The sequence below is a fragment of the Coregonus clupeaformis genome, chromosome 13 (genome assembly GCF_020615455.1).
Source record: "Coregonus clupeaformis isolate EN_2021a chromosome 13, ASM2061545v1, whole genome shotgun sequence".
Taxonomy (NCBI): Eukaryota; Metazoa; Chordata; class Actinopteri; order Salmoniformes; family Salmonidae; genus Coregonus; species Coregonus clupeaformis.
Window position 1 is genome coordinate 26,616,741 of NC_059204.1, and position 144,179 is coordinate 26,760,919.

General features: G+C 43.2%; 7 protein-coding genes across 8 annotated transcripts in view; 2 read left to right on the plus strand and 5 right to left on the minus strand.

Moving 5' to 3' along the window:
* The first annotated feature begins 1,422 nt into the window (after positions 1 to 1,422).
* Positions 1,423 to 4,583, plus strand: LOC121579833 (ceramide-1-phosphate transfer protein). Its single transcript, XM_041894758.2, has 4 exons — positions 1,423 to 1,971; positions 3,137 to 3,195; positions 3,365 to 3,543; positions 3,734 to 4,583. The coding sequence occupies exons 1-4, from the start codon at positions 1,902 to 1,904 to the stop codon at positions 4,359 to 4,361; spliced, it is 936 nt and encodes a 311-aa protein (XP_041750692.1). The 5' UTR covers positions 1,423 to 1,901; the 3' UTR covers positions 4,362 to 4,583.
* A 13,514-nt stretch (positions 4,584 to 18,097) lies between these two features.
* atp1b2b (ATPase Na+/K+ transporting subunit beta 2b) lies at positions 18,098 to 38,118 on the minus strand. Of its 2 annotated transcripts, XM_041894760.2 has the most exons (8): positions 37,597 to 38,118; positions 23,251 to 23,379; positions 22,974 to 23,078; positions 22,658 to 22,863; positions 22,323 to 22,382; positions 22,074 to 22,100; positions 21,459 to 21,554; positions 18,098 to 21,235 (listed from the first exon to the last, which is right to left on the minus strand). In XM_041894760.2, the coding sequence occupies exons 1-8, from the start codon at positions 37,685 to 37,687 to the stop codon at positions 21,068 to 21,070; spliced, it is 882 nt and encodes a 293-aa protein (XP_041750694.1). In that variant the 5' UTR covers positions 37,688 to 38,118; the 3' UTR covers positions 18,098 to 21,067. The 2 variants fall into 2 exon arrangements, with proteins under 2 accessions (XP_041750694.1, XP_041750695.1); XM_041894761.2 differs by lacking the exon at positions 22,074 to 22,100 and having other exon boundaries at positions 37,597 to 38,117.
* A 3,525-nt stretch (positions 38,119 to 41,643) lies between these two features.
* LOC121579835 (neuronal tyrosine-phosphorylated phosphoinositide-3-kinase adapter 1) lies at positions 41,644 to 45,926 on the minus strand. The gene is made up of 4 exons (XM_041894762.1): positions 45,398 to 45,926; positions 44,949 to 45,206; positions 44,455 to 44,501; positions 41,644 to 42,834 (listed from the first exon to the last, which is right to left on the minus strand). The coding sequence occupies exons 1-4, from the start codon at positions 45,495 to 45,497 to the stop codon at positions 42,409 to 42,411; spliced, it is 831 nt and encodes a 276-aa protein (XP_041750696.1). The 5' UTR covers positions 45,498 to 45,926; the 3' UTR covers positions 41,644 to 42,408.
* Positions 45,927 to 45,952: 26 nt separating this feature from the next.
* On the minus strand, positions 45,953 to 82,736 carry LOC123492223 (neuronal tyrosine-phosphorylated phosphoinositide-3-kinase adapter 1-like). The gene is made up of 4 exons (XM_045224571.1): positions 82,024 to 82,736; positions 50,272 to 50,522; positions 47,352 to 47,734; positions 45,953 to 47,225 (listed from the first exon to the last, which is right to left on the minus strand). Exons 2-4 carry the CDS (start codon positions 50,460 to 50,462, stop codon positions 46,291 to 46,293), a joined length of 1,509 nt encoding a protein of 502 aa, XP_045080506.1. The 5' UTR covers positions 50,463 to 50,522; positions 82,024 to 82,736; the 3' UTR covers positions 45,953 to 46,290.
* Positions 82,737 to 88,679: 5,943 nt separating this feature from the next.
* Positions 88,680 to 92,397, plus strand: LOC121580310 (diacylglycerol O-acyltransferase 2). Its single transcript, XM_041895368.2, has 8 exons — positions 88,680 to 89,014; positions 89,613 to 89,703; positions 89,850 to 89,957; positions 90,125 to 90,195; positions 90,371 to 90,575; positions 90,806 to 90,980; positions 91,240 to 91,424; positions 91,791 to 92,397. The coding sequence occupies exons 2-8, from the start codon at positions 89,622 to 89,624 to the stop codon at positions 91,943 to 91,945; spliced, it is 981 nt and encodes a 326-aa protein (XP_041751302.1). The 5' UTR covers positions 88,680 to 89,014; positions 89,613 to 89,621; the 3' UTR covers positions 91,946 to 92,397.
* Positions 92,398 to 94,352: 1,955 nt separating this feature from the next.
* LOC121578961 (olfactory receptor 1D4-like) lies at positions 94,353 to 112,677 on the minus strand. Its single transcript, XM_045224618.1, has 6 exons — positions 112,670 to 112,677; positions 112,182 to 112,450; positions 111,834 to 111,980; positions 104,615 to 104,637; positions 94,534 to 94,716; positions 94,353 to 94,421 (listed from the first exon to the last, which is right to left on the minus strand). Exons 1-6 carry the CDS (start codon positions 112,675 to 112,677, stop codon positions 94,353 to 94,355), a joined length of 699 nt encoding a protein of 232 aa, XP_045080553.1.
* A 25,869-nt stretch (positions 112,678 to 138,546) lies between these two features.
* LOC121579836 (serrate RNA effector molecule homolog) overlaps positions 138,547 to 144,179 on the minus strand; it is a 12,251-nt gene continuing 6,618 nt past the window's right edge. Inside the window, exons 9-20 of the mRNA XM_041894763.1 lie at positions 143,922 to 144,126; positions 143,635 to 143,810; positions 143,400 to 143,461; positions 143,182 to 143,260; positions 142,848 to 143,033; positions 141,003 to 141,173; positions 140,693 to 140,846; positions 140,383 to 140,576; positions 140,088 to 140,244; positions 139,757 to 139,846; positions 139,467 to 139,569; positions 138,547 to 138,818 (exon numbers count right to left, since the gene is read on the minus strand). Coding sequence (XP_041750697.1) covers positions 138,743 to 138,818; positions 139,467 to 139,569; positions 139,757 to 139,846; positions 140,088 to 140,244; positions 140,383 to 140,576; positions 140,693 to 140,846; positions 141,003 to 141,173; positions 142,848 to 143,033; positions 143,182 to 143,260; positions 143,400 to 143,461; positions 143,635 to 143,810; positions 143,922 to 144,126 — 1,653 coding nt within the window. The 3' untranslated portion in view covers positions 138,547 to 138,742. The remainder of the gene's footprint in view (positions 138,819 to 139,466; positions 139,570 to 139,756; positions 139,847 to 140,087; positions 140,245 to 140,382; positions 140,577 to 140,692; positions 140,847 to 141,002; positions 141,174 to 142,847; positions 143,034 to 143,181; positions 143,261 to 143,399; positions 143,462 to 143,634; positions 143,811 to 143,921; positions 144,127 to 144,179) is intronic.

Sequence of the window (144,179 nt, forward strand, 5' to 3'; positions counted from 1 at the left end):
TAAGTTCCGTGGAAGAATCGTCATTTAGCAGAAGTGTTGGTGAAAAGGGAATATTTTCTTTAGTAACAATGGTGGATAAAGACATCGAAACCTGATTCCAGAATAAGAGGCTTCGAGCTAAATGTTTCTTTCAGATGCAAAGACAATCTTCTCTTTGTAAGATCCAGATTGCGCTCTTCCATATATTTGATATATTTTCGCTTCCCTTTGACATAAAAGGGCAGGGCAGACTTTGTAGAGTTATTCATTGACAAACTCTGCAATTCAATAAATTGCAGGAAAACCCACTGCAGGTTCACTGAAAATGTTTACACCATATTATTTAGGACAGATGGTTTCCTGTTAATATCCAATACAATATCCAATGACGATGTCTATGGCAGGAACCTCCAATTGTGTGTGGGTTTTAACATGGTTAACACCATGACAGTGAACATCTGAGTGAACCCGCGGCTTTCCTTTATCTGCAATTTATTGATCTTGGCTCATAGATTTGGAAACCCAAAACATTTGAGTCCAGTTCAAGTATTTTGACATCCATGGGACTACGTAGTGCACTCTAAGTGTGTGGACTGTGTTGACGTTCCATTGGATCAATAGTGGAATTTAAATAGTATAGAGGGCATGATAGCATTGTCAGAGTATGTACAGTATACAGTCCACATCGGATGATAAATAAGTAAGACAGGAACAACAAACAACATTTTTACACAGTGTTCATTCCACTCTTACACAGCATGCAAAATAAGCATGGCGCTTGCTATTATATTTTTTGTCACATACACTGGATGGGTGCAGTGAAATGTTGTTTTACAGGGTCAGCCATAGTAGTACGGCGCCCATGGAGCAAATTAAGGTTAAGTGCCTTGCTCAAGGGCACATCGACTGATTTTTCACATTGTCGGCTCCGGTATTCAATCCAACGACCTTCCGGTTACTGCCCCAATGCTCTAACCGCTAGGCTACCTGATTTGCCTTCCTAAAGCAGATGGCCATCAAGTCCTACCACTAGCAGTTGAGCAGAGTTTGCCACTTATGACCTGAGTCGCATCTCTGATGGGTGGATTTTCATCTCTGATGGGTTCATTTGCATCTAGTATTTGGCACTGCGCCAGTAAGGCCGCTGAGCAAGTCTCCTGACGGAACACCGTTATCATTTTGGAGGACCGCCTGCCTTGCAATTGCTCGTTGCTAACTGGTATGCTGTTAGAAATTTGGCAAGCCTGGATGTGGGGTTGTATTTTCTTACAAGGGGGTGATGAGAGAAAAGTATTGTTAATATAAAATGGTGTGGAGTAGGAATAGATGATGAGTTTGGAGAGAGAGAGGGGGTTACTGTCGGTCAGGTTGGTCGGTCGGTGGGACAGACCACGCTTGCTTAATCAGCTAGTGGCTGACTGAACTCAGCTAATCTCTGGACCCTTCTATTGAGCAACAAGATTGGAGACTGACACGGAGAGAAACAAAAGAGAGGGAGCCAGGAGACAAAGTCAAAGAAGGACAGAGCAGAAAGCAGGAGCAAGAGGGTTGAATTTGAAATAGAGGAGAGAAAATGGGAACAGAAAAGATAAGAAAGTTAAAGACTGATAGAACTATTGTCATGGGTGTGGCCACTTAAAGCAGTGAGGCACGACAGCAGAGACAAAAGCAACTTTTGTCTGGTGGTTTGAGGGGGAGGGTGACAGACTTAGGAAAACGGATGGGGGGTCTGAGGTAAAGGGGTCAATAGAAAGACAGAGAAAGACACTAAGTGGGAGCTTGTTCAAGTAGAGAAGGCCAGAGAACTCACTCATGAGGCAGAGGCAACGGTATGGATAGATAGAAGCTGGCAGGCATAGTAGCATATCAAGGGGGAGAGGGGACAGAGAGGGCCAGGCTGACTCACATCCCCTGCAGTCGGCATGGGGATAAAGGGCAAGGCGGCTTTGGCCATCGTGGTTCTACTGTTATTCCTTGGTTCCATGTGGCTCCGTGAGTAACATATTTGTCTCAAGCTAACACTGAGGGGAGGCTGTGTGTGTGTTTTAGAGAATGTGTGTGACTGTGACTCGAGCTAGCAGCATGTGACTGTCTGTGAGTGGCTGAGCATGTGGCCTGTACAGTAAACATTCCATGTGTTAGCCATATAGTGTAGCTTTATTGATTTACACATGCCTCAGTTGCTTGGGATATATAGAATAATTTCACATGGTGTCTGCTGACCTAGGAATCTATAGAAGTTTTGTTTTCCTCTTGTGGTGGTTAGGCTGCTGTCCAGGGCTGGCCCTAGCCTTTTGGGAGCCCTAAGCGAGATTTGGTTGCGGGGCACCCCACCTCACGAGCAGAACATTTGCGTGGCCCCCCTAACATTTGAGGGGCCCCCCTCTTGACTGCGGAGAAAAATTTTTATATATTTTTTTATACATTTCCTGCAATACTACACATTTTGTCATGGGGAGTAGAGAAAATGTTGCAGTTTTAAATCAAGTTTACAGCAATTCTACACATTATGCCATGGGTTGAGAAGTATTTAGCAATGTTATTTAGATCAATAGGGTGGCCTATTGTCATGCATCTCCCATTATCACAGATGTCAGTCTCATGATATGAGATGGAATGCATGAGTGATCTAATAAGCCTTTATTACTCCCATTGGGTGCACCTTGCCCCTGAGGTCATGACCGTGTGTGACAGCTTGGTAGAATGTTCAGAAAGACAGTCTTTTATCTTCATGATTATAAATGATGTCTGTCTAACAGAGCCAAGTGAGGTTTTGTCGCTATTCTGAAGGATTACATGTTTTGGTTGCACTTTATTTTACAGTTAAAAAAAATTCCAGGTATTGACTTAGAAATGACATGATTAATGGTCATTATCGTGTAATAACCTATACATGTACATTACATTTGATTCTTTGGGATTCAAAACATGTACAAGTTGGCACCATTTGGTACTAGTTAGTTATAAATACCAAGTACATACCAGTGGAAACAGTACTGTAGAATAAAGTGCTACTAATGTTTCTATGATTGCATTCTTTAGCAGACCATAGCTACCTCTCCTCCCACTCTATTGACATAGAGATGAGTAAACACATTTCCCCCTGATCTTTGAAAACATTGTATCTTAATCTTAGCAGTCTTCTTTCTCTTTACAGAAGGAAGTTTGGATTACCACTGGGACACTTGTCTTAAAGGTTACAATCAGATAAACAGGGTAAGTCAACAAGAGATGGAACTATGGTAAAATACAATTACAACCTTATTCTTAACCTATTTGCACAGCTGGATTTTATTGGAATGAACTTAATAGGGACCACCAAATGTACTCATATTAACCTCTCCTCTCCCTTTCCCACTGCTCTTCCCCCCCTCCCCATGCCCAGCCTCAACATCTGTCCAATGGCAGTGAGGCTGATAGTGATGAGGACGGGGCCATACTGGGGGTGTGTCCCGGTCAGAAGTTCCAGGTGTCGGAGCTGCTGTCTCACCTGCTGGCCACGCCGGCACCCACCAATGACGTGCTGCTGCAGCCTTATCTGGCCAGCTGGGACGAGCTCATCAAGTAAGCCCATCAGGCAGGACACACAGACACAGAGACCAGACTTCAGCCAGTCACTGGCTGAATAAAAGGGACATTCACATCTGCTTGGATGAACCAGGGTGAATGAACTCAAAACAGAGTGGTGGATTATTTGGGCTCTGTGTGGTTGCTGATTGTTTCTCTCCTCCTCCTGCTCCTCCATCTGTGACAGGTTCCTGGAGGCTCTTGGTCCGATGGTTGGACTCATATCTCAGGAGATTGAAACCAAAACTTCCATCATCCGTGACCTGGCCCTGCGGGAGGCAGCTAGCAGCGACGAGGGAGAAGTGGGCCTAGCATTGGGGTTGGTGTCTGGGACCAGAGCGCATGGTGGTGGACAGGAGGGGATGGAGGCCTCAGTGGCAGCGCCAGGCAGTGCCTACCTGTCTTTGCGCTCTATGATCCACACTGAGTTGAGCCGGGGCCTGGTGGACTTCCAGCAGACAACAAACTCTGGGTGTCGTACTCTGCTCCGGCTGCACCGGGCTCTGTTGTGGCTGCAGGTCTTCCTGGAGAAGCTGGGGGAGGGGCCTGTGGGCGGCCGGCTGCGGAGCCCCTCGGATCTCTGCCGTGAGGCCTATCAGCACACCCTGGCCCACCACCACTCCTGGTTCGTACGCAGGGCAGCGGAGATAGCCTTCATCGCCATGCCTGAGCGGGGCTTCTTCTACAGGCTGGTGTGTGTGACGAACCAGGAAGAGGCCAGCGTGGTGCTGAACAGGGTGGTCCGGGCCATCGGAGAGGTGTATGACAGAACTCAGGGGGTCCTGGAGGAGCATGGCATGCTGGACCTGCCGTAGGAAAGGAGCGAGGGGGGGGGGTTATATTTCTGAGGGACCAGCCACATCTGGACATTACAGTAATACTCTTTTCACACTACTGTGCCGAACAAGCTGAGCTGAGCTGTACTACGCTGGCCAGGTTACGCATCCACCACGGTTGGAATCATGCTGGAAAGGACAATGTGAAAATAAAATAGCAAAACCAGCACATTACATTTGAGTCATATAGCAGACGCTCTTATCCAGAGCGACTTACAGTTAGTGAGTGCATACATTTTCATACTGGCCCCCCGTGGGAAACGAACACACAACCCTGGCGTTGCAAGCGCCATGCTCTACCAACTGAGCTACAGGGGAATTGTTACTGTTCGGTTTAGCATAATAGCATGAATTAGGTCTTACAGTCTATCGCCTGGTGCCTTGTTCCAAATGCTGTACTATCTTTTATCAGGCTAAAGTTCACATGCATGCAAGAACAATGAGCTGCTCAAGAAATCATGAGTGAGTGCTCTCAACAGAGTTTAACAAAAGGGCCAATTTGTATTAGGGGCCATATGACCAAAGTGCTGGTGAAAACAGTCAACTGAAGCAAAATGTCTTCATTTTACAATTAATAAGTCATTGTCATGTCACTGTTTGTTTGTGTGAGATCACATACTGGACTTTTTATGGTGTTGGAAGACCATAGACTGGTTGAAAAACAAGTCTAACTTATTACGTATTGTTGTAAATTCTGAAGATACTGCCAATGTAATTCCATAAGTCAGTGATTGTTGTGTTGTTGTATGTTGATGCGTAATTCGGCATTGCCATCATTGAATCAGAGGCCACTCGCAAGACAAAGGACTTTGTCCATGCCCCACATCGTGATTATGTAATGATTTTATCTGGGATAATTTGTGAAGATCTTCTATGGCTGCTGGACACATCAGATGGACTTTATTCAGGGTAATCCAAACCACATTTACAATGCAGTGATTCACTATGATCTTAGCTACTGTTGTTGTCATGGTTTAAGTACGTATGCATTACTACAAAATTGACACTGTAGAAGGAATCTTTTTGATGTGTTGAAATGTTTTTAATGAATCTGTAACTTAAACAAATGAAGCAATCCCACATGATACATGTTACTGGCCTGGCTACCCAAACTCCTTGCTCCGGCCAAACTGTACGCCACTCCCACAGACATTAGTTTCTTCTCTGCAATGAGTCTGGATCTGAGTACCTCCCGTACGATTTCGAGAATGGAAATACGTTCTAGACCAGGGATGGGTAACTTTGATGAGGGTGGGGGCCACAAAAAATCTGAACTCATCATGGGGGGCCGCAGTGGCTCACGGGTCTGCATACCCACATCCATACCCACACATGCAGTCAGAGCCGGCCCTAGTCTTTTGGGGGCCATAAGTCAAATGTTCTTGGGGGGTGTGAGCAAAATATCTAGCGGAGAGAGATTTAGTTTAGAGTTAATTTCCTGCAATTCTACTCATTTTGCCATGGACAGAAATACATTTCTGTTTTAAAGCAAATTCCCTGCAATTCTACACATTTTGCAATAGAGTGTAGAGAAATGTTTATTTTTTATATGATAGCTGAGTGAGAGTTACTAACAAAATCAAGTGGGGCCCCACTGTCGGTAATTAGACCATGATTACTACAAGTTTAGATAGCTGGCTAGACTAACTTACCAACCTAAAATATGTTAGCTTACATGGGCTAATTGAATGCATTGAGAGAAAAACTGCTGATTTTATTTTGTTGGAAATTGAGTCACGGGCCTACAAAAGGGGGTCTGCGGGCCGCATGCGACCACCACTTCCCATCCCTGTTCTAGACCGTCTGATTGGTCCCACAAACCAATGGGTTGGACCAGAGCCAGGACACACGTTGGTAAAGCGACGTTTTGAAAATTAGTCATTGGCTTTGATACTCTGATTGGTTAGAGATGATCGAATTGCTGATGACTTTGTTTTGTATAACACCCCTCATTTTGACATCACCACAAATTACTTCAATGATTGCAGCAAAGATGTCATGGCGACGACGTTGGCTAGCTAAGCTCATGCATAGAAACACGTCATCGGATCTAACAGTCGTCTCACACCGAACTGTGGCAGGTAGCTTAGTGGTTAAGAGCGTTGTGCCAGTAACCGAAAGGTCGCTGGTTCTAATCAAATAAAATAAAATAAAATAAAATTTTATTGGCCACATGCGCCGAATACAACAGGTGCAGACATTACAGTGAAATGCTTACTTACAGCCCTTAACCAACAGTGCTAAAAAAAATAAAACAACAACAAAAAAAGTGTTGAGAAAAAAAAGAGCAGAAGTAAAATATAATAACAGTAGGGAGGCTATATATACAGGGGGGTACCGGTGCAGAGTCAATGTGCGGGGGCACCGGCTAGTTGAGGTAGTTGAAGTAATATGTACATGTGGGTAGAGTTAAAGTGACTATGCATAAATAATTAACAGAGTAGCAGCAGCGTAAAAGGATGGGGTGGGGGGGGCAGTGCAAATAGTCTGTGTAGCCATGATTAGCTGTTCAGGAGTCTTATGGCTTGGGGGTAGAAGCTGTTGAGAAGTCTTTTGGACCTAGACTTGGCACTCCGGTACCGCTTGCCGTGCGGTAGCAGAGAGAACAGTCTATGACTAGGGTGGCTGGAGTCTGACAATTTTGAGGGCCTTCCTCTGACACCGCCTGGTATAGAGGTCCTGGATGGCAGGAAGCTTGGCCCCAGTGATGTACTGGGCCGTACGCACTACCCTCTGTAGTGCCTTGCGGTCGGAGGCCAAGCAGTTGCCATACCAGGCGGTGATGCAACCAGTCAGGATGCTCTCGATGGTGCAGCTGTAGAATTTTTTGAGGATCTGAGGACCCATGCCAAATCTTTTCAGTCTCCTGAGGGGGAATAGGCTTTGTCGTGCCCTCTTCACGACTGTCTTGGTGTGTTTGGACCATGATAGTTCGTTGGTGATGTGGACACCAAGGAACTTGAAGCTCTCAACCTCTTCCACTACAGCCCCGTCGATGAGAATGGGGGGCGTGCTCAGTCCTCTTTTTTTTCCTGTAGTCCACAATCATCTCCTTTGTCTTGGTCACGTTGAGGGAGAGGTTGTTGTCCTGGCACCACACGGCCAGGTCTCTGACCTCCTCCCTATAGGCTGTCTCATCGTTGTCGGTGATCAGGCCTACCACTGTTGTGTCGTCGGCAAACTTAATGATGGTGTTGGAGTCGTGCCTGGCCATGCAGTCATGGGTGAACAGAGAGTACAGGAGGGGACTGAGCACGCACCCCTGAGGGGCCCCCGTGTTGAGGATCAGTGTGGCAGATGTGTTGTTACCTACCCTTACCACCTGGGGGCGGCCCGTCGGGAAGTCCAGGATCCAGTTGCAGAGGGAGGTGTTTAGTCCCAGGATCCTTAGCTTAGTGATGAGCTTAGAGGGCACTATGGTGTTGAATGCTGAGCTGTAGTCAATGAATAGCATTCTCACGTAGGTGTTCCTCTTGTCCAGGTGGGAAAGGGCAGTGTGGAGTGCAATATAGATTGCATCATCTGTGGATCTGTTGGGGCGGTATGCAAATTGAGTGGGTCTAGGGTTTCTGGGATAATGCTGTGGATGTGAGCCATGACCAGCCTTTCAAAGCACTTCATGGCTAATCCCCGAGCTGACTAGGTGAAAAATCTGTCGATGTGCCCTTGAGCAAGGCACTTAACCCTAATTGCTCCGGTAAGTCGCTATGGATAAGAGCGTCTGCTAAATGACAAAAAAAAAAAAATATATATATATATATAAAAAAAAATACCTCAATAAGAAACAATATTGTTGCTTTGATCACATCAGAAGATATCCTCCTCGCAATCTCCAAAATACAACAGTCACAGGACAACTTTGTTTGGACGTCGTAAAGGACCATTTGCCGAAAGTGAAGAGATATAGCTAGCTAACGACCTCCTTTTGCACGTAGAAAAAAAACGGTGGACAGAGACTTGCTAGCTGCGTTAGCTAGCTAGCTGGGATTTCCTACAAGGAATCTGCCTCCCGAAAAAAGCTTCTCCCAAGCGGTTGTGACACCTACTCCCGTTGCCTGCTGCACTGCTGCTTAGATTCCACCTGCCGATCAGTTCACTGTCTGCCCTGGCCTGTTTCCCCCTGTCTGGTACAGGTACCCCCGCCACACTCCCCCCTCTCTCCCGAGCTTTTGCTCGCCTCCAGCACACATGCACTTACAAACACACCGCAGACTCTGGACTGATCGGAATTTTAGGTAGGCTAATTAACTTGTGAAGCTTATTATGTGAGCTTACTCAGAAACGCTTTAATTAAATAGTATAGGCCTCCTATTCTTTTTATCTCATACTTTTATAGCCTACTGGACTCATAGAGAGGTACTCTCTCAAGTTATCTTGTTGGGGCGAGTGACTCTTTGAACTTACAATGGCTAGCCCCAAGTCGTTATATATTTTTTCTTGTGCTATTTGCCTCATGACTCCTGCGTGCTTTGTTGACTATGAACTTGCTTGTTTACCCAACTGTGGGACAGACTATGTTTGTTCCCACACTCCTGACTCTCTATTGGTTACACGGACTCTTGGCCTCCCATCCAATTCTAACCACCTCTCGCCGGCTTTGTATTCATGTTACCTGATGAAATTGCTGTACAATATGATCTTGTTGCCATCTGATGCACATTCAAATGCTGATGATATCTAGAAATGTGAATGTACACCCTGGCCCATCTACTGTTGCTAGCCCCAATTCTGACTTGTGCTCTGATGTCTGTTTCATTGATTTCTGCTCTCATAAAAGCCTGGGTTTTTTGCACATTAACACTAGAAGCTTATTACCTAAAATTGATCAATTGAAAGTGTGGGTTCACAGCTCCAATCCAGATGTGTTGGTCATTACTGAGACGTGGTTAAGAAAGAGTGTTTTGAACACTGATGTTAACCTTTCTGGTTATAACCTTTTTCGGCAAGACAGATCTTCCAAAGGTGGTGGAGTGGCAATCTTTACCAAGGAACACCTTCAGTGCTCGGTTGTCTCCACCAAGTCTATCCCCAAACAATTTGATTTGCTGGTTTTAAGCATTAAACTGTTGACTGTTGCTGGGTGTTATCGTCCACCATCAGCACCGGCCTGTACCCAACCTGCCCTAAGCTCTCTCCTGGCCCCTTACACTAAGTCTGAATTTGTCCTGCTAGGTGACCTAAACTGGGACATGTTTAAACCACCTGACCAAGTCCTAAAGCAATGGGACTCCCTAGATCTTTCTCAGATTATTATAATCCCACAAGGTATGACTCCAAACACCCAGAAAAGGCTACTCTCCTTGATGTTATCCTCACAAATAATCCTGATAGGTATCAGTCTGGTGTTTTCTGTAATGACCTTAGTGATCACTGTTTTACAGCCTGTGTTCGTAATGGCTGCTCAGTGAAATGACCTTTCCTGATTTGTCATGCTAAAAAACTTTCATGAGCAAGCCTTCCTTCATGACCTGTCCTCTGTAAATTGGTATAGAATCAGCTTGATCCCCTCTGTCGAAGACGCTTGGACCTTCTTTTTTGATATTTTCAGTGGTATTGTTAACAAACACACCCCCATAAAGAAAATTAGAATTAAAAACAGGTTCAGCCCCTTGTTCAACCGTGATCTGGCAGAGTTACTCCACCTCAAGAATTCCATTTGGCCTAAGGATTGGCACAAGCTTACTCAGGCTGACTGGCTCTCGTTCAGGCAAATTAGATATAACTGCACTCAGGCTATCCGGAAGGCCAAAGTTAGTTACTTTAAGGAGCAGTTCTCTCTGTGTGGGTCTAACCCCAATAAGTTCTGGAAATGGTTAAAGACCTGGAGAATAAACCCTCCTCTTCACAGCTGCCCATGTCCCTTAATGTTGATGATGTGGTTGTTACTGACAAAGAGCACATGGCTGAGCTCTTTAATCACCACTTCATTAAGTCAGGACTCCTATTCTCAGCCATGCCTCCTTGCCCGTCCAACATGTCCTCATCTTCCACCCCTTCTAATGCGACTAGCCCCAATGCTCCTCCCTATTTTTTCCCCTGCCCCGCTACAAAGTTTCTCCCTGCAGGTAGTCACGGAGTCTGAGGTGCTAAAGGAGTTCCTTAAACTTGACCCCAAAAAAACATCTGGGTCAGATGGTTTAGGTCCTTTCTTCTTTAAGGTTGCAGCCCCTATCATCGTCAAGTCTATCTCTGACCTTTTTAACCTGTCTCTCCTCTCTGGGGAGGTTCCCATTGCTTGGAAGGTGGCCACAGTGTGTATGTTATTTAAAGGGGGAGATCAAGCTGATCCTAACTGTTATAGGCCAATTTCTACTTTGCCCTGTTTATCAAAAGTGTTGGAAAAACTTGTCAATAATCAACTGACTAGCTTTCTTGATGTCTATAGTATTCTCTCTGGTATGCAATCTGGTTTCCGCTCAGGTTATGGATGTGTCACTGCAACCTTAAAGGTTCTAAATGATGTCACCATTGCCCTTGATTCTAAGCAATGTTGTGCTGCAATTTTTATTGACTTGGCCAAAGCTTTTAATAGGGTAGACCATTCCATTCTTGTGGGCCGGCTAAGGAGTATTTGGCCTGGTTTGCGAACTACCTCTCTCAAAGAGTGCAGTGTATAAAGTCAGAACATCTGCTGTCTCAGCCACTGCCTGTCACCAAGGGAGTATCCCAAGGCTCGATCCTAGGCCCCATGCTCTTCTCAATTTACATCAACAACATAGCTCAGCCAGTAGGAAGCTCTCTCATCCATTTATATGCAGATGATACAGTCTTATACTCAGCTGGCCCCTCCCCGGATTTTGTGTTAAACGCTCTACAACAAAGCTTTCTTAGTGTCCAACAAGCTTTCTCTGCCCTTAACCTTGTTCTGAACACCTCTAAAACAAAGGTAATGTGGTTTGGTAAGAATAATGCCCCTCTCCCCACCGGTGTGATTACTACCTCTGAGGGTTTAGAGCTTGAGGTAATCACCTCATACAAGTACTTGGGAGTATGGCTAGACGGTACATTGTCCTTCTCTCAGCACATATCAAAGCTACAGGCTAAGGTTAAATCTAGACTTGGTTTCCTCTATCGTAATCGCTACTCTTTCACCCCAGCTGCCAAACTAACCCTGATTCAGATGACTGTAAGGGTTGGTATGAGGTGTGACCCCGGTGCGGTGCAGGATACACAGTAGGCAGTAGGCAGAGATGGTGAAACAAGGATCTTTACTGGTGGTCCCGATGCCAGAATACAAAATAACGGACTTCTCACGATAAAAGAAAGTCGGAGCAAATAAGTCTTCAAAAACCAGCTGACAGACAAAATACGAAATACTACCTAAGACTGAGACAAATAACGAAACAGGGAGAACACTTCTCAAGTACCTGTTTATAGGTCTCTGATCAGACAATGCATAGTACTGCTGGACATAGAGAAACTAGCAGAGAAAACTGAGCAAGGGAAGTGAGGGCATAAATACACAGGTGAACAGGTAGACACAGGTGACACCAATAAGATAATGATTAGTCCAGACTGTGAGTGAGGAGGTGCCTAAGGTTGTCGGAGGATGACACCTAGTGGGTCGCTCCGGAACTGCGACCCCCTCTTGTAACAGATGACCATCCTACCCGTGCTAGATTACGGAGACGTAATTTATAGACCAGCAGGTAAGGGTGCTCTCGAGCGGCTAGATGTTCTTTACCATTCGGCCATCAGATTTGCCACCAATGCTCCTTATAGGACACATCACTGCACTCTGATACTCCTCTGTAAACTGTCATCTCTGTATACCTGTCGCAAGACCCACTGGTTGATGCTTATTTATTAAACCCTCTTAGGCCTCACTCCCCACTACCTGAGATACCTACTGCAGCCCTCATCCTCCACATACAACACCCGTTCTGCCAGTCACATTCTGTTAAAGGTCCCCAAAGCACACACATCCCTGGGTCGCTCCTCTTTTCAGTTCGCTGCAGCTAGCGACTGGAACGCGCTGCAAAAAACACTCAAACTGGACAGTTTTATCTCCATCTCTTCATTCAAAGACTCAATCATGGACACTCGTACTGACAGTTGTGGCTGCTTCGTGTGATGTATTGTTGTCTCTACATTCTTGCCTTTGTGCTGTTGTCTGTGCCCAATAATGTTTGTACCATGTTGTGCTGCTGCCATGTTGTGTTGCTACCATGTTGTTGTCATGTGGTGTTGCTAACATGCTGTGTTGTCATGTGTTGCTACCATGCTATGTTGTCTTAGGTCTCTCTTTATGTAGTGTTGAAGTGTCTCTCTTGTCGTGATGTGTTTTGTCCTATTTTTTGTTTTTAAACCAGCCCCCGTCCCCGCAGGAGGCCTTTTGCCTTTTGGTAGGCCGTTATTGGAAATAAGAATTTGTTCTTAACTGACTTGCCTAGTTAAATATTTTTTTTTAATAAAAGGCACTCCTTCGATATAAAGTAGTTTTTGACCGAAATTAAAATGTGTCAGTTTGTCACTTTCGCGAGGTTGGAGTAAAAACATCTTAAACTACTTAAGACATTGGCTCACATCTAGGTTGTGCCTTTAGATGTCGAGAAAATTAACAACTAAGGAAGAATTTTTCACTTCTCGTTGACTTTTCAAAACCCAAACCCCGGCCTGGTCTGTTTCACAAGCGTTCCCGGAAGTCTCGCGATGTTGCGCCTGTGGGTTTTAGAAACTGTGATTGCAGTCTGACTGAGGTATGTGGTGAACAAGAGCAGCGGAAGAATTCAGTTTGAGTCGTCAGGCAGACATGTTCCATCCGGGGCCTTTGATCTTATGTTGCAGTACTACAGTATCTCCACTAGAGGTCATAGTGCTCTACTACAGAAGCACATCACTTTCACTGAACCCTGAATGCTTATAATAGTGAGTGGCAAAGTCATTTATATGAACATTTGTGACAAAATCACTTCTACGCCACACGCACTTACCTTACTCCCTTCGCTTGGACACACATGCTGCGAATTGCATAATGCCACCATTGAAGAGATTTTTCAATGTAAGCTACAATGACTTTTTGACATAAAAATATATTTTTAGAATTAATTGTAATTTAAAAAACTAGATGAACCACTAAGTGTCTTACAGTAATGTTACGGTTAGATAAAAAAATATGTATATATTCATGAGATTGAATATGGAGTTTGTGATGTCACGAGAGGCTGTGTCCTGGAGGGACGTTACATCCCCCTGAGATGGCTGCAAACCCAGACAGCTATGGCTCCATCTGCTGGTATGGTCGGGAACTCCACCCCTCTATGGCCAATCTTCCCACGCAGCTGAAACAAATCAGGAGCTGATGAGCTGAAGGTTTGGGAAGGGAAGAGACACACTGAGGGAGTGGGTGGGGGGTGAAGAACCACAGTCTCCAACCTGGGCTCTCTGGAGGACAAGAGTGCTGCACGTCCACTTCCATGAGGAATATAAGGATTTGGAGATACTTACCTTTGGGAAATACTCACCTTTGGATATATGCACCTGTGGAAATACGTGAGAGACATTTGGAAGGACTTTTTGCTGGGTTGGCCACTAGCTGCAACGTGGACTACAGTAAGGCTGGGGAAAAGTTATCTGAGCGAGTGAGAATTATGATTTTGGATGTGGAAGAGACATCCCTGAACTGTTAACCCTTAAAGAGCCACAAGAGAACAGAATTTTGTTATATTTTCGTTAATTTCCCCAAGACCTATAATAAAATCCTTGTTTTGTTTGAACCTTGTCTCCTTGCACTACTTGAGCAATCCCGCTGAAAGCTGTGTAGCCTCTCGTGACGTCACAGATGGTGGAGAATACAGGCATACTCAAGCATTAATAGTGCATGTCAGAGGAGGATACCGAAGGTTTGATCACCCAGTTTTCCAAGTTGGCCGTAGGCTCCCCGCCGACTGAAATGGAGGACATATTGAAAGCCCTTGTTGCTGGCCAGCAAGCCCAGATGCAAGCAAACGTGGCTCTCTTGGAGGAGCAAAAGAAAGCCAACCTTCTGAAGGCAGAGGAATTGCAGTTGCAGAGACAGAGGGTTGTCCAAAATACCCGCCCAATAAAGGCAAGTGACTTTATATCTAAGATGGGAGCTACCGATGACATTGAGGCATACCTGCATGCATTTGAGGCCACGGCCACTAGGGAAGCCTGGCCCAAGCAACAGTGGGTTGGTCTGTTAGCCCCCTTTCTAACCGGGAATCGCTGAATGCTGTCCGGGACCTGGGCCCTGACCAGGTTACTGACTATGATGCCCTGAAGGCTGAGATCCTCAGCAGATATGGACTCACAACGTTTGGTATGGCCCAGCGCTTTCACAGCTGGACCTTCCAACCAGACCAACCTCCTCGGGCGCAGATGCATGAACTTGTCCGAATCGCAAGGAAATGGCTGGATCCGCAGAGGAATACAGCAGCGGCGGTGGTGGAGGCCGTTGTGGTGGATCGTTACCTACGCGCCCTGCCTTATGAGGCAAAACGGTTCATCAGTCAACAGGCCTTGACCACGGCTGATCTGACCGTGGAAGCTGTGGAAAAGTACCAGGCCACAGCGGAGATGCTGAATGCTTCCCGAAAAGACCCCAGGAGTGCGGCCCCACCACAAATGGGAAGAACCCGTCCAAAGGACCCCAAGGTCTCGAACCCAGCCACGTCAGGACTTATCCCGGCTCCAGGGGGAGCCAGAAACCAGGCGGGTCCAAGAAGAGTACACCAGGAGGGGGAAACTCGACAGTGTTACCGGTGTGGGGAGATGGGACATATCTCCTGGCAGTGTGGGAAACCAGCCGATGAACCTATGCCCACTGCGGAGTCCTCCAGCTCAGCACCCACACACCGTTTTGCCTCGCTCTTGGGAGTCGTAGATGGCGGCCCAGATCGACCCCCCACCTGCCCGGTAACTGTGAATCACCATGATGTGGAGGCCTTACTGGATTCTGGTAGCCGGGCCACCCTGGTGCGTAAGGATTTGGTGGGCCCAACGTGTCTGACCCCGGGAAAGTCCTCCCAGTTTCCTGTGTCCATGGGGACACCAGAGAATACCCCGTTACTGAACTTACAATGACCAGCACACGGGGAACCATACACACGACGGCGGGGGTGGTTGATTCCCTCCCCGTCCCTGTCCTAATTGGACGAGACTGCCCAGCCTTTTACCCACTCTGGAGAGAGTCTCAGGAGAGGATAACCCGAGTACCTCGGAAACGGAGAGGCAAGACTCATCCTGGGAAGGCTCCGGTGCAATCCTCCGAGTTACTCACTCCCGCCCGGGCTCTGATAGGGATGGCAAGTGCCATGCTGGGTTGGCCACTAGCTGCAACGTGGACTACAGTAAGGCTGGGGAAAAGTTATCTGAGCGAGTGAGAATTATGATTTTGGATGTGGAAGAGACATCCCTGAACTGTTAACCCTTAAAGAGCCACAAGAGAACAGAATTTTGTTATATTTTCGTTAATTTCCCAAGACCTATAATAAAATCCTTGTTTTGTTTGAACCTTGTCTCCTTGCACTACTTGAGCAATCCCGCTGAAAGCTGTGTAGCCTCTCGTGACGTCACAAGTTCCATAAAGCATTCTGAGGAAATTAACTGAGGGTTAATGTGCACATGTGGAAGCAAGCCTAATCAGGATTGCAGAGCACCATGTGCATAAGTAGAAGGTGTGTGTGTGTGTGTGTGTGTGTGTGTGTGTGTGTGTGTGTGTGTGTGTGTGTGTGTGTGTGTGTGTGTGTGTGTGTGTGTGTGTGTGTGTGTGTGTGTGTGTGTGTGTGTGTGAGAGAGAGAGAGAGAGAGAAAAAAAACTGGTGCATGCCCAGTATGTCAGCCACTTGTGTTATACTTGATCACACTATTTTAAACCCACAAATACCTCTAATGCTATGTAATCCTTGCTCTCTCTTCCTATCGTCCTCCACTGGATCCCAATCTCAGAAAGGATGGACTGAAGGGGGAGAGAGAGAGAGAGAGAGAGAGTCAAGTTCTGTTGTAATCTTGTAAAGTGGTCAGAGCAGGGTGAATGAGTCAGAACCACTATGACATTTTAACAACATGAAGCGCTGTCCAATCTGAGAACAGACAGTCAGACTCTAGCACATTAACGTATCTTGTATCTTTATGAAGAAAGTGCAAAATGTAGTGGTTTTGGTTGATTTGTCTCGAGGTTCATACTATACATTATAACACAGGTGATCGACAGTACAGGCCAATGTCTTCCATGAAAGGTATTTATGCTTGGGGTACTTGGCTAGATGCCATGTCCAGAGGTCAAGCTAGGTAGGTGGCCACAGTATGCCAGAGGAGCAGAAAGCAAGATACATGAGTGTTGAAGGAACTGCATAGGGATTATCATGGTGAATGAGATTACATTAGATTACATCCATCTGCCTGATGGTACCACTTGACTCCACCACTCCCTTACTTCCTTTTTCCCCAGAGCCTCACCCTATTGGGCAGCTTCGTCGTTATACAAAACTAGTTTGTATCAGCCAATCATTGTTTGATTACTGTTGACATTACAGAACTCATTGTGGAAGTATTTGTCCATTGACTTGTGAATGATTCTGTTACAGACGTCTCCTTTTACTCAAACTGTCAAGACTTAGAATACATAAACTTCCTCTTATGTCAGTGTTATGTCATCCTGTAGACTAGAGGGTATTCTTTTGGACCGTCTTAGACTCAATCTGTTTGTCTGAATGACTGATTGACTGACTAAAGAAGGACAGATGAGCGCAGATAGGCACTGAAATGTGAAACATAATCTGAGGTGAAATTATATGAAATGATGACAGGGAACAATAATAGACATATCTGCTTGTTTCCTTCAATCACATTTATTGATTTCTCTAATTTTTTACAATGAACATCAGCAAAAAAATTATATACATACAATAATATACATAAAGATAATAGAATTATCAGCCATTTTCATTTTGGGTGAGAGACTATCCCAAAGTGTTTCAAAGGATTTCTGCCTTAGATGATTTTTAATAAGCTGTCTGATTCAAGATTTTCAGGGACATAACGTTTTTTGCTTCAGAAGTGAGTTTGAAACACTAGTTTGCCACATGCAGTGGTCACAGGCAAGTATTGTGCTTTTTGGGGATAAATCCTTTGCAGTTACTGTAAATATGCAGCTTTCTATTGAATCAGTGTAACAGAAAAGGATACCCTTCTTCATCTCATAATCTTGGGGCCCATATAAAGACATGCACTGTTCATCTAAAAGAGTAGCCAGTAGAGAATGACTGAGAAAGAGTGCTGCTTTCAACAGGGCAACCATTCAATACTGCAAGGTTGAAAACAAGATAGAGAAAGAATGGGTCAGACTGAAAATAAACAAAAAATTGTCCTTGGTATGTGTTTAACCGTCAAATTTTCTTTAGTCTCACTCAGAATTCTGAGATTACAGGTCAAAAATCTACCAGGTAGCACCCCTGTCTTATTACAGTACAAAGCTAATACATTCTTTCCTCTTTACAACAAAATAACAATAAAAATACTTTATCTCTTTTTGAAAACAAAAACTTTATGTTTATATTGTTCATTCTTGAAGACGCGCATGAGCAAACATAACTATATATGTGAACGTAATATTTCCATGTTCTTTCTCTCTTCTTCCTCACACTCTTGATGATTCATGTTACTATACATTTGTTATAAAAACAAATAAAGAGAGTCGCACACTCTATGTATGAACAGTGTGCGACTCTCTTTATTTGTTTTTATAGCTTACAGTTTATTCACCGTTAGTCAGCACCTCTACACTAAATAATGTTCTCTGGTTGTGCGCCAGCTCATGCTTTTTATTAGACTATACATTTGTTAGCCATTCCAAGAATAAAAACATCATACAGCCACACATGAAATAAATATATTGCTTTTTGAAGACATCTCCAAATGATCATATAAAAACAGATACATGGAGATATTATTAAATATAATTTGGTGACACTGGGGAATAACACGATCTGTCCACCAGGAGGCACTGTTGTCATTTAGTGAAACCTGCTCCTTCTGTGTGTATCATTATGTAAGAATAGGACGGTTCATTCAATGACATTCATACAACATCATTCTGAAACACGTTTTAAATGAAACCCTTTCTCTTACAGAGATCTGTGGTCTGGTAGTTGCAGCACGATTTTTTACATACTATTAAAATTCTCATGAATATCTTTGGTTATACGGAATGTGGCAGGACTAATCTTGCATGTAGAAAATATAAGCATTAATTTTGCAATTGGAATATATCCACATATATGTAAGTGCGTGGCTACACACACCATGGATTCACACCATGGATAGTATACACATCTACTTGTAGATTGAATTGTGAATGGAATGGGCTCATGGGGCAAATTGTCTTGTGGTACAACATGGCAATATATGGGTCACATGGATAAAACCCTAATAATATTATAGAGTGTAAAGTAACTGTGGAACTAAGCATTCCATAGCCTTTCCTCATCTGACATATTTTAACAGAAAGCGTGGATGATTCTGTGTGTATGTGTGCTTGTGAGAGAGAAAGAGTACGAAATTGGGAGGGTTGACACAAGGTGGAACTACAAAGAGAGGATAAAGTAGAGTACCTGCTCTGGATTATTTGACCAGATTAAGAGATTACAGTGAAATTAAGCGAGACAGACTGAGTGGAGCAGGAATGCTAAGGAGTAGGTAGCACTAGAACTGCTCGCTCCATTGTCTCACAATGTCAAAAACAACAACTATTGGTAGGCTACATGCAGCATGCATGTTTAGCATGGAGTCAATTTACTTTGTTCAATCAATCCTATATACCTCAACATGTATTATACAGTACATCTATCAAACAAAACGTAGTATTACTGTCAGTCTTGATGATGACATTACTGAGGAACCACTTCAACCAAAATTAATGAGAATGTATTGATATGCAATACTGACTGAGAGACGAATAGGCCCTAAAAGTCAACCCAATCGTTAATTTGAGTGAACAGATGCTAGTGTTCTAAAAGTGTTGCTATGACGTCGTAGCAGGATCAGTCACATTGGCACAATGTCACAGCAAAGGCGAGGTGCCTGGGTTCAGCAGCGCTCGCTCAGATCCACAGATTCCTCAACTGATGGATGGGCTTTTCTCATTATGTGTACCTAATCAAGTCAGCAGTACATTCAGGGCATCTGTGCAACAGCACATTGACCACCATGCTACAGCAAATTCATAAATGCTCTTGCACATGCTCAATTGTAGATGTTTAAAGTTATAGTACAGCCTCCAACTCCAGGGTTGGTTGGTCTGTTTAACACTCTCCTTTTTAAAGCAATGTAATGGCAGAGAATCCTACCAAAATTTAAATAAATCAAACAAATGACCGTTATCACCAAAACAGCCCTACAGACATTCTGGTCAATGTAATCAGAAATGTTGGAGTCAGCCTTCAAACTGAGATGCACTGTCACAGCACTAACAAGCCATGTACAAACTGATTAAGTTGGTAAGAGATTTTTGAATAAAAGTTTTTAAAAACATAGAAACAAAACAAACTCTCTCTATTTGTCCTTCTCCACAGTACCATAAGCATCTCGTCTTCACAAGAAAAACACAAACCAGTGCAAATCAATACAAAATAAAAGAACAGCATCTATTTACAACATGTGTGCACTGTAAGAACAATGTATATTCATTTTATGGAAGACTGATCCAATTTATAACTATGATGTGCAATTCAAGTGTTTATGACAAAAGAGTCCTGTTTAATGTAAAGAATGTGTATGATTTGTTACTAATGAATATTGCACATTGCATATGCAACTTCCCGACCTACAGTATATTTTTCTTGCAAATAGAATTTTGTCATACAAAGACATACAGTACACACACATGCAAACATACACATAATGAAAGTTGTTGACCTCTATAACTCCCCATGTTGGAGATGCTATCTTCTTATAGCTCACATTTTATTCACACAATGGCTGTGGGGGGGCTAAACTGGATGATTACTGCAGAGTGCAGTGTGGTCCCTCCTGGTGGCCAGTGGTTTAACATAACCTCATTTATAATTCCCACATAACAGAGCAGAGAGCTGGGACGTGAAGCCTCCTGCCCTCTTAGCACACTAAAGACAATACACACATGCAAAATGACTCCGTCTCTGCATTCATCCACCAAAATGTTTTTTTCATGATACGTTTTAGCTGTTGGACTATTCAAGTGCAACAAAATAGACATACTGATATAAGGATATGATATATAAATAGATATACACGTTTTGTATTGTATTTTGTGTATATTCATACATAAAGGGGAACTCTAGAGGCAGGCAGCAAGGAAGGAGCCACAGTAAACTGGTAAGAGGTGTTGCTTCCATCTTGCAAACTTTGAAATCATACGTGTTTCTGTCCTCTATATCACCTAGTTAGTCATGCAGTGTAAATAGACTTCAAGTCAAACTAATTTACAGAAAAGAATCAGTCCCAAAGCTCACACACAGAAACAGAGACAGAATTACCACCCTTTTTACTGCACCATTCTGACAGCATCACTCCACTGGACATACAATGCCCGACATCTAGGGTAAATGGTGCAGTAAATGGAAGTTATAAACATATTCTATTCGTCAAACAGAGGGTGTTAATTCTGTTATCTGTTTCTGTATGTGTGTGTGTACCTGTGCACAGAATGTGGGTGGGAATGTTTGTGAAAGAAAGAGAATGTAAATCTAGTTTCTAGTGTTGATCCTCAGTTTGAAAGACACTTTTCCAGCAAACTTGTCTCTTTCACTCCCAGGAGGAATGTTGTTGGAGATGATCCTGCACTCGATATTGATGTCTTCATTGAGGGTGATGTTGAGGAACTTGATGGCAACCAGAGGCTGGGAGTAGTTCACCTGAAACAAGACAATAGTTCAATTTTTAAGATATTGTTACATAAGCTATCAGCATTCTTTTTCAGCAACATTTTATCTAAAATGTATTGAAAGCACAGGCAGATTAATGCGTAATAACAATGTAATAACATTGGATCACTAAGATTTTTTATTCTAACCATAAAAATAGGTTTATAAGTGATGCTTCCTGAGTGTTGCCAGGTTGGTATCAGGAGATTCTCACCTGAGCTTTCTTGCCATAGTAAGGGTAGTACATGAGGTTGAAGGTGCCATTTTCAGGGTAGTACGCCACCTCTCCAATCTTATCAGAGTCTTCTTTCTGCAGGGGCGGAGGATCAAGGTCATTAGTTAGAGCATGTTCTGTCTGAAGTGTGTGGGCGAGCAGGGAAGGTCTGCCCAATCTGAAGGTGTGGACGGGCAGGGAAGGTCTGCCCAATCTGAAGGAGTGGACGAGCAGGGAAGGTCTGCCCAATCTGAAGGAGTGGACGAGCAGGGAAGGTCTGCCCAATCTGAAGGAGTGGACGAGCAGGGAAGGTCTGCCCAATCTGAAGGAGTGGACGAGCTTTGAAAGGACACCATGACAATTAGAGTAGAAATGTATCTTTGCATTTACTGCATGTCTATCTACATACTGTACTTGTGGACTTGCAATAGTAAACTACTATTTATTTACATATATTTTAGACATTGAGTCTACCTGTACATGCTATGCAACAAAGTTATTGTATCTCTCTAGCTTGGAATATAAAAAGATGAGGGTACCAGTGTATCACTAGCAACTATACACTACATATCTACTCTCTATCTGTCACTAAGATCACTACAGTGGCACCCTTACCCATTCATCTTTGCCAACTTTGTACCTCTGAGAGTGGAAGGACAGAATGGATGGTAACAGAAAAGAAGAGAACAACGTTATGAAAGGATGAAATGACATTGTATCACGCCACACAGACAAGCAAAGAAAAACACAGATATAAAGGAAGGTAATGGGTGACATAGATGAGAACAAGAGACATGATGGGTTCATTCTGAGAGGGGACGTAAGGGGGGACGGACGGACTGAAAGAGCGAGAGAGAGGCTCACCTTCGCTCCACAAGTGACAAATGGAGCCTGGCCATCCTTTCCTGGCAACATCCCAATGACCTAGAGGGACAGACAGACCTGTGTTAACCTGGCAGTTCCACCACCATCCCCACTTCATCCCTCCTTAAAGCGGATCCATTCAACTGAGCACTGTTGTGATTTTGAAGTCGATCAAACAATTTCAAAACTTTTCCAATGTTGTTTGTACTTAAATTGTATGGTCGCTTCCAGGCTCCCAACAATTTCCTGCTCCATTCCCCTCTCCCTTACATCTCCAAGCAACACCCCAAGTTCCTCCCTCCCCAGCCCCCCTCCCCTCTCTGCTTCTCCCATACCCGGTTCAACTTGATGATGATGCATGGCTTGCCAGCCTGGTATCCATAGGTACGGTCATCGAGGCCAGAGCATTCTTGTAGAAGGGTTCGGTTGAACTGGCAGGAGCGCTTGGGGTTGTTCTTCACATCACCACTGTCTGCCTGAATAAAATACTGGTCCGGTGTGCACTCGTCATTCTTCTCAGCCTGCAGAGAGATGTTGTAGGCTGGATGGGAGAGAAATACAGTTTAACATGTTGTTTTCCCCATGACATTACGTGAGAGACAGACAGACAGACCGAGAGGCAGAGACAAGCTGACAGACAGACAGACTCACGGGAGAGGAAGTTGTCCAGGGTCTTGGCATACATGTCCCAGCTCTCAGTGTTGTGGGTGTTGTAGATGATCTCCATGGCCTCTCCCCTGGGTCTGATCATCATGCCTGGTGAAAAGAGAGAAAGAAGATGGGGGGTTTAGCCTTCATCATATGTATACAATACTATGTGTGATTGTTTGGGGTGTTCACGACTATATAGTAGTGGTTGTCTAAATGTTAGTTTGTAATGTGAGGTTTAACTTGATCAAAACCTCAATGTGGTATTAGTGTATAATACCTGGTGTACCAAGCCTGTCTTGCCAGGTGGGTTTGTGGTCATCCAAGGTCTGCAGCATGACGTACATGGTGAGGCAGAACATGCCTGCTAGGAAGATGTAGAACACTAGGTAGAAGAGTAGGATGAGGCCTGAGGAGGGAGACACAACCAGCACACAGATACAGCATTAACATCATACAAGATCAAAGGAAACGCAACATTCAACGAAATATGTCTATGTCCAAAATGGCACCCTATTAACTATACAGTGGGGCCATTTCAGATTATGGCCCTTCCATATTCCCCACTTATATGGAATAGGGTGCCATTTAAGATATTGCCCTATGTAAAAACAAAGCCTGAAAAGCTGAATAGTGAAAAGGTCATGTAGAGTAGGAGTTATATTGTCTAAGATCCAAGACAACACTTTATTTGGCCACTCTCTCTGTATTTATCGCACCATGCCACTCTCTCTGTCGTTATCACACTATACCGTACCAACGATTAAACGTAAAAAGACACAGGAGCTGAGGAGTAATCCTCTTTACCGCAAACCAGAAGCCTCTACTTCCTTCTATAGTATCTCTCTCTCTCTCTCTCTCCTGCTCTCTCTCTCTCTCTCCCGCTCTCTCAATTCAATTCAATTTAAGGGGCTTTATTGTCTCTCTCTCTCTCTCTCTCTCTCTCTCTCTCTCTCAAACATACACATTTCTATAAATAGAAATATAAAAATGTGTTTAATGGATATTGACTATCTATCTATTAATGGAAACATTAATTGGACATGCACACTTCTCCATAGATGTCTGCAATCACACTACCGACCACACACAACCTGCACACAAACACACACGCCCTTCCCCCAGTCTTAAACAGGGCTGATTAATATAGGGTTGAATGTCTGGTCTTTGATCAAATTAATTATCAAGTAACACCAACAATGGGGGAGAGAGCCGAGAAGAAGGGGAGGGTGAAAGAGAGGGAGGAAGGAGTGGTGACAGAAGGGAAGAGGGGAGGAGGAGAGAAGCCCCCTGGAGATTAGGTCAGGGGGTCAGGGGATTTGGAGACATGTACAGTATCCCACTTACACAAACAGTATAGAGACCATACCGACACTGTAACATATCAGTATAGCCAGGGCCCAAAGTGAAAGGCTATTGTTTAAACCATTCTGTTGGATTGACAACATAAAATCACCTCAGCTGTTACAAACACTAGACCTTCTCGGTGAGTGAGAGTGAATGTGTGAGTGTGACTCTGCCAGTCCCCAGGGTGGGGGATCTACGTTGAAATGTAACCTCATAGAGAGGAGCGTAAGAAGAAAGGAGAGGAGTGCAGAGCGGCATCCTGTGGGGTGAGATGGGAAGGGGTGCTCTGGCACACTGTGTACGAAGGAAAAACCCTGCTGAGTCATCACAGATCGTGTACAGGCCCTGGATCTAACCCTGGCTCTGGTCTAACCAATGCAGTGAGGGACTACCATCAGGGAGGAGATTATTTATTTGACTTTATGGGGCGTCATGGTGACCAGACCCCCCCCCACCCTTTTGGGGAGACAGACTGAGTGTTGTGTACAGACCCAGAGAGAGGGTCAAGAGGAGTGTAGAGAGGGTCACCTTTCGCCTGGCCACACCAGGAGGGTGTCCAGTTTACTGACCTCTCATCACCATGCCCTTTCACTCTTCCTCCGCCTCACTTTTTTCATCCCCCCATCACAGAGAGAGTTGAAAGCAAATGATAAAATGACGGGACAGAATAGGCCGGCAGCGTCCTGTGCTTTCCCTCCTACAATGGCAACATGGACGTCTTTTAAAAGGGGATAGTATTCAAACATCAATGAATACTATGAATGCTGTTTTGAATCTGGGTTATCAAACAGAGGCTTTGAATGGAAAATATGGTAAGCATAAAAGAATATGTATGCGCTGTGTCCGTTTTAATATTCATGTACTGTTGAAATTGCCAAGGGATCTAAGAACTATTTCCATAATTGTGTAACACACACACACACACACACACACACTTGCATATCCACAAGGAACAGTAGTGCCGCCCTGATTGGGCTGAATTTCTACCCCAGCTAATTTCAGCAGTGTGCGCTATCAGTGAAAAAGTTGCAATTACATTAACTAGGGTCCTTTGTGCATGAGATTGGTGTGGTTCCTCTATAAGGCTCTTTGTTCTGTGGGCTGTGGAGGAGGTCAGGGCTGATTAAAGGACAGATGCATGCAGACTAGACGTACGATCTTAATTTGATCACCATGTTGTAGGAGAAATGTAAAACTTGGAGTGTATTTGAGGTTTAAAAAGGCTTCTGAAGTTTGTAATTTCCACTTTTACATTTCAGGCATGATTTCCCGTTATGGAAAATGTATCAACCCTACAAAAATGTCCATTAATTATCCACATAATAATTCACATTTCCTGTTGCTGCAGGATTATTTTCCTGCTGTAGAAAACTGGCTCTAATTATGATCCTACATGTGTAGCACCTGGATACCTGGATCACCTAGGCCCAGCCAGGTAATGAGGTATGTACTAAGTTAATGGACCAAGTATAGGCTATACACATTTAGGCTCACTACAGAAATAGCCTAACTAACTAGCCTTAGAGAGCGCAGCTTAACCAGGCCACCAGTCCTCAAAGCACCTGGGATGCACTGAGCTGGATGAAGGAGTGCATTCTGGGAGAATAGCTGCAAAGGAAACTATAGTCAGTGATCACCCCACTCAGTAGGCCTACCACTTACATTTCTCTCCATTATAGTAGAAAGGGCACTATAGCGTTCCTTGTGGAAATGTGAAATGCAAGGGGGTGTGTGGGTGTGTGTGTGTGTGTGTGTGTGTGTGTGTGTGTGTGTGCGCAGGGCCCCCCTACCTCGCGGGCAAAACATTTTAGTGGCCCTCCTCTTTACAGAAGTTTAGCAATTTTATATAATTCTACTCATTTTGCCATGAGGCACAGAGAACATTTTTGCAGTTTTCTGCTATTCTACACATTTTTCCAAGACTTATGCCATGTTAATGATATCTGAGTGAGAGTGACTAACAAGATCAATGGGGGCCCCGTGGAGGTCAGGGCCCCTGGGCACATGCACTGCATGCCCGGTCGGTATTCGGCCATGATTACTACAAGTTTAGATAGCTGGCTAGACTAATTTACCAATCTATAAATTGTTAGCTGACATGGCTAATTTAGTGTCAGTGACTGATATAGCAAGAGAAAAACTGCTGATGCACAACCAAATTTCTAAATTGCACCTTGTGTATTCTACTATTTTAACTCTCAACAGTAAGTTGAGGCCACGACTTAGTTCTTAAAAACATAAATAATAATTATATTTTTTGTTGTTGTCTTTTTTGGGGGGGTCAGGGGTCCCCTAGTGGCTGGGGACCCTAAGTGACCGCTTGTCTCGCTTATGCCTGGAGCCGGCCCCTGTGGTGTGTGTGTGTGTGTGTGTGTGTGTGTGTGTGTGTGTGCATAGGTTAGGCTGGGGCGGTATACTGTATACCGGGGTATTTGGAAAATGCCACAGCATAGTTTTTCAATACCGTCAACTATTTATTTTAAGATAATACATTTGAATATTTGTAGCTACTTTTTAAGTTCATACTTGCAGTCAACTTGTGCAATACATTAGGAGATAAAGCAGATTGCATTCTTCATTTCACCTGTCACATTATTTTACATGATGAAGCTTACCATAGTTCCCCAGAACAGTGGAGCCAGTCACGTGTTTGTTTGTAAATAGCACAACGGGAGAAAGCTGGAGCTGGTGAGTCCATAGCATTCTATATCTATCGGTGAGTCTCTGTTGTGCGGTGCACATGAGGTGATTAAGTTACACTAGTATGCAATTCAATACTAAATGTTTGCCATCAGATATCTTAGAACGGCTGTCTGCCGTGTTTGAGAAGTCAAAGAGCTCTTGGTGTACAACTGCCATTTCTTCCCTGTGCGTCCTACTAGCGTTTTTTCTTCTTCTCCTCTGTTCTTCTCCCATCTGCTCCATGTACACATGCTGCTCTTTCTTCAGAAACGCATGCATCACAACTTTGTTCATTTGCACAATTTCTCTCATTCACTTTCGCTTGTACAGTGCATTTGGAAAGTATTCAGACCCCTTGACATTTTTGTTACGTTACAGTCTTATTCTAAAATGGATTAAATCGTTTTTTCCCCTCATCAATCTACACAATACCCCATAATGACAAAGCAAAAACAGGTTGTTAGAAATGTTTGCACATTTATTACAAATAAAAAACTGAAACCGCAATTCATTACATAAGTATTCAGACCCTTTCCTCAGTACTTTGTTGACGCACCTTTGGCAGCGATTACAGCCTCCAGTCTTCTTGGGTATGATGCTACAAGCTTGGCACACCTGTATTTGGGGAGTTTCTCCCATTCTTCTCTGCAGATCCTCTCAAGATCTGTCAGGTTGGATGGGGAGTGTCACTGCACAGCTATTTTCAGGTCTCTCCAGAGATGTTCGATCGGGTTCAAGTTCGGGCTCTGGCGACCCACTCAAGGACATTCAGAGACTTGTCCCGAAGCCACTCCTGCGTTGTCTTGGCTGTGTGCTTAGGGTCGTTGTCCTGTTGGAAGGTGAACCTTCGCCACAGTCTGAGGTCCTGAGCGCTCTAGAGCAGGTTTTCATCAAGGATCTCTCTGTACTTTGCTCTGTTCATCTTTCCTTCGATCCTGACTAGTCTCCCAGTCCCTGATGCTGAAAAACATCCCCACAGCATGATGCTGCCACCACCATGCTTCACCGTAGGGATGGTGCCAGGTTTCCTCCAGATGTGACTCTTGGCATTCAGGCCAAAGAGTTCAATCTTGATTTCATCAGACCAGAGAGTCTTGTTTCTCATGGTCTTAGAGTCCTTTAAGTACCTTTTGGCAAACTCCAAGCGGGCTGTCATGTGCCTTTTCCTGAGGAGTGGCTTCCGTCTGGCCACTCTACCATAAAGGCCTGATTGGTGGAGTGCTAAAGAGAGGTTGTCCTTCTGGAAGGTTCTCCCATCTCCACAGAGGAACTCTGGAGCTCTGTCAGAGTGACCATCGGGTTCTTGGTCACCTCCCTGACCAAGGCCCTTCTCCCCCGATTGCTCAGTTTGGCCGGGCAGCCAGCTCTAGGAAGAGGTGGTTCCAAACTTCTTCCATTTAAGAATGATGGAGGCCACTGTGTTCTTGTGGACCTTCAATGCTGCAGACATGTTTTGGTACCCTTCCCCAGATCTGTGCCTCGACACAATCCTGTCTCGGAGCTCTACGGACCATTCCTTTGACCTCACGGCTCGGTTTTTGCTCTGACATACACTGTCAACTGTGGGACCTTATATAGACAGGTGTGCCTTTCACAATCATGTCCAATCAATTGAATTTACCACAGGTGGACACCAATCAAGTTGTAGAAACATCTCAAGGATGATCAATGGAAACAGGATGCACCTGAGATCAATTTTGAGTCTCATAGCAAAGGGTCTGAATACTTATGTAAATAAGGTATGTGCAAAAAAAATCTAAAAACCTGTTTTCGCTTTGTCATTATGGGGTATTGTGTGTAGATTGATAAGAAAAATAAACAATGTAATCCATTTTAGAATAAGGCTGTAACGTAACAAAATGTGGAAAAAGTCAAGGGCTCTGAATAATTTCCGAATGCACTGTATATGTCCACACTCACTGAAAATTAGATTCGGTAGCTATAAGCTATGCTTGTATAACTTTATGACCTGGATTTGTCTGTCTTTGTAATTAGTTTATGTTCGTTTTAGCTCGTTAGCATTTAGCTAACAGCGTCTATGTGATTTCACTATTACTTGTGTTAATTTTGGTAGCATTCTGGTAATAGATGCCCAATGGGCTTTTATTTTGCGTTTTTAGCGCTCCCTTGTGTGCTATGCTGGTAATACCGTAAATCCTGGGATGGCAAAAGGACAGTATGGTGGTATGAAAATCTGGATACCGCCCAAACCTAGCATAGGCGCCTGAGTAATGGAGCAAATGCAGCCGCTGCACCCCCACTTTCAAAATAGGGGCGCAAAGTATGTTTTAGCACCCCCACTTTTTTTTTTACCAGAAAAGTATAATGATCCATTGGGTAATTTGTCATTTTTCAATGATTAGTAATGTTTTGAGCTAGTTTGTATTAAAATAGATATGTCCATTTTTTATAGAATAATTAACAGATTGCATTTTGCACCACCTCCCCCGTCGCCTCAAGATGAATGGTTTTGCCCACTGGAAAGTTTTGCTTCCCTACTGAGCGCCATTGTTTTGACTCAGTGCAGTTAGAAAGCACTAGTTGCACAACTGGTGTTTAAAATGAAAAGGCACCTGCAAAAGAAAAGTTTTATGTATTTTGTTGTGCTGTTACATTTGTATCATTGTTTCATGACCTATGCACTCAGGGTGTTGCTACATTGCATTTGAGAGACGTGTTACCACAAGCAAATTTTGTAATTTCACTTTGTCTGTAAGAACCATGATGAGCACGGGCATGTCTGATTAGGCTTTTTTGTTTCGCAGCCTCTGGGACAATCTCAATTGATCGCGTCCTCTCTCCTCGCCTCAGAGGAGATCTTGCTTTCTCATCCAATTGGTTTTGAGAAGGAGAGAGGACACGAGGAGAATGCAATTGAGATTCTCCCACTGACTCTGAGTAGCCTTTCATCAGCCTACCAAAGGTTGCAACTTTTCAGAAAACTGCATGTCCGGTAGAATGGTGTTAAAAGCTGTTTACAGGCATTTAACACCATTCTGAATTTTTGCCATCTATTTTCCCAACATCAATCAGTTAAATCACATTGTTACAATGTTTTGTAACAGTCCTGGCTGAGTCTCACATGCGACCGTACAGTGGTGGCTTCGCAGTTACAATGTAGCCAAGCTGTCTCTGTATGCGCCTATGCGCAAAATGAAAAAATACCGGATATTTGTCACTCAATAAAACAGCTCTGCTTTGCTTGGTAAGTAATATTGAACAAATAAGCCATTTCTACCCTCGCTGCATCAAATATGTATGCTGCTGAGACAAATTTTAAAAAATGTCCTAGTGACACTGTGACAGCGCTTAAAAATAAATAAAGTCAATGTCGGAGGTAGGGATGGGCATGAGTCTCGACAGACCTCAAAACTCGATCTTTAACCAGAGATCACATTTGTTTCAAATACTGAAACTATTTGGTGTAATGTGCTTTGTGGCTGCCCGAACGGGCAAGAGACATTTTGTCCCAATTTTTTTTTTTTTTATTGTCTTGAAGAAAACGTTAATTTGCTTTGACTCTAGTGTTCCATGTGCATTTGCGGAGGACAACAAAAAATAAACCAAGCCAAGCGTCACGCAGTTCTTCTCCTTAAATTGTCTCACTCACTCAATTGCGTTCTGACCTCTCCCTCTACACACGTGTCCTGAGTGCACACACAAGCTCCCATTAAGCCTACAGAAATAAATGCCTATAAAATGTAATCGAACTGATGGGATACACAAGCTACATTCCTTGCCAAATGACGACAGTTTTATCACAAATTCAAAATGGACTGGTTGATTGAAGTAGGGAAATATGTGTTCCAACAACGAGCTGCAGTTTTGGAATAATTGCATCCCATCTATTTTGCGCTTAGGCTACTTTGCAAACTGCTAGTGCCATTTAGAATTGGTTAGCCTAGGGCTAGGCTATAACCCCCCTAAACATAGACAGGTTCCACACTGAAAATATGCAAAACATTTGTTTGATAAAGACAAAGAGAGTATTTTCATCAGAATCATTAAGCCTAAGCCTACTCACCAAACAAATAATAATAAACTACATTGAATGTCTGTATATAGAAAAGAAGAGAGATTCTTGTAACCCTAAAAAATTGTCTTTCATCTCGCCAAATTGAGCCCCGTTTCAAATGATCAATAACTGTTCCAGATGCGAGATGTGCATCACTTCGCACTGTCAACTTTTTTCATTTGTAAAAATATTATTTTCTATTATTTTCTATTTTATTCTATTTATTTTATTCCCGTATGGCTCAGTTGGGCCATGGTAGAGCATGGCGCTTGAACCGCCAGTGTTGTGGGTTCGATTCCCACAGGGTCCAGTACGAAAAAGTAAAAAAATGGATAAGAGCATCTGCTAAATGACTAAAATGTTATATTACATCATGTTTTTTACTATAAAATAGGTGTGCCAATAAGAGCATCTTGTCTGCTAAATTAACAAAACAAGGCTATGCCATTGCACAGTCATACAGTGGATTCGGAAAGTATTCAGACCCCTTGACTTTTCCCCACATTTTGTTACGTTACAGCCTTATTCTAAATTTGATTAAATAAATACAAATCCTCATCAATCTATACACAATACCCCATAATGACAACAGGTTTTTTGAAATTTTTGCAAATGTATAAAAAAAACAACAGCTGAAATACCTTATTTACATAAGTATTCAGACCCTTTGCTATGAGACTTGAAATTAAGCTCAGGTGCATCCTGTTTCCATTGATCATCCTTGAGATGGAGTCCACCTGTGGTAAATTCAATTGATTGGACATGATTGGGAAAGGCACACACCTGTCTTTATAAGGTCCCACAGTTGACAGTGCATGTCAGAGCAAAAACTAAGCCATGAGGTCGAAGGAATTGTCCGTAGAGCTCCGAGACATGATTGTGTTGAGGCACAGATCTGGGGAAGGGTACCAAAAAATGTCTGCAGCTTTGAAGGTCTTAAATGGAAGAAGTTTGGAACCACGAAGACTCTTCCTAGAGCTGGCCGCCTGGCCAAACTGAGCAATCGCGGTAGAAGGGCCTTGGTCAGGGAGGTGACCAAGAACCCGATGGTCTCTCTGACAGAGCTCCAGAATTCCTCTGTGGAGATGGCAGAAACTTCCAGAAGGACAACCACCTCTGCAGCACTCCACCAATCAGGCCTTTATGGTAGAGTGACCAGACGGAAGCCATTCCTCAGTAAATGGCACATGACAGCCCGCTTGGAGTTTTCCAAAAGGCACCTAAAGGATTCAGACCATGAGAAACAAGATTCTCTGGTCTGATGAAACCCTTCTCCAGAGCACTCACGACCTCAGACTGGGGCGAAGGTTCACCTTCCAACAGGAATATTTTCCCCCCATTTTTTCCCCCCACCTTTATTTACCCAGGTAAGCCAGTTGAGAACAAGTTCTCATTTACAACTGCGACCTGGCCAAGATAAAGGATGACCCTAAGCACACAGCCAAGACAAACCAGGAGTGGCTTCGGAACAAGTCTCTGAATCCTTGGTGGCCCAGCCAGAGCCTGGACTTGAACCCGATCGAACATCTCTGGAGAGACCTGAAAATAGCTGTCCAGCGACGCTCCCCATCCAACCCCACAGAGCTTGAGAGGATCTAAAAAGAAGAATGGGAGAAACTCCCCAAATACAGCTGTGCCAAGCTTGTAGCGTCATACACAAGAAGACTTGAAGCTGTAATCGCTGCCAAAGGTGCTTCAACAAAGTACTGAGTAAAGGGTCTGAAAACTTATGTAAATCAATCACATTTATTTATAAAGCCCTTTTTACATCAGCAGATGACACAGTGCTATACAGAAACCCAGCCTACAACCCCAAACAGCAAGCAATGCAGATGTAGAAGCACAGTGATATTTTGCTTTGTCATTATGGGGTATTGTGTGTAGATTGATGAGAAGAAACAACAACAATTTCATCAATTTTAGAATAAGGCTGTAACGTAACAAATTGTGGAAAGAGTCAAGGGGTCTGAATACTTTCCGAATGCACTGTAGGCTTCTACAAGCAAGCGCCACTGCTGAGGTTACTGCCTTGAAGAATCGGGTTCCAAGATATAATATAACCAGTTGATATTATGGTTTCAATAAATCAATCTTAAACGGCACTTGTTTTTTTATTGACTGAATATATATGGGGCAATTTAGCGATAAGGATTTGTTATCTGTAATGGTTATGATAAATTAGGCATTGATGCGCACTGTTGGCATATAGATAAATGCACACAATTTATCTTTATTTTATTTGCAGGAAATGGTTAAAACAATTCACAAAAAAATATACAAAAATGTTTTACACCCCCACTTTCAGATAAAGTCAGGTGCCCGTGTGTGTGTGTGTGTGTGTGTGTGTGTGTGTGTGTGTCTTTGTGTGTGATTGAGTATGGTGGGTGACATCTCAAGTCATAGCATTTACATTCATGAGAGATTACATTTGAAACAATTCTGATTACATTTAGTGTAATCAATTAAAGGGAATGTTCTGAAGTTAATGTACAGATTGATTTGACGTCTACAACTGATACTTGGCCGGTCAGCCTATGAAGTCATTAGATTAGGATTAAATCCTGCACTGATTTACTCACACTAAGCGATGGGAAGGGCTGGGGGGTTGGAGGTGACACAAATAGAATGTGGCGCTCGGCTTTACCCAGATTAAAACGCCTCAATGTCATTAGAAAAGAGCCATATGCCATAAGACTGCTAAATAACTAACAGAACGGCTACACGGACTATCTGTATTTAATTCTATGCATACTCACACTCACGCACACTGACACTCCAACACACACATAACATGCACACACATTTATACTGACTCTACACACATGCACACACGCTCATATACAATCATAATTTATGCTGCTGCTACTTTGTTTATCATATATCCTGATACCTTGTCACCTTACCCCTATACATATATACCTCTATCACTACAGTATCCCTGCATATTGTAAATACAGTATTGGAACTGACTCTGTATATAGCTTCTTACTTTCTCGTGTTCTTCTTATTTCTTATTTTTATTTATTGTGTGTTTGTTCTACCTTGTTATTTTTAGCGCTACATTGATATTGATTACTGCATTGTTCAGTTTGGAGAAAGAAAGGCATTTCACTATACTTCTGCACTTGACATTAAAAATGTAAAAGTTAATATGTGCACAATTATTTCCATGAACATTTGAAATAGTTGCAGGTCGGGCATTTATGACGTTACGGTCATCGTTTAAAATCTCGGATGTTAGACTACATTACCATATCTTATTGCAAATCTTGGTTGTGCGATTATCGTGCTGATCTTGACACTTAGCAGATATAATGTATCAAAATAATTCTTCACTGAAACAAAACGTGCATTGTAATATTGATTGCAACCTAATAGCATGTAGTTAAATCATTACCACAAACCCACTACTTTTGCGTTTTGCATAGCCTATTCGAGTTAATAATAGGTCTAGGCTTGTCAACGCTGAGGCTATTTGAAGTAACAACTGGCCCTCAAATCTCGCTCTGCGCCAGAAGACAGGTTAAAGTAATGCAAATTCAATCTAAAGAGGCCGACTGTAGCCTTTAAAAAGTACAACAGAGAATAGTATTTTAAATGGTGGGCAATGGCATATTCATTTCATTTAAAATACACTACATGACCAAAAGTATGTGGACACCTGCTCGTCGAACATCTCATTCCAGAATCATGGGCATTAATATGGAGTTGGTCCCCCCTTTGCTGCTATAACAGCCTCCACTCTTCTGGGAAGACTTTCCACTAGACGTTGGAACATTGCTGTGGGGACTTGCTTCCATTCAGCCACAAGAGCATTAGTGGGGTCGGCCATTGATGTTGGGCGATTAGGCCTGGCTTGCAGTTGGCGTTCCAATTCATCCCAAAAGTGTTCGATGGGGTTGAGGTCAGGGCTCTGTGCAGGCCAGTCAAGATCTTCCACACCGATCTCGACAAACCATTTCTGTAGGGACCTTGCTTTGTGTACGGGGGCATTGTCATGCTGAAACAGGAAAGGGCCTTCCCCAAACTGTTGCCACAAAGTTGGAAGCACAGAATCGTCTAGAATGTCATTGTATGCTGTAGCTTAAGATTTCCCTTCACTGGAACTAACAGGCCCAGCCCGAACCATGAAAAACAGACCCAGACCATTATTCCTCCTCCATATGATGGTGCCAGGTTGAAAGTCACTGAGCTCTCCAGTACAGGCCATTCTACTGCCAATGTTTGTCTATGGAGATTGCATGGCTGGGTGCTCGATTTTATACACCTGTCAGCAACGGGTGTGGCTGAAATAGCCCAATCCACTAATTTGAAGGGGTGTCCACATACTTTTGTATATATAGTGTAGTTCCACTGCCTCAACCCTTATGTCCCAACCTGGTCTCAGATCATTTCGGATTATTCTGTACGTAAATCTGATACACTCCATGTATTATGACATGTTATGTTTCGAATGGTATGCATTGATTTGTGGAAGTCCATCATCCATTTCGTAGAATATGTGACGAATTTGCTAAATGAAAAATATATTACCAATATGCAAAACATATTTTTCCAATTTGGTGTTGCTAACATTAGGTAGGCTAGGGGTTAGGGGTTAAGCTTAGGGTTAAGGTTAGGAGTTAGGTTAAAGGATTAACGTTAGGGTTAGGGGAAGGGTTAGCTTAAAGGATTAAGGTTAGGGGAAGGGTTAGCTAACATGCTAAGTAGTTGCAAAGTAGCTAAAAAGTAGTAAGTAGTTGCAAAGTGTCTAATTAGCTAAAATTGTCCATGATGAGATTTGAACATGCAATCTTTGGGTTGCTAGATGTTTGCGTTATAGGTCCACCCATCCAGACGTTCAAGTTATACGCCCACCCATCCACCCTCCTTTTCCCACACCCATCCACCCTCCTTTGCCTTAAGTAACCTTATGTCTTATGTAACCATACCAAATGTAACATATCATATTAATTTAAGTATCCCGGATTTACCGTTGACCGTTTATGTTACGTCTAGTCTATGAGACCAGGCTGTATGTCCAGACGCATTGCGCAGAAAACTCAGTGACATAAATTAATAAATATAAAATAATAATGCAGGCAAAATTTCGCCAGCTCACACAAGCTCATACTACACATAATGGCACATTTGAGTTTCAGCACGTCCTTGCACTGGACAGCAACCAATCTTATTAACTGATGCTCGGGTGAGGCGGAAGCTTTAAATTGCGCATTATAGGCTATGCTACAATGTGTTCACAAACTGTACATTTCCGCCTGGTCACATTCGTACGTGTACAACCAGCATAATTAAAGGACGCCCATGACATCATTGTAAAGCCTGTAGCTAACTAGGTGCTGCGGACTTGCTAATTTAAAAATAAAATAACTTTGACCATTTATTTCAAACTATGAAGCCGAGGTGGTAAAATGCTAATTAAATGCAATAACTGCATGCAGGCTGGTGTCCCGTGCCACTACAAAACAGACAAGTTTGCTGAGTTCTTATATAGTGTGAGTGGGAACATTATCATTGCGTTTTTGCTTTGCTTCTTCTCCACTGTAGTGTATTTTGGAGGCTAGGACTGGAACTATATCGTGCACATTAACTGGTTGGATAGCCAGCCAGTCATGAAATTGGCTGCTAAGTAAAGTTACTACTAGTAGCTAGCTAATATCGATGAGACTAAATTAAAAAGAGGAGCGTTTGTCAAGTGTCATGACTCATGCATGTTATGTATACATAACTAGCTATATAGCTTGTGACAAGGCAGAAACAGTTTCACTCTTCATCTGCATAAATTAAAAAAATATTGATGAGAAAACGACATCACCACTTTGTGCAAGTTAAAGACCCGAGCCAGCTAGCTGTTGAACATTTTGAACATGACAACTTTCAAGCAACACAAAGACAGCAAGTTAGCGAACTATTTTCGAATTCGGCATTTGTTTCACAACCCATCTAAGGTTGCAAGCTAGCTTCATCTAGCCGGCATAATACTTTGAGCCTTGTTTGTCGATCAGTAATGCTAGCTATCTATGCCATACCAACCTGCTTAGCAGCCGACTAAACTGTGTGAAATTGCGGGCTATTCTTTGGGGTGCTGAAATCTGTAGTTTTTGATAAAAACGTAATTTTGTGTGACGTCGGAGCTCCAGTCCGCCCACACTAGTCGCTGCTCAACTCCATCATAAATCGTAGAGTTGAGTTTAATCGGCTAGCTGCCCATCCAACCAGCTAGCAATGGGCAGCTAGCTAGCTAAATATTTATAGTACAGAAAATACATTATTCAAGTCTAAGTTGAATATCAGTAGTGCTGTAGTAAATTATCTATTATAAAGCCAGTTAAAATCGCATGAATACTTTATAAACCTACAAATATAGCATGTTAATTTAAAGCAAAACACATGTAACTGAATGGGTTTTCCGACGTTCTGAAGCTTTCTTTACCCTTCGTGGTTGTTGCTAAACTAAACTAAACAATGGGCCCCACGTCATTGATGACACAAACCTGTCTTCCTCCATGGTGTTAGAGGTAGAGGGGCCATATGTGCTGCATTGCTGCAGGCGACCATCACTAGGTAAACGACTAGACTCACCCCAGCTGCTCGCTGTCCTGCCACAAAATTCCCGCGTCCTAGGGTTCCATATGAAGTCCTTCCAAGTGCTCTTCTCAGCATCCTTTGCCATTTTGCTAGATTTTTGTACTCCACGGACTGTTACCTGGCTTTATAGCCTAATGTAGTAGGTCGTTAGGGTGATATGTGAAATATCTAGCTGTGAGGTTGGCCTACACTGCAAAACCTGTTACAGGGTTGCTCTGGAAACAAACGGGTGCCAATTCCTCAGATAGAAAGCAGAAAGACGCTTTCGAGCACACAAATGAAGAGCTGCTTTGAAAGAAAAGGATGAAAATCCGGCAGCTCCGTGCTACGGTTTCTAATTACAGTTAATGTATAATAAACGACGGTGGTGTTGACACTACACTCAGTACAAACCCAGCATCTGCCCTACCACAACTTCTAGTCCGCATTCCGCAGTTTTGATGAGTGATGCAGAGATGAAGTGATACTGCAGTAAAGTGCTCTCTCTTCATCTCTCTCTCTCTCTCTCTCTCACTCGCTACCAGTCTCTCCCTCGCTCACCGTCACTCAAGCCTCACCCCCCTACCCATCCCTCTCTAACCAATCATATGCCCCCTGTAACCTGTGTTTCTCAGTTAACGTCAGAGCAAGGACTTGAGTGACAAGCATTCCAGCTAATTATATTAGCACTGGAGATTCCTCCTGCAGCCTGTGCATGTGTCTGAAGACAGTGGTGCCACAGATAGACATCACATTTTTGGTGGTACTGCTCATAGATGAGGCTCTTGAACATAGCTCATAGTCACATCCATCTGAATGAAATGTCTCCACCATCAACATCCCCTTCCTGAAACCCACACTGTTGAAAAATGCAGATTCCTCTAAGGATGTATTTATAATGTTGCGGTTAATTCCCCTGCAGTCCTCTAAACCTGGCTGTCATGAGGGAAGGAAGGAGGAGGAAGGAGGGACATATGGAGCTGACTCACACAATATCAATATGATGCTTATTTGCACAACTGGCAACTGGATGTCTATGATAATGTAGCTTACTGTAGAAGAGGCTAGCCAATTTAGGGAAAGCAGGGTGATCTGATAATACGCAGAGTCAGTATAAAGCCTGTCCAGATCTTTTGCCTTAGCTAAATTGATCCCTGCATTGCTTGGCAGTGGTGTCTGGTCTCCCAGTCAGTCTAATGGCAATGCAGGGTCAAGTCTAAAGGCTGATGGATTACTCTGCAGTACTCCTGGTGCCATATGACGTGGCCTGTTCTGCCACTGGCATCCATCCGCATGTCAATGTGTGCATGTATGTGCGTGAGAGCGTACATACGTGTGTGTGTGTGTGTGTACATACAGTATACTGCATTGATGAATCTCAGAGACTGGTAACCAGTACAGTTGATGAGAATGGTGCCCTCACTTGGAGATCTAAGATATTACAACACGTGTGTGTCTGGGCGGTGTCACTGGGTTCATAGCCTTGCAGCAGAATCCTGTTAAGAGGGCATTCTGACTGTCTGCAATGGTTTTAACCAGAGACAATCTTCTACATTCACCACTACTTATCTTACCAATGATAGCAGATATGAAACCTAAAACATAAGAAATGTGAAGATATAATGCAAAGCAAAGATATTTTGTTAGTAAGCTTCTGTATGTCATGACATGAAACATAAAGACATGCAAAAATCCTGTTCATTATATAAAATTTATTTAATGACGATATCAATGCGAATATAGCACTACAGTGATTTCCAAAGTACACCGTATCTTACCATATCAATATAGTATGGCACTCATATACTGGCCACTGTTTAGTTGACACGCAAAGCTGACAGCTTCTGTAAACTAGTTAGTAAATTATGCATAAGTTATCAATTGTTGTGATGAATTAAAAAATATGATAACTTGGTATATCTGAAATACAATTGGGCACACTTTTCAATGGATTTGGGATAGAACCCTAACTCTGACATGTTTTCAATGTAAGGAATCCCTGCATGCATTGCAGTTCCCTTCTCCCCCTCAACATGGTCTTCATCACTGTTTGTTTGTTTTAAACTATAGTCAAATGGGTGATAATAACCTGGACCATTAAAACAGACTGTTGAAGTAGTAAAAAGTGAATCAGTGACTTAGTAATAATGGTGCAATGTCACCTCAACATTTTGGAGACTTTTCCACGGGGTGGAACTGGAAATGTACAGGTTGGTGCTAACCAGTAAAACAACAACATCAACCAGGAGACATTCAAGTGCCAGAATACAAGTACAGAGGGATTGACTCATCAAAGTACAAACTTCATATCTTTTAGTAAATAAAAACAAGTATGTAACAACCACAATAGTAGTAATATTAGATATGGTCATGAATACTGAAATTGTAATTGTAATTTAATTAACAACAACATTAGTAGTAGTAGTTTGAGATAGCAGCAAAGTATTTCAGACAATGTCCAAACAATGATCAAACTGAGTTGTTCAAACCTGTACATAAATACAATGTATGTAGAAAAAGGCATAAATACAACAACTGTATGTACTGCATAAAGGGAATATTGCACAAATATGATACGACAATTGTGAGACAGTGCCTTTGTCTTGAGGGCTTGTAATTGATTGGTAGAATCGTACAGTAATGTGTGTGTAGACCAATTGCAACAGATAAAGTAACTCATTCTTTATTATTATTATTATTATTTATTTTTTTACAATTGAACAAATGTACGTTTTTACATTATATGCTACATTATATTTATTGATTACAAGTATGAAAGTGGAAACAATTGCTACATTTTCAATACAGTTGTACATCTATTTACAGTAGTATATAGGGGTTTTGTTTCTCGTAAGCATATGCTATGTTTTTGTGCAGGTTCTTCCAGCATTCTGTTTGAGGTGTGTGTGTGATGATGTTACACTGCCCTATCAACTGCAGCATTTCCTACTGTCTGTGTTGATAGGTGTGTCAGTGCTTTGTTTTGTGGGGTGGGATGATCATCAATATGCAACAGTGAGTCCACATGACCAGTGGTGTTTTTTTTTTGCCAGTGATGTATTTTGTACAATTAATCTGTGTCCGCTTGTATTGCATTTTAGTGTACATACATGTGCCATCTGTCATAATAAGATATGTTTTAATGATTCCCCCAGCAACACTTTAATATTTTTACACAACCACAACATAACATTTCAACAGGACTTTTCATGTTGTATGTAGTTATATAATGGCATCTTCAAGAATAATGTTAAAATCTCACATGACCATCTCCACACAATTAATTGATATGGTTTTAAACAGTACTGTATGTCTGATCAATGACATGCAGGATATGACACGTTAACTGTGACTTTGAGTTCAAGTCTGAGATATGTTTTGGCCGGCTGACACGTTTTAACATTGTTACTCCCACATTGGGAACATATTGCTATAAAATTTCAGAAACTTTGAGAAAGTCTGTATATTTACATTACAAATATAAAAACAGTTTGGTGGTATTTCCCTCCTCAATCATGATTACTTCATCTCCACAACAACAATCTACTTATACCCAGACATCAAGGCAAACCAAACCATCTCATATGCACTCAACATGTTTCAATGTTTCTATAATAGTAAGAATCCCTTAACATGTTTCAATGTTTCTATAATAGTAAGAATCCCTTATCCCATCTCATTTTTATGAAAGGCTAGAGAGTATAAGTGTGTGTGTTTTAAGTGTCTGTAACCAGGTTTCCATCCAACCTTTTCATGCGAGTAAAGTACAAAAAAATCTCATGACAGGCCTGATGGAATCAGAAAATGTCTCGGTAAACTTTCCAAATGTCGACAAAACAAAATATGCTAGACAAGGTGGGATCTTTTTGTGTCTGTAAAATTAATGTCGGTGGAAACGCTTTTATGCGCAAATATTGATATAATAACCATCATATCGAAGTAAACTTGAAGTCACGCGATGACATGTTGTGTGGTCCTCACACTACGACTCGTCGGGAAAGCATGCAGTTTATTAGGCTACAGATGAAAAAACTTCACAGGGTGGTGAACGTGCAAGGTGATGAGCTTGATGGCCCTTTCCAATAAATATCAATGGCCTTATTCGGGTGACATGATCATCGATGCTTGGCTGCCGTTACTTTAAGCTTTAAACTTGGGGAAATTAGGCCAAATTAGTTAAACCAGTGTTGCTCTTATAGTATAAATCCTCCCCTTTTTTATTTTGTCTCAACGAATGCTGAGTCGACTGGGGTTTAAGATATTAATAAAGAGTCAAGGAAGGGCTTTTAGAATACTACATTTAAAGTGTAAGAAATCACATTTAAAGTGTAAAATATCACACAGTACTGACGGATTGTACGTATGTCTCTTCTTGGTTTCATGTTTGATTGGTATATCCCTCAACTGAATCTTCCCCATTTTTTCCATCTCTACAAAGTCATACTTTAAATCCCTCTTGGCAAAATAACATTTATGTTTCAGTTGTTCCTTATCTCTCTGGCCCACACACCTCTAAACATCTCAGTAACCTTGAAGACCTTGTATCAGCTCCACATAAAGTTTATCTTACCATGTGAGAGCACAAAACTCTCATCTTACTCTCATGCATATTCTCTCTCTTCTGTGGTCAGCGGTGATCACACTGTCACTCCTAAGAGAGAAAACAGTTCTCCATCCTTTTTCCCTTTGTAGAGAGTGATTCCCACCATCTCTCTCCACTTGTAAACTTCTTGTGTCTCACCACAATAGTGCCCAATAGTACTTATTTAGTACATAGTACTTGCCCCTATCTTTCTACTGTACCTCTGCTGCCCCACCACGGCCCCCTCAGATGGCAGTGTCCCACACCACGGCCTGGGGCCTCTGGCAGGGGGGCGTACCAGTCTTGCGGGGTTCAGGGGTCCGTCTCCAGCTGGGCAGGATGGGCATGCTGTCCTGCTTACACAGGCTCTTGTCCGGGCGCCGGTGGGCCTTGATCTCTTTGCATAGGCAGCGCTTCCTCTCGATGACCTCCAGCAGCTTGCCATCCCTCTGGGTCTGGGCTGCGGATGCGGCGGCACCCCCAGTGGTGGGAGGCTGTCCCTGGGCTAGCTGGGCCAGGTGCTGGAACTGCAGCTGGAGGTGGTGCTGCTGCTGCAGCTGCTGGAGCTGTTGCTGTAACTGCAGCTGCTGCTGATGTAGCTGGAGCTGCTGCTGCTGTCTAGACAGACTAGGACTGCAGGGTGTCTGGGAGGAGTGGGAAAGCCCATGCAACTGGACAGAGAGAGGGACAGAGAGGGAGAAAGGAGGGGAGTTAAAGGAAGATGCATGATTTGGGGATTTGTATCAGTACATTACGTTAAATTTAACCTGGGGTATGCATGAATACTGCATCCATGTTGTATCCCTGTAAACACTGAATCCTTGTTGTAGCACTGAATCCCTGAACAGCTCCTACCCCCAAGCCATAAGAGTGCTAAATAAGACTGCTAAATAGCTCATCAAATTGCTACCCGGACTACCTGCATTGACCCTTTTTTGCACTAACTCTCTTGCACTGACTCTATGCACACACACTGGACTCTACCCACACACTCACACATACTTACACTGACACCCCAATACACACATACGCCCACACACATAACATGCGCACACATGCATACTGATGCCACACTCACACACACCTACACACTTTCACACTCACCACATACACTACCGGTCAAATGTTTTAGAACACCTACTCATTCAAGGGTTTTTCTTTATTTTTACTATTTTTACTATCATCAAGGCAAAGGGTGGCTGTTTGAATATATTTTGATTTGTTTAACACTTTTTTGGGTTACTACATGATTCCATATGTGTCATTTCATAGTTTTGATGTCTTCACTATTATTCTACAATGTAGAAAATAGTAAAAATAAAGAAAAACCCTTGAATGAGTAGGTGTTCTAAAACCTTTGACCGGTAGTGTACGCTGCTGCTACTGTCTATTATCTATCCTGTTGCCTAGTCACTTGACCTTTACCTATATGTACATACTGTAGCTACCTCAATTACCTTATACCCCTGCACATCGACTTGATACTGGTACTCCCTGTATATAGCCATGTTATTTTTACTCATTATTGTTATTCGTTATTCACTGTGTATATATTCCTTGTGTCACTATTTCTATTTTTTATTTTATCTTTATCTTTAACTCTGCATTGTTGGAAAAGGACCCGTAAATAAGCATTTCACTGTTAGTCTACACCTGTTTTTTTCTACAAATATAATTTCATTTTACTTGAGCATTGAAGACCAAGCCCAGCAACTACTACATCGTCAATAAGAATATGTTGCACCATAGCCTGCCACTAGATGGAGTGTGACACCATATTCGAGCATGTGGCTCCCCATTGTGTGCGAGGGAGGGTCAGGCAGCACACGCAGACAGTCTCTGCAGCACAGCACAGCACACTTGAACTGCGTCAGCATTTGAGGTGCAGCCAAGTGACTGGGCAAAACGCAACGCTATTGGACAGCGGCTCACTGCTCCAAAACACTGTAGAGAAGCATACTCCTTACATCTCTGCATCTCCGCATACGTCAGTTAGAGCATCGCTCTCCCCTGGACTTATTCTTTAAGGCTGCTGGCCACAACCTTATTCTGCTCACTGAACATATCTCCACACTATAAATAGCTCAGGAGGAGGGTTGTTGCTATCAGCACAGGGAAAAATAACAATGGCCATATTCTTCATAATAATTCCAATACTACTACTTGTACAAATGATAGTAATCACAGTAATACCAAAGATCATCGTCATTATAATAATAGGTATTATTCACCTGACTCAGTGCCTCTCGATGAGGCAGGCTGCTCTGCCTCTGAACGTCGCATCCACTCACCTGCTTCACCCCAGAGGTGGATGATGAGCGGCCGAATCGACCCAGTTCTGGAACACAGAAAAAAACAAGCACTGTTCATACACCTGTCTATAACCACAAATCAATTATGGTTATTGTGCAGTTCATGTTGTCAGGGAGAACAGCTGTGCATATCGAATGCATTGCATTCTTACATGTGTATATGTACAACCGTTGGTACATGTGGGGGAGGTATTATGTGCATAAGTATGTGTATATGTGTGTATATATAGCTCTAGTACTGCATACCATCCTTTCCCCTATGCTGCCACTGATGATCTTAAACCATAACACAATGATGATGTGAGTGTGGATTTAAGAAATCCAGGTAATAGGATCTTCAGATAAATCTGCTGATGTGGTCTCTTTTCTAACGCGCTTTTTGTGTGCAAGTGAAATCATTGACATACTTTAGAGCACTTTCCCTTAGAAAGATTCTGCTAGAAGGAATCTGTGCTAGGTGTCTTAGTGCTTACCTCCATTGCGATAGGCTGGGAAAGTTTGGCAGGGGAGAGGGAGACCCCCTCTAGGCAAGGCTCGGAACCCCAAGGACCCCCCCTCCATCCCGGCCAGGGACTCACTGTGGCCCAGCCCCCTCCCTCCAGTGAAGCGTACTGGGATCCCAGAGTGGCCTCCTCCTCCTCCACCTCCTCCTCGATGCCCTGGGACCAGCTCCTCCTTGTCCACCCTCAGGAGGGCATCGGCACTGCCATTCCATGCACGCCCTTCATCCTCTTGAGAGGGGAATGACAGAAGGGAATTGTTGAGTAAACATACAATGTTTGTCTATTGACTGTATAGTAACAGATTACACTTAACTTACAGTCTAATAGTCTGATTATCCCTCTAAGGGATGAGAGGAACTTCTGATAAAATTCAATATTCAATTCTAACCCATGATGCCCCCCAGCACATGTTAACTTACTTTCTCTCGCTGTCTCTCGGCTGCCGTGGCTGAAGGAGAGTTTCCTCTGCATGGGCCAGTAGGACCCGTCGTCTCCAAAGCCACTGCTGTCCCAGGGCATGAACGCAGCCTTCCCCTGGACGGGCCCAGGCACCGTGCTGCTTTTGGAGGCCACATCACTGTGACCCTGGTGGTGCAAGGAGGGCAGATGAGACCCTCCTCGCAGGCTGTCGTACGCCGGGGGTCTCCGGAAGTCCACTGAGGGGTAGGTCCAGAGCAGGGGGCTGTCTGAGGAGGGGGGCTTGTAGGCAGGCAGGCCATGAGGGGTGTGGGAGCGTTGGAGGTGGGGGCGAGAGTGAGGGCGAGAGTGAGAGGAGGTGGAGGAGGACTGGATTGGGGTTGAACTGGTGCTGGTCTGGGATGAATGGCTGTTGGTGATGGGAGTGCTCTCAGCCTGAGAGGAGGTAGAGTGGGACCCTGTTTCTCTGTCCCTGTCACGGTCTCGCTCTCTGTCTCTCTCCCTGTGTCTCTCTCTGTCACTGTCCCTGTCTCTGTCTCTTTCTCTGTCTCTGTGATTGTCCCTGTGACCATCTCTTTCCCTCTCTCTGTCCCTGTCCCTCTCTCTGTCCCTTTCCCTGTCTCCTTTGTCTGACTTCAAGCAGAAGCTCACAGACTTGCCCTCCTTGCCAGAGCCCTGGGTCTGGGTCTGGGCAGTGGACTTGGAGGAGGTTTCTGAGCCATTCTTGTTGTTGGTGTTGGGGTTGGGCGAGTCTCCTCTATCTGGCTTGCGGTAGTGGTGGTAGTGTGAGGGGCGGTGGTGGGGGTGGTGGTGCTGGTGGGAGTAGGGGGAGGTGGACTTGGAGGAAGGGGGCAGTGGTGTGGAGTGGCTCCTGGCCCTTAGCCCCGGTGCAGGGTCAAGCTGGTCTGTCTCTGTCTCTGTCTCTGTCTCTGTCTCTGTCTCTGTCTCTGTCTCTGTCTCTGCTCTGCTTGTCTCTCTCCTTAGACTCCTTACAGCCTGACAGGGGCATGGGGAGGTTGGAGGAGGGGGTGGTAGTGGCGGAGGAGGTGCTGGATGGAGTTGTCATACTGGAGGAGGTCTGGATGCTGATGGTTCCCAGTTTGGCAGCAGCAGCTTTGTGTTGGACCCCAACCCCGCTAGAGGCAGCAGCTGGCTGGGGGAAGGCGAGCAGCGGAGGCCGGTGCTGCAGCAGGTTGGGGAAGGGGGCCGGGATCTTACTGTTGGACTCTGTCTCTGATTTGTTCCCCTGGAGGAGATAGGGGGTAGGGGCTCGTGGGGGTTGTGGGCTGGAGGAGAGTGGCTGGGGAACAGGGGTAGAGGAGGTGGAGGAGGGGAGGGGCGAGGAGTGGGAGATGGACACTGTGGCTTTAGGTTTGGAACAGGAGGGGGAGGAGGAGGAGGGGCGAGGTAGAGGGGCAGAGATGCCAGAGGAGGAGTGGTGGTGTTTGGAGGATTTGAGTCTCTCGTGTTTGAGAGGGAGGCGTTTGTGTCCCTCTCTGTCCTCTGGCAGCGGGTACTTCATCTCCTCATAGATGGCCTCGCTCTGGTCTGAGTCTGAGTCAGGCGTGGTGGCGACAGGAGTGACAGGATGAGGGGTGGCAGTCTGGCTCTCCCTGGTGAACACCTGTCCCACCATCTCTATGTAGACAGGCTCATCGTCCCCCTCCTCCCCCTGGGGCTGACCCTCACCCCCCTGGAAGGGCAGAGGCGTGGCAGGAGGGGGCACGCGGGGTGGTGGGGGGTCAAACGATAGCTGAGTGCTGGGACTTCGTTTGGGCTTCAGAGGCGGCACCTTCTTGGACATGTCCCCTGAGTCCGACTTCTTCATTGCTGCAGGGGAAAGAGACAGAGCAATGAACTAGAGATATTTCAATCATCACAACAGGGACAATAATAATAACCCACATTTCCAAATTTCCCCACTTCACTGCCCTCATAACTGTTGCCATAGCCTACCATTCTTCTTCTCTGAGTGTTTGGCCTGCGAGTGATTGGGCAGGGGCGGCGGAGGGGTGTCCGGGAGGGCGTGAGGTGCTCTGGGGTCTGAGGAGGAGGAGCTGAGGCGGGTGCTGGGGTGTCGTTTGGGTTTGGTAGGGGGGCAGCGGCCGCCGTGCTGTGACTGGGTGTCAGAGTAATCCTCCCCGTTCTCCAGACCTGTGTCTCTAGCGCCCACGGCGTGGCAGGACTGGGAGCGGGGGGCCATAGCAGAGGCACAGGAGTGAGGGGACAGATCCTGGGAGGCAGGCATGGTCATGAAGCCCATGCGGAAGTGGCGTCGGAAGGACGCCAGGTCACGGACCTTGCCCACCGTGGCTGAGGAGGGGTCCTTCTGGCTGGAGCTGGAAAACACAGGAAGAACAGCATTCCCTCATTCAGCACTTAATCACGTCTCAGTGAAGGACCTTCATTTATTTCCCCATTGTGTTGCCCCTCCCCTTTACTTCCTTGCTCCCTTTTTCTTTTTCTCTTCAAAAACATTATTTAAATAGCTTCAGTCCTCTACTCCTCTTCCTCTGTCTGTCTGTCACTCACACACTCACACACACACACTGCTGCTCATGCATGGATGGCACAAGGAGCGTAGTTTCCCATTGGAGAGTGAGTGATGAGAGATTGGGTGAGGCAGTGCAGCAGCTGTGCGTGCCAGTATTGTGTGTGGAGGAGGGACTCTTCCATTTCCACCCCTCCACATCTGCTCCCCTAGCTCACAAACACATTCAATAAGGAAATTACTTCCCCTAAAATCGAACTCCCCAAAATCTAGCTACTCCTCTCTGACTATAATCTCCCTGTATGTACGTCACTGTGTCACTGGGTTTCTCTAACTCATTCTTTATCTGTTTTATTACCTTGTCTCTACACTACACTCATCATGACCTCTGCCAAGCATTTGATCTGTTTCCATGGCAACTGACTTGCCTGTTTATTGGTTTAGTGGTTTGTCTTAAAACCCATGAAATTGCACATGGTATTGCTTGCCAATGTACAGTACTAAACATACTGCAAACAAGCACACAAAAGAACTGCAATTTCTTTGGCTATTTATTGCCTGAAAAAAGGTGTGGCAGTGCAGCATAAAAATTCCAACTGGAGTTTTCTTCGATGAAAGTAAATATATCGGAGTTGAATGTATAAAGTACTGTACTGTTCCTTTGATTAAACAGATGACTCAATTCTTATTTTTATTTTTTTAGTCATTTAGCAGACGCTCTTATCCAGAGCGACTTACAGGAGCAATTAGGGTTAAGTGCCTTGCTCAAGGGCACATCGACAGATTTTTTCACCTAGTCGGCTCAGGGATTAGAACCAGCGACCTTTCGGTTACTGGCACAACGCTCTTAACCACTAAGCTACCTGCCGCCCCCATTTGCTTATTTGCTCTCTAAAGCCAACTTTACTTTCAAAAACTTGATATGGATAATCCCTGAAGGTCTTTTGAAGGTCATCATGACCGCATCCAAACTACCATCATGCATGAACGCCACAGATTCAGAACATCTTTGGTTTCCTAATAAGTGAAACCAAAATCAATATCTCACCAATAAAGCTACTGATTGATTCAATTGGAGCAGGATCCATACAACAGTGTACCTTGATGAGCAATAACATGGGATGGGGAGCTGCAGCTGACATGGTCCAAATCTGGAGTTATTACATATAGAATATACAGTATAGCTCTGTAAATGAACCTTTATAAAGGTGACTCAGCCGTAACAACAGTGGCTATAGTCTGTAGAAAAACACTGTGCATAACTATTACCATGAAAAGAGCTGAAATGATACTGCTACAACCATCTAGAAGGAAATGATTGGCTGTCTGGCACAGTACATAAAAAGACGAGTGTCAGCTATGGCTCGTGACCTTTTCAACCTGTTTCTCTGATTCCTATTACACATGAGGTATCTATTGATCCTGTTCCACTGTGGAGAGGAGAGGTGAGGAAGGAAAGAGGGGATGAAGGGGTGGGATCTGACTTCTCTAGCAGGACCGGAGGAATGGATCTGGAGGCAACGACCGCCTTTTTGTTTCCCTGCTGGGAACGAGTGGGAGCTGAGTGTGTGGGTGCACACATCTGTGTGTGTGTCTGGTGTGTGTGTGTGTGTGTGTGAGAGAGAGAGAGAGAGAGAGAGAGAGAGAGAGAGAGAGAGAGAGAGAGAGAGAGAGAGAGAGAGAGAGAGCCTGGGTAACTGGGTCTCTACGTGTGTGAGGAGAGGAGGAGGAGATGTTGTGCTTCCGAGCATGCAATCAAAGGCCTCATTTAGGAGGTTATTGCATGTGAGCGATCCCTGAGTGCATGTTGCCTTGTTTGTTTGAGGTAGAGGAAGCAAGAGCAATAAAACGTAACAAACTACACACCCAAATGTAGGCCTTGTTTTTAGGTCACAATGTGAGCGTGCACCTTCCTATTGAGAGGAGGGAAGCTAGCGCAGGCAGCGGAAACTGCACTGAGCATGTTCATCATGGAGAACAGAGATGCAACTGTTTTCTGTCTCATTGCATTATGTGAAGAAAAGCCAAGAGCAGAGCTGTGTGTGTGTGTGTGTGTGTGTGTGTGTCTTTAAGTGTGCCTGTGGGTATATGTGTGTGTGCGCCTGCGGGTGTGGAAGTGTTTGTGCTTGCCATAATCTACATAGACACCAATGGGCCACATTGTCCCTATAATAAAGGCCATAAAGCTCCTCTCTTCCCATCTTCTGTTCCTCTCATCTCTTGTTTCTCTACTTCCTTTCTACATGCCCCCACTCCCCTTAGGATGACAATTAAGAGGTTGCACATAAAATATGAACAATAAAACTCTTCCACATCAGTTCAGAGATTTACAATTGAACTGAACTGAATAATCTAACTCCACCTCTTCAGTTCACCTCTCCTCACCTCTTCTTATTGCCCTCCTGGTCCTTGTGCCTCCAGTCCAGTCGGCTCTTACGATACAGCAGGTTCATGTCGCCGCGGGGACACTGCTCCTCCTCGCAGCCAATCACAGCGCAATGTAGCCGCTTGCCCCTCCTCTCTATGTCACGCAAGAAATGCTCCACCGCCACATCCTGGGCAGAGCCAGAGCTCATGGTATAGAAGACCAATAGGGTGAAGGGGATGGATGTCACTGCAGACCAAGCTTGAATCACCTAGACATGGAGAAGATGGGGACATTGTCATTGTTAATAGTCATCTACTATATGTTGAGCTGACATGACAGAGCCATGTCCAGTTGTCCTCTTACACAGTTTTCATGTCGACATGCTGTATGTAGGGCAGCAGCAGTTACAACATGGTTATAGTACCTGGCTCCTTCTCTTCCATACAGGTGAACAGGCCAGGAGGGATTCCTCCAGACATAATGATGTGCTCAGAGACAGGGTAGGACTAATGAGGAGTGAAAGTTAAAACCCAGAGATGCAGCATTATGAACCATGTCTGACAAAATATCTGACCAAAACATGTGAAAACATCCAAATAAACGGACTATGCAATGCAGGAAACGTAGCTAATAAGGCTCCTTGTGTCATGGACATACTTTCCTCCAGGCTAAAACAAAGGTAGCCAGGTACCCAGGTAGCCAGGCAGCAAGGCAGCCAGGCAGCCAGGTAGCAAGGCAGCCAGGCAGCCAGGTAGCCAGGCAGCCAGGTAGCAAGGTAGCCAGGTACAGTATGTTTACCCAGCCCACTGTGTTGTTTACCCCAACGCCCAACCTACAGTGGATCACATGAAAACACTATTTATATGTTCATTATCCAATTATGACTATCTGAGTAAGCACGGTAACTCAGCTGCAGTGTTGCTCTCTGGCTGGGGGCCTTGGGGTGGCCTAGCTTGGGCTGTCTGCTACCCAGGCAGTAATGTGGTTTGTCATATGTAGCGCACGCAGGGCTTCCTGCACACGCTATTCACCCCATGAAGAGTCAGGCTTGTTGTGGGGAAGATATTTGAGGGCCCAACAGTGTTGTGTGCGTTGGAGTATGTATGCGAGCGCGGCGCTGCAATTGGCTAAGAAAAGCGCAGCTGTCAGCTGGTGTGTGAGTGTTCAAGTGCTTTTGGTGGTTTAACTTATGCTGCATGGGACACTCTTTCCTTGCTATTGGTTTTGGTTTAAACATCATCGCATACACGGGATGAAACGCATGCCAACATACAATGTAGACAAATTCATTAGTGGTCTACTACTACTACACATTCAAGTATGCACTCAATGAACCCACCCATACATAACTTTATCAACCTTCTCCAACAGCAAAGGGAATTCTCAAAACTGACTCTATTAGGTTATACATAAATTATTGTATGTCTGTCTCTGTACTTTGTTGTTCTGTTGAACTACCTGTTTTTACCGATTGGCATTCTATAAATAAGAGACCAATTTAATGTCTGTAACCAATAACAATCTAAACCTCAATCTGATTCCAGTAAATGGAAGTGTGCAGACTGCAGAGCCATAAACAATATGGCTCTGAGAGCACAGGGTTCTCTACAGTGAGAGATGACATCATACTGAGAGCGGTGTCATCCCATCATGGTTCTGACATGGCCCTGTGTGTCACCCTGTGTGCCATCGTAGCTCCCACTATTCCTATTGTCCAGTGCCCTGGCCTCCCCACACACAATGGCCTGCTGCATTGCTGCGGCCTGGCCGCCCTGCGTGGCGTGGGGTGGGGTGGCGTGTAGTGTGACTCAGTGTTAATTAGGTTAGGGAGCTGAGACTGTGTAGGTTGGCCTTCTGTTAACAGGGCCGTCGGTTTGGGCTTCCAAGATCTGGCAGCTGAGCAGGCAGCCCTACAATTGTCGCATTACAGCTGTGGGGAAGTGTGCAATTACACAGGCTGATGAGGATAAGGACACTGCTTGGGAGACGGTTCATCAGGTTCACTAGTCCACTATACAGCACACTTCCTCTACTCCTAGAGCATGTCCTTATCCATCCATAGAAATTGAAATAATTTTGCCAAAATTGGGCTATACAAAATATTTTCCCCCAAAATTATATTACTCCTGTCTGAACAGACATAAATCAAATAATTCAAAAAACTACACCAGAGAGCATAATTTAGCTACAGAGGATCAATAGCTTCTAAAAAAGAGCTGTGGATTAAAGTTTTATCACAAGCCGCAATTTGGGCAGCACACGTGCCAAATATAGAACAGCTTGTTGCATTGTGGCCATAGATATCACCCATAGAAGGCTTTTGGAACCTCTAACCCTGGCACTTTGACTGTTAAACTCATGGGTACACTAGCAATGGCTGCCAGTCCTGACTTGAATGGGAACAGCTATCTATGGATTATATTTCTATGGTTGGTTGCGGCTGTCAGTTTGCCTTTCACAAATATCAAAATACAATTGTGAGAAAGATGTAGGCCTACCGTTTGGAAAGCAAATGCCTACTGTAGAAGCTAACGATTGATTTATCAACAACATTTGAGGGATTGTTTGCCAAAGTAGCTTATCACCAGTGAGTAGCCTATGCTTCATCTTCAGCATTGGGTGAGTCAGTGTCACTGTACACACAGTGTGTATATATATATATATATATATATATATATATATATATATATATATATATATATATATATATATATATATATACAGTGGGGGAAAAAAGTATTTAGTCAGCCACCAATTGTGCAAGTTCTCCCACTTAAAAAGATGAGAGAGGCCTGTAATTTTCATCATAGGTACACGTCAACTATGACAGACAAATTTAGAAAAATTAATCCAGAAAATCACATTGTAGGATTTTTATGAATTTATTTGCAAATTATGGTGGAAAATAAGTATTTGGTCACCTACAAACAAGCAAGATTTCTGGCTCTCACAGACCTGTAACTTCTTCTTTAAGAGGCTCCTCTGTCCTCCACTCGTTACCTGTATTAATGGCACCTGTTTGAACTTGTTATCAGTATAAAATACACCTGTCCACAACCTCAAACAGTCACACTCCAAACTCCACTATGGCCAAGACCAAAGAGCTGTCAAAGGACACCAGAAACAAAATTGTAGACCTGCACCAGGCTGGGAAGACTGAATCTGCAGTAGGTAAGCAGCTTTGTTTGAAGAAATCAACTGTGGGAGCAATTATTAGGAAATGGAAGACATACAAGACCACTGATAATCTCCCTCGGTCTGGGACTCCACGCAAGATCTCACCCTGTGGGGTCAAAATGATCACAAGAACGGTGAGCAAAAATCCCAGAACCACACGGGGGGACCTGGTGAATGACCTGCAGAGAGCTGGGACCAAAGTAACAAAGCCTACCATCAGTAACACACTACGCCGCCAGGGACTCAAATCCTGCAGTGCAAGACGTGTCCCCTTGCTTAAGCCAGTACATGTCCAGGCCCGTCTGAAGTTTGCTAGAGTGCATTTGGATGATCCAGAAGAGGATTGGGAGAATGTCATATGGTCAGATGAAACCAAAATATAACTTTTTGGTAAAAACTCAACTCGTCGTGTTTGGAGGACAAAGAATGCTGAGTTGCATCCAAAGAACACCATACCTACTGTGAAGCATGGGGGGTGGAAACATCATGCTTTGGGGCTGTTTTTCTGCAAAGGGACCAGGACGACTGATCCGTGTAAAGGAAAGAATGAATGGGGCCATGTATCGTGAGATTTTGAGTGAAAACCTCCTTCCATCAGCAAGGGCATTGAAGATGAAACGTGGCTGGGTCTTTCAGCATGACAATGATCCCAAACACACCGCCCGGGCAACGAAGGAGTGGCTTCGTAAGAAGCATTTCAAGGTCCTGGAGTGGCCTAGCCAGTCTCCAGATCTCAACCCCATAGAAAATCTTTGGAGGGAGTTGAAAGTCCGTGCTGCCCAGCGACAGCCCCAAAACATCACTGCTCTAGAGGAGATCTGCATGGAGGAATGGGCCAAAATACCAGCAACAGTGTGTGAAAACCTTGTGAAGACTTACAGAAAACGTTTGACCTGTGTCATTGCCAACAAAGGGTATATAACAAAGTATTGAGAAACTTTTGTTATTGACCAAATACTTATTTTCCACCATAATTTGCAAATAAATTCATAAAAATCCTACAATGTGATTTTCAGGATTTTTTTTTCTCATTTTGTCTGTCATAGTTGACGTGTACCTATGATGAAAATTACAGGCCTCTCTCATCTTTTTAAGTGGGAGAACTTGCACAATTGGTGGCTGACTAAATACTTTTTTCCCCCACTGTATATATATATATATATATATATATATATATATACACTACCGTTCAAAAGTTTGGGGTCACTTAGAAATGTCCTTGTTTTCGAAAGAAAAGCAATTTTTTTGTCCATTAAAATAACATAAAATCCCGTGTAGCTCAGTTGGTAGAGCATGGTGTTTGCAACGCCAGGGTTGTGGGTTAGTTTCCCACGGGGGACCAGTATGAAAAAAAAAATGTTATGCACTCACTAACTGTAAGTCGCTCTGGATAAGAACGTCTGCTAAAATGACTAAAATGTCAAATGTAAATCAGAAATACAGTGTAGACATTGTTAATGTTGTAAATGGCTATTGTAGCTGGAAACGGCTGATTTCTTATGTAATATCTACATAGGCGTACAGAGGCCCATTATCAGCAACCATCAGTCCTGTGTTCCAATGGCACGTTGTATTTGCTAATCCAAGTTTATCATTTAAAAGGCTAATTGATCATTAGAAAACCCTTTTCCAATTATGTTAGCACAGCAGTCTGAGATGGGCAGTCTGAGATATGGCTTTTTCTTTGCAACTCAGTTTCTTGGCAATTTCTCGCATGGAATAGCCTTCATTTCTCAGAACAAGAATAGACTGATGAGTTTCAGAAGAAAGTTCTTTGTTTCTGGCCATTTTAAGCCTGTAATCGAACCCACAATTGCTGATGCTCCAGATACTCAACTAGTCTCAAGAAGGCCAGTTTTATTGCTTCTTTAATCAGCACAACTGTTTTCAGCTGTGCTAACAAAATTGCAAAAGGGTTTTCTAATGATCAATTAGCCTTTTAAAATGATAAACTTGGATTAGCAAACACCACCATGCTTCACCGTAGGGATGGTGCCAGCTTTCCTCCAGACGTGATGCTTGGCGTTCAGGCCAAAGAGTTCAATCTTGGTTTCATCAGACCAGAGAATCTTGTTTCTCATGGTCTGAGAGTCTTTAGGTGCCTTTTGGCAAACTCCAAGCGGGCTGTCATGTGCCTTTTAATGAAGAGTGGCTTCCGTCTGGCCACTCTACCATAAAGGCCTGATTGGTGGAGTGCTGCTGAGATGGTTGTCCTTCTGGAAGTTTCTCCCATCTCCACAGAGGAACTCTAGAGCTGTGTCAGAGTGACCATCAGGTTTTTGGTCACCTCCCTGACCAAGGCCCTTCTCCCCCAGTTTCTCAGTTTGGCCGGGCGGCCAGCTCTAGGAAGCGTCTTGGTGGTTCCAAACATCTTCCATTTCAGAATGATGAAGGCCATTGTGTTCTTGGGGACCTTCAATGCTGCAGACATTTTTTGGTTCCCTTCCCCAGATCTGTGCCTTGACACAATCCTGTCTCGGAGCTCTACGGACAATTCCTTCGACCTCATGGCTTAGTTTTTGCTCTGACATGCACCGTCAACTGTGGGACCTTATATAGACAGGTGTGTGCCTTTCCAAATTATGTCCAATCCAATCAATTGAATTTACCACAGGTGGACTCCAATCAAGTTGTAGAAACATCTCAAGGATGATCAATGGAAACAGGATGCAACTGAGCTCAATTTCGAGTCTTATAGCAAAGGGTCTGAATACTTATGTAAATAAGGTATTTCTTATTTTCTATGTTGTATACATTTGCAAAAATGTCTAAAAACTTGTTTTCGCTTTGTCATTATGCGGTATTGTGTGTAGATTGATGAGGGAAAACATTTTTAAAATCCATTTTAGAATGAGGCTGTAACGTAACAAAATGTGGAAAAAGTCAAGGGGTCTGAATACTTTCCGAAGGCACTGTTATATATATATATATATATATATATATATACTATATATCAGGCTTTCCATTAGGAAAATGTGGCACCGGACATGTGACTGGGAATATTTAAATGTATCTGAAATTTGAGAAATCTACCGGTCATCCATTTACTATACATTGGGTGCGTAACCCATTAGGCCGTCCACCCACGCAGCCAGTGCCGTCAATAAATGTGGGATATTGGCCAAATGAGCCACATTTACATGTCCTTAAAAACTGCTTATAACAAATTCCTAAAATACTATTTGTAGTGTTTCGATGTGTAGCATATGCAAAACATTATAGCCTATTGTTTTATTGGTTTTTACTTTCCTAAAACAATAATTGTCCACCTCAGCTGTCTGAGATTTGAGTGCTAAATGCATCAGGGCATTGCATGCATAGAGGCCTTTAGGCCTTCCACTGTATGATATTAATATTTAAAATATAAAGGAAGAGAAGCTTAGGCCTAGCCCCAGAGAAAGAGAGAGATATGCTGGCGGCATGCTACGACACCAACATGCATTTATTTATCGTTGTCAGATAGGCTACTGCTGTCTGCTATAAAGATATAGGCGTACAGAAGAAGATACATTCTTTCTTTTTTTGTAGCCCATTCCAGCCTTGTGCAGGTCTACAATTTTATCCCTGATGTCCTTACACAGCTCTCTGGTCTTGGCCATTGTGGAGAGGTTGAAGTCTGTTTGATTGAGTGTGTGGACAGGTGTCTTTTATACAGGTAACGAGTTCAAACAGGTGCAGTTAATACAGGTAATGAGTGGAGAACAGGAGGGAAACTAACAGGTCTGTGAGAGCCGGAATTCTTACTGGTTGGTAGGTGATCAAATCATGCAATAAAATGCAAATTAATTACTTAAAAATCATACAATGTGATTTTCTGGATTTTTGTTTTAGATTCCATCTCTCACAGTTGAAGTGTACCTATGATAAAAATTACAGACCTCTACATGCTTTGTAAGTAGGAAAACCTGCAAAATCGGCAGTGTATCAAATACTTGTTCTCCCCACTGTAACTCTGGGTCTTCCTTTCCTGTGGCGGTCCTCATGACAGCCAGTTTCATCATAGCGCTTGATGGTTTTTATGACTGCACTTGAAGAAACTTTAAAGTTCTTGAAATTTTCCGGATTGACTGACCTTCATGTCTTAAAGTAATGATGGACTGTCGTTTCTCTTCGCTTATTTGAGCTGTTCTTGCCATAATATGGACTTGGTCTTTTACCAAATAGGGCTATCTTCTGTATACCACCCCTACCTTATCACAACACAACTGATTGGCTCAAACGCATTAAGAAGGAAAGAAATTCCACAAATTAACTTTGAACCTTTTGATGTCTTCACTATTATACTACAATGTAGAAAATAGTAAAAATAAAGAAAAGCCCTTGAATGAGTAGGTGTGTCCAAACTTTTGACTGGTACTGTAGATTATAGGAGTAACTCTGGTAGGCCTAAAACATTCATCCTCACCTCAAGTTCAACTGTCGGAGTCAGTTGGATTGTCGGTGCACACTGCCTTCATATTATAGGCCTGCAGTATAATAGGATAATAGCCACACCACACCAAACATTCACAAAAGTTTCTAAACTTTATTAGTGTAATATCAAAAGTAAGTCAAGCCATTGTTTATTGGGAAAATGTGAGCAGGATATTATATCACGGCAAACAAAACATTACATTTGGAACTTAATTTGGTGAAAGAAAATGGCTCAACAGAATGAAACAAAAACAAAACACTTGCTAACTGGTTCAAACTTTCACAAAAGTTTTGAACAGGCTATATTGCAGCAATTACCAAGAAGGGCTAGTGCTTACTGTACCCAACAAATGACAGCAATAGGCTAATGATATTGAAAGGCCTACTTCTAAGCTATCTTAATCTAAATAAGGAGCACACAATTAAAAAGACAGATCAAACTTAATTTAGCCAACAAAATGTCTCAACAGAATGAAACAAAACACGTTTTGCATATTTAAAGAACTGGTTTAGATTAATAAATAGGCCTACAATAATAACAATGATATACAATAATAATAATGATAGAACAAATACGAAAAAATAAATAAAGTAGCCTGCATTTGGCCATTTGTGTGGTATTAAAAAATATTCTGCTAATGTCTTCTAGCATGTAAATGATGTAGAATTACATGAAATGTGATTATAAAAGGCACAAAAAATGATCTGACCCTGCAGAGAAAAATGACCCCATGTGTGGAAATCCTAAAAACATGTCTGCTCAACTGTATGCCACTACGCAAATACGATTATAGATGCATGCAATGCTTTTTATAAAGGGGATGTTTTTTACCCCCCACCCTCCAGCACCTCCAACTCAAAACATCTTCCATCAGCTATGTCCTTAACAGAGCCTCAATTAATATGGAGGCAACAGCATCGCTCAAATAGACGTCCCAGTTTTAATCAGGTCTTACATGTGCTATAAGCATACACATGCACACAGTCACACATGCATGCACACAGGCACAGATGCTCACTTGCGTGCGCTCACACGCACTCTCTCTCTCACACACACACACACACACACACACACACACACACACACACACACACACACACACACACACACACACACACACACACACACACACACACACTACATAGGCTATTTTGTGTATGCAGCCCACAATGTAGATATGCAACCAAAGCCCAAACACTGACACATTAAATCAGCAATTTGGGGATTGTAAAAGCAGCTTAAGAGGCATTTACTGGGTCAGAAGTCATTAAAATCCACCTCTTTAGAGCTAGGAGGCAGATGGAGGCGTGATTCACATAACTGGATCTGCATGCAAGGCTGCAGAGAATTGAGCCATTCATGCACATAAGCAAACAAAACACACAGACACACACACACACACACACACACACACACACACACACACACACACACACACACTGTAACACATGGACACAAACAAAACCCTTTGAGCTATAACCCCAAATGCTCACTGATTAAAATGTAGAGGACTGCCACAGTAAATTATGTGAGAAAAATATGTGAAAATGAGATATGCCCACAATTTTAACTAATCAAACAATAATTACTGTGAGAATTAGCTCTGATTGTAAAAATAAAATAAAAAAGGAGTGGCTAACCATTATAGGCCTACAGTATATTGAGGATCTGTGGTGTCAAAGGACTGTGGCTGTTTCTACATTTCCTTTTTAAACTCAACCTTGGATGACTTCTGGATGCAGGCTTTGCATTCACTGCCATCTGGATTGTTTGTGGGAGACAGTGCTCTCGAGACAGTGAGCCCTACATCATCAACACCTTCTCCCCCCTCCTCCTGTCTCCCTCGTTTCTGTCTCCCTCCTCCCCCATCCTGCCACCCAGTGGTGGCAGAGAGAGCACCTGGTGTCTGTCACTCCACATTGCTGGCCTGTTACAGGGCTCCACCACACTGCCACACCGTCACACCATACAGCACCGAATCACATGGTGTGGTATCATGGCCTGACCCCTGTGGCCGTGCTGTGCCGCACGCATCCACACTGTCACCATCACCACACTCTGACACGCCCGGCTGTACACTATGGCAGTCCAGCACACTGCAGCCACTCAGTCAGGGAGAGAAGGACCGAGAGGGAGGGAGAGAGAGAATGGGTGAGGGGGAAGGGAGAGAGATAGAGATTGAAAGAGATACAGAGAGTGAGAGAGAGAGAGCGAAAATAGAGAGGGAGAGGTAGAGAGGGGAGGAGTGGGCGAGGGAGAGAGAGACAGGGGAGGAGTGGGGAGGAGGGGAGAGATAAACGGTCCTCAAGAGTAGGATGGGTAGAGATGCATAGACAGGGAGATAGAAAAGGAGAGGAAGGGATAGGGAGGGAGGGAGGAAGACAGCTCAAGCAGGAGCTTGAGGGAGAGAGGAGAGGAGGTATGGGGAAGGATGAAGAGAGAGAGAGAGAGAGAGAGAGAGAGAGAGAGAGAGAGAGAGAGAGAGAGAGAGAGAGAGAGAGAGAGAGAGAGAGAGAGAGAGAGAGAGAGAGAGAGAGAGCAGGGTAGAGATAAACAAGAAAACTAAATGGGGACAGATTGATAGAGAGAAATAGTGAGACAGCGAAAGGGAGCGAGGGGATAAGTAAATGGAGAAAAGAGGAGGCAATATATAAACAGTGAAAAGAGAGAAGGAGCTGGACTGTAAGAATGGGGGAGGGCTGCATGTGAAACCAGCAAGTCTTTCACACCAGTCACTGCGTGTGTGGTCTCCTAGCAACACTGTCTGCTACTTGTCTCTCCCCAACCGCTAAATATTCACAAAGGGGGATGTTAGTGCTGTCGTTCATGATTATCTGAATGGGAAAGTCAAATTTTACCCAGCTTAATTAGCCTTTCTGTGTACACCTAAATTGTGTCTTAATTTCCATAGTATATCTGTAACCAATAGATACCATATGCTGTGCAGAGTGCCATTTTCATATAGTCTCCAGATGATACACAATCATCTCTAAGCCTACCAGTCAATTCCACATACATGTATTATTAAAATCCATATAGGCCTACTATGAAATTAGATTGGGCGCAACCTTTCCAATGGTGTGATAATGTTACCATGCTGTATTTGCTGTATATCATTGTGGTTGTGGTTGTTGTCATTGTTGTTGTTGATGTTTGGCAATACAATAAATGATGTACTTTTCCCATGAGGGAATACGTTAAGAGAATACAGTGTGTTGAGTCACTGTGATGTGATGTATGGTCAGGGAGTAACCCCACTGGGACATTCCATGGGATTACTGCCAACCACTGGGCTGCTCACACTAAAATAAATGAATACAAAGACCAAGAAAAAAAGCCTTCATTTACACAATTAATGGGAAATAGAGTGGTATTGGGTGTCAAATGACTGCATGTGACATGTAGCACTTCAGAATGAAGATAATTGAATAATGCAATGTATGGAATATAGATTGAGTACAGTCGAGTACAATACAATACTGAAGGTCAGGGATGGACAATTTAGATGGGGCGGGGGCCACAAAAAAATCAGAACTCATCATGAGGGGCCGCAGTGGCTCACAGGTCTGCATACCCACATCCATACCCACACATGCAGTCAGAGCCGGCCCTAGCCTTTTGGGGACCCAAAGTGAAATTTTGTTGCAGTTTTTAACATGACATCTGAGTGATAGTGACTAACAAAATAATTCTGTAATTCAACCATGAGTACTACAAGTTTAGATAGCTAGCTAGACTAATTTACCAATCTAAAAAATTTTAGCTGACATGAGCTATTGAGTGACTGTCAGTGACTGACATTACAAGAGAAAAACTGTTGATGCATAACCACATTTAGAAATTGCCCCTTGTGTATTCTACTATTGAAACTCTCAACAGTAAGTTGAGACCCCGACTGAGTTCCCCCCCAAAATGAAAAAAAAAGACTAGATCCTCTGACAGGAGGATCAATGAAAATGTACTGTTAAAATGCATGAGGACTTAAAGTCCAGTGATGATATAAACTGACTAAAGCTGATATGGTGTGCAGAATAATCTTCCATATCTGTGTGATAATTATGAGAGACTCAATTTTACCAGATCAATAATATTAGAATAGAAAGAGAAAGACACTGAAACAAATTCAACTGAGAGAGTATACTAAAGTGATTCACTATCTGCATCTTCCAAATAAAAACATTGGATGCTGACCCTAACAAAGTGTACTGGGTATAGTCACCTAGTTCAAAGAACATACAGACTCGCACACACACACACACGCAAAAACACACGCATGCACACCGCATGAACACACATGCTCACACACTGTAGATAAACACACTATACCCTCCTTGGTTGGCATATTCCCTCTTCCACCCCTGCATTGGCTGCTCCAGCCAGTCCAGCCCAGTCAACGGCTGCTCCTCTTCCTCTGCGTTGTACAAACTGAGTGACCGATTAATCTTTCATTGAGTTGGAACCAAAGATATACTCAAAATAAACTTCCTCCGTCCTCACATATATTTCTGTCTCATTGCATTATGTGAAGAAAAGACAATAGCAGAGCTCTGTGTGTGTGTGTGTGTGTGTGTGTGTGTGTGTGTGTGTGTACACTTGCGTACATAGTGAATTTGTGTAACTTTTATTTGAGTATGTGTTTAAGGCTGAAACCATACTGTATATTACCTTATGATTGTTTTCAATTTTTTGCAAGCATATGAAAATTACAGCAAACTAGTCATTCTCTCTCTCTCTCTCTCTCTCTCTCTCTCTCTCTCTCTCTCTCTCTCTCTCTCTCTCTCTCTCTCTCTCTCGCTCTCCCTCCATGGTGCAGTCAACATACGACAGCACTCAGTGACCTCCCTCTCCCCCTCCCTCCCTCCTGCCCCCCGTTCCCCACCCCAACCTGCCCTTGGCTTCATCATCTCTGGCTGGAATCTGCAGTAACCAAGGTGACTCAGTGCACTCAGCACACATGAATATTCACTTGCCACACGACAACCCCAGAGCACTTCTACTGTCTCGGACAATACCTTAGTGCTGCTCTGTGTGTGTGTGTGTGTGTGTGTGTGTGTGTGTGTGTGAGAGAGAGAGAGAGAGAGAGAGAGAGAGAGAGAGAGAGAGAGAGAGAGAGAGAGAGAGAGAGAGAGAGAGAGAGAGAGAGAGAGAGAGAGAGAGAGAGAGAGAGAGAGAGAGACGAGAGAGAGAGAGAGAGAGAGAGAGAGAGAGAGAGAGAGAGAGAGAGAGAGAGAGAGAGAGAGAGAGAGAGAGAGAGAGAGAGAGAGAGAGAGAGAGAGAGAGAGTATATACCGCCACTGAAAGCTCAGTATGTGCATGATAAGAGTCTTGGCTCATCACAGTCCTCAGTGTTATCAATGGGCTGCTGCTGAGTCTCTCATACAACAGGATAGCTTGCCCTTGAGACACAGACACACTCTGCCTCAGCTGGCTCTGTGAGCCGAAATTCACACACTCCAAACGGCCATGCGAGCTTGACCGGCTGCTGGTGTCCTGCGTTGCCATGGGCAATTTGGTATCCGCCATCATGTCATACACACAAACAGACAGGAACACACACAAACACTCACTCACTTGCACTCATGCATGCACACAAACAAACAAAACAGCACATATCATGCAAACAAACACACACTGATATCCCTCCCACTTCTAAAACTCTGGAGAGCATCTTGGCTGGATGAGGGTACTTCCTGTGACGTGTCTGTCTACTGTCATTTTTGACTACTTCCTGTGATGTGACTATTTACTGTCATGTGCTGTCTGTTTCCCTGCAACATTGCCCTGCCCCCTCCTTGTTACTCTGAACTATATTGTATAATGCAGAGCATTTGTTTGTTTTGTGAGCAATCAAATATTTATGAAAATAAAGGATGCAAATTAGTTTTTAGGCAAACCTACAATGCCTCTGATATCATTGAAGATTTAGTAGCACCATAAGGCAATGAACCAGGACTATATGAAACATACAACATGATCCAAAGTCATGTACCAACCCCTTTAACTTGACAATGATAGTCTACCATCTCCCCAAATTGCCAACATATTCTGTCTGAGAAGACACCAATGTCTAAGAGTGTGACTGTCTGTCTACTGTAGTTGAGGTGTATTTCTGAGTGAAATATATTTACATACTGTGTAGCAAACCCAGATGAGTTGAGATCCATGACAATTAGCACGGTATTTGGAGAAGATAGAGCCCTTCCCCTGGGGGCGTGTACCCTTTGACCTCTTCTGAAGTGGAGCGAGCAGCAAGGAGCATCGTTTCTGTAATGTTTACCTGTTTCTGGGCCAGCCAGCGGAAGAAAGGAGAAAGGGATGCTACTGGAGGGAGGCTTCTGGAAGGAGGTCTGCTGCTCTGCACTGCCTTCCATGCCTGTTTCGCTCCCTGGATGTTGTGTATGATTCATGTTCCAATAAACCACTTCTTTGAAACATTTATGTGGCTTATTTGTTTTTCTCCTATCGCTGCCCTCTTTTGTTCCTTTCAACCGCCTCTTTTCCCCCAAAAAAATCTGCACTGTTGCTGAGCAGGAATCTCTCCTCTCTTTCCCTCCCTCTCTTGTTCACTACAGTCTAAATAGTTGATTAACCCTTTCCCCTTCATTTATCTTCATTTATGCTGTATGTCAGCTTTGTGCAGTTCAGTGGGTGAATGGCTTTATTGCTGGCTACAACAAAAATGGGCTTAATCAACACTAACACTAACACTAATCACATTATGGTCATTTCAACCAGCATTCTACTGTAAGGACTATTGTACTGTGCATCCCATTTACAAGGTCAACTCGACCAAATCACAATTAGATGTTGGACTAGTCTCGCTTGCCAGACTCATGATACAGCGACTGATGTTGGAAGATACTAATGTTCGATTAATGTCTGTGCAGAAAAATACAGCTTTTAATAAATTAATGTCTAGGTTTCGATCAGATGGAGAGGAGCTCATCAACACAAGCTGAGTACTCAAAGAGGAGAGGAAAGAAGAGGTGAGGGATGTTGTTATGAGAAACAGACACATCACAGTATCTCATTGAAACCCTAATCTCTGTCATGTTTATTGCCATATAATGGCAGTTATTATGATTGATCTAGACTTCCATGTGACTCAGAACCTTACAACCTTTGGGAAGTTTCTGTGTGGGGGCACGTTAACTTGATTTATTATTTATATTTCAATTCTTTAGGGGGTAGATCAGCTTTAATATTGCAGATAGATTGTAGCTTCCATCAATGTAATTGTCTGCATCATTTCCAATCCCCCATATATATATTTTTAAATATACATACATTCATACATACATACAGAGCATTCGGAAAGTATTCAGACCCCTTCACTTTTTCCACATTTTGTTACGTTACAGCCTTCTAATAAAATTGTTTACATAAAATTTTTTCCTCATCAATCTACACACAATACCCCATAATGACAAAGCAAAAACAGGTTTGTAGAAATTTTAACAAATAAATTAAAAAGAAAAAACTGAAATACCTTGTTTACATAAGTATTCAGACCCTTTGCTATGAGACTCGAAATTGAGCTCAGGTGCATCCTGTTTCCATTGATCATCCTTGAGATGTTTCTACAACTTGATTGGAGTCCACCTGTGGTGAATTCAATTGATTGGACATGATTTGGAAAGGCACACACCTGTCTATATAAGGTCCCACGGTTGACAGTGCATATCAAAGCAAAAACCAAGCCATGAGGTCGAAGGAATTGTCCGTAGAGCTCTGAGACAGGATTGTGTCGAGGCAAAGATCGGTGGAAGGTTACCAAAACATTTCTGCAGCATTGAAGGTCCCCAAGAACACAGTGGCCTCCATCACTCTTAAATGGAAGAAATTTAGAACCACCAACACTTTTCCTAGAGCTGGCCGCCCGAAACTGAGCAATCGGGAGAGAAGGGCCTTGGTCAGGGAGGTGACCAAGAACTCGATGGTCACTCTGACAGAGCTCCAGAGTTCTTCTGTGGAGATGGGAGAACCTTCCAGAAGTAAAACCATCTCTGCAGCACTCCACCAATCAGGCCTTTATGGTAGAGTGACCAGACAGAAGCCACTCCTCAATGAAAGGAACATGACAGCCCGCTTGGAGTTTGCGAAAAGGCACCTAAAAACTCTCAGACCATGAGAAACAAGATTCTCTGGTCTGATGAAAACAAGATTGACCTCTTTGGCCTGAATGCCAAGCGTCACGTCTGGAGGAAACCTGGCACCATCCCTATGGTGAAGCATGTTGGTGGCAGAATCATGATGTGGGGATGTTTTTCAGCGGCAGGGACTGGGAGACTAGTCAGGATCGAGGGAAAGATGAACGGAGCAAAGTACAGAGATCCTTGATGAAAACCTGCTCAGGACCTCAGACTGGGGCGAGGGTTCAACTTCCAACAGGACAATGACCCTAAGCACACAGCCAAGACAACGTGGGAGTGGCTTCGGGGCAAGTCTCTGAATGTCCTTGAGTGGCCCAGCCAGAGCCCGGACTTGAACCCGATCGAACATCTCTGGAGAGACCTGAAAATAGCTCTGCAGCAACGCTGCGTATTCAACCTGACAGAGCTTGAGAGGATTTGCAGAGAAGAATGGAAGAAACTCCTCAAATACGGGTGTGCCAAGCTTGTAGCGTCATATCCAAGAACACTTGAGGCTGTAATCGCTGCCAAAGTTGCTTCAACAAAGTACTTAGTAAAGGTTCTGTATACCTGTTTTTGCTTTGTCATTATGGGATATTGTGTGTAGATTGATGATGGGCAAATATTATTTAATCCATTTTAGAATAAGGCTGCAACATAACAAATTGTGGAAAAAGTCAAGGGGTTTGAACACTTTCCGATTGCACTGTATATATAAATTTGGAACCACCAACACTTTTCCTAGAGCTGGCCGCCCGGCCAAACTGAGCAATCGGGGGAGAAGGGCCTTGGTCAGGGAGGTGACCAAGAACCCGATGGTCACTCTGACAGAGCTCCAGAGTTCCTCTGTGGAGATGGGAGAACCAGGTGTGTCCAAACTTTTGACTGGTACTGTATATATATACATAACTTTTACAAATATATTTTCCTTTATTATTTTCCACTAACCCTACCACCCCTCCCCTAATTGGAGTAAACTAATGAACAACAACACTTAGGCTTCTACTTCCAGCTTATACATACTATATACATTTTATGGACACAATCTATTTTACAATAGTTATATTTTGTTTGTTTGTAGTCCTTCCTCTACCCTCAACCTCTCCCATCTATTTCTGATGTCCATCCAGTTTGATTTCTATTTGACATATATTTTTTACTGTGCTCTTTCAAAAAAGTTCTGAACCTACAGTATATACATTTTACAGACAGTATATTTTACTTTGTTATCTTGTTGTTATTAGTCCCACCCTTCAGCTCCATTCAACCCCTCCCATCTATCTCTAAACACCATCCATATTGGAATCTATTTGCCATATATTTTTCAACTGTGCTGTGACGCTTCACAAAAGTTCTGAACCTTTCTATTTTCATAGCTTCTACAGATTGTAAATTAAAGATAAACGTTTTGGCTAAAAGTATTATTATATTATTGATCGATTGACTATGACTTTTCAAATCACCCAGTATTGCTATCTGCAGCGTTAGCCCCAGGTAAATGTTGCAATTCTTCAGCCATTCCTGGACCTGTGACCAAAAACAACCTACAAATGGACAGTACCAAAATAAATGATCTAATGACTCTGTCCCTTCGCAACAAAATCTGCAGAGCTGGGAAGGTTGTATCCCCCATATACAGTGGGGAGAACAAGTATTTGATACACTGCCGATTTTGCAGGTTTTCCTACTTACAAAGCATGTAGAGGTCTGTAATTTTTATCATAGGTACACTTCAACTGTGAGAGACGGAATCTAAAACAAAAATCCATAAAATCACATTGTATGATTTTTAAGTATACATTTGCATTTTATTGCATGACATAAGTATTTGATCACCTACCAACCAGTAAGAATTCCGGCTCTCACAGACCTGTTAGTTTTTCTTTAAGAAGCTTGCCTGTTCTCCAGTTATTACCTGTATTAACTGCACCTGTTTGAACTCGTTACCTGTATAAAAGACACCTGTCCACACACTCAATCAAACAGACTCCAATCTCTCCACAATGGCCAAGACCAGAGAGCTGTGTAAGGACATCAGGGATAAAATTGTAGACCTGCACAAGGCTGGAATGGGCTACAGGACAATAGGCAAGCAGCTTGGTGAGAAGGCAACAACTGTTGGTGCAATTATTAGAAAATGGAAGAAGTTCAAGATGACGGTCAATCACCCTCGGTCTGGGGCTCCATGCAAGATCTCACCTCGTGGGGCATCAATGATCATGAGGAAGGTGAGGGATCAGCCCAGAACTACACGGCAGGACCTGGTCAATGACCTGAAGAGAGCTGGGACCACAGTCTCAAAGAAAACCATTAGTAACACACTACGCCGTCATGGATTAAAATCCTGCAGCCTATGCAAGGTCCCCCTGCTCAAGCCAGCGCATGTCCAGGCCCGTCTGAAGTTTGCCAATGACCATCTGGATGATCCAGAGGAGGAATGGGAGAAGGTCATGTGGTCTGATGAGACAACAATTGAGCTTTTTGGTCTAAACTCCACTCGCCGTGTTTGGAGGAAGAAGAAGGATGAGTACAACTCCAAGAACACCATCCCAACCATGAAGCATGGAGGTGGAAACATCATTCTTTGGGGATGCTTTTCTGCAAAGGGAACAGGACGACTGCACCGTATTGAGGGGAGGATGGATGGGACCATGTATCGTGAGATCTTGGCCAACAACCTCCTTCCCTCAGTAAGAGCATTGAAGATGGGTCGTGGCTGGTTCTTCAAGCATGACAACGACCCGAAACACACAGCCAGGGCAACTAAGGAGTGGCTCCGTAAGAAGCATCTCAAGGTCCTGGAGTGGCCTAGCCAGTCTCCAGACCTGAACCAAATAGAACATCTTTGGAGGGAGCTGAAAGTCCGTATTGCCCAGCGACAGCCCCGAAACCTGAAGGATCTGGAGAAGGTCTGTATGGAGGAGTGGGCCAAAATCCTTGCTGCAGTGTGTGCAAACCTGGTCAAGACCTACAGGAAACGTATGATCTCTGTAATTGCAAACAAAGGTTTCTGTACCAAATATTAAGCTCTGCTTTTCTGATGTATCAAATACTTATGTCATGCAATAAAATGCAAATTAATTACTTAAAAATCATACAATGTGATTTTCTGGATGTATCAAATACTTGTATCAAATACTTGTTCTCCCCATTGTATATAACATTCTACTGGTTGCAAGAATTTTGTATAATAACTTAAATTGAAAAATTCTAAGTTTTGAATCCGGCGTCGTTTTGCATATCAGTTCATAAACCATGTGCCATGGAATCGGTACATCGAAAATCTCTTCACAACTATTTTGCAATCTATATGGCACAGCTGTCAATTTTTGGGTCCTTAAATGAAACTGGTATATTTATTTATTTATCACAGTTTTCTTTAACCAATTTTGGTCTTTAATGCAGGGCCGACAGACAAGTTCCTTACTTTTCCCCCCTTCCACTTGCCTCTTCCATTTTTGCGGTAATGCTGCAATTAGTTGGTTGTAATTTTGGGTAGAGCAGACATTTCCATATATTTTTGTTAGGTGCATGTGTGACATAACTCCACAAGTCCTATTTATGATATAATTTATAAAGATTATACCTTTTTTTATAATGGTTTTTTATCAATTAGTATATTTGAGTTTAACCACAATATTTGTTGAATTATTTGTTCTGTCTTTTCTGGTGGATTACACTGAAATTGCAACCAACTTTCTATGACTTGTTTAAAAAATAGCTATATTTTTGAGATTATTTTCGATTTTCAAATAACCGAAAGTGAGAGGTTGTAATCTAAATAAAGGGAAAAAGGCCATTATTGAACAAGGGGTGAGACATTCTTACTAATTTGCTAGAGAACCAGTTCGGATTTAAGTATAACTTTTGTATGGCTGACGCCTTTAGTGAGAGGTTTAATCATTTTACATTTTAGTCATTTAGCAGAAGCTCTCATCCAGAGCGATTTACAGTTAGTGAGTGCATACGTTTTCATACTGGCCCCCCGTGGGAAATGAACCCACAACCCTGGTGTTGCAAGCGCCATGCTCTACCAACTGAGCTACAGGGGACTAATGCTTTAATATTTAATAATTTCTGCCCTCCGAATTCATATTCATTATATAAATAGGCCCGTTTAATTTTGTCTGGCCTGCCATTCCAAATAAAATGGAATATTTTTTGCTCATATAATTTAAAAAACAGGTCGCTAGGTGTAGGCAAGACCATAAGCAAATAGGTAAACTGGGATATGACTAAAGAGTTAATCAGGGTGATTTTTCCACAAATAGACAGGTATTTTCCTTTCCATGGTAGCAAGATCTTATCAATTTTTGCTAACTTTCTATTAACATTTATTGGAGTGAGGTCATTTCTTTCTTTTGGGATATGTATACCGAGTATGTCCACATCCCCGTCAGACCATTTTATTGGTAAACTACATGGTAATGTAAAAGTTAATAAAAATTGTGATCCAATACGTAATATAGTACACTTATCATATTTTGGTTTGAATCCAGAGAGGTTAGAAAAGGTATCTAGATCCTCTATGAGGCTGTGGAGGGAGCAAAATTGTGGATTTAAAAGAAAACATGAATCATCAGCGTACAATGACACCTTTGTTTTTAAGCCCTGGATTTCTACCCCTTGACATTATTGTTGGATCTGATTTTAACAGCTAACATTTCGATGGCAATAATAAATATATATATGCCGATAGTGGACAACCTTGTTTTACTCCTCTTGACAGTTTAAAACTTTTTGAGATGTAGCCATTATTTACTATTTTACACCTAGGGTTGCTATACATAACTTTAACCCATTTTATAAGAGATTCTCCAAAATTGAAATATTCCAGGCATTTATATATAAACTCCAGTCGCACTTTATCGAAGGCCTTTTCAAAGTCAGCTATGAACACCAGGCCTGGTTACCCAGATTTTTCATTGTGTTCTATTGTTTCCAGTACTTGTCTTATATTATCTCCAATGTATCGTCCATGTAAAAACCTGTCTGATTAGGATGAATAATATCCGACAATACCTATTCTATTTTTTATTCTATTTTTTCGTGATTACAATCTTGTCTCATTGCTGCAACTCCCGAACGGGCTCAGGAGAGGCGAAGGTCGAGTCATGTGTCCTCCGAAACATGACCCGCGAAGCCTCGCTTCTTAACACCCGCTTGCTTAACCCGGAAGCAAGCTGCACCAATGTGTCAGAGGAAACACCATTCAACTGACGACTGAAGTCAGCCTGCAGGCGCCCAGCCCGCCACAAGGAGTCGCTAGAGCATGATGAGCCATGTAAAGCCCCACCGGCCAAAACCTAGCCTAACCCGGACGACGCTAGGCGCCACCCTATGGGACTCCCGGTCACTGCCGGTTATGACACAGCCTGGGATCGAACGCCTCAACACTGCGATGCAGTGCCTTAGACCGCTGCGCCACTCGGGAGGCCTCAACAATACTTTTTTTATTCTATGCGCTAAGCATTTTGTTAGAATATTTGCTTCACAACACTGAAGTGTAAGAGGCCTCCAATTTTTTAAATGTACTAGATCTTTATATTTCCACTTCGATCCTGTTTAGTAATAATTAAATCAGACCTTCTTGTTGAGTGTCTGATAATCTACCATTTATATAGGATTGGTTAAGACATGCTAATAACGGTCCTCTGAGTATATCAAAAAAGGTTTGTTATACCTCCACTGGTATGTCATCCAGCCCTGGAGTTTTCTCAGACTTAAAGGTTTTAATCGCATCAAGAAGTTCCTCCTCTGTAATTTGGCCTTCACATGAGTCTTTCTGTACAGCTGTTAATTTTACATTATTAATAGAAAAAAAATCCAGACAATTAGCTTCGGTTAGTGGAGATGGAGGAGACTGAAATGAAAATATATGCTTAAAGTACTTTACTTCATCTTTCAAAATATTGTTTGGTGAATCATGGGTGACCACGTCATTTGTAACAAGTTTCAGTAAATTATTTTTGATAGCATTTCTATGTTGAAGATTAAAAAAGAATTTGGTGTATTTTTCCCCATATTCCATCCATTTCGCTTTATTTTTATAATAAGTTCCTCCATTTATTTTTGTTTTTCCTCTAACTTATACTGAGCCTCTATGGTACAGTTTTTATTGCTATCTATCTGTACTGTTAGTCCTTCCATTTCCTTTGTTAATATGGACTCTTTTGACCTAAATTGCTTTTGTTTTAGAAATGAGTACTGAATTGCATGGCCTCTAAAGGCACATTTAAAAGTGTCCCATACAAAAAGGGGATCTGCTGTACCTATGTTATGTCAGGAAAAGTAAGTTATAAATTCTTCTGTCCTAGTTAAAAACAAGTTATCATCCAATAGGGTTTGATCACATTTCAAATATCCTCGCCCACGTGGCAATTCTGTAAGAGTAATATATATGCCAATTATGTGATGGTCTGACTGCATTTTGTCCCCTATCAACACTTTTTAAACTTTTGGTGCCAGAGAGAATGACATAAGAAAGTAATCAAGACGACTAGCTTGATTGAGTCTCTACCATGTATATCTCACTAGGTCAGCATATTTAAGCCTCCATATATCCACTAGTTCCAATATATCCATGACATTCATGATTTCCTTAAGTGCATGAGGGTGATAGTTTGTAGTGGGATTTCCTTTACGGTCCATAGAGGTATTTAAAACCGTATTATAATCTCCCACCATAATAATACGAGTCTTGTATTGCTTGTAGGATTGATAAATTATTATATATTTTTTTAAAGAAGAGTGAATCATCATTATTTGGATGGTATAGGTTAATGAGCCATATCTGTTTATGGTTCAATAACATATTTAAAATCATCCATCTACCTTGAGGATCTGTTTCGACAATTTGCACATTTGGATCAAAATTGCTGTTAATTAATATCTGTCTTACATAGGGAAACCCTGCAGAAGCCTTAAGACACAGATCTGTGAGCACCGCATCAATATACGGACAGGTGAGAAAAACAATCTGGTTGCTGTTCATTTTGTACAAGCTGGACATCCTATTAGTTCTCTGGGATACATTGGAATAGAAATGGTCAAGATGTCACGCAGGGGAGGGGACATTGAGAGGAAACTTCTTCAAAGGAAATCTTTCTGGATCCACAGGCTCAACACACTGTATCCTCTTGGCCTTAACGAGGAGTTTGACTTGAAACCATTTTTATAGTTTCAATATGTCCAAATTGTGTTTTCTTTCATCCTAATTGAACATTGTATGAATATTGTATGTATATTACTGTAAATATTGATCACATTCCTTGTATATGATCATATATTTTGATACATTGAATGTTAATATTGTGAACCTATGTTATACATTAAAACTCGTTTTTCAACCACTCCACAAATTCCTTGTTAACAAACTATAGTTTTGGCAAGTCAGTTAGGACATCTACTTTGTGCATGACACAAGTAATTTTTCCAACAATTGTTTACAGACAGATTATTTCATTTATAATTCACTGTATCACAATTCCAGTGGGTCAGAAGTTTACATACACTAAGTTGACTGTGCCTTTAAACAGCTTGGAAAATTCCAGAAAATGATGTCATGGCTTTAGAAGCTTCTGATAGGCTAATTGACATCATTTGAGTCAAACACACTGTATATATATTTTCTGTTGTATTTTTGACTTTATGTTTTGTTTACCCCATATGTAACTCTGTGTTGTTGTTTTTATCGCACTGCTTTGCTTTATCTTGGCCAGGTCGCAGTTGTAAATGAGAACTTGTTCTCAACTGGCTTACCTGGTTAAATAAAGGTGAAATAAAAAATATAAATAAATTGGAGGTGTACCTGTGGATGTATTTCAAGGCCTACCTTCAAACTCTTTGCCTCTTTGCTTGACATCATGGGAAAATCAAAAGAAATCAGCCAAGACCTCAGAAAAATGTTTGTAGACCTCCACAAGTCTGGTTCATCCATGGGAGCAATTTCCAAACGCCTGAAGGTACCACGTTCATCTGTACAAACAATAGTACGCAAGTATAAACACCATGGGACCACGCAGCCGTCATACCGCTCAGGAAGGAGACGCGTTCTGTCTCCTAGAGATGAACGTACTTTGGTGCGAAAAGTGCAAATCAATCCCAGAACAACAGCAAAGGACCTTGTGAAGATGCTGGAGGAAACAGGTACAAAAGTATCTATATCCACAGTAAAACAAGTCCTATATCGACATAACCTGAAAGGCCGCTCAGCAAGGAAGAAGCCACTGCTCCAAAACCGCCATAAAAAAGCCTGACTACGGTTTGCAACTGCACATGGGGACAAAGATCGTACTTTTTGGAGAAATGTCCTCTGGTCTGATGAAACAAAAATGGAACTGTTTGGCCATAATGACCATCGTTATGTTTAGAGTAAAAAGGGGGCAGCTTGCAAGCCGAAGAACACCATCCCAACCGTGAAGCACGGGGGTGGCAGCATCATGCTGTGGGGGTGCTTTGCTGCAGGAGGGACTGGTGCACTTCACAAAATAGATGGCATCATTAGGAAGGAAAACTAAGTGGATATATTGAAGCAACATCTCAAGACATCAGTCAGGAAGTTAAAGCTTGGTCGCAAGTGGGTCTTCCAAATGGACAATGACCCCAAGCATATTTCCAAAGTTGTGGCAAAATGGCTTAAGGACAACAAAGTCAAGGTATTGGAGTGGCCATCACAAAGCCCTGACCTCAATCATATAGAACATTTGTGGGCAGAACTGAAAAAGCGTGTGTGAGCAAGGAGGCCTACAAACCTGACTCAGTTACACCAGCTCTGTCAGGAAGAATGGGCCAAAATTCACCCAACTTATTGTGGGAAGCTTGTGGAAGGCTATCCAAAATGTTTGACCCAAGTTAAACAATTTAAAGGTAATGCTACCAAATACTAATTGAGTGTATGTAAACTTCTGACCCACTGGGAATGTGATGAAAGAAATAAAAGCTGAAAGAAATCATTCTCTCTACTATTATTCTGACATTTCACATTCTTAAAATAAAGTGGTAATCCTAACTGACCTAAAGCAGCTGTTTGAGAAGGCATGCAAAATTGAGCAAAAACTGGCAAAAATGGGGAGATTTGATTAACCATTGTCAAGTCCTAGGTGATGGAGATCAGATACACCCCCTTCCCCTGAAACACACACACGCTGGTCCCCCGTTGTGACCATTTTCCCCAAGCATCTATGTGCAGTCAGACCTTTGATTATTTTGTGCCACCAGGGCCACAATAATATGCCCCCTCTCTGATTGTCTGAGTGTGACCCCCTCCCCATGGGTTACTGCAGCTAGTGTTGCCAGCACTGCCACTACCTGGGTGGGGGTACCCCACCGGAATCCCCACCGGCTAGGTACAAGGTCGTCAAGGTTCTCATTAGCAGCTTTGAGAATTTCATTGTATATTATGCTCTCCCATCAGGGGGCTTTGGCTTTGTAAGACCAACCCTGCCAGGCAGGCTCAGAATCTTATCTTATTGACTGTCCCTTTTAGCTTGTTTTGTTTCTTTCTCCATTGTCGCAGCTTTTTCTCCACTCATTTCGAGGCCTTCAACTCCTTTATGTCTTTACTGACTAATTCAAGTATGCCCAGTTTGTCATTTATTGACTTTAACAGATCGGTTTCCACCTTTACCATTCCCGGTGGTGAAAAGCTTAAATCGTCTGTGTCCGTCAAGGAGTCACGTTTTCTTTTTGGAGATTGGTTCTCCTTGTTCTCTCCGTCATGTTTGGGTGTTGCTTGTTTTCGTAGTATTTGTCGATACATTTCTCTAGCCTTATGATTTGTTTTATGTTGTTATCCAGATTGAAGGTTATTACCCACCAGTATGTGAAGTGCTAATATTTAGTCTAATTTACAGATATTAAATATTATGTTTTTATCTTGAGGTGATCTGCACTGCTGTGTTCAGTCCGCCATCTTGTTCCTCTCATTCCTTAACTTAATCTACTACCAAATCTGGGATAAGTCTTGATCCCATGAGCACCCCATTCCACCTCCCATCCGTCCTCAGCTTTAGAGAGGACTACAGATGGACTCCACAGTCACACTACAGTCTGTGCTATTACTACACCTGCTCTAGTTCCTTTACCCACACTCACAGACTCTCTCTCTCTCTCTCTCTCTCTCTCTCTCTCTCTCACTCTCCCCCTCTCTCCCTCGCTCTCTTTCTCTCCCTCCCCACAAACAGGGCTCTGAATCATACTGTATATAATCATCCTGCTCACACTCCGGTCCAGTCAAATTAAATTTGGCGCTTCCAGGACATCTGCCGTAAAAGATTCATCGCGGATCAGCCAGATCAGGAGCCCGGCAGTGCGGAACTCTAGTGGAGAAATGAGCTTTAAATGTGAGCATCTGCCATGTCTCTCTGACACTCGTCAGTTCCTCCCTTCATCTCCCTCTCGCTCTGTCTCTCTCTCTGTCTCTCTTCCGTCTCTCCCTCTGTGAGCCTTTTCTTGCCCCCTGTCTGTCAGGCTCATTGGACTATCCCTCCATCTTTCAATCACTCATCATCTCTGGAATCCCACTGCATGTCTGTGTCTGATGGAACGTCTAAGCCCTCCTCAGGCAAATGGCCAGATAGTGGGCTCTCTCTCTTTCCCTCTCTTGTTCATTGCAGTGGACCCTTTCGTTTTCCCTCTTTTAGTTATCATCACCAGTTTTACACCTACAGTTGTGGTCAAAAGTTTTGAGAATGACACAAGTATTGGTCTTCACAAAGTTTGCTGCTTCAGTGTTTTTAGATATTTTTGTCAGATGTTACTATGGTTTACTGAAGTATAATTACAATCATTCCATAAGTGTCAAAGGCTTTTATTTACAATTACATTTAGTTTATGCAAAGAGTCAATATTTGCAGTGTTGACCCTTCTTTTTCAAGACCTCTGCAATCCGCCCTGGCATGCTGTCAATTAACTTCTGGGCCACATCCTGACTGATGGCAGCCCATTCTTGCATAATAAATGCTTGGAGTTTGTCAGAATTTGTGGGTTTTTGTTTGTCCACCCACCTCTTGAGGATTGCCCACAAGTTCTCAATGGGATTAAGGTCTGGGGAGTTTCCTGGCCATGGACCCAAAATGTCGATGTTTTGTTCCCAGAACCACTTAGTTATCACTTTGCCTTATGGCAAGGTGCTCCATCATGCTGGAAAGGGCATTGTTCGTCACCAAACTGTTCTTGGATGGTTGGGAGTAGTTGCTCTCGGAGGATGTGTTGATACCATTCTTTATTCATGGCTGTGTTCTTAGGCAAAATTGTGAGTGAGCCCACTCCCTTGGCTGAGAAGCAACCCCACACATGAATGGTCTCAGGATGCTTTACTGTTGGCATGACACAGGACTGATGGTAGCGCTCACCTTGTCTTCTCCGGACAAGCTTTTTTCCGGATGCCCCAAACAATCGGAAAGGGGATTCATCAGAGAAAATGGCTTTACCCCAGTCCTCAGCAGTCCAATCCCTGTACCTTTTGCAGAATATCAGTCTGTCCCTGATGTTTTTCCTGGAGAGAAGTGGCTTCCTCGCTGCTCTTCTTGACACCAGGCCATCCTCCAAAAGTCTTCACCTCACTGTGCGTGCAGATGCACTCACACCTGCCTGCTGCCATTCCTGAGCAAGCTCTGCACTGGTGGTGCCCGGATCCTGCAGCGGAATCAACTTTAGGAGACGGTCCTGGCACTTGCTGGACTTTCTTGGGCGCCCTGAAGCCTTCTTCACAACAATTGAACCTCTCTCCTTGAAGTTCATGATGATCTGATAAATGGTTGATTTAGGTGCAATCTTACTAGCAGCAATATCCTTGCCTGTGAAGCCCTTTTTGTGCAAAGCAATGATGATGGCATGTGTTTCCTTGCAGGTAACCATGGTTAACAGAGGAAGAACAATGATTTAAAGCACCACCCTCCTTTTAAAGCTTCCAGTCTGTTATTCTAACTCAATCAGCATGACATAGTGATCTCCAGCCTTGTCCTCGTCAACACTCTCACCTGTGTTAACGAGAGAATCACTGACATGATGTCAGCTGGTCATTTTGTGGCAGGGCTGAAATGTAGTGGAAATGTTTTTTTGGGATTAAGTTAATTTTCATGGCAAAGAGGGACTTTGCAATTAATTGCAATTCATCTGATCACTCTTCATAACATTCTGAAGTATATGCAAATTGCCATCATAAAACCTGAGGCAGCAGACTTTGTGAAAATTAATATTTGTGTCATTCTCAAAACATTTGCCTCAGAAAGTATTCACACCCCTTGAGTTTTTCCACATTTTGTTGTGTTACAGCCTGAATTTAAAACGGATTAAATATATATTTTATGTCACTGGCCTACACACAATACCCCATAATGTCAAAGTAGAATTATGTTTTTAGAAATGTTTACAAATAAATAAAAAATGAAAAGCTGGAATGTCTTGAGTCAATAAGTATTCAACCCCTTTGTTATGGCAAGCCTAAATAAGTTCAGGAGTAAATATTTGCTTAACAAGTCACATAATAAGTTGCATGGACTCACTCTGTGTGCAATTATTATAGTGTTGAACATGATTTTTGAATTACTACCAGTATGAAAAAAACTACAACAAAAATACATGTATGCACTCACTAACTGTAAGTCGCTCTGGATAAGAGCGTCTGCTAAATGACTAAAATGTAAAATGTAAAATCTCTGTACCCCACAGACACAATTATCTGTCAGGTCCCTCAGTTGAGCAGTGAATTTCAAACACAGATTCAACCACAAAGACCAGGGAGGTTTTCCAATGCCTTGAAAAGAAGGCCACCTATTGGTAGATGGGTAAAAATATAAAAAAGCAGACATTGAATATCCCTTTCAGCATGGTGAAGTTATTCATTACACTTTGGATGGTGTATCAATACACCCAGTCACTACAAAGATACAGGCGTCCTTCCTAACTCAGTTGCTGGAGAGGAAGGAAACCGCTCAGTGATTTCACCATGAGGCCAATGGTGACTTTAAAACAGTTACAGAGTTGAATGACTGTGATAGGAGAAAACTGAGGATGGATCAACAACATTGTAGTTACTCCACAATACTAACCTAATTGACAGAGGGAAAAGAAGGAAGCCCGTACAGAAAAAACAATATTTCAAAAACATGCATCCTGTTTGCAACAAGGCACTAAAATAATACTGCAACAAAATGTTTCAGAGCAATTAACTTTTTGTCCTGAATACAGCGTGTTGTGTTTGGGGCAAATCCAATTCAACACATTACTAAGTACCACTCTCCATATTTTCAAGCATAGTGGGGGCTGCATCATGTTATGGGTATGCTTGTAATCGTTAAGGACTGGGGAGTTTTTCAGGATAAAAAATAAACGGAATGGAACCAAGCACAGGCAAAATCCTAGAGGAAAACCTGGTTCAGTCTGCTTTCCACGAGACACTGGGAGATGAATTCACCTTTCATCAGGACAATAAAATAACCTAAAACACAAGGCCAAATTTACACTGGAGTTGCTTAACAAGAAGACAGTGAATGTTCCTGAGTGGCCGAGTTACAGTTTTGACTTAAATCTCCTTGAAAATCTATGGCACGGCCTTAAAATTGTTGTTTAGCAATGATCAACAACCAATTTGACAGGGCTTGAAGAATTTTGAAAAGAATAATGGCCAAATGTTGCACAATCCATGTGTGGAAAGCTCTTAGAGACTTACCCAGAAAGACTCACAGCTGTAATCACTGCCAAAGGTGCTTCTACAAAGTATTGACTCAGGGGTGTGAATACTTATGTAAATGAGATATTACTGTTTTTAATTTTCAATTATTTTGCAAAAGATTTTAAAAACATGTTTTCATTTTGTCATTATAGGGTATTGTGTGTAAATGGGTGAGAACAAAATATATTTAATCAATTTTGAATTTAGGCTGTGACACAACAAAATGTGGAATAGGTCAAGGGGTATGAATACTTTCTGAAGGCACCACACTATCCACGCCTGTGTCACTGTTTGCATCCTACTCATTGATATCTTGAAATGGATGTCAAAATGAATGTGTGTTTTTCATTCATGTATTTTCAGTAAGAAGCTGCTCAATATATAGAGGGTTCATTGGCTCCATTGGCTCTACTGTAACTGTCCTTTCTTAGGTGGAAGACAGCATTAGCAAAGAAAAATCTAAATTGTGTGACATTCAGGGAGAAAGGGTTTGGTGGGAATTTGTACTTTCCTAATGCATTGGCCACCTTTGTAGTAGGAGAAAGAGTTAGGCTGTATGTTCTAGTCCACCACCACTAGGAGCTGCTATAGATTCACTTGCTCCTATAATCACTGAACTTAAGAAGGAGTTCAGGGACGTTGGGTGAGGACGATGATGCTTGATGCTTTTAAGTTCTGTCTTCAACAATATTGTAGGATACATTGGTACCTAAAGCACCCTCTAATAACACAGACACACACAGAAACACACACACATAAATACCTATATGGATATTGAATTTCATATATAAACATGATCAAATCCCGACATAAACACTCACATCTATAGTATAATACCAATATGTATGTAAACTTTCACCACAACAGAAAATCGTAAAACAAACACACAAGCGAGTAAGAAGCAGTTTGCCATCTTGATGCCAGTCAATTCAGGTATTGCACTGGAAGTTGATGGTAAATTCAACAGCAGAAATTAAATTGAAATGACCAAAAATCAGACACATATTACTGCACATACACACTCATAGGAACATATATACAGTAGGAACTTGTGACAGGATATGGAATTGGATTCAGACGTGTATAGACATCAATGTACATGTGGAGTTTCTTATCATGTGGAGCTTCTTATCTTTTAATGTTTATCAAAGCTTCCTTCCCCAATCTAAAACTCCTCACTACACCCTGGTATTCAAATAAAATTGATTATAATTATTGGCATAGAATATGCGTCTATAGAAAAGCTCCACATGGCTCTGCAAGGGTGGAGACAAATGGCTGCAGTCACAGTCACACAAATAACCTACAGATAGTGTATATTGGAATCCCCCACCACACCAACCTCCCTCCTGTAATTTAGTAGGTCTACATTCAGTGTTTATTTGTCAGTCTGTAATACAAATATTTTAGCCTGAAAGGTGTGTCTGAGTGAGTACTCGTCACGTCTGAGCGTATCCAGCACTAAAATGTTACACACACAACCCCACACGCCACGCCCCCACGCCTCTGTTTGCCCAATTTAACGACCATGATAGAGGCAGCTTGATAGATGCATTCTGTACATGTGGCATATGCATTCTCACGCTGTCATTAAATGTGTTTGAGACGAAATTATATTAGCTGAAGCACTGATATAGAAATAGCTTCATGAACTCAAAACAAATGATCATCCCAGCCAGACGAGCACATCCCCAACCCAACACCCCAAAGACGCGCGCATGATAAACCCATTCACCTGACAACGCGCACAGACGCGGTGCTTAGGCCTAATGTCTACACATTTATTCACATAAACAACACAAACAATGTCATTATTATGAATTCCAACGACACTATCGGTATGTTTTACGCGATGTCCACCTCTGACAAGAGGTTTTCTGACAAAGCCATCCGTTAAAATATGATTAGAAAGATACCGTGCATGGGCTCCATCATCACAAGTCAGCTGATGGACTTTTTGTTTTTCTGTGAAATATTTACGAGCACTAGTCACGTCACGACTGAAGTTAAACGCACAGTACTAAGACCTGGGATACGTTATCTTTATAGTTCTATCGCAAATAAAGCAGACCTGCTGACTAGAGTTTCTGTGGAAAATGGCATAGCATACAAACACACGATATAGCCTCTACTAGGCCTACTTGTGCTACAGCAGAAATTGCAAACATGTCAATTATTGTGGAAAAACACCGTACACCGATCTCTAGCTCCTACTTACATTGACTTCACATGCAATATTACAGTAGGGTAGGCTATATATAATAACATATTTAAGGGATCTGATTTCATCAATGGTGTTTGGTTTTTCAAATAAGAGGCAACATTTGCTGTTCCTAAAACATGTTATGGGAAATGAAGGTAAAGGCATTACCTTATAGAAATACTGGGGTATGGCTTGGTGCAGGGGTAAGTGCCGATTTCCAGTAGTAAAATCAGACAACAACAAAACCACGCCGGGATGTTGATGATGACATTGCTGTCTTCGTGGAAGAACGGTAGAAAAAAACACTTTTCCAGATGTGTCAAGAAATACTGAAAGATATAATAAATAAATGGGGCGGATCTGAGAGGATTGTCGGCTCTTGTTTACATGAACAGCGTTTCCATCTTTCCACCGATTAAACCGGCACTATACCCTAAGAAATCAGATTGAAATCCATGGTGCAGTTCATTGCGACGTTACAAAATGTTCCTCTCCAAAAAACAGAGGGATAAACCCCATACACAAATAAAATAATGTAACGCTCTTAAATTCTGCGCCTTTTCGGAACCATCAGATGAAACATGGATGGCTTAGGCAAAAAATAACAACAGCACAAATAAACACAGAAATTTCGGTTCAAGCAGTGCGCTACCAGATATTTGCATTTATATTCATATGCATAGTTATCCAGAAGAGGCCATTGGTTGATTTTAAAAAAACGGATGCAACGAGGCAGGTTTATGAAGATTATATAATGCGCGTCTAGTTCAACCCGATGTGACGTTGTTTTTTTTCGATGGTCGTGTCGACATATCTGCCCGCATGACTGAGTAGCCTACGAATTTTCTATACGTCGTTTTTTTCTAAATGTATATGTCTGCCCTTTTCTCCACCTCTATCAACTGACTCGGCTCGAGTAGGCTATTTACAACTTCGTCTGCGGACTCGTTGCAGACGTAAGCAGACTGACAGCGTGTGCATTCCTTAACTGTGGTTCACAGCAGCCCATCTTCACCTTAGAAACTGACAGACATAGGCTACAACATTATATTCACACATAAAATAACACACGGCTTGCGAAAAGCACATTGTGCACCGGTTGACATGACACATATTCACATCAAACTCATTGAACTTCAACAGACATCAGACAGGGTCAAGAAAAGTATTCAGAAATACATTAAACCATTTCAGGACTTTTATCAACTTTGCCGACCAGCAAGTTATAGCCTACTTATGAACAGTTTCTTACAGGTATGAACCATGTCCCTTCGTTAGGCTAGTCCTATTTCCCATCTTGAGGTCTGTATTTTCAATATTGTGAACTGCAAACTGAGTTAGTTAAATTGGGATTGAGTTAATTTGGGATTTTGTCGGCGGTGGAAGTGTCCCAAAACTGTTTAACATTCCACTATGATCTTTTTTAAACAGATAGCCTGTCTATTCAATTACCACTCTATAACAGTTGCCTATTTAGCTATAAGTTCTCTAAGGCTTACTTTCAAGTTGGTATTCCTTAAATCCCGCCTAGTTTCTCCTCTCCATCTCACCACTACTCTCCTCTTAATCTATAAATAGAAGCACCTTTGAAAATGGCTGCACTATCATCACTGTCTTATATGACAGGTTGGCATGTGGATAAGGGAAATACGTAGAAGATTTATTCTCAGAAGCTGAACACTGTCAGGGTGTAACGGGATACCAAAGAGTCTGAGAGCAGTTTGGCAATAATCTTATTTTTATTTCCTACAAGTTCGCAATTCTAAAGTTCAAGGGGGACTGGAAAAGGGGAATGGGAACAATAGCAAAAGTAGCTTTCCGCCTGCAGTTAGAGGTGTTTGCAATGTTCACTCAGGATATGAGCTGCCTGGGCGCGGCGCTGTTCAGCGGCTGTAGTGCTGAATCGAGATGGTCTTCTCTTTACTTCGCTGTTCGCGATCGCGGTATTGTCCATGGTGCTAAACGACTGCGCTCCTGGGCGCAGCGCTGTTCAGTGGCCGCGGGCTGAATCAGCTATCAGTCTTCTGTTTAGGCTAGCCTACTTCATGCTGGTCGCGGTACTGTCCATGGTGGGCCAGAGCGCATTGCTGTTCAGTTGAACAATTGTGCTAACGTTTCTGTTTACTTTGAGCTGAACTCGTAACTGCCCATGTTGCTAAATGTTTGTGAGGCGGTGAGGCATATCAATGGATTCCTGCAAGCTAGAGATATCTTCATTGTACTTGCGGCTTCTACTATATCAGTTACAACGCAGGGAGGGGTCCAATGCTTGGGGTCTCAGTCATGCAGTCATCAGTCCATTACATGCTTTGTTACAGGTCTTTAGCAGAAGAAGTTGTACTTTACCTGGTTCCTCCTGAGAAGTGGTTGTATAAGTGTTTTCATTGTCTATATGTAGCCATAGGCTCTCCATGATTATATGCAAATATCACTATAGTAGAAGGAATCATATCCATTATATAGGCTACTGTGTAGGGCTAAGCTCCAAACCAGGGAGATGGACGAAATGAGAGAAAGCTGAGGGTATATGTGTAATACCCTTTCTAAGTAAATAACTTTTGTATGTATTCTCTATTCGACTCTTACTCTTAACTTAATTTTACCATTAGTTATAGGTCTACCTTTAGTGCTTTATACCCTATGACGGGCAACAGGTGACGCTAGGCATGTAGAGCACCTTTAGAAAAGGCCTTTTTAGAAAAAAGTGTTCTTTTGATAAACATTTTTAGTTCCAGGGACAACCATTTTTGGTTCCAGTTAGAACCCTTTTTGGTTCCAGTTAGAACCCTTTTGGATTCCATGTAGAACCCTTTCCACAGAGTGTTCTACATGGAATCCAAAAGGGTTCTACCTGGAACCAAAACGGGTTCTTCAAAGGGTCCTCCTATTGGGAAAGTACCATTTTAGGTTCTAGATAGCATATGGACGATAATGAATAATCAAATTAATAAGAATCATATCCAAGATAATGTAGTTTATAGTGAGTCCCTTTGAATATTTATTCATATTTGGAGACAAGTCTACACCTTGCTTTTCATATTTCACAGCCCCTGTATAGCCAGATGTGGTGATCAACACACTTTCGGAAGGGCCCTTCCGTCTCTACAGTATGTAGACCTACAGGGCTCATCCCACGGTCTTGGAAGTCGAAAGACAATGGGCTTGTTCGACATTGCAGCCAACAGTGCAGGCGTCTGCCGACTGACTGATCTACAAAGAACCTTGCATCATAAATAACTACTCATTATTATTTGTAGATCAGTCAGTCAGTCAGTCACAATTTACCCATGATACATTACAGTTTTGATCCTCTTGAACACGGCCATAGTCGGAAGACATATAGGGAGCGGATCAGATACACAAATTCTGAGCAGGCCTGCATAGAACATCAGATCTTTTCAACACAGGAGGTTGGTGGCACCTTAGTTGGGGAGGACGGGCTCGTGGTAATGGCTGGAGCGGAATCAGTGGAATGGTATCAAATACATCAAACACATGGTTTCCATGTGTTTGATGCCATTCCATTTGCGCTGTTCCAGCCATTATTATGAGCCGTCCTCCCCTCAGCAGCCTCCACTGCTTTTCAATGCCTGGATAAGCTTTTACATCTCATGAACCACATTAATATAATATAATTATCTTCTAATATGCGCAGGCCTGCGCAGAATGTGTATCTGGAATGCATCCATTCATGTAAGATTTAAATGCGCGTCCACGCTGGTACATACTTGGGATTGAAACATTGCAATTGACATGATTTCCCGAAACTTGCCAAGCACTCCATGCATTGGCTGTCACCAGAGACGGAAGAGTAAGCGAGACACTCCATTCGCTATTTTTTTGTTTTGTTTTCTGGTTCAATGAAAGTCCATGAACAAAGTAGACCAGTCTGAGCTGCTATTGCATTGGTGTCTATGGGAGACACGCAGTTAAATAGACCAGAACTTACAATTTTTTCCAATAGTAAAAGGCCTGAGTGAACTATCTTTAGTTATCCACCAACTTTGCTGTCACTTGACAGTCTAGACCAGGGGTGTCAAACTCATTCCATGGAGGGCCTAGTGTCTGCAGGATTTTGGTTTTTCCTTTCAACGAAGCCCAAGACAACCAGGTGTGACCTTAATTCATTAATCAAGTACAAGGGGGGAGCGAAAACCCGCAGACACTCAGCCCTCCGTGGAATTAGTCTGACACCTGGGGTCTAGACTCTAGAGTTTAGACTGAGTAGTATAGACACAGATAGAATAATGAGCCAGATATTTCACCGGATGTATACATCTGAGCCAAATATGGTGGTGAGAGGAAGCCCAGTGGCCAGCAGTGGGAGAAGATTGAGTGAGATGGATTTTGGCCAACATTCTGCAAATGTTCTCATCGATGAAACATTTGATCTCAATCCAGTTTTCTGTTCCCAAAACTAGAATCTGTTACGAACAGAGTGGACTAAGTTTTGTAGATTTTACCCTTTGCCAAAGTTTCTGAAAATTAGAAGGAGTGCAAGGGCGAATTGAGTTATTGCAAATGCGCACTTCATAGAGTAGGCATTCCCTAATAGAAATATGCAAATAAATGCTCAAACACACCAATAGGATCTCGCTGGCTCGTGCTTGGCTCTGCCCACCTCCGTGCTTGTTCTGCCCACTATGATTATTTTGCTCCCATTGGAAACGACAGGCTGTGGTTTTGGGGCCGTCGTTGACTGAGGTTGGTGAATGAAGGAGTTGTGACACTTCTCATGCTCTCAAAATGTCGGCGCCCGGAGAATACACATTTCCGAGGTGATCAGGACGATCATGAGATGGAGTTAAGTCGGGATGCCACCGGGCCGATAGCAAAGCCGAGAGAAGAGGAATATTGGGACAGGGACAAGGAAAGGTGGATTTCGGAGGAGGAATGGAGGAGGAGAAAGAGGAAGAAGAAGGTTGAATCTGAATTTGATGAAGATGAAGATGGTGAATAAAAGAAGATGAGATGGTGTGTCGAAGAAGACTGGGGTCAAGTACAAACAGAGTCATATTTCTGCCAGACCGAGTTCTGGAGGTGAAATTAAAGTGAATGAGGGAGATTTAAGTGAGGTGGAAGGTGTGGTGAGTCTTGCATCGATGGACATGGTCATGATAAAGATGAGTTTGGCATAGTGGGAGTGAGATTCTTGGAGAAAGTGGATCCAGGCCTTTTGGCTGATCCATATGTGGTATCAGGTTGGGTGGAAAAGATGTTAGGTACTGTTAAATCGGTGAAGGTAACCCGAAGTGGACTTGTGATGTTTCTCTGTGTTTCTTCCGCCAAGAGGGAGTGGGCACTCCGTTCCACGCAACTCGGGTCAAGTACCATTTCTTGATTTGCTCTTAGGAACAGGGCACCATTGAAAGGTTTGATTTCTGGGGTAGCGTTAAGTGTGGAGGTGGAGCAATTGAAGTAGAAGATTCCTGGTGTTTGTGACGCCTGTCGTTTGGTACGACGCAGACCTGGTGGGGAGTGTGGTGAAGCAGAGTTGTCACAGTCTGTCCTTTTGAGTTTTGAATCAGTCTTTACCCAACAAAGTCATGTTAGGATATATCAGTTATCCTGTTAGAGCTTTTTTGCTGAATCCACTGCAGTGTTTCAGGCGCAACGTTTATGGTCATGTCGCAGCAGTGTGTAGGAGGGAGATTCCAAGATGTGGGAAGTGTGCAGGAGGGCATGGGACAGAGGATTATGTAGTTTCAGTGGAAAGAGTTGTGTGTGTCAACTGTAGGGGTGCCTATGTTGCTGGGGATCAGAAGTGTCCGGTGTGAGAGGCAGGTTGAAGTGGCCAGAGTCAGAGTAGTGCAGAATGTGTCTTATGCTGAGGCAGTGAAGAAAGTAGAGGAGGATGGGTCAAGGGTGGATCCTGAGAGGATCCCTGTGAGTAGTAGATTTGTGCCAGCACATAGGGATAGGCAAACAAGTGATATATGCTTCAGTAAGGTTGGCTTCTTATCGTTCATAGCAATGGCTATAAACTGTACCGCTGAAATGTAACGTAAATAACAGAAAATAGATGTTGTGGGGGCAGCTGCAGAGACATACTTGACGAGTTACAGGGTGTGTTGAGTGGTGGTGTTCTGTCCTCCCAGGGCGTTGGCATGGTGCAGAAGCAGATAGGGTCAAAGTAGTGGAATGGGATAGTGGGTTTTTAATGAGTGTAGGGTTAGTTGGAAGGGTGTTTTTTTAATTTTCCTTTTTTGCCATTTTGTATCATAAATTATAATGGATTTATACTATAGTCCAATTGGGGGCGGTAATGCAACAAATTGGATGCCAACCGCCGTTAAACCCCACCGAAGAAGAAGACGAAGAAGAAGAAGCAGCCAGGCTGCAGTCTTTCGTTTGACCGAAGATTTCTTTATAGCTAAACCAAGATAGACCACAACCCGTCGTTTCTAATGGGAACAAATGAGTCATAGTGGGCAGAGCCAAGCACGAGCTAGCGAGGTCCTATTGGCGTGTTCTAGCAAATATTTGCATATATCCGTTAGGGAACAACTACTCTGTGAAATGCGCGTTTGCAATAACTTAATTTGCCTTTGCACTCCTAAACAACGCAATTTTTTAAAACTCTGGCAAAAGTTAAAGTCTAAAAAACGTAGTCCACTCTGTTCGTAACAGATTCTGGTTTTGGGAACAGAAAACTGTATTGAGATCAAATGTTTAATCGATGAGAAAATTTGCAGAATGTTGGCCAAAATCCATCTCACTCTATCTTCTCCCACTGCCGGCAACTGGGCTTCCTCTAGCGGAAACGCAAAGCGGATGCTTCATATTTATACATCCAGTGAAATATCTGTCTCAATGTTCTATCTGCGGTTTGACTGTTGATCCGGAAACTCACAGAGGAACATAATCTTACACTCCGAGATGTGTTCTCGTAAATAGATTATCTTGAGTTACTATTAACGATAATATTATTGTTAATATAGTAACTTGTTTTTCTGTCAATGGTTAAACATATTAGACACACTAATGATAGCTCGTTAGTGTGTCAAGGTGTTGGGGGAGTGGAAGTGATTGTTATTTGCAGTATCTGCAGCCCAACTTGAACTGTGATTGAAGTAGCCTACGTCCATGCAGGGTTTAGGTCTACCAGGCTACTCCGGACAGTCGCCCTGTGAACAATTGAGGGGAAATTACAGAAAAGGTAACAAGAATCAACTCCTTTTCCGATAAAATGTACTTTAACCAGCTTGGCTAAATGCATTCTAGTTTGTCAAGTAGACTTTTTGGTGGATTATCGATTTTACATTTAAAACATTGCCCTGATCTTTTGATTGATATTCTGTAGGCTATACCTAATTATATATTGGTGCACAGCTTATAAAAGTTTGATGGTTTAGAAAGGCCTGTAGACAATCCTAGTCCTATTCCAAATAAATATAAATAATTCTCTCACTTTTCCTTTTTTTCTCAATATAACTACAATTGATAATTGTCATGCTCTACTTGTTTTTCAACTGCAAAAGTTGCCATGCAGTTGCCATGCATTTTCCACTTCTATCGCTGCTGTGACATTAGTGCTATCACCAAAATTAAGGTCACAAGTAAAATTCCATTTAGATTAGTGATGTAGACAATACCACTGCATTTGATTTGATTTGTCATCTCAAGTCTCCAACAAGTGTAGTAGCCTTGCCTTAAGGCCTACATGTCCCCAAGACAATCTAATTTGAAACACGCAAATTGCTGACAGAGATGGGAATACCTGATCATATTGAACTGTATCTCTTTCTGCTCTTTAGGTTGCAGGGATGAAGCAGGAAAAGACTCGATTGAAGGATTTCCTAGAGAATATCAGTGTCCTGCAATGGATACTGACCTTCCTCTTATTAGGTGAGACCCCACATCTGCATGTGTGTGTGTGTACGCTTGCACATTTGTGTGTGAGAGAGAAACCTGCTGACTGGCATTGAGCAAAATGTATGTGTCATATTTTGCATCCCTCCCTGTGGATCCACTCACCATTCCCTATTCCTCAGGTCTGGCTTGTATTGGGTTGATGGTGTACCTTATGTTTACCTCTCTGTGGCCACTGCCTGCTCTCTACTTCATATGGCAGTTGAAGGACTGGCACACACCTGAAAGAGGTACTGACATACTGAATGTTGCCCTGAATTCTTCAATGTTGTAAATTTTTCAAGTAATACTAATCTCTTTTAAGGTCTCTTTTAACTCTCAAGTAAACAAAAAATCGAATTCCTGAATGTGTGCAACTTAATTTGCTTGTGTGAAAGTTCTTATCTGTCACCACTAGGGGGCAGGAGAATTGCATTTGTGAGAAACTGGAAAATGTGGAAGCACGTTAGGGATTACTTCCCAATGAAGGTATGTTGATGATGACAAGCTTTGTCAATTGACCGGAATTATTGTTTTGTTTTTTGTCTTAATAATTTAAAAAACCCATCTTTTCTTTTTAAAGCATTGAACACATTGTTTCTACATATGAATAAGTCCCTGTTTCTCTCCTCCAATCTGTATCTCTCTCCCTGCCTTTGTTCAGTTGGTGAAGACAGCGGAGTTGAACCCAAACAAGAACTACATCTTAGGGTGTCATCCTCATGGGGTCATGAGTATGGGAGCCTTTACCTCTTTCAGCACTGAGGCCTGTGGCTTTATGGACCTCTTCCCTGGGGTGCGCTCCTGTCTGTGCATACTAGGTGGCATCTTCAAGGTCCCCCTCTACAGGGAATATGCCATGGCCATAGGTATATATGGCTTCCAGGGAAGTGTAGCTCTCTGGAAGCTGTAGTAGTGGATATTGTAAGGAGATGTAAATGTTTTTTGTGAGGAAAAGGGATGTTGTGTTGTTGCCAATCAATTACCATGAATTCCTCCCTTAATGTAACACAAAATCCTTCTACTTGCCTCTGTTCAATAAATTAGTCTTGCTTTCTCTCCATCTCTGTCTCTATCTCTCCGTTATTCCTCTCATCAGGTTGTTATCCAGTCAGCAAGCCCAGTCTAGAGCACCTTCTGTCTAAAAGTGGGAAAGGTAATGCGGTAGTGATTGTGATAGGGGGCGCTGCTGAGTCTCTGCTGAGTCTGCCTGGGGTCAATACTGTGTTTATGAAGCAGAGGAAAGGCTTCGTCCGGGTGGCCCTGGAGTTTGGGTGAGTTATCTATCTTATGGATGGACCAGTAGTGAGAGGCCACAAATGAACAAGAAAGCAGTGTTGTAGTTATAAAAAAAATACAACCATACATCACATAGCTAGATCATTGATCCCTGGATCCACAGGGATCAATGAGGGCTAGCCCTAGATCCACAGGGCTAACTGCTTTTGGCTGTGTTTAAGAAATACTTTAAAAAAAACATTTATTAGGAAACAACCCAGTGGGTCAGTTCTCATCTCTCTCATTGTTCCTCAGGGCTGACCTGGTGCCCGTCTACTCGTATGGGGAGAACAATATCTTCCGCCAGGTGATCTTCTCACAGGACAGTGTGGGCTGGAGGTTGCAGCAACTCTTTAAGAAGCTCATGGGCTTTGCCCCCTGTCTGTTCGTGGGTGAATGCTGGTTCTGGATGCCTTACCACTGCCCTGTCACCATTGTCGGTCAGTGACTATGTCAACGAAATGCCTTGCTTAATTTACTGATTAACTTGTAATTTTGAAAATGCACAACATTTGTCTTATGATCCACAATCTCTTCGAGTCGCCATCGGTAACTGAGGTATAGCTTTTTTCTGTTACACAGTAGTGTGCAAAAGTAGTGGCTTCAGAAGTGTTTTAGTAACTTTTAGTGAGTTTTAAAGTCACTTTAGTAATTCACTAGATTAGAAAACTGCTTTGAGTGACTGATGGTAGAACACAGCTTGTGTAGCTTTGACCAAATGCTCTTTCTCTTTGTGATACAGTATGTACAGCAACATAGTGTTACGTTTCTCACTCTGCTTCACCCATTTGTGTATTCCTCTCCAGTGGGTAGTCCTATCCCAGTGCCAAAGCGGCCATCCCCCACTCAGGAGGAAGTGGATCACTACCATGGCCTCTACATGGAGGCCCTGGCCAAGCTCTTCCATGGACACAAGGCCAGCTGTGGACTCTCAGACAGCCACGAGCTGCGGATCATATAGGCCAGTCATTTAGACTGCTCCCACAAGGACTATGTGAATGACGTGATTTGTCATGGTGTCCTTCTTTGCCTATCAGTCAGATACTGTAGCCAACCAATCTCCACAGTGAGACTACTTGAATGAACGTATTCCAACTCAGGATCCAGCGATGTCCCAATCATTGATCACTGGATCCACCAAGTTGCCTGGCTAATATAAGGGAACAGTGCATGTGCTTTAATGTAGCAATAATTTAACCATGAATCTGAGCACCTCTAAAGGCGCCCGCATGCTTCCCAGCCGAAACAGTTTGGAAGAGTTTGTGCATATATTAAGATGACATTTTGATGTTTTGTTCATTTTGGACTTCGGTAAGTTTTTTTCCCGGTTTTTCGGGTACACAAAACATTTTCTGGAGGCAAGCCGAAGTCGGTAGCCAAAGTCTACGCCCCTTCGTCGGTGATTAGTCAACAGTAGGGATTCTTCAGTAAAATCTTTGTTGTCATTCAGTGAGAGACGACTTGTTTTCATGCACATTTTTTCATTGAGAAATACTGCACCAAACATCTTAGATGTAAAATGCACGACTAAGATCTCCTTGGCAAAAACGTCAAATTAATGACAGATTTCTTGAGTTATCATAGATTAATTCTGACTATTTTGAGAAAGTGTATACTGGCTACGACTTTAGCTAGCCGCCAGCCGAACTGAAGCATGCTGACACCTTCCACTCGTCCAACATCCCACATCTCAATGTTATTACCCCCAAAAGCTGTTGAGTACAACACACACCACAACTCAACAACTTTTGGGGGTAATAACATTGATTGATACTGGGAAGATGCACAGTGCAACTGGTGGATAATTATACTTTTATTAGTGGTAATGTGTGTATTATATATCCCTCCAATTCATCACAGACCATCAGAGGTGGAGGAGGAGGTGGTGGTACAGGTTGCCATGGAGATGTCTGGACGAGTGGAAGGCCCTGCAGGAGCTGAGTCACCCAAGGCGGTTTAACCTCCATAAGCTGGACAGCATGGTGCCTTCTAAAGGCGTCAGCATGCTTCAGTTCGGCTGGCATCTAGCCAAACCGAATGAGTGTGCTCGCATACTCCATTAAAATACCTTCGCTTTTAGCGACAATAGTACTGTTTGTCCATTTTGAGACGCCGTAGCAAGTAAAAAGTCAGAATTAGATAACTGAAGAATTCTGTCATTAATTTTGACGTTTTTGCCAGAGAGATCTTAGTCGCACAATTTTACATCTAACTAAGATGTTTGGTGCAGTATTTTTCAATGAAAAAATGTGCATGAAAATGAGTCGTCTCTCGTTAAATGACAACATAGACTTTATTAAACAATCCCTACTGTTCAATGACAATCACAGACGAAGGGGCGTAGACTTCGGCTCCGAACTTCGGCTTGCCTCCAGAAAAACATTTGTGGTCCCGGACAGCCGAAAAAACCCTCACCGAAGTCCAAAGCGAACAAAAACGTCACAAAATGTTGTCGTAATATATGCACAAACTCTACCGAACTGTTTCGGCTGAGAAGCATGCGGACGCCTTTAAAATACTCTCCATTTCATAACAAACAGAGATTGATTGTGTGATTTAGGATTTATAAAGAAAAACTGCATACACTTTTACATTCATGTGGATGCTAACATGATTACGGGTAATCCTGAATGAATCGTGAATATGATGAGTGAGAAAGTTACAGACGCACAAATATCATACAGGTTAGCATGTCTTGGGGGTATGTTATTTGTGCGTCTAACTTTCTCACTCATCATTATTCACAATTAATTCAGGATTATCCGTAATCATTGTAGCTTTCACATTAATGTAAAAGTGTTTAGAAACATATTCTATTCTTATTTACTATAAAAGTGACTCCAAAATGACACAATACATTATTTACCATTAATTTCTATTGGGCACAAAATAATCTGAAACACAACCAAAACAAAGAGCAAATGCATCCAACAAATTTGTAGAATCACAAGCTTGATGTAGTCATTGCATGCTATGAATATGGGACCAAATACTTCACTTTTTACTACATTAATACACATAGGTGAATTTGTCCCAATACTTTTGCTCCTCTAAAATGGGGGGACTATGTATCAAAAGTGCTGTAATTTCTAAACGGTTCACCCAATATTAAAATAATTGAAGCTGACAGTCTGCACTTTAACCTCATAGTCATTGTTTGATTTCAAATACAAACTTGTGGAGGATAGAGTCAAAAGAAGAACAAATGCTTCACTGTCCCAATAATTACGGAGGGCACTGTAGCTCATTGACTGACTGTAAGGGAGTCATTTGGCTCATTCAGACTGACTGTAAGGGAGTCATAACGTTCATTCAGACATGATGCTGCACAAAGAAACCAGTCCTTCAGTTGATGATAGGACATGGGATCAAGCAATGGAATGAGGCAGCCATTCACATGCACCAACAGAGAGCATCACACAGTCCACTTCAGACACCTGTGAGAGGAGGGAGAGTGCGAGTCATTGCTAAATTATGAGTGGAGAAACTCACAAGTTCTACCCATCACAACACTAACAACATTCAACCAAAAGAGAAGAGATCAGGTACACCCTCTGCAGTGCCAGTGCTGTACATGGTCTCATGATGCGTGCCCAGGCAGTGGACACAGAAGTAGCGTGCCCCACAGGAAATGCAGGTGTACGGAGACGGAAAACCACACACCGCACAGAAGTGGCGCTGGGGCAGTTTGGAGGGCTCGGGGCAGTCGGGTCCCTCATTCCGACTCAGTTCCTATAGGGAGCAGCTGGAGATGGAAGGAAACAGAGAAGGAGCAGATGATTAAAGAGAGGGGAGGAAAGCAGAGCCGCAGGGCTGGATTTATGGACCTCACCTCTTCCTCCAGTAGAGCCTGGAAGTTTTTCTGAAATCTCAATTTGAAATGATCTCCTCGTGTCTTCCTCTTTTTGCCTGAGGACATAAGTGGAGTAAGCCATGAATGGACAGAGCAGTCATTGCAAAACTTATTTGTGTATTAGGTATCTCTGATCTGATTATGTTTGCTTTAGACTCATAGCTGTCCTCAATCTGGGGGAGCCTCTTGACCAGCTGGGTTAGGATGGAATGAGGATCATCAATTGTCCTTTTCCAAGTGCCTCTAGCTGTCTGGTTAAAAGCCAATTTATGCTTGATCCGATAATGTGGTCGGAGGCTTCATATGGAGGTTGTGACGCAATTGCGGAGCCTCCGGAGGCATGCAGAGGCCAAATCGAGCTCCATACCGCATCGCCATGTGCCTCTCAAATGTTGTAACAATGTGGAGGGCTCCATATAGCTCCACATTGACGTGATTGGTTGAAGCATTTTGTCTTCTTTTGACTCTATACTCCAAAAGTTTGGATTTGAAATCAAACAATGAATATGAGGTTAAAGTGCAGACTGTCAGCTTATTATTTTCATCCATATCCGGTAAACTGTTTAGAAATGTCAGCACTTTTGGTACAAGAGATAGACAACAATACAGATAAAAACAAAAACAAAACAAAAAATATACAATACATAAGTAAAATAAATAAAAAAGGTTTGTTAAAACAGATAACAAAACCTACTAACTATAAATGAATTGATCAGTAATCACGAATATATATATATACAGTACCAGTCAAAAGTTTGGACACACCTACTTATTGTAGAATAATAGTGAAGCCATCAAAACTATTAAATAACACATATGCCAAGAGTGTGCAAAGCTGTCATCAAGGCAAAGGGTGGCTATTTGAAGAATCTCAAATATAAAATATATTTTCATTTGTTTAACACTTTTTGGGTTACTACATGATTCCATATGTGTTATGTCATAGTTTTGATGTCTTCACTATTATTCTACAATGTAGAAAAAGAAAGAAAGAAAAACCCTTGAATGAGTAGGTGTGTCCAAACTTTTGACTGGTAGTGTATTTGTTTTGTTTAAATGTGTGTGTGCATGTGAGTGTCTGAGAGTTAGGCTATATGGAGGAGATTACTGAGTAGTTTGGTTCATCAGGCTGACCCCCAGTCTTCGCTTGAAGTTATTGATGGATGATGATATTTTGGCAATGTGAAGATAAGAATTCCAGAGTATGGCACCTCTATATCTGATAGAGAACTGACTATGTGAGTTTTTCCTGTCCACTATCGGCATATCTATTTATTATGGCCATCGAAATGTTAGCTATTAAAATCAGATCCAACAATAATATCAAGGGATTAGAAATCCAGGGCTTAAAAACAAAGTTATCATTGTACGCTGATGATTCATGTTTTCTTTTAAATCCACAACTTGAATCCCTCCACAGCCTCATAGAGGATCTAGATACATTTTCTAACCTCTCTGGATTACAACCAAATTATGATAAATGTACTATATTACGTATTGGATCACAAAAAAATACAATTTTTACATTACCATGTAGTTTACCAATAAAATGGTCTGATGGTGATGTGGATATACTCGGAATACATATCCCAAATGAAATAAATGATCTCACTCCAATACATTTTAATAGAAAGTTAGCAAAAATAGATAAGATCTTGCTACCATGGAAAGGTAAATACCTGTCAATTTGTGGAAAAATCACCCTGATTAACTCTTTGTATTATCCCAGTTTACCTATTTGCTTATGGTCTTGCCTACGCTGTCACGGTTTACTAAGCCAGAACCCAGAAGCAGACCAGGACAAGGTACTTTGAGACAAAGGTGAGTGTTTATTTAATAGATTCCCGAGTGAGGCTGAATAATCCAGGGAACAGAGCGGGTGGCGTGGATGGGTTGTTGAGGGTGCAGTGGTAGGTCCAGTATGGCTCGGCAGCCGCCGACCATCAGGCAGAGGTTGGGTGAAGGTTCCGGGTGAGAGACTGCAGACAGAACAAAACGGAGGTAAGTACACAGCAAGTCAACAAGGTGCAAAACAACAAAACTAACGCTAGATGTTCCAAGGCTGATACACGGACAAACATACTGTTCATGGCTAACGATCCGGCAGGAACTGGATGTTAGGCCAGAGCCTAAGAAGGGTGATGATCAGGACCAGGTGTGCAGATTGCTGATGGGATGCAGGTGCGGAAATCAAGAGAGCTCCCCGGAGCGTTCCCGAACCCTCGGGAAACTGGAGACCACGAACAGAAAAACTAGTCACCAGACAGAACCCGACTCAGACTGCCGGGATCGTTACAGTACCCCCCTCCGACGAACGCCACCGGGCGGACTCCCGGAGCGCCAGGATGGAGGCGGTAGAAGTCACTGATGAGGTCAGCATCTAGGACCTGTCGCCGCGAATCCAACTCCTCTCTTCAGGACCATACCCCTCCCAGTCCACGAGATACTGGAAACCCCGGCCCCGCCGTCTGGAATCCATGATGCGACGCACCGTGTAGGGCAGGACCACCTCCGATCATCCGAGGAGGAGGAGGAGGAGGCGGAGGAGGCAACAGAGGACTGAGGAAGACAGGCTTGAGGCAGGAGACATGAAAGGTGGGATGGACTCTGAGCGTCCTCGGTAGTTTGAGTCGAACTGCCACTGGATTGATCACCTTCTCCACCACAAACGGACCAATGAACTTCGGTAACAACTTCCTAGACTCAGTCCGTAACGGAAGATCCCGTGTGGCCAACCAAACCCTATCTCCGATGGTATAGGTGGGAGCGGGGATCCGGCGACGATTCGCCTGGAGCTGATACCGGTCCGAAACTCTAAGGAGTGCCTTTCTGGCCCGATGCCAGGTCCGGTGGCAACGACGAATATGGGCCTGAACAGAAGGCACTGAGAGCTCCTTCTCCTGAGAAGGGAACAGGGGAGGTTGGTAGCCATACAGGCACTGGAAGGGAGACATCCCAGTGGCAGATGTAGGGAGAGTATTGTGGGCATACTCAACCCAAGGCAACTGAGAGACCCAGGAGGTGGGGTTGGAAGAGACCAGACAGCGTAGCGTGGATTCCATCTTCTGGTTGGCTCTCTCCGCCTGACCATTGGATTGGGGGTGAAAACCAGATGTGAGACTGACTGTAGCTCCAATGGCCAAACAGAAGGACTTCCAGACAGCAGAGGTAAACTGAGGGCCACGGTCGGAAACGATATCACTGGGCAACCCGTGGACCCTGAAAACCTCCCTAACCAGGATCTCGGACGTCTCCGAGGCAGAGGGAAGCTTGGCAATTGGCACAAAGTGGGCGAACTTGCTGAATCTGTCCACGATAGTCAGAACGACCGTGTTCCCCTCAGAAGCGGGCAACCCAGTGACGAAGTCCAGGGCCAGATGCGACCATGGTCGCCGGGGAATAGGAAGGGGGTGAAGTAGTCCAGAGCTGGGCCGATTGGTACTCTTATTCTGCGCACACACTGGACAGGCAGCAACAAAACCCCGAGTATCCTCGGCCATGGCAGGCCACCAAAAACGTCTGCGAAGAAACGCCATTGTCCGAGCCACGCCAGGGTGACAAGCCATCTTGCTGGCGTGGGACCATTTGAGGACAGCAGGACGAACCGACTCAGGCACAAACAACCGACCGGGTGGACCGTTACGGGACCGGGCTGAGTCCGAAGGGCCGCCAGCACCTCCTCCTCAATCTTCCACATAACTGCTCCCACGACGCAGTTCCGGGGGGAGAATTGTCTCGGTCTTGGACCCACTCTCCTCCGTCTTGGAGAACATCCGGGACAAGGCGTCCGCCTTGCCGTTCTTAGATCCAGGTCGGAACGTCAGGGAAAACTTGAATCGTCCGAAAAACAACGCCCACCTGGCCTGACGGGAGTTGAGACGTTTAGCCGATTGCACGTAAGCAAGATTCTTGTGGTCAGTCCAGACAATAAACGGTTGCTCCGCCCCTCCAACCAGTGGCGCCACTCCTCCAAGGCAAGTTTCACCGCGAGAAGCTCCCGGTTACCCACATCGTAATTCCTCTCCGCAGGCGAAAGGCGACGAGAGTAGTAGGCGCAGGGATGGAGTTTACTGTCCGTGGAGCATCGCTGCGACAGGATGGCGCCAACTCCCACATCAGACGCGTCCACTTCAACGACGAACTGACGGGCCGTGTCCGGTTGAGAGAGAATCGGTGCGTTGGTGAATCGCCTCTTCAAATCCAGAAACGCTCGATCCGCCTCCGGATTCCACTTGAAGGTCCTGATACTGGAAGTCAAGGCAGTTAACGGAGCGGCCACACGGCTGTAATCCCGGATGAATCTGCGGTAGAAATTCGCAAACCCCAAAAAATCTCTGGAGCTGCAATCTCGTACCGGGCTGGGCCCATTCCAGAACCGCTCTAACCTTCTCCTGGTCCATCCTAATCTCTCCCCTGGAGATGATGTACCCGAGAAAGGATGTCGTGTGGGCGTGAAACTCGCACTTCTCGGCCTTCACGAACAGGCGATTCTCCAACAATCGCTGCAGAACCTGCCGGACATGCTGGACGTGGTCGGAAGGTTCCTTCGAGAAGATCAGAATGTCATCCAGGTAAACAAACACAAAGAGACCGATCATATCTCTCAGGACGTCGTTCACCATACTCTGGAATACCGCTGGAGCATTGGTCAGTCCAAACGGCATCACCTGATACTCAAGTGACCCATCGGTGTATTGAAACCCGTCAACCACTCGTCCCCCTCTCTGATCCGGACCATGTGATACGCATTGCGTAGGTCTAGCTTGGTGAACACCGTAGCACCCTGTAAGGAGTCGAAGGCAGAACTCATCAAGGGCAGGGGATACTTGTTCTTGACCGTGATGTCATTCAACCCCCGATAATCAATACACGGTCGAAGAGAGCCATCCTTCTTACCCACAAAGAAGAATCCTGCCCCCAGGGGTGATGACGAGGGACGAACGAGACCAGCAGCTAGGGACTCCTTGATGTAGGTCTCCAACGCCTCACGTTCAGGTCGGGAGATACTGTATAACCTTCCCTTGGGGTAGACAGCTCCAGGGAACAGGTTGATGGCACAATCATATGGTCGGTGGGGAGGGGAGTGACAGAGCCTTCTGCTTACTGAAAACTTCCCCCAAATCGTGATATGTCTCGGGAACCAGGGACAAATCTGGGGGTTTAGCCTCAATCACCTGACTGGGAACCGAATGGGGGCAGGCAGTCTTGAGACAGTTAGCATGACAATCAAGGCTCCAACTCGTTACCTTGCCCGTCACCCAATCGAACGTGGGATTGTGTTCCTTCAGCCAGGGGTATCCAAGGACCAGAGGAACATGGGAAGACGGCAGAATGAAGAATGAAATCATCTCAGAATGATTCCCCGACAACCGCATCTTAACCGGTTCAGTCCTCATCGTGATACGTGCCAGACTACTGCCGTTCAGAGTGGTCGCTTCAATGGCTTCCGGCAATTGCTCCTTGGAAAGCCCCAGCTGTTCCACCAACTCGGCATCAAGAAAGCTTCCATCGGCACCTGAATCGATAAAAGCGTTAATCGCTAAGCTCTGATTCCTGTTCACAAGGGTAGCCGGGAAACGGGGTCTGACAGAGGTACTGAGAGGTTGAAACTGGCTCGCTAAAAGTCCTCCCAACTTTAGCGAGCCGGGCAGTTTGACGACCGCCGGGAACAAGTGGAGATGTAATGTCCCGAGCTACCACAGTAGAGGCAGCAGTTGGTCTTACGTCTATGTTGACGCTCCTCCTTGGTTAACCCGTGCCGCCCCACTTGCATGGGTTCAGAATCGGGAGAGAGGACCTCTCCACTAATCCTTTGTGGTGGAGAATGATCGACGTGTTCTGGTCCACCACCCGACCCGACTGGGAACTGAGAAGCTGATCGATTGGACGGACCCCATTGCTTCTCCCTCCTTCGCTCTCGGACTCGATTATCCACCCGAATAGACAAGGCTACCAAGCTGTCCAGGTCACTAGGCTCCGGATAGGAGATCAACTCATCCTTGAGCTGCTCCGACAGACCCTGGTAAAAGGCCGCTTGCAGAGACTCCTCGTTCCACCCACTCTCCACAGCCAACGTCTTGAACTCGATCACGAAGTCGGCCACGCTGCGAGTTCCTTGGTGAAGCGAAAACAGGCGCCTAGCTGCGTCCCTCCCTCGGACGGAATGGTCGAAGAGCTTCCTCATCTCGGCCGTGAACCCCTGGTATGAAGCCATGCAGGGATCCTGTCGTTCCCAAACGGCTGAAGCCCACTCCAGCGCTCGACCACGCAGCAACTCAATCACAAAGGCTATCCTAGCCTTGTCTGTGGCATAAGAGTAGGGCTGTAGATCGAACACTAATCCACACTGCATAAGAAAGGAACGGCATCTTCCCAGCTCCCCCTCATATTTATCCGGCGTCGGAACCTTGGGCTCACGGAAGGACACAGCTTCAGAAGCGGCAGGCGAGATGGGTGAAACCGGTAGTGGATCCTCCACCGGACACTGGCGTTGGTTCTGGACCTCCGTCAGACCGGTAGAAAGGTTCCGAACTGACAACGCGATCTCCTGTAGTACCGTGCTATGATGGCCCAACATCTTCTCCTGCTGGGTAATGGCATGGCGAACAGAGTCCAGGTCCGCTGGGTTCATTACTGGCCGGATCGTTCTGTCACGGTTTACTAAGCCAGAACCCAGAAGCAGACCAGGACAAGGTACTTTGAGACAAAGGTGAGTGTTTATTTAATAGATTCCCGAGTGAGGCTGAATAATCCAGGGAACAGAGCGGGTGGCGTGGATGGGTTGTTGAGGGTGCAGTGGTAGGTCCAGTATGGCTCGGCAGCCGCCGACCATCAGGCAGAGGTTGGGTGAAGGTTCCGGGTGAGAGACTGCAGACAGAACAAAACGGAGGTAAGTACACAGCAAGTCAACAAGGTGCAAAACAACAAAACTAACGCTAGATGTTCCAAGGCTGATACACGGACAAACATACTGTTCATGGCTAACGATCCGGCAGGAACTGGATGTTAGGCCAGAGCCTAAGAAGGGTGATGATCAGGACCAGGTGTGCAGATTGCTGATGGGATGCAGGTGCGGAAATCAAGAGAGCTCCCCGGAGCGTTCCCGAACCCTCGGGAAACTGGAGACCACGAACAGAAAAACTAGTCACCAGACAGAACCCGACTCAGACTGCCGGGATCGTTACATACGCCTAGCGAACAGTTTTTGAAATTATATGCGAAATAATTATTCAATTTTATTTGGAACGGCAAGCCAGACAAAATTAAACAGGCCTATTTATATAATGAATATGAATTCGGAGGACAGAAATGATTAAATATTAAAGCATTAGACCTCTCACTAAAAGCTTCAGTCATACAAAAGTTATACTTAAATCGGAACTGGTTCTCTAGCAAATTAGTAAGATTGTCTCACCCTATGTTCAAGAATGGCCCTTTTCCCTTTATTCAGATTACAACCTCTCACTTTCAGTTATTTGAAAAGGAAATAATCTCCCAAATATTACTATTTCTAAAACAAGCCATAGAATGTTGATTGCAATTTCAATTTAATCCTCCAGAAACTACAGAACAAATAATGCAACAAATATTGTGGTAAAACTCAAATATACTAATTGATAAAAAACCATTATTCTTTGAAAAAATGTTTAAAAAAGGTATAATCTTCGTAAATGATATCATAGGTAGGACTGGTGGTGTTATGTCACACATGCAGCTAACAAAAACATATGGAAATGTCTGCTCTACCCAAAATTACAACCAAAAAATTGCAGCATTACCACAAAAATTAAAGAAGAAAGTGGAAGGGGGAAAAAGTAAGGAACTTGTCTGTCGGCCCTGCATTAAAGAACATAATTGGTTAAAGAAAATTGTGATAAATAAAAAAGTATACCAGTTTCATTTAAGGACCAAAGGATTGACAGCCGTCCCATACAGATTGCAAAATTGTTGGGAAGAGATTTTTGACGAACCGATTCCATGGCATAGTGTTTATGAGCTGATACGCAAAACGACGCCGGATTCGAAACTTAGAATTTTTCAATTTCAATTATTATACAAAATTCTTGCTACCAATAGAATGTTATTTATATGGGGGATACAATCTTCCCAGCTCTGCAGATTTTGCTGCGAAGAGACAGAATCATTAGATCATTTGTTTTGGTACAGTCCATTTGTAGCTTGTTTTTGGACACAGGTCCAGGAATGGCTAAAGGATTGCAATATTTACCTGGAGCTAACACTGCAGATAGCACTACTGGGTGATCTGAAAAGTCATAGTCAATCGATCAATAATATAATAATAATTTTAGCAAAAATGTTTATTTTCAATTTACAATCTGTAGAATCAATGAGAATAGAAGGGTTCAGAACTTTTGTAAAACATAATAAATAATAAATAAAAATAAATAACATAAAACATCACAGTACAGTTGAAAAATATATGGCAAATAGAAATCCAATATGGATGGTGTTAAGAGATAGATGGGAGGTGTTGAATGGAGTTGAAGGATGGGACTAATGGGACTAATAACAACTAACAACAACTAATAACAACAAGATAACTAATGTAAAGCATACTGTGTCCATAATAAGTATATAGGTTATAGGTTGAGAGCTTTTGTGAAAGAGCACAGTTAGAAAGATATGGCATATAGAAGCAAACCGGATGGACATCATGAAAATGATCGGAGAGGTTGAGGAAGTTCAGGAGTAAAAACAAAAAATATATAATTATTGCAAAATTGATCCATAAAATGTATATGGTATGTATAAGCTGGAAGTAGAGGCCTAAGCATTGTTGTTCACTAGTTTACCCCAATTAGGGAAGGGGTAGTGGGGTTGGAAAGAAATAAAGGGTAATATTTTTTTTTTAAAGGATATGTATATATATGTACAGTTGAAGTCGGAAGTTTACATACACTTAGGTTGGAGTCATTAAAACTCGTTTTTCAACCACTCCACAAATTTCTTGTTAACAAACTATAGTTTTGGCATTCTGACCCACTGGGAATGTGATGAAAGAAATAAAAGCTGAAATAAATCACTCTCTACTATTATTCTGACATTTTACATTCTTAAAATAAAGTGGTGATCCTAACTGACCTAAGACAAGGAATTGTTACTAGGATTAAATGTCAGGAATTGTGAAAAACTGAGTTTAAATATATTTGGCTAAGGTGAATGTAAACTTCCGACTTCAACTGTATGTATATGTATTTGTATGTATGTGTATATGTACAGTGAGGGAAAAAAGTATTTGGTCCCCTGCTGATTTTGTACGTTTGCCCACTGACAAAGAAATGATCAGTCTATAATTTTAATGGTAGGTTTATTTGAACAGTGAGAGACAGAATAACAACAACAAAATCCAGAAAAACGCATGTCAAAAATGTTATAAATTGATTAGCATTTTAATGAGGGAAATAAGTATTTGACCCCCTCTCAATCACAAAGATTTCTGGCTCCCAGTTGTCTTTTATTCAGGTAATGAGCTGAGATTAGGAGCACACTCTTAAAGGGAGTGCTCCTAATCTCAGCTTGTTACCTGTATAAAAGACATCTGTCCACAGAAGCAATCAATCAATCAGATTCCAAACTCTCCACCATGGCCAAGACTAAAGAGCTCTCCAAGGATGTCAGTGACAAGATTGTAGACCTACACAAGGCTGGAATGGGCTACAAGACCATCGCCAAGCAGCTTGGTGAGAAGGTGACAACAGTTGGTGCGATTATTCGCAAATGGAAGAAACACAAAATAACTGTCAATCTCCCTCGGCCTGGGGCTCCATGCAAGATCTCACCTCGTGGAGTTGCAATGATCATGAGAACGGTGAGGAATCAGCCCAGAACTACATGGGAGGATCTTGTCAATGATCTCAAGGCAGCTGGGACCATAGTCACCAAGAAAACAATTGGTAACACACTACGCCGTGAAGGACTGAAATCCTGCAGCGCCCGCAAGGTCCCCCTGCTCAAGAAAGCACATATACAGGGCTGGATGAAAGTGTTGTGGTCAGATGAGACCAAAATGGAGCTCTTTGGCATCAACTCAACTCGCCGTGTTTGGAGGAGGAGGAATGCTGCCTATGACCCCAAGAACACCATCCCCACCGTCAAACATGGAGGTGGAAACATTATGCTTTGGGGGTGTTTTTCTGCTAAGGGGACAGGACAACCTCACCGCATCATAGGGACGATGGATGGGGCCATGTACCGTCAAATCTTGGGTGAGAACCTCCTTCCCTCAGCTAGGGCATTGAAAATGGGTCGTGGATGGGTATTCCAGCATGACAATGACCCAAGGCACACGGCCAAGGCAACAAAAGAGTGGCTCAAGAAGAAGGACATTAAGGTCCTGGAGTGGCCTAGCCAGTCTCCAGACCTTAATCCCATAGAAAATCTGTGGAGGGAGCTGAAGGTTCGATTTGCCAAACGTCAGCCTCAAAACCTTAATGACTTGGAGAAGATCTGCAAAGAGGAGTGGAACAAAATCCCTCCTGAGATGTGTGCAAACCTGGTGGCCAAAGGGTTTTGCCACCAAGTACTAAGTCATGTTTTGCAGAGGGGTCAAATACTTATTTCCCTCATTAAAATGCAAATCAATTTATAACATTTTTGACATGTGTTTTTCTGGATTTTGTTGTTGTTATTCTGTCTCTCACTGTTCAAATAAACCTACCATTAAAAGTATAGACTGATCATGTCTTTGTCAATGGGCAAACGTACAAAATCAACAGGGGATCAAACACTTTTTTCCCTCACTGTATGTATATGTATATAAATATTTGCGAGAAAAAAACATATGGGAGATTGGAAGTAATGCAGACAATTACATTGATGGAAGTTACAATCTATTTGCAATATTAAAGCTTTTTTTTTTAAAATACAAAATAAAATGTGAAGATAAGAATTCCAGAGTATGGCACCTCTATATCTGATAGAGAACTGACAATGTGAGTTTTTCTTAAACAAAGGTGCAGATGGAGCCAGGTAATTAGAGGTGGCTAGTCTTGCCAATTTCTTTTGTATGATGAGTAATTTGTGTAGGTAGGAGGCATATGTACTGGCCCAGACAATATTATACTAAATGAGATATGAGTAAGTTAAGCTATAGTATAGAGTTAGAAAGCAAGCCTGATGAACCAAAGCACTACTCTTTCTGATGATACCAATAGATTTGATCACTTTGCTGCAGACAAATTGAATATGATCTTTCCAGTATAACTTTTCATCAATTAGAACTCAGAGGAATCTAGTGGATGTGACTTGTTCCATTTCATTCCCACCAATTGAGATTCTGGCTCTTTTTTTCTTTTTCTCTCTTCTTATTCTTACTAGTGAATACAATAAAATTGGATTTTTCAACATTTAAAGATAATTTGTTTATCTGGAACCACTCAGAAAATTTGGCAACCTGAGTTGGCTTCATTAATTAGTGAGCCAAAATTATTCTGTGAAAATCTAATTGGTATCATTGGCAAAGAGAATGGGAAGTATGGTAGAAGACACAGCAGCAAGTTCATTGATATAGATTAGGAATAACAAAGGTCCAATTATCGAACCCTGTGGCATGCCACAGGATATCTTGGCCCTGGTAGAAAGTCATATTTCATGATCAACAGTGTAAAACGCTTTGGATAAATCTAAAAAGATGCCCAGAGTGTATTCATTGTTGTTCAGAGCTGTAAAGATTTTATCCACAACTTGCAAAAGAGCCATATCTGTGGAGTAGTTTTTACAAAACCCATATTGGTGTTCATAGAGAATACAGTGTTGAAACCATATTGGTGCTCATATAGAATACAGTGTTGAAACCATATTGGTGCTCATATAGAATACAGTGTTGAAACCATATTGGTGCTCATATAGAATACAGTGTTGAAACCATATTGGTGCTCAAATAGAATACAGTGTTGAAACCCTATTGGTGCTCATATAGAATACAGTGTTGAAAACATATTGGTGCTCATATAGAATACAGTGTTGAAACCATATTGGTGCTCATATAGAATACAGTGTTGAAACCATATTGGTGCTCATATAGAATACAGTGTTGATTTAAAAGTTTCAACATTCTCTTATACACCAATTGTTCTAGGATTTTAGAAAAAGCTGGTAGTACAGATACTGGGCGATAATTTGTGAAAGATCTGGGATCCCCAGATTTATAGAGGGGGATAACTTTGGCAATTGTCAAACCTTTAGGAACAATACAGTTTGCATTGATTTGGTAAATATATACGTTAGAAGCTCAGTAATCGAGGAAGACACTGATTTCTCTAAAGAGGCACCAATCTCACCATGACCTGCTGCTGATATCTTTAAAGTTACCAATTACCTCCATTATTACATCAGGAGGATCAAACTGAAGCGAGAAGATAAATATCCCTTAATGTAATCCAAGGGTTTTCCATCAGTTTTCAAAATTTTCTTTGACAGAGAGGAACTCACATTCACAAAAACGTTATTAAATTCACATGAAATAACATCAAATCAAATGTATTGGGTCACATACATATTTAGCAGATGTTATTGCGGGTGTAGCGAAATGCTTGTGTTCCTAGCTCCAACAGTGCAGTAGTAAAAACTTCTGGGTTAATAATGTAAGAAATAACACACACAAAAAATTCTATACTGCAAAGTTGCTTAGGAGCTAGAAGCAGAGCTGCCATGTCTGTCGGCGCCATCTTATAAATGTATCATCAGGATCACTATAGGTCTTATTTTCAACAATAAATTGAGATGGGATAGTTGTAGATGCCTTTTTCTTATTCAACAGTTGATTGATGATTTTCCAAGTTTGGTTTATTTTATTTAGGATTCTTGAAATGTATTAGTAAAATATATTTAGGGGGATATCCAAAGTAGGTGAGTAAATTTGTTCTTATACTTTTTGTAATTTGCTGAATTCAGGGGAGAGGGATTTGTGAGGAACTTTTTCTACAACTTTTTTTGAAACTGGTTGTAAACCAAGGTTTCCAGAACCCATCAGCTGCTCTCTTACGTGATTTCATGTAGCTACACTGCATAAACCCCACAAGATGCCCAATTTATTTAAACTAGCTAACGTTAGCTAGCTAAAGTTAGATATGCAGATTTTTCACATAATAGTGTGTTTGGTTTGTAGATGATAATGCTAGCTAGCTAGGTGGTCGACAAAATGTTCAGCCCTGGACCACCGCAAAAAATACATCTAGCTATAGAATCTGGTTCAGTAACATCACACATACTGTACATGTATTTCTCAGGGAGATACTGGCAGAGTCAGTCTGATTTCTAGTGGAACATGATGCTGTAGAAACCCCAACACTGAGAGGTAGGAAATACTATATGCATGTTTTGTTATGCTTTGTGATTCAATCATTATTTTGTTGGTAATCGATCAAAATAGTTAGCTATGTTTGCCTGTTCAGCACATTGCCTGCCTATATACAGCATTGATTCCTCCTTAGTGTGAACTACCAACCTGAACGACTGAATTAATATCCAGCGTGGTCAGTAAAGTAAACAATGGCTTATCTGCATGACATATTGCTGGACTGTGGGCCATCAAGTAATAGGATGGTTAAATTAGCATGACACATGTTACACTGGTTACAGTACAACACCACATCCTATGTACAGTCAGCTCCAAAACTATTGTTTTGGCTCTGTACCCCAGCATTTTGGATTTGAAGTGATACAATGACTATGAGGTTAATTTGAGGGTATTTTCATCCATATCGGGTGAACCGTTTAGAAATTATAGCACTTTTTGTCCCACATTCATAGCACGCAATGACTACTTCAAATTTGTGACTCTACAAATGTGTTGGATGCATTTGCTGTTTGTTGGTTGTGTTTCAGATTATTTTGTGCCCAATATACATACAGTATATATACAGTGGGGAAAAAAAGTATTTAGTCAGCCACCAATTGTGCAAGTTCTCCCACTTAAAAAGATGAGAGAGGCCTGTAATTTTCATCATAGGTACACGTCAACTATGACAGACAAAATGAGAAAAAAATATCCAGAAAATCACATTGTAGGATTTTTAATGAATTTATTTGCAAATTATGGTGGAAAATAAGTATTTGGTCAATAACAAAAGTTTCTCAATACTTTGTTATATACCCTTTGTTGGCAATGACACAGGTCAAACGTTTTCTGTAAGTTTTCACACACTGTTGCTGGTATTTTGGCCCATTCCTCCATGCAGATCTCCTCTAGAGCAATGATGTTTTGGGGCTGTCGCTGGGCAACACGGACTTTCAACTCCCGCCAAAGATTTTCTATGGGGTTGAGATCTGGAGACAGGCTAGGCCACTCCAGGACCTTGAAATGCTTCTTACGAAGCCACTCCTTCGTTGCCCGGGCGGTGTGTTTGGGATCATTGTCATGCTGAAAGACCCAGCCACGTTTAATCTTCAATGCCCTTGCTGATGGAAGGAGGTTTTCACTCAAAATCTCACAATACATGGCCCCATTCATTCTTTCCTTTACACGGATCAGTCGTCCTGGTCCCTTTGCAGAAAAACAGCCCCAAAGCATGATGTTTCCACCCCCATGCTTCACAGTAGGTATGGTGTTCTTTGGATGCAACGCAGCATTCTTTGTCCTCCAAACACGACGAGTTGAGTTTTTACCCAAAAGTTATATTTTGGTTTCATCTGACCATATGACATTCTCCCAATCCTCTTCTGGATCATCCAAATGCACTCTAGCAAACTTCAGACGGGCCTGGACATGTACTGGCTTAAGAGGGGGACACGTCTTGCACTGCAGGATTTGAGTCCCTGGCGGCGTAGTGTGTTACTGATGGTAGGCTTTGTTACTTTGGTCCCAGCTCTCTGCAGGTCATTCACTAGGTCCCCCCGTGTAGTTCTGGGATTTTTGCTCACCGTTCTTGTGATCATTTTGACTCCACGGGGTGAGATCAAGATCGAGGGAGATTATCAGTGGTCTTGTATGTCTTCCATTTCCTAATAATTGCTCCCACAGTTGATTTCTTCAAACCAAGCTGCTTACCTATTGCAGATTCAGTCTTCCCAGCCTGGTGCAGGTCTACAATTTTGTTTCTGGTGTCCTTTGACAGCTCTTTGGTCTTGGCCATAGTGGAGTTTGGATTGTGACTGTTTGAGGTTGTGGACAGGTGTCTTTTATACTGATAACAAGTTCAAACAGGTGCCATTAATACAGGTAACGAGTGGAGGACAGAGGAGCCTCTTAAAGAAGAAGTTACAGGTCTGTGAGAGCCAGAAATCTTGCTTGTTTGTAGATGACCAAATACTTATTTTCCACCATAATTTGCAAATAAATTCATTAAAAATCCTACAATGTGATTTTCTGGATATTTTTTTCTCATTTTGTCTGTCATAGTTTACGTGTACCTATGATGAAAATTACAGGCCTCTCTCATCTTTTTAAGTGGGAGAACTTGCACAATTGGTGGCTGACTAAATACTTTTTTTCCCCACTGTATATTTTAAACTTTATTTTAACAGGGAAGACATATTGAGACCTAGGTCTCTTTTACAAATGCGCCCTGTATATACAACTTAAATATGCACATTATACCCAACAGTCCGTCAAGTTGGGCAGTTGACAGTAGGAATCAATGCCATGCTACACTACATGACCAAAAGTATGTGGACACCTGCTCGTCAAACATCTCATTCCAAAATCATGGGCATTAATATGGAGCTGGTCCCCCCCCCTTTGCTGCTATAACAGCCTCCACTCTTCTGGGAAGGCTTTCCTCTAGATGTTGGAACATTGCTGCGGGGACTTGCTTCCATTCAGCCACAAGAGCATTAAAGAGATCGGGCACTGATGTTGGGCGATTAGGCCTGGCTTGCAGTCGCCGTTCCAATTCATCACAAAGGTGTTCGATGGGGTTGAGGTCAGGGCTCTGTGCAGGCCGGTCAAGTTCTTCCACACCGATCTCAACAAACCATTTATGTATGGACCTCGCTTTGTGCACGGGGGTGTACTCCCGAGTGGCGCAGTGGTCTAAGGCACTGCATCGCAGTGCTAGCTGTGCCACTAGAGATCCTGGTTCAAACCAGGCTCTGTCGTAGCCGGCTGCGACCGGGAGACCCATGGGGCGGCGCACAATTGGCCCAGCGTCGTCCAGGGTAGGGGAGGGAATGGCCGGCAGAGATGTAGCTCAGTTGGTAGAGCATGGCGTTTGCAACGCCAGGGTTGTGGGTTCGTTTCCCACGGGGGGCCAGTATGAAAAAATAAAAAAATAATGTATGCACTCACTAACTGTAAGTCGATCTGGATAAGAGCGTCTGCTAAATGACTAAAAATGTAAATGTAAAAAAATGGTCATGCTGAAACAGGAAATGGCCTTCCCCATACTGTTACAACAAAGTTGGAAGCACAGAATCGTCTAGAATGTCATTGTATGCTGTAGCGTTAAGATTTCCCTTCACTGGAACTAAGGGGCCTAGCCCGAACCATGAAAAACAGCCCCAGACCATTATTTCTCCTCCACCAACTTTACAGTTGGCACTATGCATTCGGGCAGGTAGCGTTCTCCTGGCATCCGCCAAACCCAGATTAGTCTGTCTAAAAAAGTCTGGCAGATTAGTCTGGCAGAAATTTTACGAACTGACTTGTTGGAAAGATGGCATCCTATGACAGTGCCATGTTGAAAGTCAATGAGCTCTTCAGTAAGGCCATTCTACTGCCGATGTTTGTCTATGGAGATTGCATGGCTGTGTGCTCGATTTTATACACCTATCAGCAACGGGTGTGGCTGAAATAGCCGAATCCACTAATTTGAAGTGGTGTCTACATACTTTTGTATATATAGTGTATCTGTTTCATGTACATCTTGCCATAATTGCAGTTTTATGGTAACATTGCTTTTTAATTTCCCAATTGATTCATTATTCATAATAAAAACTTTGTCTATAGGACTAGAACTGTGTTTAATCCATTTTTAACATGGGGCCAACCTGTTAGACAGGCAGCATATTTTGAAGACATGAATTCTGATGGCTTGACTGGCCATTCCGTAAATTGCAGGGTTTATCAATGGTGTAAGCAATGCATAGTATACTGACATGGTGATCCGAAACATAAAAGGTGTCCCACTCATGTTAAATCTACTTTGAGCAATTTCAAAAAACGCTCCAATAGAGTAGTTTATTACTGAAAGTAAATGTGGGATGCACGTTTTCAGTGCTTTGACCTGAGATTCTTTGGATTTCAGACAGACCCTGAAAATGTGTGCATATGAGAATGTAATCATGAGGAGCTGAGGGACCATCAAGAAAGCACTTATCACAAGTCCTACAGTACTATGGAAAGATGTAGTGGAACAGGCATTTTTGACCAATTCAAAATTTACACAAAACAATTTAAAATGTATGAACCTCCCACAAAACTTCAATTTCAAAGTCAATGAGAAGTACATCAGAAAGATAAAAAAAGGATATAGCCATGCCAATGCAACAAGTTTACAAATCTTGGAACTAGACATGATGCTGTGGTAATGTAGTGGATAACAGATGGCAACATACCGGTCATATCCCATGACAGCCAAAATATTAAAGTCAACCGCTACATATGTATGTAGCCAATAGATTTGTGTTAGACACCATGGCAATGCTATCTCATATCTCTCAGACAAAAGTAGAATCAGAGTAGAGGGCAAAAATCCAGTGCTACCATAAAGTCCATTAGCAGCTAAGTTACATATGAACACATACATTGGTTGATGCAGAACTTTCTGACAGCATATTACAGCAATCAGCATCAAATTGAAGGAGATGATCATAATATACAACAACATCATTATAGTAAACTGCAGGGACTTGTTATTTTCCATTACAGCATACGCAGTCATGGTGAATACTTTTACAGATGTGTTGTCCATGTTTGTCTTGAATTCTGAAAAGACAAGAAGCATTGACTTTATGGATTGTGGAAACTGCAAAGACTTTATACAACTCAGTAAAAATATTTACAGAGCTAGTGTCACAAATTCAGCCGAGGCTGCCCCTCCTCCTTGCTCGGGCAGGTTTTGGTGTTCGTCGTCACTGGCCCTACGAACCTAACGCCATTTCAGTGAGTTTTAGGTTATCAACCGGTTCTGGCACCGTGGCACCAGAGCCAGACCGAAGCTCCTGCGGTGGATGACTGGTTTCGGCGCGCAGAGGAGACGTGGAACGCTGCCCATGTTCACCTCCAACGTGCTGTGTGTCGTCAGAAGGCCAACGCTGACCGTCACCGCAGTGAGGCCCCCGTCTTTGTACCGGGGGATCGGGTCTGGCTCTCGACACGGAATCTGCCCCTTCGCCTGCCCTGCCGGAAGCTGAGCCCGCGGTTTGTAGGGCCGTTCAAAGTCCTGAGGAGAATCAACGAGGTCACATATAGGTTATTACTCCCCTCTGATTACCGTATTAACCCCTCGTTTCATGTCTCTCCTCAGGCCGGTGGTGGCTGGTCCGCTCCAGGAGTCTGAGGTGCGGGATGTCCCTCCACCTCCTTTGGACATCGAGGGGGCGCCGGCGTACTCTGTCCATTCCATACTGGATTCGAGGCGCCGGGTGGGTGGCCTTCAGTACCTCGTGGATGGAAGGGTACGGTCCGGAGGAATGGTGCTGGGTCCCGGTGAGGGATATCCTCGATCCCTCTCTGTTGAGGGACTTCCATCGTCGCCATCCAACTCGCCCTGCTCCGCGTCCTCCTGGCCGTCCTCAAGGCCGATAGCGCTTGCTGCGCTTTATTCATGTACACTGAATAAACTCTGGATTTCGGTGTTTTACCTCCTGCGCCTGACTGTCATTCACACCTCGTCACAGCTAGATCTTTTCCTCACATTTGTCTTACAGAACTACAATGTGCATGATGAAGGTTCAATCAATAATTTATCTTTCTCCAATATAGTGGGTCAAATTGTATTCACAATCAAGGCTGTGACAAAACACAGGCACACAGACACACAGGCACAGACAGACACAGCAACAGATTATGCCTGTAAGATTGATAAAAACACCAATTTAAGGGACTCATTTTAGGAACCACTTTCAAAGAAAAAAGACGATAGGAAATGCCTTTAAAGAAAATGTGTGTTTACAGTGCTTTCAGAAAGTATTCATACCCCTTTACTTTTTTTCACATTTTGTTGTGTTACAACCTGAATTCAATGGATTAAATATATGTTTTTCTCACCCATCTACACACAATACCCTATAATGACAAAATGTAAAAGTTTTTATAAATTCTTTGCAAATGTATTAAAAATGAAATACAGAAATATCTAATTTACATAAGTATTCACACGCCTGAGTCAATACATGTTAGAATCACCTTTGGCAGCGATTACAGCTGTGAGTCTATGCGTAAGTCTCTACGAGCTTTGCACAACTGGATTGTACATATTTGCCCAATATTACTAGCAGATTTAAGTCAAAACTGTAACTCGGCCACTCATGAACATTCACTGGCTTCTTGGTAAGCAAATCCAGTGTAGATTTGGCCTTGTGTTTTAAGTTATTGTCCTGCTGAAAAGTGATTTCATCTCACAGTGTCTGGTGGAAAGCAGACTGAACCAGGTTTTCTTCTAGGATTTTGCCTGTGCTTAGCTCCATTACTTTTCTTTTTTATCCTGAAAACCCCCCCAGTCTGTTTTGGTGGGATGGAGTTTTGGCCAATAAGAAAGAGTTCCAAACCTCTCTGCCAATAACAGCTCGTTTTCAGTTTCCCCCTCTCAACTCAGACCACTGCCAGACAGTCGTAGAAAGAAGCTCTTTGCTAAGAAGCTCTTTTTTTTTTTTTTTTGACAATTTTAATTGAAAACAATCACAGTAAGGTACTTAATTGTTACCCAGAAATTATTTGATAATGAACTAATAAAATGGCTTTAACTAACCTTATAAATACACTATTTCTAAAATATAATTGTACCGTTAAACAACTTAGCTCCAGTGATCCCTAGTTGTTGAATTAAACAATAATAACTCAATAGGGAATAATTAAAAACAAGGAAACAAATATATACAATAAAGACATTTTAAAGAAAATAATTCAAAGAGAAACCATAAATTAAGAGTTATTCAGAAAACGGAAATGCAGTCTGTGGATGATTTACCTGTTTCTGAGAGTACCTCTCAATCCAACACTGCCAGTGTTACACCTGCCCAGGTTGGCAGAAGTGAAATGAAAATGTTGCATCAAGTGTATTTTTATTAAGACGTAAAAACAGTGACGTCAGTTATTTGTGCAACATATTTTACTGTTGTTGAGTATCCCAATCCCACAGGACTAGCTGTAATCTGTGTTCCTAGACAGACCGTGTCAATAACAGGTGCAATTTCTGAAACAATGTGAAATATATACGAGTGACACATCAGAAAATTGCATTTGAATTGATCCATTTATTTATTTAATGAGAAAATATCTTGGTACAGGATCACACACAGTGAGCAATGCTTTTGTTGGTTAGGGCCCTGACATTAAAGGGATAGTTTGCTTTTTAAAAGTTTTATCTTATGTTTCTTCCCTAGGGTGCTGTCGTTTTGATCCAAACTGTTTATAGATTTGGTTGCTGGTTATTTAGCAATGTCCAGGATCTCATAATAATAATAATAATAATAATTATAATAATGCATTTATTTGTATTGCACATTTAATATACAGAATGCAGCTCAAAGTGTTAAATAATTGTCTAACAAACTTAAACAGGTCCATTTTTGGGGGGAGAAAGTGTATTCAGTTTGGATGAAACAACACCCTATGTCAGGGTAATTCAACTATATTCTTATGTGAGCCATACAGTGCATTTGGAAAGTATTCAGACGCCTTCCCCTTTTCCACATTTTGTTATGTTACAGCCTTATTCTAAAAATGATTTTTTTTTTTTATGTCTCATCAATCTACACACAATACCCCATAATGACAAAGCAAAAACAGGTTTTTAGAAATGTTTGCAAATTTATAAAAAAGAAAAAACAGAAATACCTTATTTACATTAGTATTCAGACCCTTTGCTATGAGACTCGAAATTGGGCTCAGGTGCATCCTGTTTCCATTGATCATCCTTGAGATGTTTCTACAACTTGATTGGAGTCCACCTGTGGTACATTCAATTGATTGGACATGATTTGGAAAGGAACACACCTGTCTATATAAGCTCCCATAGTTGACAGTGCATGTCAGAGCAAAAACCAAGCCATGAGGTCGAAGGAATTGTCCGTAGAGCGCCGAGACAGGATTGTGTCGAGGCACAGATCTGTGGAAGGGTACCAAAAAATGGCTGCAGCATTGAAGGTCCCAAAGAACACGGTGTCCTCTATCATTCTTAAATGGAAGAAGTTTGGAACCACCAAAACTCTTCCTAGAGCCCAAATACAGGTGTGCCAAGCTTGTAGCGTCATACCCAAAAAGACTCTAGGCTGTAATCTCTGCCAAAGGTGCTTCAACAAAGTTCTGAGTAAAGGGTCTGAATACTTTTGTAAATGTGATATTTTTTTTATTTTTTTTTATACATTTGCAAAAACATCTAAGACCTTGTTTTTGCTTGTCGTTATGGGGTATTGTGTGTAGATTGATGAGGGGGAAAAAACTATTAAATCAATTTTAGAATAAGGCTGTAACGTAACAAAATGTGGAAAAAGTCAAGGTGTCTGAATTCTTTCTGAATGCACTGTATATATAAAAATTCTATAATTGCAGGGGGGCCTGATATTTTCGACATGCAACTATTCTTCAGAAGAACTATAAAAAACAACACACATACACCATATAAAACACTTATAGACCCCCTCCAGCCTCTGTAGAACCTAATTTATCACCTGATTTACTTAACCAGGTATCCTCTGACATCGCACAAGTGGGGGGTGGATCTTTCCTCTTTTGTCCTCAATTGCTCCTCTATTGTTCCCGCAAGCAATGACATCAGAGTGCACGATCAGACCAACTCCTTGAATTCCAAACACTTGAATTTCGCAATTGTGTCTACAAAAACTACAGTTTGCTCAAACCATTTTTGACCATTGAGTGTGTGTACTTTACTGTATTTATACTTGGTATATCGTTTTTCAACTGGAAAGTAAAAAAAATAGCTGGAGTGGGACATTAAATACTGCTAAAAGTAATTAGGCCATTTAAAAATCCCCTGAAAACGAAGCGTTTTTGCTATGATATTTACTGCCCTAACACATGGATAGTCATAACATGGACCAGCAAGCTACTTTATTTGTTCTTTTTGTACTTTTGAATCTGGCCTTATTGCAATTTTCTCAATAAAAGTTATAAATAACACAAAGATATGGCAATCAGGTAATTCCACATTTCAGTCTGAATGAAGTATGCTTTGAATATATTTTCCTCAGTCATTGGGTGCGTTGTTTTGTCACACCCTTCTAATGAGTCCTGCACGGCTTGTGAGCATCATAGAGGGAAACAGAAGGCGTCTACGTGTTCCTGAGAGCTTGCAGGATTTTTGTATTATTACTATTTTTTGTCATTTTAGCAGACGCTCTTATCCAGAGCGACTTACAGTTAGTGAGTGCATACATTTTTATACTGAATGTATGGGGTCATAATCATAGAAATAGAATCTAGTCTAGCTGAAGCAGTGATAGCTCATCTGCTATGAGCTGGCACTGCACCAGCTTTACTTTCACCTATGCCAGCGAGCACTGACGTAGGCCTACTCAATGTTATAATAACCAATGTATGTTCATGGCATGATAAAACATTTTTACATAAACGCATGCATTACCTTAAGTGTTTTTCAGTTTTAAGAGTTCATGAAACTGTCACGATATACATTATGACAGGAACAGGCATTGTCATTATTTTGCAGTTTTAGTATGAATCCTCTGAAAAACATTTCATGCTCACTCACTCTTTGTACAACAGACTGTATGTTGTCCATTTAGAAAGCACAATGTTGACCTAAGCTCTGATCTACAATAAGGCCCAAGCCAGGAAGGTAATGCTATATGCAAAGGTCACAAGGAGATATAGGCCTACAGTAATTGTAACCCCCTCAAACGTTGATTGCCATTGTTTGCATGGCCACATAGGGCACATGGCTCCCTTCTCCCTCCCTCCAGTTACATCAGAGTTACATCAGTGTTGTCTGACGGGAGGTCATTACAGCTCTTTCCTCATCTGCTTCACCCTATCCTCCAGACACTGGCCACAGAATGCTCCATTTGGTCGGAGTGTCCTTTAGGTCTCATCAGTGTGTGGTTTTTAATTGCTTTCCAGGGGATGAAAGTATCAAGTGGATAATGACCTCTGATAAACATGTTTATCCACTTTGCAGTTTGTCAGATATATCCCAGAAGGTACTGAGAACACTCCAGAATGTACACAACGTCAGACTATCCAAAACTGGATATTAACATCTATAGTTTTAAAGTGAATATACTGTAACTCTAAAGTTATATACTCTTCATAATGACACTGTCTATACGTCATCTGTCAATTATTAGAGAAATCTAATCAAAATCGAATTTTATTTGTCACATGCTTTGTAAACAGCAGGTGTAGACTAACAGTGAAATGCTTACTTACAGGTCCTTTTCCATCAATGCAGAGTTAAAGATAAAGATTGGGAAAAAAAAGAAAAGAAAAAAATACACAGGGAATAACGATAAACAATAATGAGTAAAAATAACATGGCTATATACAGGGAGTACCAGTTCCGAGTCAATGTGCAGGGATATAAGGTAATTGAGGTATCTACAGTGAGGGAAAAAAGTATTTGATCCCCTGCTGATTTTGTACGTTTGCCCACTGACAAAGATATATGTGATATGGCCTATGCAGAAGTCAGGGTATTCATACTTCTTGCGCTTCGCGGAGCAGCGCAGAGCTGTTGTGAAGGAAGTGAGTTTGTGTTTATACAGGACCTCCCGCCCTCACCTACCGTCAACCAATCATGTCAATGCGGAGGAGCTATACAGAGCCCTCCGCATTGTTACAAAATTCGAGAGGCGCACAGCTACAGTGAGGGAAAAAAGTATTTGATCCCCTGCTGATTTTGTACGTTTGCCCACTGACAAAGAAATGATCAGTCTATAATTTTAATGGTAGGTTTATTTGAACAGTGAGAGACAGAATAACAACAAAAAAATCCAGAAAAACGCAAGTCAAAAATGTTATAAATTGATTTTCCATTTTAATGAGGGAAATAAGTATTTGACCCCCTCTCAATCAGAAAGATTTCTGGCACCCAGGTGTATTTGATACAGGTAACGAGCTGAGATTAGGAGCACACTCTTAAAGGGAGTGCTCCTAATCTCAGCTTGTTACCTGTATAAAAGACACCTGTCCACAGAAGCAATCAATCAGATTCCAAACTCTCCACCATGGCCAAGACCAAAGACCTCTCCAAGGATGTCAGGGACAAGATTGTAGACCTACACAAGGCTGGAATGGGCTACAAGACCATCGCCAAGGAGCTTGGTGAGAAGGTGACAACAGTTGGTGCGATTATTCGCAAATGGAAGAAACACAAAAGACCTGTCAATCACCCTCGGCCTGGGGCTCCATGCAAGATCTCACCTCGTGGAGTTGCAATGATCATGAGAACGGTGAGGAATCAGCCCAGAACTATACGGGAGGATCTTATCAATGATCTCAAGGCAGCTGGGACCATAGTCACCAAGAAAACAATTGGTAACACACTACGCCGTGAAAGACTGAAATCCTGCAGCGACGCAAGGTCCCCCTGCTCAAGAAAGCACATATACAGGCCCGTCTGAAGTTTGCCAATGAACATCTGAATGATTCAGAGGAGAACTGGGTGAAAGTGTTGTGGTCAGATGAGACCAAAATCGAGCTCTTTGGCATCAACTCAACTCGCCGTGTTTGGAGGAGGAGGAATGATGCCTATGACCCCAAGAACACCATCCCCACCGTCAAACATGGAGGTGGAAACATTATGCTTTGGGGGTGTTTTTCTGCTAAGGGGACAGGACAACTTCACCGCATCAAAGGGACGATGGACGGGGCCATGTACCGTCAAATCTTGGGTGAGAACCTCCTTCCCTCAGCCAGGGCATTGAAAATGGGTCGTGGATGGGTATTCCAGCATGACAATGACCCAAAACACACGGCCAAGGCAACAAAGGAGTGGCTCAAGAAGAAGCACATTAAGGTCCTGGAGTGGCCTAGCCAGTCTCCAGACCTTAATCCCATAGAAAATCTGTGGAGGGAGCTGAAGGTTCGAGTTGCCAAACGTCAGCCTCGAAACCTTAATGATACTGTGAACCATCAGATCCTCCTCTCCACCCTCTCCGAGTTGGGCATCTCCGGCGCTGCTCACTCTTGGACTGCATCCTACCTGACAGGTCGCTCCTACCACGTGGCGTGGCGAGAATCTGTCTCCGCACCACGTGCTCTCACCACTGGTGTCCCCCAGGGCTCAGTTCTAGGCCCTCTCCTATTCTCTCTATACACCAAGTCACTTGGCTCTGTCATATCCTCACATGGTCTCTCCTATCATTGCTACGCAGACGACACACAATACATTTTCTCCTTTTCCCCTTCTGATAACCAGGTTGCGAATCGCATCTCTGCATGTCTGGCAGACATATCAGTGTGGATGTCGGATCACCACCTCAAGCTGACCCTCGGCAAGACGGAGCTGCTCTTCCTCCTGGGGAAGGACTGCCCGCTCCATGATCTCGCCATCACGGTTGACAACTCCATTGTGTCCTCCTCCCAGAGTGCAAAGTACCTTGGCGTGACCCTGGACAACACCCTGTCGTTCTCCGCTAACATCAAAGCGGTGACCCGATCCTGCAGGTTCATGCTCTACTACATTCGCAGAGTACGACCCTACCTTATACAGAAAGCGGCACAGGTCCTAATTCAGGCACTTGTCATCTCCCGTCTGGATTACTGCAACTCGCTGTTGGCTGGGCTCCCTGCCTGTGCCATTAAACCCCTACAACTTATCCAGAACGCTGCAGCCCGTCTGGTGTTCAACGTTCCCAAGTTCTCTCATGTCACCCCGCTCTTCCGCACACTCCACTGGCTTCCAGTTGAAGCTCGCATCTACTACAAAAACATGGTGCTTGTCTACGGAGCTGTGAGGGGAACGGCACCTCCTTACCTTCAGGCTCTGATCAGACACTACACCCAAACGAGGGCACTACGTTCATCCACCTCTGGCCTGCTAGCCCCCCTACCTCTACGGAAGCACAGTTCCCGCTTAGCCCAGTCAAAGCTATTCGCTGCTCTGGCACCCCAATGGTGGAACAAGCTCCCCCACGACACCAGGACAGCGGAGTCACTGACCACCTTCCGGAGACACTTGAAACCCAACCTCTTTAAGGAATACCTGGAATAGTCTAACAGTAATCCTTCTACAAATTGTGAATGAGAGACTGATGAAGTGTGTACAGCCTGCACAAAAAACAAAGCAGAGCTCATGCCTTTTCAAGCAACTTTTTTCAAATCATCATTAGAGTCGCATCATGCAGCCTTACAATGTATTAAAAATCAAAATATATAGCCCAACGTTTGTAGAACAACTAAAGTTACATTAATAACACTAAATTAAGCATATACCAGTATCTATTTATTTGTTAACCGCTCAACACAGAATAGCTGCATGTGCACACTCCCTCAAATCGTTTGGAGAAAATATCCTTTCTATTTTATTCAGCTTTGTTCAATTGGATTCTTCATACTATAAAATACTATAAAGTAATGCCACGGAATTCTAAGCAATTCTAAGGACCTAACAGAAGGACAACTCAGAGTATGCTATTCTGTTCTTCTGAAATAGACTACATTTTCTTCATATCATGCTTCTTTAGACCTGTCTGAAATAAATTATGGATTTATTAATTTTATTAAATGTTCCAAAGGTCTGCATCAGTGGCTTGTAGGCTATGTGTGGAAGCCAGGAGATGCTAAATGTGTTTATGTTAATTAACGGTCAATTACCGTGAGACCGACAGTTATTTGCTTGACAATCACTGACTGACGAAATTTCGTGACCGCCACAGCCCTAATCACAAGTCTCTCTCGATTATGCTTGGGAATAATTGGGAACAGATTTCCAAAATGTAAATCACTTGGAGCTGATTTCCTGGTGTTCTTACAGTCTTTCATGTCCAACAAATAAAATGATCACAAGAACGGTGAGCAAAAATCCCAGAACCACACGGGGGGACCTAGTGAATGACCTGCAGAGAGCTGGGACCAAAGTAACAAAGCCTACCATCAGTAACACACTACGCCGCCAGGGACTCAAATCCTGCAGTGCCAGACGTGTCCCCCTGCTTAAGTACATGTCCAGGCCCGTCTAAAGTTTGCTAGAGTACATGTGGATGATCCAGAAGAGGATTGGGAGAATGTCATATGGTCAGATGAAACCAAAATATAACTTTTTGGTAAAAACTCAACTCGTCGTGTTTGGAGGACAAAGAATGCTGAGTTGCATCCAAAGAACACCATACCTACTGTGAAGCATGGGGGTGGAAACATCATGCTTTGGGGCTGTTTTTCTGCAAAGGGACCAGGACGACTGATCCGTGTAAAGGAAAGAATGAATGGGGCCATGTATCGTGAGACTTTGAGTGAGAACCTCCTTCCATCAGCAAGGGCATTGAAGATGAAACGTGGCTGGGTCTTTCAGCATGACAATGATCCCAAACACACCGCCCGGGCAACGAAGGAGTGGCTTCGTAAGAAGCATTTCAAGGTCCTGGAGTGGCCTAGCCAGTCTCCAGATCTCAACCCCATAGAAAATCTTTGAAGGGAGTTGAAAGTCTGTGTTGCCCAGCGACAGCCCCAAAACATCACTGCTCTATAGGAGATCTGCATGGAGAAATGGGCCAAAATACCAGCAACAGTGTGTGAAAACCTTGTGAAGACTTGCAGAAAACGTTTGACCTGTGTCATTGCCAACAAAGGGTATATAACAAAGTATTGAGAAACTTTTGTTATTGACCAAATACTTATTTTCCACCATAATTCAAATAAATTCATTAAAAATCCTACAATGTGATTTTCTGGATTTTTTTTCTCATTTTGTCTGTCATAGTTGACGTGTACCTATGATGAAAATTACAGGCCTCTCTCATCTTTTTAAGTGGGAGAACTTGCACAATTGGTGGCTGACTAAATACTTTTTTTCCCCACTGTACCTGCTGGAGCGCATACTACAGGTGGGTGTTGCTATGGTGACCAATGAGCTAAGATAAGGCGGAGATTTGCCTAGCAGTGATTTATAGATGTCCTGGAGCCAGTGGGTTTGGCGACGACTATGTAGCTGTATCGGTAATTCAAATGCAATCTATGCATATACAGTGGGGAGAACAAGTATTTGATACACTGCCGATTTTGCAGGTTTTCCTACTTACAAAGCATGTAGAGGTAAATCCAGAAAATCACATTGTATGATTTTTAAGTAACACACTCAATCAAACAGACTCCAACCTCTCCACAATGGCCAAGACCAGAGAGCTGTGTAAGGACATCAGGGATAAAATTGTAGACCTGCACAAGGCTTGGATGGGCTACAGGACAATAGGCAAGCAGCTTGGTGAGAAGGCAACAACTGTTGGCGCAATTATTAGAAAATGGAAGAAGTTCGAGATGACGGTCAATCACCTTCGGTCTGGGGCTCCATGCAAGATCTCACCTCGTGGGGCATCAATGATCATGAGGAATGTGAGGGATCAGCCCAGAACTACACGGCAGGACCTGGTCAATGACCTGAAGAGAGCTGGGACTACAGTCTCAAAGAAAACCATTAGTAACACACTACGCCGTCATGGATTAAAATCCTGCAGCGCACGCAAGGTCCCCCTGCTCATGCCAGCGCATGTCCAGGCCCGTCTGAAGTTTGCCAATGACCATCTAGATGATCCAGAGGAGGAATGGGAGAAGGTCATGTGGTCTGATGAGACAAAAATAAACTCCACTCGCCGTGTTTGGAGGAAGAAGAAGGATGAGTACAACCCCAAGTACACCATCCCAACCGTGAAGCATGGAGGTGGAAACATCATTCTTTGGGGATGCTTTTCTGCAAAGGGGACAGGACGACTGCACCGTATTGAAGGGAGGATGGATGGGGCCATGTATCGTGAGATCTTGGCCAACAACCTCCTTCCCTCAGTAAGAGCATTGAAGATGGGTCGTGATGGGTCATCCAGCATGACAACGACCCGAAACACATAGCCAGGGCAACTAAGGAGTGGCTCCGTAAGAAGCATCTCAAGGTTTCTGTACCAAATATTAAGTTCTGCTTTTCTGATGTATCAAATACTTATGCCATGCAATAAAATGCAAATTAATAACTTAAAAATCATACAATGTGATTTTCTGGATTTTTGTTTTAGATTCCGTCTCTCACAGTTGAAGTGTACCTATGATAAAAATGACAGACCTCTACATGCTTTGTAAGTAGGAAAACCTGCAAAATCGGCAGTGTATCAAATACTTGTTCTCCCCACTGTATACACCAGAAAGATATACCTAGAATGATTTCACACATAGACAGGCTCTTTTGTTGAAACTGTTTTATGACACTCCAAATTGAGCTCAGGTGCATCCAATTTCCGTTGATAATCCTTGAGATGTCGCTACAACTTGATTTAGGAAGAAACACACCTGTCTGTATGAGGTCCCACAGTTGACAATGCATGTCAGAGCAGAAACTATACCATGAAGTCCAAGGATCTGTCCGTAGAGCTCCAAAATAGAATTGTGATGAGGCATATATCTGGGGAAGGCTATAAAACGATAGAGTGATGAACGTTTCCAAGAGCACAGTGGACTCCATCATTGGGAAATTGAAAAAAATATGGAACTACCCAGACTCTGCCTAGAGCTGGCACTCTGATCAAACTAAGCATCCGGCCAAGAAGGAACTTGGTCTGGGAGGTGACCAAGAACCCAATAACCACTCTGACAGAACTACAGAGTTCCTTGGCTGAGATGGGGAGAACCTGCCAGAAGGACAAAAGTCTCTACAGCACTTCACCAATCTGGGCTTTATGGGAGAGTGGCCAGACAGAAGCCACTCCTGAGAAAAAGGCACATGACAGCATGCCTGGAGTTTGCAAAAAGGCATGTGAAGGACTCTAAGATCATGAGGCAAAATATTCTGTGGTCTGATAAGACATAAATTTGGCCTGAATGCAAAGCGCTATGTCTGGAGAAAACCAGGCACAGCTCATCACCCGTCTAACACCATCCCTACCATGAAGCATGTGTGGATGCTTTTCAGCCCAGACTTGAGTCCCATTAAAAATCTGTGGAAAGATTTGAAGATTGCTGTTCACCGACACTCCCCATCTAATTTAACAGAGCTTGAGAAAATCTGCAAGGAAGAATGGGAGAAAATCCCCAAATCCAGATGTGCAAAGATGATACAGACATACCCAAGATGACTCAAAGCTGTAATCACCGCCAAAGGAGCGTCTACAAATAATTGTGAAAAATATGGCTAGGTTGTAGATTTAAAGGACCATTAAGATAGGGGAAAACTTAGGTGCTGGTTTTAGGTTGGTTGTAACCACTACAGAATGTCCGGTTAGAACAATGAAGAGGCAGTATTTACAGATTAAGGGTGTTTATTGAAGATACACACACACATAGACAAAGACAGACCCACACACACACCCACACACACACACTGACCACTGCGTGGTTCTATGTTCCAATCCAGTAATACCTGTAGATACAGTAGTGTGGTTTCATATTATGCACGCACAAATACAGCTAAAACATAGTGTAACTTGTCTTCTGAGGAGAACTCACGGACTGTCCACTTGGCTTCACCACAACTCACTGGCTAGAGGAGAGACTTACAACGAGCAAGTAATAGAGAATGTCTCTGCCGCCCTCTCTGCCAAGAAACAGGCAACAGCAGTCAGGTCTGGCAAGACCTCCAGGGGAGGAACAGGAGTCATCTAGACCCCTGGCATGTTGTCAGCTGAGGACACCAGGACTGCAGACATCAGGTACGCAGCGGCAGAGCTCGACGATGGTCTCAGGAATGGAGAATGCAGTGCTGCAGCAGCAGAGTTCAACGAGGACCCTGGGACTGGATACTTAGGTGGCCTGACAGAGGGACCAGATGAGGGCCCAAGATCAGGAGGCCAGGCAGCAGCAGGAAGACCAGACGAAGGCCCCGAGACGGCAGATTGCGATGTCGCAGGTCCTGACGAAGGTCTCAGGACTAGAGACTGCAGGTCCGCAGCAGCAGAGCTCGTCGAGGGCCTCCGGACTGCAGATGGGGAGGCCGCCCCATCAGCGACAGGAGAGGCCCCCGGGACAGGAGTTGAGGTTGGCTGGATCTCCATAGCAGCGTTGGCCGGAGATCTCAGGACTGCAGATGGCCGGAACCCCACGTCAGTGACAGGAGAGGGCCGCGGGTCAGGAGCTGAGTTCAGCTGGATCCCCACAGCAGTGACAAGCAGAGATCTCAGGACAGGAGACAGCTGCACACCTGAGCGAGAGGGAGAAAAATACCCAAAAGCGGGAGAGAGCTGGACCCCTGGTCCAGGAGAAACTGACTGAGTGCCCAGAGCTGTTGACTTGGGGCCTGACAGAGCTGGTGACTTGGGGCCTGACTGGGCTACAGACTGTGAGCTAGGGGGTGTTAGTTATATCAGGACAGAAAGCTCCCGACCTACTTGGATAGGAAACTGGGGACCTAGTTTAGCAGGAGACTGTTAAGCCATTAGGTGATCAGGGAACTGAGGGCTAAGATGCTCTGGACCTACTAGGGTTATAGACTGAGGACCTAGTAGGGCAGAGGGTGAGGTGTCTCCTACGACAGGACACTGAACACCTCGGACAGGGGGGTCTCCCAAGGGACATCAGCCTTGGGAGACCCTCCTGATGCCACAGGGACATCAGGAGGGTCTCCCAAGGTTGGAGTTAGCGGGACACAGTTCGGAGGGTTAGCAAGAACTCCAAGGCTCAGACTGGCAGGTTCCACCAGACAGGGACTGGACAGCAGACATGGACCGAGCCACTGCAGCAGAGAGGGACTCCCACCGAGAAGTCTTTGGACAGCAGCAGGCTGGACATCAAAGGTAGGAGAAGGGGAGACATATTTTTACAGCATCAGGCAGGACTAGGCAGATCCCACCAGACCGGAGACACTTAGCAGACGCTCTTATCCAGAGCAACTGGGGTTAAGTGCCTTGCTCAAGGGCACATTGACAGATTTTTCACCTAGTCAGCTCTGGGATTCAAACCAGTGACCTTTCGGTTACCAGCCCAATGCTCTTAACCACTAGACTACCTGCCGCCCACAGCTAGAGTCGGATCCGAGACCGGGGCTGATGGCGACTCCGATGCTGATGGTGAGGACTCATGCTTTCTCATGATGGAGGCGATGATGAGCAGCTTTAGGCTAGTGAGAGTGGAGTGGGGCTGAAGGTTGTAAATCTGCAGCATCATCTTGATGCTGTGCCACAGCAGCTGGCAGTGATCAAGAAGGTGCATGAGAAAGGAGACGTGAGGGCTGGTCAGACCACACTTGGTCAGGATGGGCATCTCTTTTGGTGACCAATGGTGGTGATCTTCTCCTCATCGTACTGAGCCGTCCCTTCCCTATGTCTTCTCACTGGCCCTCCGTGGTGTGCTGGTACGAGCCTCTGGCACAGGAGGTTCAGCTGGCTGTGGGCGTGGTTTGGCTAGTGTAGCCAGTGAGCTGCTCCATCTTATGCTCCATCCGTTTTAGCTCCTTCTTGGCCTCAAGTAGCATCAGGTCAGAGATGAGCTGGGCTGTGGCGGAGGACCTCGGACCTCTGCCTGATAGCATTCAACCGATCTTCTTACCAGTGGTCACCCCGACCAGTGGTGGGGAAGTGGCATGCCTTGTCTTGAGGCTTGTCTGCTCGTCTTTGTTCAGGGAGAGAAGACTGGGATAAGGTGGGTGCTGCTGTGTGTGGTGGTCTGTGCCTTACCCCATAGTAATTCAGATGATGTGGGTGGCGAGTCTGACGGTGGGGACAAACCACATCTTGTGGAGGATCTTCTCTGTGTACTGGCATCCTTGGGCTGTAGCAGTTACTGAATCTGCCTCGAAAGGACCATGCAAAATATGGCTAGGTTGTAGATTCGAGGGACCATTAAAATAGGGGAAAACTTAGGTGCTGGTATTAGGCCGGTTGTAACCACTACAGAATGTCCGGTTAGAACAATGAAGAGGCAGTATTTCCAGATTAAGGGGGTTTATTGAAGATCCACACACACACTGACCACTCTTGGTCCTAAATTTCAACCCAGTAATAACTGTAGATAGTGTGGTTTCATATTATGCACACACAAATACAGCTAAAACATGGTGCAACTTGTAACTTTTCTTCTGAGGAGAACTCACAAACTATTCACTTGTCTATATAGAATGAGCAAAGTATATTTTATACAAACAACACATCTTATACAGTAGTCAGGGTAACATGGCTGCTTCTCACAGAGAGAAAAACATTCCCAGGAAATTGTTAACATAAGGACTATAGCATGAGTTTGAGATCAGGTGAAAACAGTTTTTGCTCTCGGACTCCTATCCCGTGACACTACTGCATCATGAGTAGCCTACCCTTTGCAGTGAAGCAGTTTTACTAATGTGATTAGGAACAGTATGTCCATTCAGACATCCACATAATTCCATCCTGAGGTTTTCTCACAGTGACCATAGCGTTCCCTATTACAGTCAGTCCTCCCTCAAGACAAACATACAAAACAGGCCATGACTAAAAAGTTTAGTTCTGTGTCAAAGTCATTGGAGCAGCAACATCATCTTCTTCAGCAACTAGAATGTCTTGTCAACGTATGCTCGCCTTGGTGCTCCTGGTTTTCCTATTGCTTAATAGTAAGTTTGGATTGAAATGGTGATATCTCTGTATTGGCATTCAATAGTTACATCTTAGTTGCATGTAATACAGTATATGCCATATGTTTTTCTTAGATTTCTATTATTTTATTGATTCCAAGTTGTACTCCTTTTGGTTCTAACTAAAGTTGTGGAGAATGAGGCTGCATCATTTCCCTTCTCTTGCCCAACCCTGAGTGGAGTCTGTCGAAAACTTTGCCTGCCAACAGAGATGTTCTTTGGACCACTCGGCTGTGGAAAGGGATTCTTGTAAGTTTATATTTCAACAGTTCCACATGAAGTAAATGTATTAAATAGTGGGACACACTTTCCTTTTGAATATGTGCATTTACTAATCCATTATTTTCTTTTCAGGTGCTGTGTTTCTCATTTCTTATGACAACTGAAAAATTACTAGATCATTTTTGATCAATCACACATGGGGCATATGTGAATGAAGACATCACCTTCACAGTTTATGGTCTTTCTTCTTATGTTCCTCCACCTGACCTTGGATTCTGTGGACTACCTTCCATGACCTAACGGTGTGTCTAGCTACCTGTATATGTATTTGTTGCAGTTTGCTGTTTGTAACACCCCAAACCAAAAAAAACATATCCTACTTTGTATCTGACAGTATTTCATTGCAAGAATCACATTGTAGAAAAGCAGCTTAGATGATGGGGGTGGCGGGGTGGGATGATAAATACGCTGGGAAAACAATGTAATAAATATGTGTATTAGTGATACAATTCTCCTGTGAGGAGTGGATGGTTAAAAAAACTGTTCTGTTATATTATGGTGCTATTATGGTATTCACCACTCATGTTTGGAAGAACTTATAAAGCAGAAAAGGGCAATCTGATTGCTTCATCAGTTTTTGGACTTTTAAATTCATGATTCATCATCCATTGCACAGTTTTCACATTTTGCTGCTTTAAATCTCCTTTAGATCAAAAAAGGGATTACATTGGATTTTTTCCCTGAAATAATTTCTTAAGTAATTAAAAATATAAAACGAAGATGTCTTGATTGTGTATGTCTTCACACCCCAGAGTTAATACTTGGTGGAAGCACCTTTGGCAGCCATTACAGCTGTGAATAATCTTTAATAAGATTGTACCAAATCTTAGAGCAACATATATCCATTGTTTTTGTGAAAATGCTCAAGCTCAGTACATTTGGTTGGGAATCATTGATGGACAGCCATATTCAAACTTTGTTTTTATTAATTAAGAAACATTTCTATAATGTTTCTTTCACTTTGGAAATGTTGAGCAGGTTGTGTAGATACTGTAAGTAGGAAACACATCTAATTTAATCCCTTTTTAGATAGAATTTTAAGGCAGCAAATGTGAATACTGTGCAAGGGCTGTGTAGACTTTCACTAGACATTGTTTATACCCATTGACTCTTGAAGAGTATAACTTTTAGATGCCTCATGAGCTTAGTTAAACTGTCTTACCCCATCAGAACCCAAAATATATCTTGTTTTACCCCATTGTTTGTAAACAATGCAATTGTACATGGTTAAAACTATTATTTTTATATCATGGAAGGTCAGTCCTTGCATCCATAGCTCTATCTGTGAATTCGAGAATGGTTACATTTCTCCAGCTCAGCCCCATCCCTCAGCTATTTAATAAATCAGTGGCAGGGTGGCGGCTTTGTTATTGTTTTAATTGCAGATTTCCCCTTGAATCCTGAGTTTTTAAAAAAGAAGAAGAAGAGCAAAACAAATACACATATTTTGTATTAAATCAGAAGTCACATTATGACTCCTTAAAAGTATCTTCGCTGTGTGATAATACACATTTACTGATAATAAGGCATGTGATAAAACTAAGCCTAAGGTTATGTGGAGAAAAGCATATACAGTCAGGTCCATAATCATTGGCACCGTTGATGAAGATGAGCAAAAACCCACCACTGGTGTGCGTGACCAAAGAGCTCTATTTTCATGTCACCTGACCAAAGCACCGGTTCCAATCCAAGTGCCAATGCCGAAAATAGAGATCTTTGGCCACGCACACCATTGGTGGGTTTGGCGTCAAAAAACGGAAGCATATGCAGAAAAATACCTCGTACCTACAGTAAAATATGGTGGTGCATCTTTGATGTTATGGGGTTATTTTGCTTCCACTGGTCCTGTGGCCCTTGTTAAGGTCAACAGTATCATGAACTTTACCAAGTACCAGGACATTTTAGCCCAAAACCTGGTTGCCTTTGCCAGGAGGCTGACACTTGGCCGCAAGTGGATCTTTCAGTAAGACAATAACCCCAAGTACACAAAACAATCCACACATTTTTTTTTACCACAAAACCAACATTTTGCAATGGCTAACTCAGTCTCCGGACTTGAACCCCATTGAAAACCTGTGGTTTGAATCGAAGAGGGCAGTCCATAAGCGCATACGAAGGATAGAAAAAGATCTGGAAAGATTCTGTATGGCACAATGGTCTAAGATCCCTCCCAATGTGTTCCCCACGCAGCTATCTGGCAGGCTTATGGAGATTGGGTGAAGGAAACAGAGGTGGCAAGAATAAGGGCTGACCAGCATGTCTCCTATCCGGAGGCAATGAGAAGAGTGGAAGAAGGGAGTGACGTTGAATAAATAATGGTAGTAGGATTAGAGCAGGGGTCTCCAACCTTTTCTAGCATGAGAGCTACTTTTAAAAAATTAAACGTCGCAAGCTACTCATTTTTTTCTAGCTTTCAAATAGGCACATTCTTATTTTCTCCTCTCCCCTGCAACTCTTCTCCGGGTCCTAAGTGTACAAGAGAAAGTAGTGCACTATGTTTTCTGTCAATATACCTGGTAAAATAATAGTTAATAAACAACTCTAAGGGAGGCCCAATAAAATCTGTGATTTTTCCCCCAACTTCTGTTTTATATTTTTCCAAATTATATTTTCTGTTTTTTTTCCCCGTTTTTTTTATTATTATTGTTCTCACTCTCATAAGTATAATTGTTCATAAATAAACAACGAAATTGGATGTTCTGAGTCCATGTCAATGGTTAAATCACAGCAGAATATTGTTTTTTTTGGTCTGGAAGAAAGCGAACAAATAGATTTTTTAGTGTAATTCCCATTTAATTTAAACTACTGGTAGCTCGCGATTGATCCCTGGATTAGAGACATTAGTGAATGTTCCACGCCAACAGAGGGATCCTGACATGTTGAATGTTAAGAAGGTGGACTCTGTATTGTTTATGGGGGTGATTATAAACTGCACAGGGAGCTGCAGTGCAGCCTACCGTTTTTTTGGGCTCGGAGTTTACAGCAGAGGCATTTAGCCTAGGCAGCTGATAGTGGGCGCTAGATCTGCACTATTGTCTAGGATTGATGTGCCCAGCCGGTAATACTCTCCTGTCCCCAGTGGACCAGCTTGTACATAAAGCATCCTCCATTCAGGCTTCAAAGGCATAATTTTCCTCTTTAACTAGCTTTAATGGCGGGTCGTTGGGGAAAAAAATTGTACTGTCTTAATAAAACACAATTTTTCACCACCATTTTCAGAATTTCAGACAATTTTAAGATATTGTACACCCTTGGCTGAACGTGGTGTGCAACATCCTAAGCTATCAGAAAATGGTGGTGGACATTTTTGTTTTATTAAGACAGCACACATTTTGTTTCAGACGGCCCGCCATTAAAGCTAGTTAAAGAGGAAAATAATGCATTTGCAGCCTGAATGGAGGATGCTTTATTTACGAGCCGGTCCACGGAGGACACTAGTGTATTACCAGCTAGGTACATCAACCCTAAACGATAGTGCAGATCTAGCGTCCACTATTCTGGCGACGAACGTTCCGCCCTCACAGGCCCCTGAGCCTGTGTAGGGAAATGATTGGATTAGCTTGTGACTGAAGGAGTGCGATGGGTTTTGAATTATTTATATAAAGATACTTTATTTATTTATTAACCCCCCCTCCCCCACAATGGAATATTGTATTTTCAAGAGGAAGAAGTGGGCAGCAATACAACTTTTCATGAGGTTCCCAAAGTAGGGGTCGCGACCCCATGTGATATGAAAATGGGGTCGCAGGAGAATTGTCAAAATCCTGGTAAGACAAATAATTTAGGGAGAGCAGTGGTGAAATACAGAATTGAAAGATGTGAGAAAAGTATGGTAAGTCTGGCCTGATTAGAACATTTCCCCCATTAAATATCCTCAATAAACATCTTAAAGCCCTCAATTACTTTTGGTCAGAAATGTCAGTATAAAGTATACCTGTATTAGCCACATTATTCAAAGAATTTGTAAAAATATCAATAAGGGTGGCAGATGAACTGGTCACTCTTGTGGGCTTATAGATGAGGGGATACAGATAGTTGGAAAATAAAATATTGAAAAGTCAGATGTCAGTGAGTGGTTCTCACTTTTAAATAAGTTTATGTTGTAATCACCCAATAGAAAACATATTTTATCTTCATTATTATTCAAATCCAAGGTTGATGCAAGGATATCAACAAAACTACCAATGTCAGAATCAGGTGGCCGATAGATGCATCCAATTACCACTTTTTTGCCACAATAAAAACAGGAGGGAATTTCTATGAAAAGACATTCAACATCAATGTTATCAGATGTAAGTGTGAGGTCCTCTCTTACAAATAATTAAAACGTTTATGAACAAAAATGGGACACTCCTCCACTGCTATTTTCTTCTCCACCCACGCCTAATAAATCCCGCCCGTAATGAATTTCAGGGTGGGTGTGAGGGACATTTTATTGCTGTTGGACCATAATAATGCATTTTTTAATTGCAATGTTGCAATAAAACATGATGTTCTGTGAAGTAGTAGCCGCATGCGCGTGGTTGGGTATTGCATGGCAGTCACGGCATAAACCAAGTTCAAGTGCAGCGCTGTCTCTCTAGTTGTTATTTGCTAGTTATATACTGTATATTAATAAGTCATAGAATAACATTACCAAGGGTACACCACAGGATATTGCAAAATCCTATATATATATATATATATATATATACACACACACTACCAGTCAAAGGTTTGGACACACCTATTCATTAAAGGGTTTTTCTTTATTTTTACATTGTAGAATAATAGTGAAGACATCAAAACTATGAAATAACACATATGGAATCATGTAGTAACCCAAAAAGTGTTAAACAAATAAAAATATATTTTATATTCTTCAAATAGCCACCCTTTGCCTTGATGACAGCTTTGCACACTATTGGCATATGTGTTATTTCATAGTTTTGATGGCTTCACTATTATTCTACAATGTAAAAATAAAGAAAAACCCTTGAATGAGTAGGTGTGTCCAAATTTTTGACTGGTACTGTATATACAGTGGGGAGAACAAGTATTTGATACACTGCCGATTTTGCAGGTTTTCCTACTTACAAAGCATGTAGAGGTCTGTAATTTTTATCATAGGTACACTTCAACTGTGAGAGACGGAATCTAAAACAAAAATCTAGAAAATCACATTGTATGATTTTTAAGTAATTAATTTGCATTTTATTGCATGACATAAGTATTTGATCACCTACCAACCAGTAAGAATTCCAGCTCTCACAGACCTGTTAGTTTTTCTTTTAGAAGCCCTCCTGTTCTCCACTCATTACCTGTATTAACTGCACGTTTGAACTCGTTACCTGTATAAAAGACACCTGTCCACACACTCAATCAAACAGACTCCAACCTCTCCACAATGGCCAAGACCAGAGAGCTGTATAAGGACATCAGGGATAAAATTGTAGACCTGCACAAGGCTGGGATGGGCTACAGGACAATACATTTACATTTTTTACATTTTAGTCATTTAGCAGACGCTCTTATCCAGAGCGACTTAGAAGCAATTAGGGTTAAGTGCCTTGCTCAAAGGCAAGTCGACAGATTTTTCACCTAGTCGGCTCGGGGGTTAGAACCAGCAACCTTTTGGTTACTGGCACAACGCTCTTAACCACTAAGCTACCTGCCGCACCAATAGGCAAGCAGCTTGGTGAGAAGGCAACAACTGTTGGCGCAATTATTAGAAAATGGAAGAAGTTCAAGATGACGGTCAATCACCCTCGGTCTGGGGCTCCATGCAAGATCTCACCTCGTGGGGCATCAATGATCATGAGGAAGGTGAGGGATCAGCCCAGAACTACACGGCAGGACCTGGTCAATGACCTGAAGAGAGCTGGGACCACAGTCTCAAAGAAAACCATTAGTAACACACTACGCCGTCATGGATTAAAATCCTGCAGCGCACGCAAGGTCCCCCTGCTCAAGCCAGCGCATGTCCAGGCCCGTCTGAAGTTTGCCAATGACCATCTGGATGATCCAGAGGAGGAATGGGAGAAGGTCATGTGGTCTGATGAGACAAAAATAGAGCTTTTGGTTTAAACTCCACTCGCCGTGTTTGGAGGAAGAAGAAGGATGAGTACAACCCCAAGAACACCATCCCAACCGTGAAGCATGGAGGTGGAAACATCATTCTTTGGGGATGCTTTTCTGCAAAGGGGACAGGACGACTGCACCGTATTGAGTGGAGGATGGATGGGGCCATGTATCGCGAGATCTTGGCCAACAACCTCCTTCCCTCAGTAAGAGCATTGAAGATGGGTCGTGGCTGGGTCTTCCAGCATGACAACGACCCGAAACACACAGCCAGGGCAACTAAGGAGTGGCTCCGTAAGAAGCATCTCAAGGTCCTGGAGTGGCCTAGCCAGTCTCCAGACCTGAACCCAATAGAAAATCTTTGGAGGGGAGCTGAAAGTCCGTATTGCCCAGCGACAGCCCCGAAAACCTGAAGGATCTGGAGAAGGTCTGTATGGAGGAGTGGGCCAAAATCCCTGCTGCAGTGTGTGCAAACCTGGTCAAGACCTACAGGAAACGTATGATCTCTGTAATTGCAAACAAAGGTTTCTGTACCAAATATTAAGTTCTGCTTTTCTGATGTATCAAATACTTATGTCATGCAATAAAATGCAAATTAATTACTTAAAAATCATACAAATGTGATTTTCTGGATTTTTGTTTTAGATTCCGTCTCTCACAGTTGAAGTGTACCTATGATAAAAAATTACAGACCTCTACATGCTTTGTAAGTAGGAAAACCTGCAAAATCGGCAGTGTATCAAATACTTGTTCTCACCACTGTGTGTATATATATATATATATATATATATATATATATATATATATATATATACACACACACACACACACACGTATACGTACACAGTTGAAGTCGGATGTTTACATACACTTAGGTTGGAGTCATTAATACTTGTTTTTCAACCACTCCACACATTTCTTGTTAACGAACTATAGTTTTGGCAAGTCGGTTAGGACATCTACTTTGTGCATGACAAGTAATTTTTCCAACAATTGTTTATTTCACTTATTATTCACTGTATCACAATTCCAGTGTGTCAGGAGTTTACATACACCAAATTGACTGTGCCTTTAAACAGCTTGGAAAATTCCATAAAATGATGTCATGGCTTTAGAAGCTTCTGATAGGCTAATTGACATCATTTGAGTGAATTGGAGGTGTACCTGTGGATGCATTTCAAGGCCTACCTTGAAACGCAGTGCCTCTTTGCTTGACATCATGGGAAAATCAAAAGAAATCAGCCAAAACCTCAGAAAATAAATTTTGTAGACCTCCACAAGTCTGGTTCATCCTTGGGAGCAATTTCCAAATGCATGAAGATACCACGTTCATCTGTACAAACAATAGTACGCAAGTATAAACACCATGGGACCACGCAGCCGTCATACCGCTCAGGAAGGAGACGCGTTCTGTCTCCTAGAGATGAACGTACTTTGGTGCGAAAAGTGCAAATCAATCCCAGAACAACAGCAAAAGACCTTGAGAAGATGCTGGAGGAAACAGGTACAAAAGTATCAATATCCACAGTAAAACGAGTCCTATATCGACATAACCTGAAAGGCCGCTCAGCAAGGAAGAAGCCACTGCTCCAAAACCGCCATAGAAAAGCCAGACTACGGCTTGCAACTGCACATGGGGACAAAGATCTTACTTTTTGGAGAAATGTCCTCTGGTCTGATTAAACAAAAATAGAACTGTTTGGCCATAATCACCATCGTTATATTTGGAGGGAAAAGGGGGTTTCTTGCAAGCCGAAGAACACCATCCCAACTGTGAAGCACGGGGGTGGCAGCATCATGCTGTGGGGTGCTTTGCTGCAGGAGGGACTGGTGCACTTCACAAAATAGATGGCATCATGAGACATCAGTCAGGAAGTTAAAGCTTGGTTGTAAATGAGTCTTCCAAATGGACAATGACCCCAAGCATACTTCCAAGGAGGACTACAAACCTGACTCAGTTACACCAGCTCTGTCAGGAGGAATGGGCCAAAATTCACCCAACTTATTGTGGGAAGCTTGTGGAAGGCTACCCGAAACGTTTGACCCAAGTTAAACAATTTAAAGGCAATGCTACCAAATACTAATTGAGTGTATGTAAACTTCTGACCCACTGGGAATGTGATGAAAGAAATAAAAGTTGAAATAAATCACTATTATTCTGACATTTCACATTCTTAAAATAAAGTGCTGATCCTAACTGACCTAAGACAGGGAATTTTTACTAGGATTAAATGTCAGGTCACAGTTATGAAAACTTAGGACACTAAAGAGGCTTTTCTACTGATTCTGAAAAACACCAAAAGAAAGATGCCCAGGGTCCCTGCTCATCTGCGTGAACATGCCTTAGGCATGCTGCAAGGCGGCATGAGGACTGCAGATGTGGCCTGGACAATAAATTGCAATGTCTGTACTGTGAGACGCCTAAGACAGCGCTACAGGGAGACAGGATGGACAGCTGATCGTCCTCGCAGCGGCAGACCACGTGTAACAACACCTGCACAGGATCAGTACATCCGAACATCACACCTGCGTGACAGGTACAGGATGGCAACAACTGCCCGAGTTACACCAGGAGTGCACAATCCCTCCATCAGGGCTCAGACTCTCCGCAATAGGCTGAGAGAGGCTGGACTGAGGGCTTGTAGGCCTGCTGTAAGGCAGGTCCTCACCAGACATCACCGGCAACAACGTCGCCTATGGGCACAAACCCACCGTCGCTGGACCAGACAGGACTGGCAAAAAGTGCTCTTCACTGACGAGTCGCGGTTGTCTCATCAGGGGTGATGGTCGGATTCGCGTTTATCTTCGAAGGAATGAGCGTTACACACGAGGCCTGTACTCTGGAGCGGGATCGATTTGGAGGGGGAAGGTCCGTCGTGGTCTGGGGCAGTGTGTCACAGCATCATCGGACTGAGCTTGTTGTCATTGCAAGCAATCTCAACGCTGTGCGTTACAGGGAAGACATCCTCCTCACTCATGTGGTACCCTTCCTGCAGGCTCATTCTGACATGACCCTCCAGCATGACAATGCCACCAGCCATACTGCTTGTTCTGTGCATGATTTCCTGCAAGACAGGAATGTCAGTGTTCTGCCATGGCCAACGAAGAGCCCGGATCTCAATCCCATTGAGCACGTCTGGGACCTGTTGGATCGGAGGGTGCGGGCTACGGCCATACACCCCAAAAATGTCTGGGAACTTGCAGGTGCCTTGGTGGAAGAGTGGGGTAACATCTCACAGCAAGAACTGGCAAATCTGGTGCAGTCCATGAGGAGGAGATGCACTGCAGTACTTAATGCAGCTGGTGGCCACACCAGATACTGACTGTTACTTTTGATTTTGACCCCCCCTTTGTTCAGGGACACATTATTCCATTTATGTTAGTCACATGTCTGTCGAACTTGTTCAGTTTATGTCTCAGTTGTTGAATCTTATGTTCATACAAATATTTACACGTTAAGTTTGCTGAAAATAAACGCAGTTAACAGTGGGAGGACGTTTCTTTTTTTGCTGAGTTTATATACACACAAAACTGTGCCAATATAATCAAATTTGTTTTTATTGAGGATATACATTTGTTTTTTATTCAAGTTGGTTCCAATTGTACTGAGCCTTTGCTCTGCAGACACTGAACAAAAAAAATAGGAGGCTAATTCATCACTTAACATAAGGGGATGAGACAGGGAAATTACACAATGATTAGAAACAAAAGAGATTAAAATAAGTAAATGGATAGTCTAGAAGAAGTCCATGTCATCAGGTGCATCCAGGTCACGGTATTCAATGATGTTGCGTGGATCTCCCCGAGACATTCTGAAGGAAACAGCCGGGATGCAGATCGGAGAGGCACAGCATAGAAATCGGAATGAGTGAGAGAAAAATTAAACAGAGGTTTCTAAACACAAGTCTGTCATTAGCAGAAAAGGAAAGCTTTAATTTGTTATTTTACCCTTATTTTACCTTGCAAATTGACTGAACACATTCTCATTTACATCAACGACCTGGGGAATAGTTACAGGGGAGAGGAGAGGGGATGAATGAGCCAATTGGAAGCTGGGGATGATTAGGTGGCCATGATGGTATGAGGGCCAGATTGGGAATTTAGCCAGGACACTGGGGTGAACACCCCTACTCTTACTATTAGTGCCATGGGATCTTTAGGTGACCACAGAGTTAGGACACACGAAAAACATCCCATCCGAAAGATGGCACCCTACACAGGGCAATGTCCCCAATCACTGCCCTGGGGAATTCAGATGGAGTTTTTTTTAGACCAGAGGAAAGAGTGCCTCCTACTGGCCCTCCAACACCACTTCCAGCAGCATCTTGTCTCCCAGCCAGGGACCGACCAGGACCAACCCTGCTTAGCTTCAGAGGCAAGCTAGCAGTGGGATGCAGGGTGGTATGCCGCTGGCCGAAGCTAGTGGTGCTGTATTCGTCCATAACTGACCATGGTCTCACCTGTTGTTGCGGGGTTTACCAGGGTAGCCGCCACCCTGTCCACGGAAGTTGTCATAGTTACCCCGACCTCCCCCGTACTGGTTTGGTGGGTAAGGAGGTCCACCTTGGGAAGAGAAAGGTACAGTGTGTGTGTCATGTCAGAACAGAATACCTGAGAGCTGCAACCAAATTAATTACATAGTTGTTGTAACATTTTGTACAAATGTCTCAGGATAAGTGATGATGTAAAAAGGGCATAATAAATCAATGTGATTGATAATATGATAGGAGATGATGAGGCAGAGGCTCACCTCCGTAACCCATGACAGGAGGACGAGGCTGGCCGGGACCAAAGCCCATGAGGCCCTGGGGAGGGAAGGGCATGCCTGGAGAGAGAACTCCTACAGAGAGAGACAATGACCGAAAGTCAGTGGAAAAATAATACACACTAAGATTCAATGATACAGCATCACCTACATCTAAACTATTCTAGAAACATTTGCTCCCCGGGGGCCTGTTCAGGAGGATGTAACGTTACAGAACGTTCAAATACAAAATGTATGGTGTAGAACAAATATGATTGTCAGCGACAACAGGGAATCGTGTCAGCTCTATTCATTCTTTGTGCAACGTGTCCCTCACCTTGTCCTGGGCCGGGCGGAGGAGGGGGCTTCATCTCTGGGAGGGAAGGTCGCTTGGCATCCATGAGAAAGTTGTTGAAAAACACCACCTCCTTTTTCACCTCGTCAATTTTGTCCCCATGTTTGTTCAGGATGTGCTTGCGCACAAACTCTGGGCCCTGGCCAGGCAGAGGGAATGAATTAATTCACATTTTAATCTGCACCACACCTTGGCAAGGGAGATAAAGACCAGTACATGCTTTGGATATACAATATTTCTGTTTGCCATATTTACTTCCATCCTCATACAGACACACCTTGAACTTCTTGCCACTAAGGGGGCAGAGCCACTTGTCCTTGCCCAGCTCCTGGGTGTTGGCCAACACAAACTTCTCCACCTCGTGCTCCGGGTCCTTCCGGCCCATCTTGCCTGCCTCCTCCTCTGATAGCTTCTCCTTCACACTGAACAGGGGGCTCAGCCTCTCCTCAAATGTCTTCTGCCACTCCAACACTGGGTGCATGACAGGGGGAGGGGGCGACAGTCAGTCAATAGTGTGTCAGTGTATGATGCAGCCATCTCAAATGTGTGCCCAGCCAGTGTTGAATATACAGTAGTGAGCTGCTCACCTTCCCCGTGTGTGATGCGGTTGGGAGGGATTGGCCCACGCACATGGATCATGCCACAGCGGTTGGGCATCTCATCCTCACTGGGGTACTCGCAGTTGTTGTAGTAGTCAATGGAATGGACAACACGCAGGTAGAAGAGAAGACGGTCCAACACCTGGGAAGAGATGAAGGAAATCAAGTCAAGATAATTTACTTTTTCCATTTTACCATTTCACTACTTTAGCTTCAGACAAAACCCAAACAGTTCACTGCCTAAAAAGAATGTAAAGCTGCTGTGTATCCGAGTGTGTGCCAAGGCAGATGGACGGACCTTGACCAGTGTGTCATCCCTCTCCACAGTGATCTCGGCTGGGTTCCCCTCCTTGCTGCCATCCTCTGCATCAGCTCCACCCATACTGCCCAGTAGCTCCTCCTCCTCAGCGCTCACCTCCTCTATCAGGTAGTCAGTGATGTTCTTCAGGATGGGGTTCTGAGCCGCCACCTGATACAACCACACAGTACAGTATTAAAACATCCAAGTTCATGATACATACAGTGCCTTGCAAAAGTATTCACCCCCCTTGATGTTTTTCCTATTTTGTTGCATTAAAACCTCAATGGATTTTTATTTGGATTTAATGTAATGGACATACACAAAATAGTCAAAATTGGTGAAGTGAAATGAAAAATTACTTGTTTCAAAAAATTCTACAAAATAAATAATGGAAAAGTGGTGCGTGCATATGTATTCACCCCCTTTGCTATGAAGCCCCTAAATAAGATCTGGTGCAACCAATTACCTTCAGAAGTCACATAATTAGTTAGATTGCACACAGGTGGACTTAATTTAAGTGTCACATGATCTCAGTATATATCCACCTGTTCTGAAAGGCCCCAGAGTCTGCAACACCACTAAGCAAGGGGCACCACCAAACAAGCAGCACCATGAAGACCAAGGAGCTCTCCAAACAGGTCAGGGACAAAGTTGTGGACAAGTACAGATGAGGGTTGGGTTATAAAAAAATATCCCAAACTTTGAACATCCCACGGAGCACCATTAAATCCATTATTAAAAAATGGAAAGAATATGGCACAACAACAAACCTGCTAAGAGAGGGCCGCCCACCAAAACTCACAGACCAGGCAAGGAGGGCATTAATCAGAGAGGCAACAAGGAGACCAAAGATAACCCTGAAGGAGCTGCAAAGCTCCACAGCGGAGATTGGAGTATCTGTCCATAGGACCACTTTAAGCCGTACACTCCACAGAGCTGGGCTTTACGGAAGAGTGGACAGAAAAAAGCCATTGCTTGAAGAAAAAATTAAGCAAACACGTTTGGTGTTCACCAAAAGGCATGTGGGAGACTCCCCAAACATATGGAAGAAGGTACTCTGGTCAGATGAGACTAAAATTGAGCTTTTTGGCCATCAAGGAAAACGCTATGTCTGGCGCAAACCCAACACCTCTCATCACCCCGAGAACACCATCCCCACAGTGAAGCATGGTGGTGGAAGCATCATGCTGTGGGGATGTTTTTGCATCGGCAGGGACTGGGAAACTAGTCAGAATTTAAGGAATGATGGCTGGCGCTAAATACAGGGAAATTCTTGAGGGAAACCTGTTTCAGTCTTCCAGAGATTTGAGACTGGGACAGAGGTTCACCTTCCAGCAGGACAATGACCCTAAGCATACTGCTAAAGCAACACTTGAGGGGAAACATTTAAATGCCTTGGAATGGCCTAGTCAAAGCCCAGACCTCAATCCAATTGAGATTGCTGTACACCAGCGGAACCCATCCAACTTGAAGGAGCTGGAGAAGTTTTGCCTTGAAGAATGGGCATAAATCCCAGTGGCTAGATGTGCTAAGCTTATAGAGACATACCCCAAGAGACTTGCAGCTGTAATTGCTGCAAAAGGTGGCTCTACAAAGTATTGTGAATAGTTTTGCACGCTCAAGTTCAGTTTGTCTTATTTCTTGTTTGTTCACAATAAAATATATTTTGCATCTTCAAAGTGGAAGGCATGTTGTGTAAATCAAATGATACAAACCCCCCAAAATATCCATTTTAATTCCAGGTTGTAAGGCAACAAAATAGGAAAAATGCCAAGGGGGGTGAATACTTTCGCAAGCCACTGTATTGCAAAAACACCAAATTGCTTTCAGTGTGTGTTGTACCTCCACAGCATCTCCCCGGGCCTTTTGGCTCCACAGCCTGCCTCTGCCGTCCAGGGAGTGGATGAGTTTGGCTGACAGTTTGATGTCATTGCGCAGCACCTGTTTGTGCTGAGTGATGCCGTTGATGTTGCGGACCCTCCGGGCCAGGTCTCTGTTCACCCCCGGGGCCAGCTCACAGTCACGCAGCTACACACAGCCGAGAGGACACATACAGGGTCAGAGCACACTCACTAACCAGCTGTGTGACTCAAGTGCAATATCTTGCTCATCATCGGGTTACAGTTCCAGAACTACCTAATATTGTAGTCTTGATTACAAAGGTTGTTAAACTCACTCTGATGTTCTGGAGGTTCCAGCAGGTCTCCTTGATGTTGACACTACGGTCAAATGTCACCCAGCAGCGTCGGAAGAACCTGACACAGATGGAGAGGTGGTTAGAGGTCTACATACATGAGGTGAATGACAGAAGTCACATTTTCAACCGTCCACTAAAGTACATTAGCAGCAAAGAGGGTCCAGCTGTGGATATGGTCACGTGGAAGTGGAACTAACCTGCGCTCTGGTTGGGGATCAGACAAGCACACTCGCATGAACCCAGGATATCTCCGACATAGCTGAGGGAGGCAAAAACAGCAGGTTAGTTCTTCCTCCTGGATGCCTCCAGTCATTGTGTGTGTGGGTAACAGCTGTATCTGGAGTCCCTTGTATCAATGTAACTTCAGAGTAGTGTCATTCTGACAGTCCATAGTGTTCAGTATGTTTGTACAGTCAAATTGCTTGAACTCACAGCTATGATCTCGGCCTTGGAGATGGTGGGGGCGATGCTCCTCATGAATAAAGAGCAGGTCCTGTGGAGAGGCCTGGGTCTCAGGGGCTGGTCCTCCTTAGGTTTTTTCTCCTCTTCCTTCTCCCTCTCTCTCGCCATTTCCTTTGGTTTCTCCTCTTTGCTTTTCTTTCCGTCAGCTACACAATTTGAGTGGAGCAGAGAAGTTATTACCTGAGATTGTCAAAAATATATTTGAATACTAGAATTTGTGAAAACAGTGACCCCAACGCAGTCCCATCATCGCTCACCTTCACCCTCTTCTTCCTCCTCTTCATCCTTGTCCTCCCCTTCCTCCTTTTCCTCACCCTCATCCTTTTCCTCACCCTCATCCTCCCTCTCGGCAGGTTTATCAGAGGAATGATGGGAGTTGGAGTCAGAGTCAGAGTCACTCTCAGAGGCACTGGCCTCATCTTCACTGTCTCCACTGTGCTTCCGCTTCCTCTTCTTACTCAGCTAACACACGGGAAGGAAAATAGGTTGTGGTGAAGGTCAATAGATACATCACT

Coding starts and splice junctions, on each gene's coding strand:
- LOC121579835 (XM_041894762.1), bottom strand. CDS start 45,497: ATGCCCTGGGACAGCAGTGGCTTTGGAGACGACGGGTCCTACTGGCCC. Junction 44,502..44,948: donor CCCAGCCTATCGCAATGGAG/GTAAGCACTAAG, acceptor TCTGTGTTCCAG/AACTGGGTCGATTCGGCCGC. Junction 42,835..44,454: donor CCACCTCTGGGGTGAAGCAG/GTGAGTGGATGC, acceptor CTCTCTGTCCAG/TTGCATGGGCTTTCCCACTC.
- LOC121580310 (XM_041895368.2), top strand. CDS start 89,622: ATGAAGCAGGAAAAGACTCGATTGAAGGATTTCCTAGAGAATATCAGT. Junction 89,958..90,124: donor CTGGCACACACCTGAAAGAG/GTACTGACATAC, acceptor TGTCACCACTAG/GGGGCAGGAGAATTGCATTT. Junction 91,425..91,790: donor CTGCCCTGTCACCATTGTCG/GTCAGTGACTAT, acceptor ATTCCTCTCCAG/TGGGTAGTCCTATCCCAGTG.
- LOC121579833 (XM_041894758.2), top strand. CDS start 1,902: ATGGGGATAAAGGGCAAGGCGGCTTTGGCCATCGTGGTTCTACTGTTA. Junction 1,972..3,136: donor CCTTGGTTCCATGTGGCTCC/GTGAGTAACATA, acceptor TTCTCTTTACAG/AAGGAAGTTTGGATTACCAC. Junction 3,196..3,364: donor GTTACAATCAGATAAACAGG/GTAAGTCAACAA, acceptor CCCCATGCCCAG/CCTCAACATCTGTCCAATGG.
- LOC123492223 (XM_045224571.1), bottom strand. CDS start 50,462: ATGAGCTCTGGCTCTGCCCAGGATGTGGCGGTGGAGCATTTCTTGCGT. Junction 47,735..50,271: donor CAGGAGGGCAATAAGAAGAG/GTGAGGAGAGGT, acceptor TGTGTTTTCCAG/CTCCAGCCAGAAGGACCCCT. Junction 47,226..47,351: donor ACACTCAGAGAAGAAGAATG/GTAGGCTATGGC, acceptor TTTCCCCTGCAG/CAATGAAGAAGTCGGACTCA.
- LOC121578961 (XM_045224618.1), bottom strand. Junction 104,638..111,833: donor TGCAATTTACGGAATGGCCA/GTCAAGCCATCA, acceptor CAACTCCACGAG/GTGAGATCTTGCATGGAGCC. Junction 94,422..94,533: donor GCACTGGCACTGCAGAGGGT/GTACCTGATCTC, acceptor CTCCTCTCACAG/GTGTCTGAAGTGGACTGTGT.
- atp1b2b (XM_041894760.2), bottom strand. CDS start 37,687: ATGGCAAAGGATGCTGAGAAGAGCACTTGGAAGGACTTCATATGGAAC. Junction 22,864..22,973: donor CCTGGACAACTTCCTCTCCC/GTGAGTCTGTCT, acceptor TCTCCCATCCAG/CCTACAACATCTCTCTGCAG. Junction 21,555..22,073: donor AAGTTGGCAAAGATGAATGG/GTAAGGGTGCCA, acceptor CCGCCCCTGCAG/AAAGAAGACTCTGATAAGAT.